This window comes from Papaver somniferum, chromosome 2 (assembly GCF_003573695.1).
Source record: "Papaver somniferum cultivar HN1 chromosome 2, ASM357369v1, whole genome shotgun sequence".
Classification (NCBI taxonomy): domain Eukaryota; kingdom Viridiplantae; phylum Streptophyta; class Magnoliopsida; order Ranunculales; family Papaveraceae; genus Papaver; species Papaver somniferum.
Window position 1 is genome coordinate 52,352,613 of NC_039359.1, and position 144,179 is coordinate 52,496,791.

The 144,179-nt window shown below is 36.4% G+C and overlaps 4 protein-coding genes, 1 long non-coding RNA gene and 3 pseudogenes across 6 annotated transcripts; 3 read left to right on the forward strand and 5 right to left on the reverse strand.

Annotated features, from left to right (window-relative positions):
* Positions 1–20,618: 20,618 nt before the first annotated feature.
* LOC113351009 lies at positions 20,619–22,753 on the reverse strand (annotated as a pseudogene).
* Positions 22,754–28,508: 5,755 nt separating this feature from the next.
* Positions 28,509–28,959, reverse strand: LOC113353277. Its single transcript, XR_003361188.1, has 3 exons — positions 28,928–28,959; positions 28,683–28,793; positions 28,509–28,542 (listed from the first exon to the last, which is right to left on the reverse strand). It is a non-coding gene; the product is annotated as an uncharacterized LOC113353277 (long non-coding RNA).
* A 486-nt stretch (positions 28,960–29,445) lies between these two features.
* Positions 29,446–30,457, reverse strand: LOC113351010. Its single transcript, XM_026595093.1, has 6 exons — positions 30,380–30,457; positions 30,196–30,295; positions 29,954–30,036; positions 29,736–29,821; positions 29,592–29,639; positions 29,446–29,497 (listed from the first exon to the last, which is right to left on the reverse strand). The coding sequence occupies exons 1-6, from the start codon at positions 30,455–30,457 to the stop codon at positions 29,446–29,448; spliced, it is 447 nt and encodes a 148-aa protein (XP_026450878.1).
* A 26,220-nt stretch (positions 30,458–56,677) lies between these two features.
* Positions 56,678–59,958, reverse strand: LOC113353278. 2 transcript variants are annotated; one of them, XM_026596929.1, is made up of 11 exons: positions 59,855–59,958; positions 59,702–59,760; positions 59,552–59,606; positions 59,205–59,250; positions 58,752–58,832; positions 58,599–58,651; positions 58,445–58,505; positions 58,056–58,147; positions 57,962–57,968; positions 57,732–57,852; positions 56,986–57,125 (listed from the first exon to the last, which is right to left on the reverse strand). In XM_026596929.1, exons 1-10 carry the CDS (start codon positions 59,885–59,887, stop codon positions 57,755–57,757), a joined length of 585 nt encoding a protein of 194 aa, XP_026452714.1. In that variant the 5' UTR covers positions 59,888–59,958; the 3' UTR covers positions 56,986–57,125; positions 57,732–57,754. The 2 variants fall into 2 exon arrangements, with proteins under 2 accessions (XP_026452713.1, XP_026452714.1); XM_026596928.1 differs by having other exon boundaries at positions 56,678–57,125; positions 57,732–57,968.
* A 158-nt stretch (positions 59,959–60,116) lies between these two features.
* Positions 60,117–62,110, forward strand: LOC113353279 (H/ACA ribonucleoprotein complex subunit 3-like protein). Its single transcript, XM_026596930.1, has 3 exons — positions 60,117–60,284; positions 61,057–61,099; positions 61,847–62,110. Exons 1-3 carry the CDS (start codon positions 60,231–60,233, stop codon positions 61,942–61,944), a joined length of 195 nt encoding a protein of 64 aa, XP_026452715.1. The 5' UTR covers positions 60,117–60,230; the 3' UTR covers positions 61,945–62,110.
* An 8,266-nt stretch (positions 62,111–70,376) lies between these two features.
* Positions 70,377–111,948, forward strand: LOC113351011 (annotated as a pseudogene).
* LOC113354757 lies at positions 78,871–78,969 on the forward strand (annotated as a pseudogene).
* A 2,393-nt stretch (positions 111,949–114,341) lies between the features above and the next one.
* LOC113353280 (probable peroxygenase 5) lies at positions 114,342–115,022 on the reverse strand. Its single transcript, XM_026596931.1, has one exon. The coding sequence runs from the start codon at positions 114,977–114,979 to the stop codon at positions 114,386–114,388; it is 594 nt and encodes a 197-aa protein (XP_026452716.1). The 5' UTR covers positions 114,980–115,022; the 3' UTR covers positions 114,342–114,385.
* Positions 115,023–144,179: the final 29,157 nt, after the last annotated feature.

The following is a 144,179-nucleotide window of genomic DNA, read 5'->3' on the forward strand; positions in this document are numbered from 1 at the left end:
CGAGGAAGCCACAAATGCAGAAAAACCCCATGACCTAATCCATAAATGAATACTCTCAGAATTAAGCCACTATACAAAATTTAAACCAACTTCGTATAGTTGAAACCAAGCAACTAACCCTAGTTCACTTAGTTTCTTCAATATCCATGCGCTTCTGACATTCAATGGGTGCACGCACTGGAACAATTCTTTTGGATCGTATTCCAAACAGTAAAGGAATAACAAATCTGTTTGGTAACAACTCTATTGATTTTTTCCAGATAAAGATATCTCAAATCATATGCCAAGGCTCTTCCATTTAATCTAATAAACTCCTTTTCCTGGTTAGATCAATCCAATCTCTATTACCTAAGTAATAAGATTCGGATTTGTAACAACCAAATAGATATCAAGAAAACTATTTGGTGTTACCGATCCCACGCGACTAATTAATCGAATAAATCTGATTCTAGTTGGATCCCATCCGATCAAGGTTTGTGCTACACAAAGATATGAGAAACCAATAAGAAATCTTCTTCGTCTTCAAATCTTCTTTAATCTACCATTAAACCTGCACAACACCACTTGAATCTCTTGTGATAAATCACGCACAGAACGAAGTCTGTTAACAATGAGTTATTACTAGATGTTTTAGATGTACAAAAAGTTCTAAAGATCCCGTTGACACTTCAATCTAGTTTGAGTGAATCTTATATTGGAAGAGAAGATTCTCAAGAGTAAACAAACTAGCTGCAATTAAAGTTCGACAACCATTAGTCAATCAAATCAATCGAAAACTAATAAACTGCAATTATCTAGTTTCCCACCAACGGTACTCGTAGAGCTTCTTGATCCCATAGAAGTCTTTAAACGAGCGGTCGTAAGAAATTTCGCCTAATTAGGGTACTTTCCTCTCCAGATAGACGGCTCCACCAGAAAAAACAAAAAGGTGAAGTTTGCCTGGTTCTTAGAATAGTTTTCTGGAAATGAAAACTTAGGTATTTATATACCAAATATATTTGGACACCAAGGAATTTCCAAAACCGAAAGTATTATCAAGATATGAAATAAATGCCCATTCGGTTTTCATAATTCCAGGTATTTCTTTGTCTTATATTTTCCGAAATCTCTCAATAGAAAATCTCCAATTAGTAAATGCACATTACTAATTTTTATTCTCTAGAGATATGCATTTAATTGCTGGTAATTAAAGCATATAAAACTAACAACCTTTATTAAAAGATTATTAATTTATTTCTGACCGGGATCTCCTTGAGTAATTAAGGAATATATTTGAACAATAAAAGATAAGAGTTATTGTTCGTGTTCAAGTATGTTGACATCTTTTCTTTTTAAATCATCTTTAATATTTACAATCTTGGAATCGATTATACCACACTTCCATACAAGTTTAGAATTGGTTCATCTGTATTCCAAGACAACTATGCGATTGATCAAATATCAAATCACATTCATCGGTTCAATCGGTTCTACCAATCACCAGGACCGTTACATCAGTTACCAGGATCAGTTACATCAATTACCAGGACCGATTACCATATACACATAGTATTGCTTGTGATCAGTCACTAGGATCGGTTACACCAATTACCAGGATCGGTTACACCAATTACTAGAACCGGTTACACCAATTAAAAGGATCAATTACGTAACACTCTGTGATCGGTCACACCAATTACTAGGATCGGTCATACCATCTCAGGTGATTACTTAGGATCGGTTACACTAATTAATCAAAACTAGTCATATCAAATCATAAGTCAAGCATTGTGATTAGTTATACCAAGATACATAACAAGTTATGATCGGTTCTACCATCTCACACATATTAGTAATCCAAAGATATGCAATGAATAACAATACCAATAAGCCTAGTGATTTCCATTTCGATTCATAAAACAAGTTCATGAATGTACTTTCTTTAAACAAATGTAAAACATTGTTTCCTAGGATGAAATCTTCACCTTTACTCATTCACATAATCACAATAACATTCATAAGATTATGTCGATGTCATATCTAAGAAGTTTAAAAGATAAGTGTTATACTTCGTAGTCTAATTCCTTAAAACTATGATCATATAATCATATCTCACTACTAGAGTAAAATATTCATTCACAGCTTCGCAGTTATGTTTTCAATATAGCACGACTTGAAAGATACGTTAGGAATTAAACAATTCAAGTCAATATTACTAACCTCAAGAGGAAGGATGATGTCGTCATTGTAGCTCGTTACTTCTTCAGGTCTTCGAATAATACTTGTATGTCTCATATTCCTAGACTTTCTAGTCTAACCTATACGAAGTTGTCTCTGGTACATAATCAAGCAACTCTTAGATGAGTTTTGATTCACTAAAGTATGAAAACCAAACTTGACATACCAACGATTGGTGGGTTCAACCGAGCTATGCTCTAACAGACCCAAAATCTGTACTTGGCCCTAAATTTACAGTTAATTGCATCCAAAGCCTGTATTGTTCCTTAAAATGCGTAAACAAAAGTCTATCACCAAACACAATATTGTCCCCCAAAAAACCTTAACCATGATAAAAATAAAAATAAAAAAACTAAAAGACAACATTGTTAAACCTTTAGGATGACTCTGGCCGCGGTACTTTGATCATTGGTCGAATACCTTAATCTCACCTTTTGGTGATTCTTTTTCCTTCTCTGTATTGATTCTAATCTTATTTCTTGTGAAGATTCTTGGTTTTTCTTTCTTTTCTCCTTTGTTTTTCCTCCTTTGTCTTCATGCTATGGCTTCAACTTCAAACAATCCTCAAGACTATGAGGAGATAATCAATAAAATGAGTAACTTACTAAATAATCATGATATATTAGAGTTTGAAGATGATGATCTGGTTTCAGAGCAATCTGCTGAATGAAATAGATGTTTGGTAGTTAAAATGATTTCAGGTAAAGGTTATGCTTTTACAATACAAAAAGATCTGTTATCTAAATCATGGAAGCCATCCGCTAGTTTTCTTATTTCAGATATAGGAGAAACATACATATGGTAAGATTTGAACATCTGTGTGATTTGGAAGTTGTTCTTCTACACACACCATGGTCTCCGAATAATGAGCTGATGCTAATAGAAAGATGTAACAGTGAGCTATTACTATATAAATATCAGCTTAAGTTTGTTACATTCTGGATCCAGCTTCATGGACTGCCATTAAGTATGATGAACTCGAAGAAAGTTACAGCTACGGGAAGAAGATTTGTTACACCTCTTCCCATATCTGAAGAATATGCTGCCAAATGGGGTAGATACACTAGAGTTCGTGCTCAAATAGACATTACAAAGTCCTTACCCAAACAGATGTTGGTAACACTGACTTCAAATAAGAAATCCCATGTCAGGTTCAGGTATGAGAAACTACCATGTATCTGTTATTTTTGTGGGTTCTTTGGTCATCAAATGAACAAATGTCTAGTATTATCTAAGGAACTTGAAACAAACTATTCTTTATTACCTGAAGAGTTTACATAGAGAATTGGAGATTTTAAATTCGCTAGATACTTAAAAGAAATCAGAGCTAATTTCGAACCGAAATTTTCTCAAATGGTAACTCGGGTGAGCACTCAGGCGTCTGTAGCGGAAACAACATCATATTTACAGAAACAATATGACGACAGAAGGAAAACCACGTGCTGCAATCAGAGTAGTGAACACCTGAAGCAGGTGCACATATGATATGAAAAATCTGTTACAAACAAAGAATAGGTGGGGATAAAGATGGTACCACACATAATGAAAGGACATACAACACCATCTCTGAACCCAAAAGCAGAAGTTTTGGTTACGCATAACATAGTTAATGGCATGCATAATCTGACATTACATCAGCAAGAGTCGGAAACAAATTCAAACGTCCCACCTGGATTTCATAAGAAGGTATCTCGTGCAAATGACACGGAGGAAAATTTTCTCAGCAAAGATTTTATTTCCACCCCTCTGAAGTGAAAATGCAGGGTACAACAACCACACCCAACAATTCGTTTGGCAATCTAAGAGGACTTACTCCAATATACATTCTAGAGAATCAACTGGACAGTCAAACTCAATATAGAGAAAGATATATATACAAGAGTTTATATCTCTAACTATTAATTCAATCTGCAATCAGCAAATAGAAATTTGTGAGCCCGATTGAATATAACAGAAGTAACTTGAACGGTACCAAAGACCAATGTTCAAGGATCAATCAATTTCAATCAACAACCAAAGTTTGGATTTCCTAATTGATCGATACAACGCACAATCTGTGATATTTCAATTATATAACAAAATATAATGCGGAAAAGAAATAACACAGACACCATAATTTTGTTAACGAGGAAAACCGCAAATACAGAAAAACCCCGGGACCTAGTCCAGCTTTGAACACCACATTGTATTAAGACGCTACAGACACTATCATACTACCAATGAACTTCGGACTGGACTATAGTTGAAACCTACTCAATCTCACATTGATTCAAGGTACAGTTAAGTTCCTTACGTCTCTGATCCCAGCAGGATACTACGCACTTGATTCCCATAGCTGATCTCACCCACAACCAAGAGTTTCTATGACCCAAAGTCGAAGACTTGATAAACAAATCTGTCTCACATAGAAAATTCTATTAGAATGAATAAAACTGTCTCCCACGGAAATAATTATGAGTTTTTGTTTCGTCTTTTGATAAATCAAGGTGAACAGGAATCAATTGATAAACCGATCTTATATTCCCGAAGAACAGCCTAGTATTATCAATCACCTCACAATTATATTAATCTATTAACGAAACAAGATATTGTGGAATCACAAACGATGAGACGAAGATGTTTATGATTACTTTTCTATCTTTCCTATTATAGATATAAATCTCGAGCCAATTCTTACAATTGTACTCAATACTAAAGAAACAGCAAGATCACATCACGTAACTACGAACGGATAAAATAGTTGGGTCTAGCTTCACAATACCAATGAAGTCTTCAAGTCGTTAACCTACAGGGTATCGTGAGAAACCTAAGGTTAAAGGAAAATCGACTCTAGATTATGCAACTAGTAACACAGAGAAGTGTGGGGATAGGTTTCCCAGTTGCTAAAGTTTTCCTTTATATAGTTTTCAAATCAGGGTTTGCAATCCAAGTTACCTTGGTAACAAAGCATTCAATATTCACCGTTAGATGAAAAACCTGATTCAACCAAGCTAATATCTTTCAACCGTTAGATCGAACTTAGCTTGTTACACACAAATGAAATATACCCTCATTTAGGTTTATGTAACTGTACCTAAATGTGTACACCATGTTGGCTAAATAATAGTTAATCGAGGTTAGCCATATGAAGACTCTCATATCAACCTTATTCATCTTAACCAAAACTAGTTCGATTGACTCAAATGAAACTAGTTAAAGAGTTGTTCAATTGCTATATTCTCATGAAGTGTACAAGAACATAATTGAAGTAAAATCGGTTTGATTCACTCGAATCAATACATGAACATTATAGCCACGGTTTGCAAAGATTGCATTTATATAAATATTTAAATTCATATACACAACCGATTTTAGAACTTTAACCTTCAAGTATGCAAACGGGTACGCATATTTGAAATACCCGGACCAAGATTGGGTTTCGCCAGTACGCAAACGGGTGCGCGTACTTCCAATCCCAGCAGAATTATTCGGACATGAACCTTACGCCAGTACGTGAATGGGTACGCATACTTTGGTTCCTGGATTTCTCAAGCCAACAGGTACGGTACGTGTACGCATACTATGGTTCGCGGACATGGATTACATATGCGCAAGAGTACACAACATGTCATATCCAATAATGGTTAAGTGTTATAAACTCTTATTTGAACCATTGAAAATTTCTTAGAGGATGAAAATAGCCGTTTTCACACACTATTAGCATCAAAGCAATTTTCAAGTTATTGAAATAATCATAACGAAACATTCCAAGTCTACACCAAATTATTGTATCACACAAACCATGTAAGATGTTGCTCGGCAATTTTCACATGATCATCTTTTGACTTGCGTCAAGAATATAAGATGAACTTGGTCGAAGCGAAATCTTGCCAACACATATTCCGAGAAATATGTAAGCGAGATAAACTCATCTTGAAATCTCAAATGTGTATAATAGAAATCTATATCGTAATACTACTTATGTCTCAATATAGGAGATAAAATAGAAATAGACTTTCCAAGTGATAGATGAGTTTCATTCTCCACATACCTTTTGTTGATGAAGTTCCACAAGCTCTCCTTAGTAGTTCTTCATCTTCAGATGATGAAAGCCTTGAAGTTTAAGGCTCAACTACACAATCTATGTCCTAGTCCGAGACATCTATAAATAGACTAGAAATCAAGACTTATAGTTTTGATCACTAACATTGACAAACATGCTTGAGATAGCAACGCACGCGAGTTCGACGGAGGAGTCCTCTACAAATCTCCACCTTTGTAAATTTTAGTGAGAAAACTATCAATACATATGGATTATAAAATAAATAAACTTTGTAGCTTCTCATCCAAATGCTTGATTTCCTTGGCATCTTCAACACAACTCAAAATCTTCGTCACTTCCAAGTACTCCATGATTCTAAACGTGTTCAACTCAGCATCATAGTTTTTGAAGATCCGTAGCGATAAAAATGAGAAAAAAGTTGCTCTCAATCATTGTTATACAGTGTCATAGTATCATTACACAACATCAAAGTTCAATTGTATCACAACTTTGACAACAATACTATGGTGATATGTATCACTCCCCCTTAGTCAGTACTTCATCTCGACATGAAAACCACTCCCCCTTACATAATGATCCATAAACCATATGTATTTGTAGTATGAAACTACACATTAATTCTCCCTCTTTTTGTCAATATAAATTGGCAAAGGTACGAAAACTAGTGGGATCCTCATGAAATTTTCATAGAAATACTTCATGACCAAAAGAGAATAACGTTCCAACTCATTTAGATGCAATCATATAGCCGAAGCTAAATGCATTCATCAAGGAGTTTATAAAGATACAAGATAACTCCTACAATATCCCACAGCCACACTTCCCACAAAGATTTGGCAATTAAGCACAAGTTCAAAAAAGAACTCTCCCCCATAAAATGTTATTCCCTAAAGAACAACAAGAGTAACCTTACCTTTACAAGAAAGAAAGGATTTCTTTGGACATAATCAAATCACATGAGAACATGAATTTGTATCCAAACATCACAATTGAATTAGCCACAAAAATGATCTATTCAATTGGCCATGCTCGACATAAGAGAACTTACCGAGCAACACAGTATATGCACAAAGATGTGGATCAGGAAAAGACCAATACTGCGGAATAAACAAAGATTCATTCTATTTTTCATCACTATTTTCACAATGGCATATAATATACTTAATCTTTGTAAACAAAGGTTTATCCTTTCTTCCATCAAAAATGACATAAAAGGCTTACCTTTTGTATTCAAAAGTTCATTTTATCTTTTATCAATACATTCATATCGACATATAATAGAGATGACTTTTGCACAAGTATGGGACAGTCAAGGTTCACGGACGTAAACAACATATCCCATAATACTTTGCAATATATGAAATCATAAAGATTAATACTGCAAAAATCATCTTCCAAATAACTTAGAATTTAAATAAATAAATCTAAAAACATTGAAGATGAAAACGTTGGACATAGCCATGTGTACTCACAATAATGGTTATTCCAAACCCTAGTTATCCTTCTTAAAAAAACACAAGAATAAAATTCCCATAAGAAGTTTCCTAGACAAAACAAAGACTTAGACATGATCAACAACCAAGGAACGAACAAAAGCTAGTTCATCATATGTTTTTTTTAGCTCCTTTTTCAGAAAAGCCAGATTCTTCGATGCAATCTCAAGTTGTTCACAAACGACCTCAAAATCTTGAAGAAGATTTCCAACCAATTGAATGGACATTTGAATTAGAAGATCTTTTTCATGATCAATTGCTTTGTAGTAGACAATGGAGACGGGTTCTTCGTTAAGTTCAAAAGCATTGGCATCATCATACTTGTCTTCCGCTTTGCATCCTTCCATTGTGCACACCATTCCAGAGAATACTTGACGTTACCAAACCAATATATATCAAAAGGAAGACTTTGATATATATTAATAACTTTTCACACAAGAGAAACCTAGGGTTACTTGTAGACGTTTGATAACGGGTCGGGTGCACAGAGTTCATGGTTATGGCGCAGGGATCAAAAGCCACGAAACTAAAGGAGAAAACATTTAGAAACAAGTTATGTATTTATCACAGGAACGTTGGTTCAAGGTTGAACATCAAATGTCAAACAGGAGAGCATCAGACGAACAATAAAGCTGCCCGGAACAAAGCTCAGGGAGGAAGATCAAAGTCAAAAGAAAACAAAGTACAACACGGACCATTTGTCAAGAAGGAGGTATCTTCTTGAGATTTATTTGTATCTTCTCATTGGTATCAAAGAGGATACTCATATGGAAATAGTCAAGTTGTATGGTGATGAACATGAAGTGCATCAGAGGAATTGACTCCCTTGACTTATATCAGAATTCTTATGCACATCTTCAAAAGAATTATCAAGGAAAAGACATGAGTTACCTGAATCAGCTGCTTTTCTCGCCTTTTTGATCTTGTGCTTGAGACCGTTGATACTGGTCTTGAGTTCCAAAACACGATTGTAGATTTGAATGTAATCAGGAACACCTATTTGAGGAGCAAGATCATTATTTAGGGAAAAAGAGAATTTTGAAGAATTTATCTTTCTTCGACACCTTTTTGTTCTTACAAGTCTTTCAGAGTTATCAGTCGTCCATATAACATTTTTATTTTTACAGTTGTAAGCAGAAGAGATGTTATGTTCATAATCAGGAAATGGCCCATTGCAGCACTTTTCTTGATTATGGAATGAGTTTCTAACTGAACACTGAGGAACAGGTTGGATTACTTCTTTAGACATCCAAGTGAAGTTTTTCATTCCGTAAACGAAGATGACATCTTCTTTCAATGTGATCTTTCTTTCCGCAATAATAGAAGTTGACAGGAATGTTTTATCCGTTCTCATATGAGTCGTCCTTGTAGGTTGGCGAGCTTTATTTCCAGATACATCTCCAGTTATAGATTGAATAAGGTCATTTCCTTAACAAAATTTATCTTACCAGTACTTGGAGCATCTATACCTTTATAGTTCAGACCACGTGTATCACGATGTTCTTTACATGCTCCAAGCATAGAAGACAGTTTTATAAAGCTATAATTGAATTTTTTTCAAATTCCCTTCCAAATATTTGACTTTTTCAAGAGAAGCACTAAGATCAGTCTCCAATTGTTTTTCTTGGGAGAGAAAACCTTTTCGTTAATATTCAAACAATTTTGTTGAGAGTCATATCTTGCTTCAGTTTCTGCAAGTATTTCTTTCAACAGAAAGAGATTACGAAGAAGATCACCACGTTCATAATTCTTTGAACATATATCCTCGTCACGATTTTTAAAAGTAGCTTGTAACAAGTTATACCCACAATCATACCCCTTCAAGAGTTTTCTCAAAAATTTTTTCAATACAGAGAGGAGTCAGAAATTCAGCCAAGCACGATGTTGACTTCTTTTTCTGTAGAAGACGATCAAAGAGAATGATGTACTGTGAGGCTTCTTCTTCAACATCTTTTCCTTCTTCTGAATAACTTTCATAAGAAAGTTCATCTAACTGTTCATCAAGACGAGCTTCCTAGTTAAGTATGGGTTTAGATGATGAAAGAGATGTGACAGAATCCTCAGGCGAATCAGGATTTTTAACAAAAAGTTCCTGAACTAGTGATGCGTGATTAGAGATAGCACTTCTGTCCATATCAGATCGCTATAAATATAGACTTATAAGGTCTTTAATGTGTTTTCCTGCTCTGATACCAATTGAAAATCATGTGGTACAACAACCACACCCAATAATTCGTTTGGAAATCTGAGAGGACTTACTCCAATATACTTTCTAGAGAATCAACTGGACAGTCAGACTCAATTTAGAGAAAAAGTATATACAAGAGTTTATATCTCTAACTCTTAATTCAATTTGCAATCAGCAAATACAAATTTGCGATCCCAATTGAATATAAGAGAAGTAACTTGAACGGTACCAAAGACCAATGTTCAAGAATCAATCAATTTCAATCCACAACCAAAGTTTGGATTTCCTAATTGATCGATATAACGAACAACCTGTGATATTTAAATTATATAACAAAATATAATGCGAAAAAGAAATAACACAGACAACAGAATTTTGTTAACAAGGAAAACAACAAATGCAGAAAAACCCCGGGACCTAGTCCAGCTTTGAACACCACATTGTATTAAGCCGCTACAGACACTAGCCTACTACCAATGAACTTCGGACTGGACTGTAGTTGAACCCTAATCAATCTCACACCGATTCAAGGTACAGTTGCGTTGCTTACGTCTCTCATCCCGGCAGGATACTACGCACTTGATACGACCCAAAGTCGAAGACTTGATAAACAAATCTATCTCACACAGAAAAGTCTATTGGAATAGATAAACCTGTCTCCCATAGAAATACCTATGAGTTTTTGTTTCGTCTTTTGATAAATCAAGGTGAACAGGAACCAGTTGTTAAACCGGTCTTATATTCTCGAAGAACAACCTAGTATTATCAATCACCTCACAATAATCTTAATCGATTAATGAAACAAGATATTGTGGAATCACAAACGATGAGACGGAGGTGATTGTGTTTACTTTTCTATCTTTCCTATCAGAGATATATATCTCGATCCAATTTTTACAGTTGGACTCAACACGATAATAATAGAAAGATCAGATCAAGCAACTACAGAGAAAATAGTTGGGTCTGGCTTCACAATCCCAATGAAGTCTTCAAGTCGTTAACCTACAAGGTATCGTGAGAAACTTCAGGTTTAAGGAGAATCGACTTTAGCTTATGCAACTAGTAACACACAGAAGTGTGGGGATTAGGTTTCCCAGTTGTTAGAGTTCTCCTCCATATAGTTTTCAAATCAGAGTTCAATCCAAGATACCTTGGTAACAAAGCATTCAATATTCACCGTTAGATGAAAAACCTGATTCAACCAAGCTAATATCTTTCAATCGTTAGATCGAACTTAGATTGTTAAACACAAATAAAATGTACCCTCATTTAGGTTTATGTAACCGTACCAAAACGTGTACACCATGTTGGCTCAACAATAGTTAACCGAGGTTAGACATATGAACACTCTCATATCAACCTTATTCATCTTAACCATAACTAGTTCAAATGACTCAAATGAAACTAGTTAAAGAGTTGTTCAATTTCTATATTCTCATAAAAGTATAAAAGAAAAAAATTGAAGAAAAATCGGTTTGATTCACTCAAATCAATTCATGAACATTATAGCCACGGTTTGCAAAGATTGCATTCCTTATTATATAAATGTTTAAGTTATGTACACAACCGATTTTAGAACTTTAACCTTCAAGTATGCAAACGGGTACGCATACTTTAAATACCCTTACCAAGATTGGGTTTCGCCAGTACGCAAACGGGTACGCGTACTTCCAATCCCAACAAAAATATTCAGACATGAACCTTAAGCCAGTATGCTAACGGGTACGGATTCTTAGGTTCCCTGATTTCTCAAGTACGTGTACGGGTACGCATACTATGGTTCTCGGACATGGATTACATATGTGCAAGAGTACACAACATGTCATATACAATAATGGTTAAGTGTTCTGAACTCTTATTTTAATCATTGAAGCTTTCTTAGAGGATGACAATAGCCATTTTCACACACTATTAGCATCAAAGCAATTTTCAAGTTATTGAAATAATCATAACGAAACATTCCAAGTCTACACCAAATGATTGTATCACACAAACCATGTAAGATGTTACTCGAAAATTTTCACATGATCATCTTTTGACTTGCGTCAAAAATATAAGATGAACTTGTTCGAGGAGAAAGCTTGCCAACGCATATTCCGAGAAATATGTAAGTGAGATAAACTCAGCTCGAAATCTCAAATGTGTATAATAGAAAACTATATCATAATACGACTTATATATCAATATAAGAGATAAAGTATAAATAGACTTTCCAAGTGATAGATGAGTTTCAGTCTCCACATACCTTTTGTTGATGAAGTTCCACAAGCTCTCCTTAGTAGTTCTTCGTCTTCAAATGATGAACACCGTGAAGTCTAAGGTTGAACTACACAATCTATGTCCTACTCCGAGATAGCTATAAGTAGACTAGAAATCAAGACTTATAGTTTTGATCACTAACATTGACAAACATGCTTGAGATAGCAGCGCATGCGAGCTCGACCGATCAGTGCTCTAATATGAAGGTTTTTGTTGAGCAAAGCAACAAATCACTCGGAGGCCCAAGTAATGTTAACAACCCAATTCTATACCTGGAGAAATTACCCAAAGCCCATGAGGTTATAAAAACCATCAATAACTCGAAAGGGGAAATTATTCTTCACAATCCCCAATTAAAAACTCTGCATAAAACCCCAATGATAGTGATACTGAAAATTTCTCTAATTCTCAAAGCTCAGGTAGTTCATATAGAAGAAAATGGAGAAGTGGACTCTGGGAAAGGTTTAATTACACAAAATGAGTGGCAATTGAAGCTAATACTATTGGAAAGAAACATGGAGCTACTCCAATGGATGTTGATGGAAGTGTTTAGAAAGTTAAAAAGAAAACAAATATTACTATTCTTTCTCTTAAGAAGGGTGTGGTGGATGCCAAAAATCATCCACAGTCTCAATGTTAGTTTTCTCATGGAACCGTCGAGGTTTGGGGAATAACTCGACAGTTCATCACCTAAAATCGTTCCCACGGCTTGTAAACCTAGTATCATTTTTCTTTCTGAAACTCTTTTAAATTATGATAGAGCTGAGAGGTTGTTGCCCTCTCTAAGATATACATATTTTGGTTATGTTAGTTGTAATGGTAAAAGTGGAGGTCTGGCATGATCACATCAAATTACACATAATTTAATTCATAGTAGAATAAATCAATTACTTCTCCAGTTTGGGACCTCTTATGTGTTTATGGTCCCCCTCAACACAATAATAGAAACAACTTTTAGGAAAACTTTTCTAATTTTAATGTCAACATCAACCCAGTATGGTGTATGATTGGAGATCTCAACGCCATCGCTGCAACTCATGAGAAGATTGGGGGTACTCAAGAATATGGATAGTCCTAACTTAGAAAACATTACGCTCGACATCACTTTTTTCCAAGCGAACAGCTTGTATTCCAGCATTAGACGTGCTCTTATAATAACTATGTTTGCTGCAAAACTAAATAAGATTGCACGTCAAAACATAATGAGGGAGGATCCCCTAACAGTTTTATTTTCACACTATCTCACATATGAGACATCATTTTTGTGAATGAAAACCAAATGGCTAGGAATTGGAAGCTAATATTTTAGGGATATGTTCTTCTTACAAATCTCTATGTCCTCACCAAAAATTAGCGTATTCCAAAATGTATAACATCACCATCTATTAGTTTGAAAATGAACCATTCAAAATCAACGGATTTTCAACCATTGAAATTAAGTTTGGTAGGTGATGGTGTGATACATTTCAGAATGCGCTCATTTTCGGTAGGTATCTAGAATTTGTAAGAGGAACACATCCCTAAAATATTAGCTTCAAATTCGTAACTGTTTGGATTTTATTCACAGAAATAACGTCCAACGTGTGAAATAGCGTGAGAAATAAAGTGTGAATGGATCATTCCTCAAACATAATTAGGCTAATCTCAAATTGCCATTAATATTTAGATGTTCATAAAAAATCCTACACTTAGAGTGAACTACATTTCTTAATATCCAAAATCCTAGCAAGATAGTGAAAACTTTATAATTAAGATGTTAAAATAAACTTGTTAAGTTACGTCAGTGCTCACTACAACATTCTAATAGATGACCGCTGCCATGGTGGGACGATCAATCGAAGAAATCGACACGAAAATATCATTTTTTCTGACACGACGTGAAAGTATCATTTTTCCTGACACGAGGTCAAAATATCGTTTTTCGTGAAACGGATAATTACCCGATGCATAACCCAAAATATGGCTGCAAAGTGTGTTATGCATCCTTTATGGTGGTTTACAGAAGGGCTATGCATTTCAATTTTGAAAAATTGTGCCTAAAGTGAAAGTATCACTTTTCAATAAAACGGAGGGAGTACATCGTTTTATTTGCTGCAACTGAAATAAGTTGATGCATAAACAAAAATATGGTTGTATCCTTTGTGGTGGTTTGCATAATGGATATACATTTAATTTTCGAAAATTGTGCCTCAAATGATAAACACTTCCGAATTTTTCGTAAAAACTCCAAATTTGATATTGTTGTTTGTACTCATTGCGTATATTTTTTTAAAATCATTGCAAAGAGATAAAATTTGTAAAATTCCAAAGCACGGATTTTTAGATATGTTATATTAAATTTTGGTTGTCAATTATACCCCTAAAAATAAGATACATAATGAGTTGTAGTAAATGAGAGACAATTTGAAAATTTCTAGGGTATGACACCAAACCACCCAAATCCAATCTTTTTGTGTCAAATTGGAAAAAAAAAGACATGTCCCACATTAACACAAAGTCACCATATATAGAGTCCTCCCTCACTTTGCTTGGTCGGCCTAATTATCCGATCCAATTGAGTGGTTTTTTGGAATTTTGCATTTTATCCGATTCAAAATCTAATCCGACCAGTTTGGATTGAATCGGTTTACACAATCCATTTAGACTCCAACTAAGCAAGTTAATATTCCACTTATTTTAACACATAAGGATACTCAGATACGTATGTAATATGTCGGAGTCTCGGACTAGAAAAATGGGTTGTATCGGACACGTTAAAACTTTTGGCGCCTCCGTGCTTCAGCAAGACACCTCCAAGAAAATTAACAGCCTCAACTCGGTAAGTACCGATTCATTAAGCAACGGAAATGATGGCAAGGAATCTAATGATGTATATGCATGTGTTAATTTGGTGATTTTGATACGAGACTAAATCATGAGAATTTCACGTGCATGTTGTACCTCCTCTACCAGGTAGAAGAAGAAGAAGATGCATATCTCAATCTGAAATAAGAAAATCAAAAACCCAGTAAAAAGCCGATTCTACAAAAACAAAACCGAAAAGAGAGAAAACAAGAAAAGAAATAAAAGTGATAGATTTTTGCTTTAACATGGCTTCAAATAGGTAAAGGTATAGCAAACACATTTCAGTCTGACTAAGGACCGGTCGACATGGGTTTGTGCTGTATGACCAAGGGCGGGTCTTCAGTTATCACGCTTGGTTGTACATTTGGAAGACAAGAACACTATAGACGTAAAGCATGAACTAACTATTACAGCTTGATACTCTCGTAGCTCATTCATGCATGTGCGTTTCTTTTTCTTAGAGAACACAATAGTTCATCTCCGAGACTGGAAAGAATGAATGTGATACCAACCTTTAACCTTATCCATACCAGGGTTGAAGACAACAGAGAGGAAAATCAAAAGAAATCAGTGTGTAGTGGGAAATAAAAAGGCATGTTTAGCAGAAAAAAATGGCTTAAAAATATGCATAGAGATAGACTCTGAAAACCAATAGACAAGTGAGGGCAACTGCTGTCTCTAATGTATTAATGCCAGCTATTCGTATGAATATACCAGCCTTAACCGGCACCGGAGCCATGATTTATTTTAAGATTGTACAGTAAGATAAAGAAAAATCATTGTGCAACGGAAAATAAAATGCCAAGTTTTGGATTTTAAAATAAAATAAAATACAATATATACCTTACAGAGTATTTTGATATATATAAGCTCGTAGAACTAAATGGGAAGTGCTCTGTAATATATTTTCCTGGTACTGGCCAATACAACTCATTTACTCCGAATCTTTGAGATAGATAACTTGTTGGGATACGATCCGAAATTTTTGAAGTACCATTTCAAAAATAACTAGTTCCATTTCAACTAGAGACACGTATTCCATACTCATCTTCTAAAGAAAACACCAAAAGTTTCCCTAAAATTTGAATCTCCCTGTGTACCATCTAATTCTTATACTTCTACTAGGCTTTCAAACCTGACCACCCACAATGTTGTACTTCTATTCAGTAGAAGAATCACTCAAAAAAAATTGAATATCCCCTGACTATCTGATTCTTAAAGATGCCTCTTCTTTCGGTATGCTTTCAAAAAAATCTGACCATTTAGTTAAATAAAAATGTTGTACTACTAACCTTCTATAGAGAGGAATATCAGTCAAAGTTGATTGACCGATCTGTTCCAACTTTCTCTTCTGCTTTTCCAGTTGACTCAATTCCAAAGTGTTTTTTGTGCTTTAAAGTGTATATATTTCCCATTATATTAATCCAAAGTCACTTAGAACCACATTTTATGCTTTTGATTCCATTTTTTCAAAATTTCTTTGTTAGCGAAGTCTATAATCACAATATTTACTTTGTTTAAAACTTTCATGATTTCATTTCTTTATTTTTGCCTTTCTCATTCTCCAACCATATGGTCACATCACATTGTAAAAAAAACATCACACAAGCCCTACAATATATATAATCGATCAAACATGCATGTTACCCAAAATGATTATTACAAACAACATAAATCGCATCAAAAGAAGACATAATGAATCATTTTTACTGTTTGAGGTTCATGGGAATGCATGTTAATCATATCTGTGTTGGTGTTTTAATAAGAGAATTTAGCACTTTATCATTATTGATATGTTTTTGGTCCTGTTTGGATATTCTTAGCTATTCTTAAAGCACAAAAAAAGTTAGATTTTAACCAACTTTCGATTTATCTTTGTAGCTCCCATAATTAGTGAAGAAAATCTGTTCTTAAAATGTGTAGTAAGACTCGATTTTTTGAGATTTCACACGCACTGAAAATGGGGAATCTTCTTTTGGTTTGGACATCAAATGATAGCAGCACACATCAGCAACGTGAATAAATCAGATTTCTAGGTGTACGTACTGTTACCAATTATGGCAAGCACTTGCAGCAATATACACTCGGGTGTACTCAAATAATCATTGTGGTGCGACTGTACTAATACCAATGCAGGAAGGAAGAAACCAAGAGAACGTATCTAATCACTTGCAAACAAACAGAATATTAGGAGGGTGTACGTTTTTTGTTTCATTGGTGCCGGTGTCTGCTCCATTTAACTGCCCCTTTTTGGGCAACCACTATGGGGTTGTTTTAACAATTACACCACCGTCATTGTACATATGTGCTACGTGATAACCGAATTCCACGAGAGATTACCAAACTCCGTATATACTATGATTTGAAAAATAGCTTTTACCAGAGATCGGTAACTCCCATGGAATATTGTTAAAATACGGGCATCCAACTCAAAACTAATTGGCAATGAGTGGAGAGGTCGTAAGGAGTATAAACCGCAGGATTTTAGATTGCCCAACAATATGGAATTAATAATCTCAACATGTCCCTCACGTGTAGCCTTGTTGGATCTAACACGTGGAACAATAAATCGGGTGATGCGGAGCAAAGACACGGTCAAATGACTCGTCGTAAATAACCTGCTCTGATACCATGTTAGAAATTAGATTCCAAAATGCATTCCAGACTTCCCATGATCAGGAGTCTGGATTTGATCCATAAGGAGGAAAAAAAAATAACTATAAATGATTGTTTTACAACTCCTAGTGGGGTGTGGGGAGTTGGTTGTAAGCATGCAATTGACTGGTAAAACTCCATCCAATTATTTTTCTTCTATTCATTACTTCTTTTCCGGTGATTCACAGTAATGAAATTTTGAATGCTCATCTCCTCGTGTGACTCATTTCGGTAATGTCTCTTTAAGGAGATTTTCTCGGCTTCCTAAATTTTAGGGATGGTAACAAATGAAACGTAATGATGCCTAGGGCCAAATGGTTTTGTTGTGAGCTTTTTCAAGGGAAATTTGGGGATATGTCCCAAAATCGACTGTCATCTCGGAAATAATGCCCCAAAATTTCAGTTTCTGGAAATATGCTCCAAGGTAAGATTTCCGTCAAGGAATCGTTAAATAGTCAATTTATCGTAAATGTGCCTGAGATTTCTCTTTAATTTTTTCGAGGTTTTTTCTATCTGAATATGTTCCTAAACCTTGTAAAGGTGTTAGTATATAATATATATGTTTTTTAATTTGCATATGTGATCCTAAGTGTGTGCAAATATTGACTAGTTAACGGTTTTGGATGGAATTTTGGATGGCTGGGACCTATTTCCGAAAACTAGAAATCCTGGAGTATATCCCCAAGATGACATTTCCCCCTTTTTCAAATATAGTTACCTAGGTAAGGTTTTGGGTAGTCAGAACCATTCAAAAATTTAGTCTCTAAATCCTTAAACCCCAAAAATCCGACTTAGGCAATTTTAGACCAAATGGTTTATGTAATACTTTGGATTAAATTGTTCTAAATCACCATCATGTTCATCTAAACCTTCTAACGGTCTTAGACATAATGGTCTGTCGTCTCCCCCATTTATTTCTTATATGTATGAAACAATATAAATCTATTAGTAAAATCAAAATTTCAAGTAGTAACAATTCAGTTTATTTTTATTTATTTTTTGCACAACATCACAGACTACCGAACTATTGGCGGGAAAAGGATTTGAAAAGGGGTGATATTCCGGGCATGTACTCTTCCGGCTCAAAATTCCAAAAACGAAATTTTGGACTTTTGGCAACAGTATTATATCTTTTTACCCTCCAAAGTAGACTTTTGACTACGATTTTGGTCTGACGAGGACTCATAGAGTCCAATTGACTGACCCATCATAATGTTGACTGCGTACTGTTGACCAGTCAAGGATAGGAGAGCACTCCCACTGGAAACTCGAAAAATGTATTGTTAGTCGTTGACTGGGTAGTGTTGACCAGTGAAAATGAGTCCAAATGATTAGTCAATATTTTGAACGCACTATTAGTGCACTCAAAAAAACATTCTTAGTGCATTTATCTCGCAGTCGTGTATGTCATCATTTCGGGGATACAAGCGATACTTTTATGATCATTTTTTACACTTTTGGTCATACTTACCTATTTTGGAATTTCTGTGTACGCTAAGGTGATACACAAAATTTCACTTTTTTTAATCCCTTTGCGACAAAAATCTCTAGAATAACATAATCCTGCATCTAAAAAGATGACCGAGTTTCGACAAATCTGGGATACTTTTAATAAGAGAACCCATCATGGACACCAAAGGATGATGACTAGGCTACTTAAGATCTCGAAAAATTTACAAGGAATGTTATCTAGATGTCTGTTGTAATATCCGGTATTTTTAGTTACGGTTTTGGTTTGTGCTATATCCAAATTAGCTAACCACGTGGTTTAGGTTGTTTCCATTACCTTAGCCTAGCTAGGTTGTTTGAACTAGAAAGGATACAAGTTATGGTGGAAATATAATCTAGAATACAAAACAAAGCTTGGCTAAGTTAGGCTAGATAAAGAGCGGCCGACATTTATCCAGGAGGGATAAATCTACGGTCGTGGTTTTTTCAACTAACCATTATAAATACTTTAATAATTAGTGTACTATCAATTGATCATGATGAATGATTAATTAACTTTTCATGATAAATGTTCACTTAATGAATCTAATAAATACATACACTACAAGAAAAACTGGATTAAGCAACCGGGCAGTTTTGGTTGCAAAAGTCCATATTAAGTCGCACTAACCCTTAGAGCGACTTAATTTGTATCTCGCTCTTGAGTTTCAAAAGGTGGGATCTCTATAGGTCTAAAGCAGCTAGGCACTCGCTCTAAGAATGTTTCAACTACCATCAGCGATTAACAAGTATGCTTGCTTTCAGTTTATTCCAATTATCCTAGAGTGAGTTGCTCTAAATTTATTTCAACCATCTTAGCGAGTAATATGTTACGTTGACAAAGGTTTAGAGCAACTTAACTGACCAATAATAAGTTGCTCAAGGGTATTGGATGTACAAGATTTTAGTCGGTGCAAACTTTCAGCTTGTCTGAAATTAGTTGCTCATTACACAGAATGTTCCGGTTCATTTAAAGGCTTCCGACCAATTTTGACCCGGCTGAATAAAAAATGAAATCATAATTAAACAAAAAGCAAATACACAACAAACTAAATGCAAAACTAATTTAATTTAATATCATTAAATTCAATTTAAAACATCAATTGTTAACTAGGAAAAATTACAATCTCATTTTACAAAAATTAAATAAAAATACAATCTCATTTCTTTAAAAAAAAAAAAATTACAAACTCTTCAACATACTTTAAGTTTGAAGGCTACATCATGCTTCTTCTTACCAAATACTTAAAGCTTTGAAGGCCACATCATGCTTCTTCTGAAACTCACTCAGATTCATACTTTTGCGACCTGATACCATATTTTCTAGATCTGGTTTTGATGTCAAAGTTTAGGCTGCAAAAGTAGAAGGATACCCAACAATCCTAGCTACTGCAGAATCAGCACCAACAATCCTCAGCTGCTCAGCACGCCATCATCTGCTCTTGTTGTGAGTCTCTAGATGCAATTTATTCACCCATTGCACCTGTGCGAAGCTCTCAGCAATTAAGTGCAATAACCTCAAACCAAAAGCCTACAACATACACAACCAGCACCCATCATGTCATCCATTTCTTCATCACCAGAAGTACCATGAACAGAACATCAACAACAAATCTTCCCCTGCAATAGAAGACCCATTGAATTCCTTCTGCTGTGCTATTTGAGAAGCAATACTGTGATCAAAAAAATATAGAGCAGCTACCATCACATCGGGTATAATGGCATAAATGACATTTTATGCAGCCTGGCATAAATGACATTTTCAACAGAATTAAACTCAAATAAAAGTTGAATGCATGTGTTAGAGAGAAAACTAGCTGGATATTATCAGTACCTTCTCGCCAATAGCCTCACCCCCAGGATATTGAACTGATCATAAGAAGAATTTAGATAAAGGATCTTATACAACATTCAAAAACATAAACCTTTAAGTAAGTGTTGTACCAATTTGTTCCATTTGTTGATCATGATAATGATGCCTATATCCATGGCTTGTTGTCGCATGAGCAATTAATCTTGTTGTATAGTGATTTATACCCAGAAAGTCTACCGAGTTCCTTAACAACTCTCTATCTTCATCTGAGAATTTTGGAAGCCGATCTCCAAGTTTCTCACGCATGGTTTTAGGATAGTCTCCAAAATATATTGGATCCAAATACCACCCAAAATGAAAATCAAGACGCCTTGAAGCAGCAATTTTATCCTCCATCTTATCCGAAAAAGGCTCTGCCCATTCACAATCAACTACTATTCCTATTTCACCACCCTGTTGAGCCTACAAGAGATACAAAATTACGAACATGAAAAATGGTGAAATTGATGGGAACTGTTAATAGGGACGACAGCAACAGTACATTGAGACTATTTAGTACTCTTATAAGCATATGTATTAAAGAATATAAATCCCGTGTCAGTTGAATGATGAGGTTGTTTTCACCATATTTTTTTGGCACTGCAGAGCATCTAACTGCTATTGTAAACAAACCGTTTTTTTTTTCTTATCATTTGCACATAAATCGTCCGTGTTTGTAGCTTACTATAAGAGAAAATGGAAGTCTATCCGTATATTAATTATCAAACTTGCCTTATATGAGAAAATGTTTTTCTTTTTTTTGTTTCAGTTTTCATAAGAGCCACACAAATAAATAAATTTAAAATTTTAGACAATTATCAGGAAATGTAAAAGCATCAAAGCACAGATCGAAGAAATCACCTGAAACTTTTTCTTCTATATGGAAACAGGTGCTGCATGAGCCAGAAGTTGATAATGTGCAGTCAGATATAGTTCAGTAGAAGAATTTTCACTTCTTCCAGGAGCAAATATCCCGATATCATGTCCATTTACCGAAGTTTGAAGAGGTTCGTTTAATGTGATCCAATGTTTTACTCGGTCCCCGAAACTCGCAAAGCAAGTCTCAGCATATATTGCAAAACATTTTCTGCATGATTCCCAAATAAAGTATGGCATCCACTCATTAGTTCATAAGCTACACAAAATGGGATATGCAAACCAGAAATAAGATTTTATTATCAAACTTACACAATTTTGTCGGATAACCATCCTCCCACTGACTCTTGAAGATGGTTCGGTAGATCCCAATGATATAATGTCAAGTATGGCTGCAAACCTGCAGAACAAATGATATTCAACTAAGCAGTTTAATCATCAATGGAAGGGACAGCGAAGTAATAAACAAGGACCTTTACCAAGCAGAGCATTAATGAGATTGTTGTAGTAGGCAACTCCTTCCTCATTGACCTTTGTTCCCAAACCATCTGCGCTAACAGAAAGAGACCTAAATTTAGTTCCATAAAGAGTTGACGGTTGAAATAAATGAAGAAACAAAAGAGAGTGATATTCTTTTACTTCACAACTCTCACAAAACAACAGTAAGAAACATTTAAATTCGACAAGGTAGCAGATAAATTACCAGGGAAAATACGAGACCATGAAACAGAAAAGCGGTAAGCCGCAAATCCCAGCTTGGACATAAGTTCCAACATCTTCCTATAGAAGGCAAACATGCGTCTTATTATTATCAAGCATATGATGAAATCAAACACCATTATGTTAAAACAATGACAAAGAAAAAAAAGTAAAAACACAAAGTGAAATCCCAAACATTATACACAAATAATACTTACAATCCAAAAATTGTCAACAACACCAAGTACAGCAGCAGCAAGCTTTGATCTAAAAGGATTCTAGACTCTGTACTCAATCACTTTACTACCACCTTTCATTCCACCACCACCACGACCTCCTTCTTTGCTGCCTCCTCTGCCTCTACCACCACCACGGCCTCAAATTTTTCAAATCAAACATTCCCATCTCTAATCTTTCCCCTAAAACCTCAATTTCAGTTTCAGTCACTTGATTCAATTACATCCAAGAACCCTAATATCTATATTGGGAAAGAACAGAAACCCTAGCTTCTCTAATCTTCATTAAAACTCACATATCAATCACTAATTCTTCCTCATCATACTGTGTTCACCAAACCCACTTTAATTTCTCAATTTCTAACTCCATTACCGATTCACCGAGGAAACCCAAGTTCTCGATTCATAACAGGACTCAATCTTATTCTTCATAATTAGCAGAAACACCAACTCCTGCTTCTTTTATACATCCTCACGATATAAATTTCTTCAAGCCATACCTCAATATGACCTCTCGATTTTCAACTGAAGAAGAGAAGAAAATAATAACGAAAAAGAAGAAAGAAGAAGAGAGAATAAGGAGAGAAAATGAGTTTCAAATAAGCAGGTGAAGAGGGGGAGAGGAGACGGCGATGACGAGTAAAAGATGGGTTGAGTGAATTAGATTTTCCCAAGTAATGGCGCCGGTCATCGATCTATGGAGGAGACGAAGAGCAGAGAAGATGAAGATAGAGCAAAACAGATAGAGTTCGAGTGGTTGGGAGGGTTTGGTGGGTGAATGAAAGTGATGGACGGAGTTCGTTGGATCCAGCCATACGGATTGAGAAAAGAATCTGACGGTTGAGATTTTATTTGTGATGCTCATACGGATTGAGACACATTTGTGTTTCTTTTGTGTTAATACGAACTCATGTTTTCGGTTTAATTATCAACCTTTAACATGACAAAAAATCCAAAAAAAATATAAATAAATTTAGAACATTGTTTTCGACATTCTGATATAAAAAAATCCAAAAAATGTATAAGAATGAATCGGGAAAATGAAAAATGAATTCGATAATTGGTGGATTTCTTTGTGCTTTCTCTTTGTGTTTTTGAGCTTTCTCCTTGTGCTTCGGGTTTGAATTTAGACTAGTCATGAAGTAATTTTTACAAGTCATATAGGTCATGAAGTAGCTTTAGTTCACACTGGTAAACTCAGGTTATAATATTACTAGAGATGGACCACGAAATTCATGATGGTTCAGACCTCAAACTTAGCTGGATACATCATCAAAATCGATAAATATGAAGCTCTGTGTTGATTCGAACTCCAAATGTGGTATAACAACATATAAACTATGATCCAAGAACCTATGGGAGGGTTTCTGACTTCAAACTTAGCATGATACATCATCGAAATCGATAAATATGAAGTTTAGTGTTGATTCGAACTCCAAATGTGGTATAACAACATACAAACTATGAGCCAAGAACATCCGGGAGGGTTTCTAAATTAAAACTTAGCATGATACATCATCGAAATCGATAAATATGAAGTTCAGTTTTGATTCAAACTTCATATGTGGTATAACAACATACAAACTATGATCCAAGAAGCTCTGGGAGGGTTCTGACTTCAAACTTATAATGATACATCATCTAAATCGATAAATATGAAGCTCAGTATTCATTCGAACTTCAAATGTGGTATAACGGAATACAAACTGTGAACCTTGAAGCTTCGGCAAGGTTCTGGCATATTGTACGCATACGATCGTAACCTGGCCGTGAGTGGACTGTTATAAGTCCATCTACTTCGTACGAACGATGAATTCATCCATTTACATGTAAGATTCCTTCGGAATATACCCTGAAACGTTAAACAAACCATGTTTTGGCATATTGTACGCATACGTTGGATCCGAGATCGTAACATATCGTAACAGTTGGTTATGCATACCGTGTATACATATCGTCAAGAAGTCTTGAAGTAATATCATGTTCTGGCATATTGTACACTGGTACGTTCTTACATAGTTTCCGACTTATAGTAGTCCACTTCCGGCCAGGTTTCGACCTTGGAGCCACTTTCTTTTTCCAAGTCGCCGGAAAAAAGTTTCATCCGTTATATATTAATGTTATCCAATCTCTCTCGGCCTCACTCAATTTCTCTTAGATTCCCATTGGTTTAATTATAAGGTTACCGATTAATTCAAATCAAATTTCCATCCACTTCATTTAATTTTATTTGTTACCGGTCAATCTTACCAAATTTGGTTGCCGCATTCATTTTCAATCAGATATATCGTTTTTCTTCTAATTATTCATCATTTTAACCGTATGCGCCGATTGACTATAGTCAATTTCACATGTTATCAATCAATTTTATTTAATATCACTCGACATCACTCGATTGCTCCTGGAGTCAATGGGTTTATATGGTTAACTATTAAATGAAATCGAATTTTCATTTAGTACACTTAATTTTTTTTTTATCTGTCAGTTTTACTTTATGTCGGTCGACCTCACCCACTTTCTCTTGTATTACATCGGCTTCTCATGTTATTGATAATTTTAGCCGAATGTCCATACTCTTTATTCAATTTCACCTGTTATATATTAACCTTATCCAACATCGCTCGCTCCACACGATTTTCCTTGGATTCCATGGGTATAATTGTATTATTGCCTATTAATTTCAAACGAATTTCACCCGTTATTAATCAAATTTATTCAATAGTTACTCGATTTTTCTTGGATTCCATGCGTTTATATGGTTGACTATTAAGTCAACTCAGATATCCATTTAGTTCACTTAATTTATCCGAGACCAAAAATTTCACCTTGGCCAAGATGATTTCTATTTTTCACCGAGATGAGAACTGATGCGTTAATCGGCATAATTGACCAAGTTCCACAGATTTTTTAACCGAAGGAATTATCGATATAATTTTAAATTTTCAAGGTTTCGGTAAAGCTCCGAGATCTATTTCATGTTGTAGGATATTTTTTTGGTTTCTTTTGTTTGTTTGTTTTTTCTCATTTGGAACCAGTTAAAACAGTAGTAGCCAGAAAATGACCGAGCAGACTGGGATCGGTTTCACACGCAACCGATCCATCAACAGTTCAGTGGTAGTTTTGAAATCGAAAACTGAGTGTATACGGTTTGGTCAATGGTTTTGCCTAAAAACCATACCGACATGCCATTGTGCACCCCTAATTGTAAACTAAGATAACAACCATGATCCGTATGACACTAATCTAACCAATAAGAAACTAAAATGAGATCATTATCGGTTTCAAATGCCTAGCTACTTCCAAAACTGACTTCTCTTTTGAACATGTGGTGGCCGCTTAAACTTGGTTGCTCAGAGAGAGGTTGTACCAACCGATTCATTTTTTAGTTTCTAGGACTCGGTGCCTCAAAGTGAATAGCTACCTGAGCACTTTTCAAGCTGCTATAGATGACTTGAAAGAATGATGTAGCGAGCAAACACATTCAGTCGTGGCTAGATATTAGATGACACAGGTTTGCAGCCGCCAAACTTTATGGCAGTTGCAACTTTGGATGCTTAAACCCTTAAAGTGACTAAAATTATGGGCTCTTGCTGGGATTTTGGTCGCTTAAGCCATGTTTTCTTGTAGTGATATTTTTATTAATAAATAAGTTGATTAAAAACTATATATATATATATATATATATTAATTGGAAAAGAATTTGGTGCTGGCGAGTTTCGAACTTAGGTAACTGGTATCATCACCCAATGACTTTACCACAATACTACAATGATTAATGGTGGTAGTGAAAGAAGCAGTGGGTGGTGGAAACAGTGGCGTGTATTTGTGAGTGGTGGAGGTGGTAACATTAAATGTTCATTTAATGAATATAATAAATACATATTTTTATTAATAAATAAGTTTATTAAAAACTATATATATATTAATCGGTAAAGAATTTGGTGCTGGAGAGTTTCGAATTCAGGTAACTGGTATCTTCACCCAATGACTTTACCACTGTACTATAGTGACCCCGGTTAAAAATTGTATTAATAATTTTTAATGGTGGTAGTGAAAGAAGCAGTGGATGGTGGAAACAGTGGCGGGTATTTGTGACTGGTGGAGGTGGTAACATTACTGGTGGTGGAAAAAATAATGGGTGTGGATGGTTTTACGTACGGTGGTGGATGTTAGTGAATGGTAGTGGACAATAATAGTTTTGTGTCTTTACAAAATGGGCAACATTTTATTGTGATATATAGATGTAGTTGGCTGTTTTTAGCACAACCGGTAAGGACAAAAAACAAATATTTTGAGGAGGATACTAAATCATATAATACAATATGATCATCACCGCTGGATCACCCAAATGGGATCCCAACTATTTATAGTACCCGACCGAATAAATCACGGTTTTTAGTATTAAAATAAAATTGATTACATTTTCAGTATATAAAACAAATTTTGGAAAAGTTAGGCTAGATAAATAACGATCAATTTATACTTGCATAACATAACTCTACCACTATAAATGATCAGTTTTAATTAAAATTCAATAATAAATGTTCATTTGATATTTCATAATAAATGTTTCTTTAATTAATCAAATGAATATATTTTTGTTGATACATAATAAATTTATTTGATATTAACCATATCAGTAAACATTAATGGTGGTTGTGATGGTGGGTTGTGCTGGGGATAATGGTGGTGGGTATTGGTGATACTGGTGGAGTGGTGACGATAATGTGGTGGTGAAACAAGTAGTGGTAGTAGGGTGAGAAAATGGGTTCTAAGATAGGTAAATTAAGCACTAATGGTGCACTACAAGAAAAGTTGGATTAAGCGACCAGGCATTTTTGGTTGGAAAAGCCCATATTGAGTCGCTCTAACCCTTAGAGCGACTTAATTTGGCTCTCGCTCTCGAGTTGCAAAAGGTGGGATTTCTACAAGTCTAGAGCAGTTAGGTAATCGCTTTAGTAATCAAGCAACTATCATGTAGCGTCCTTTTTCTTAATTGTTTCATGGCTAGACCGACCTCCCTAGAGCAAGCAAACTAGTGATCGCTTTAAAGCTAGACCAACCATAATAGAGCAAGTGAAAAACCTGAAGTTGGTTGCTTACATTTTTGAGCTACCAAATGTTTTGCTCTGAAGTTGGTTGCTTACGTTTTTGATCTACCAAAGTTGGTTGCTTACATTTTTGAGCTACAAAACTTTTTGCCCTGAAGTTGGTTGCTTACATTTTTGAGCTACCTAACTTTTTTCCCGCTACATCTGTTGTTCTGGTGCCGGAAGTATCTGGCCTATTTCGATTTAGATAATCCTAAATTGAAATTAAAATTACAATTAAAATTGATACTAAAACAAATTATGAACCAAATTAAAAACTGAATCATGTTTTATTATATCACATAGATCAATTTACATCATTTCTTTAAAAAAAGACAATCCTTAGAGGAACAAAAAGATCAAAAATACAAACTAATCATTTCTTTAAAAAATGGTGATTACAAATTCCTTAATTTTGAAACTAAAGATGAACACTCCTTCGACTTTGTAGCACCAAGCTCATAATAAGAGATTCATATTGCCATCATTTATCATTCATCATTCAAGTGTAAAGAAACCAGCAAATCCAGAATCTCCACAACTTGTAGTCTGCTTTTTGCCCAAATGGATAGATGCAGTTGGAGGATACTTGGTAATTAACACCTGTAGAATTGCCAAGAGATTCAAACAAGTTAGTTTTCACGAGAAACACAAAGAGACGAGATTGATACTATGAATTTAACAAACTGCAGGAAAAAAATGAACCAGAATAACAAAAGGCGAAATGCACAGTTAGTTCTTACATATAGGATCTTTGAGAAACTTTTCATTGTTAGGTTGAAACTGCAAAGTTTAAGGATCACTATCAATTAAGCCAACCTACAAACCAACCTACGACCGCAAGATGTCTAAATCTGAAATGAGTAACAACGTAAAATGTAAGGTTCAAATGACTACAGGTCCAATAAGGAACAACAAACACGGGAGAGGGACTCGCTATAAAAATACCCAATATACTGTCTAGTAGCATTTTAGAGGCCATGTTAACCATTCTGCAACACCTAAAAAGACATAATTGTGCCCTTTCAATCTGCACTCTCGTCTCATCTGCATCAACATGTATTCAATAAAACATCAAAAATCACCAGCAAATTCATCCACAAGCACATGGAAAAAAAAATCTCAAATGGAATCAATAGTTTTACTAATTAATTCAGACAAACTGTACGGATTTTCATCATATTTACAGGACAGTTTTTTTTTATAGCAGATGTTTTTGAGAAATCAGAAAACCATGTAGTAGGTAGTCAAGACCATGTTCTGTAAAGTGATAACTATTTCCATTCACCAAAAGCACTCCGTAACCCTATATGCAAAAGTACTAGTTTAATTGTATTACAATCTAACCACATACTTTATGTTCATTGAAACTGGAATGGAGAAGTCTCAGTTAAAATAAACTAAATGAATGTCAGTTGGTTCTCTGGATCAATATGAATATCTTTTAAAACTGATAATAGAGCTACTACAGCTTAGAAGAAGAAGAAGCCTACTTCTACAACTGTTTTATGTTCCAAATCTACGGTCTCCTGCATCTCCAAATCTAGGAATTATAAACCTGCAAAATAGAAGACGCCATCTCGAATTTTAGAAGGTTTAAGCCAATGATCATTTATTCTTCAATTATTGTATATTCCCAGTGAGAAAATTACCTCTTCTCATTTACTGTGGGGTCGATTGTCCCAGTGTACACATGAAGCCTGAAAATTTCATGAACAAAAACATTTATTCAGTCTAGAAGGAAGAGAATTACGACATGATTACAGTAACACATAAAACAAGTGACTAAACTTTACCTAGGAAAGTTCTCTCTTAGCTTCTGAAGAGCTGTAGGAGCAGCTAAGGTCGATATTTGAGAAGTACAAATAGTCAGCAATAAGAACTAAATATAAGAGATACAACTATTTGACATTTTATATATTAGCATGCATAAGATAGAAACCCTAGTGAGCGACAATCATTTTGATGGGTGTTCAAGAGATCTAAAAAACATCATGCAATCTTGACTAATCACTTTCCACACCACAAACACCAGAACAATAAAACAAGAATCAAATCTCTTTGCACATACACAATATGAAGCTAAAGAATCATATCCTGAACACATAAACTTGTAATAACAATATACCATCATCAAGCATGCGGTCCCAACCCAAACCACGGTGGATAAGATGCTTCTTAAAGCCTCAGTAATCTATATTAACCGGAAATAAACGATATAATATCATCAGTGGCAAAAAAAAAATCCACAATTACCTAAAACAAAGACTTGAAGCTCGAGCCCCTTGAGCTCTTCAATCCTGCACCAATTGATATCTTTAAAATACTTGAGAGCACCTTCGTCACGCTCTGTGATCTACATTCCAGAAAGAGTAAATTAAACCAACAATTCTGGAATCTTATTCCAACAAGGAGAAAAATGGCTAATAATATCACTTACCTCCTCCATCAAAACTTCATTTGTCTTCACAGCATTCAGCCAAAAAACTTCATTTGTCTTTAATTGAAACTTAACCATTGCCTTGGTTTCGTTAACCTTGGCCTCCAAAGATTCCTGATGTGTCACAAGAGTAGCTCTAAAGGTGTACAGGATTCAACCAAATCCCTGCATACTCCTGCTGTCCATACGAACCCTTGTTCAGGCCTTTACACAAGCACTTGGTGTGCGTTTTGCTGATAACAGAGAACTAACCCATTCTTCCGTAGTATGAGCTCTCTAATCCCCTGCAAACACGAATTTATTGGTTCAAACACAGATCCAAAAACTTCAGAAAAACAATCAAACAAACAAAATCAAAAACAAAACAAATCTGAAATCCCCACAAACTCATACCTTCTCCAATTCTAAGCTTATCAGATTCAGTCGGACCAGCAATTGAAATTGGATTTGTAACACTAAGCTTCTTCTTCACCATTGACACAGACGGTGATGAACCGCCACTCTCACCCTCCAACACCCCCATTTCACGAACCCTAAAATATTTTTAAAATTTTTTTTAATCTTCAAACACGCGCAAAATAAATTTATGAATCGATGAAATCAAACTAGAATTCGTTGTTCTTGAGAGAATTAAGGTTTGACAAGGCAGCTGAAGGTGGGTCTGATAATGAGTTTGCTGGATGGAATTGATGGGTGTTTGAGCTAGGTTGAGATTCCAATCAATTTGTGGATTTCTAAACCCAGATCTGAAATGGGTTTGTCTGAGAGATACAACAGCGAAGGCAACAGATTTATGGGGGTTTGTCTGGGGGTTTGTCGCCATGGCTTCGTTTCTTTCTTCCCTGAATTTGAGATTTGGTTTCTTTTCTTCAGATGTAGGATTTTTGATTTGCTTCATACTGAAACTGATTCCTTTGTTAAATCACTGGTTAAACAAATCTCGAGTGAGGGTTTTTTTTTCTGAGGGAGGGGAAGATGAGAGACGATAGAAAAGTGAGTGAATGAAGATAAGTGAGAGAAAAAAAATCGTTTTATCTAAAAGAATTTGAACGGCTAAGATGTGGTAGGATGGGGTCATACGGATTATGAAAACATTTGGACGGTATAGATTTATGTTAAGAGTGTCATACGGATCAAGGAAAGTGTGTTTTATTTGTGCTTTCTCTGTGTTAATAAGAACTCATGTTTTCGGTTTAATTATCAATCTTTGACATGAAAAAAAATCCAAAAAAAATATTAAATAAATTTAGGACATTGTTATCGACATTCTGATATAAAAAAATCCAAAAAAGAATGAATCGGGAAAATGAAAAATGAATTCGATAATTGGTGTGTTTTTTTGTGCTTTCTCTTTGTGTTTTCTTGCTTTCTCTTAGTGCTTCCGGTTTGAATTTCGTTTAGTCACATAGGTCATGAAGTAATTTTGACAAGTCATACAGGTCATGAAGTAGCTTTAGTTTACACTGGTAAACTCAGGTTATAAGATTCCTAGAGATGGACCACGAAATTCAGAATGGTTCTGTCTTTAAACTTAGCTAGATACATCATCAAAATTGATGAATATAAAGCTCGGTGTTGATTCTAACTTCAAATGTGGTACAACAACATATAAACTATGAGCCAGTCGGGAGGGTTCTGACTTCAAACTTAGCATGATACATCATCGAAATCGATAAATATGAAGCTCGTTGTTGATTCAAACTTCAAATGTGGTATAACGACATATAAGTTATGAACTTAGAAGCTTCAGGAGGGTTCTGACTTCAAAATTAGCTGGATACATCATCAAAATCGATATATATGAAGCTCGATGTTGGTTCGAACTTCAAATGTGGTATGACAACATACAAACTATGATCCAAGAAGCTCCGGGAGGGTTCTAACTTCAAACTTAGCATGATACATCATCGAAATCGATAAATATGAAGCTCAGTGTTGATTCAAACTTCAAATGTGGTATAAAGACATATAAGTTATGAACTTAGAAGCTTCGGGAGGGTTCTGACTTCAAAATTAGTTGGATACATCATCAAAATCGATAAATATGAAGCTCGGTGTTGATTTGAACTTCAAATGTGGTATAAAAACATACAAACTATGAGCCAAGAAGCTCTGGGAGGGTTCTTACTTCAAACTTAACATGATACATCACTGGAATCGATAAATATGAAGCTCAATGTTGATTCGAACTTCAAATTTGGTATAACGACATATAAATTATGAACTTAGAAGCTTCAGGAGGGTTATGACTTCAAACTTAACTGGATACATCATCAAGATCGATAAATATGATGCTCAATGTTGATTCGAACTTCAAATGTGGTATGACCACATACAAACTATGAGCCAAGAAGCTCCGGGAGGGTTATGACTTCAAACTTAGCATGATACATCATCAAAATCGATAAATATGAAGCTCGGTGTTGATCTGAACTTCAAATGTGGTATAACGACATACATTTTACAATTTATCGCCCCGGGAGGGATCAAACCCTAGTTATTCTGGCATATTGTATGCAAACCCTGGCTCTGAGATCGAAATTTGGCCATTAGTGAACTACTATAAGTCGGAAACTTCGTAAGAACGATGAATCCATCCATTTACATGTAAGATTCCTTTGGAATATACCCTAAAACCTTAAAAAATCTATATTCTGGCATATTAAAAATACATTTACATGTAAGCACTGGCGGTGTGTTTCGGAGGAGGGGAGAGGTGTTTTTCGGAGGAGAGGAAGAAAGAAAGAGAGAACCAGATATGAATTAGAGTTCGAGTGGTTGAGGGATACAACCAATAATGAAAATTAAAATGATCGACGGAACACATTTCATTTGATCCACTCATACGGATCAAGAAAAAGATCTTGACGGTTGATATTATATTTGGGATGCTCATACGGATTGAGAAGCAAGTGTGTTACTGTTTGTGCTAATACGAACTCATGTATCCGGTTTTGTTGTCAACATTCGACACGAAAAAAAATCCAAAAAAAATATGAATAAATTTAGGACATTGTTATCGACATTATGATATAAAAAATCCAAAAAATACATAAGAATGAAACGGGAAAATGCAGTCTGTCTCTGCTTCTATTTCTTCGGTCTCGATTTAAAAATAGATTCCTGATTATAAATTAGACCGACATTGTTATCCGAAACCTACTGTTTGGTTTATACAAGTACATCTCAATCGATCGACCTTAGTCAATTTCGCCACATAGTTATTTATCAAATAAACCGAATTTTCGTGGATTCACTTAATTTCACTTGTTATTTGTCAATCTTACCCAATGTCAATCGGCCTCACTCAGATTTTCTCAAAAATCATTAGGCTCTTTATCATCTATCATTTTAATTGAATGTTCATCGACCTTAATTAATTAAAGACATTATTTATCAATCTTGTCCAATATTACTGGATCTCACTCAATTTTTCTTAGATTCCATGAGTTTATATGGGTATCGATCAAATAAACTGAATTTCCTTCGTTTTGACTTAATTTAACTTGTTATCCATCAATATTACCCAATATCGTTGGACCTCACTCAGTTTCTCTTAGATAGATTGGGTTATCTAGTTATCCATTATTTTAACTGAATGTCCATCGACCTTTGTGTATTTCACCCTTTATCTATCAATGTTATCCAATTCGCTCGACCTTACTCAATTTCTCTTACATAAATTGGTTTATCCAGTTATCCATTATTTTAACTGAATGTCCATCAATAGTTCACCGAGGATGGGAACTACTGACAGTAAATCGGGAAAATTGACCAAGTTCCACCGATTTTTTGAAAAAAAGGAATTAATGATATAATTTTAAAATTTTCAGGGTTTTGATAAAACACCTAAATCAATTTCATGTTAAATCATAGGAATCAGATTTTTCCGATTCTTCCTTTTCTCTGTCCCAAATTTTTTTAATCACGAAATTAAGATATAAATAGTATTTAAGATCATACAAAATTGTGCTAATTACAAAAAGAACAAGGAATACGATTTTTCAAATTTATCTGTCCAATAGAAATCCAAGAGCTAGGTAATGATTGGAAACAAATTTGGTAATTACCTTCCGTTTTCAATTAGATAGAATTTCGAGTAATGGATTAGAAATGAACGAGAATGAACAAGTGAATTATTATCGTAGAAAATATGTAGAACATATAAATTTTGGATTCAATACTACGAATGTGTATAAATCAATTGAATGAAAATGATTAGCAAAATGAGAAAGAATGAGAAACCCACCTCGTAAAATTACTATAGATCTTCTATTGGAAACCCACCTCGTAAAATTTCTACAAATCAAAATTAAACATATCAATATCAAACATCAAACACTAGATTGGTGATGGCTTCCCTTTCCCATTAATAGAATCATCCACTTTCCTTTTCTGAATTGGTGGTCGCTATACCTTGGTTGCTTAGACAGGTTTTTAGCAGCCAAACATATTTTGAATTGTTGATACATGGTAGCTTGAAGTAAATAGCTACTAACCTACTATTCCACTCGCTATGTAGTACTTGGAAAAATGATGGAGCAACCCACAAATTTAATTAGTAGCTACGATTTAATGAGAGCATGTTAATAGCAGCCAAAGTTTTTGGTAATTGCAAACATAGTTGTTTAACTATTAAAGCGATCAAAATTTTGAGATCTTGCTAAGATTTTGGTCGCTTAAACCAAGTTTTCTTGTAGTGGTGGTTGTGATGGTGGGTAGTGGTGGGTATTGGTAAGACTGGTGGAGTGGTGAAGATAATGTGGTGGGGGAAGAAGTAGTAGTAGTAGGGTGAGAAAAGGTGTCCATATATAGGTAAATTATTTAGTCACCCTTGGTTAATTTTTTTTTTGTTTTAATTTGATTTTAGTTTTTAAATTATTATTTATTTATTTTTTTAAAATTAAAGCAATTTTTAAAAGCCAGATTTTTCTAAAAAAGAAGATGTTGTGATTTTAAGATTTGCAGAGTAGGGGGCAAGAAGAAAAATGAAATCTATAAAAAATTGACCAAATAAATGAATATATTTTTGTTGATACATAATAAATTTGGTGAGACTAGTGGCGTGGCGACGATAATGTGGTGGTGGAAGAAGTAGTGGTAGTAGGGCGAGAAAAGGGATCCTAATATAGGTAAATGAATCAATAATGGTGGTTGTCATGGTGGGTGGAGGTGGGTATTGGTGAGACTGGTGGAGTGGTGACGATAATGTGATGATGGGCAAAGGTGTCCATAGGTAAATTATTTAGTCACCCGTGGTTAATTTTTCTTTGTTTTTTTTTTTTAATTTGATTTTAGTTTTCAAATTACTTTTTTTTAAATTAAAACAATTTTTAAAGGCCAAATTTTTCCAAAAAAGAAGATGTTGTGATTTTAAGATTTCCCGAGTAGGGGGCAGGAAGAAAAATGAAATCTATAAAAAAAAAAATTGACCAAACACAAGGGTACACGCGAATTAATTGTAATTAGTTCATTTTCTCACATCTCTCTTATTCTCCTTTTTTGTCATGGCTTCTGTTTATGTCATTATTTCACCCCTACTTCATGGGATTATGCAAGGCTACGCGTGAATTAATTGTAATTGATTTAATTTCTCATATCTCTCTTATTCCCCTTTTTTGTCATGATTTCTGTTTTTTTCATTTCTCCCAAACTTCGTGTAATTATGCATGCTTGAGAAATAGTTCAGGATAATAGGTAAAGAGACAAGAAAAGAAATGGATCAAGAATTAATTATTATTATAAATTTTAGGAAAATGAATAAACACAAATCTATGTAAATTAATAACCCCAACAATTTATATCAAAAAGAAAAATGAATTCTAATGCTAACAGATTATGCATGATTAATCTAATTGATTTTAAAGTAAGCTTAGGTGTTTTTAGTTTTTTACAAGTTTGGTGAATGATCTTTGATAATATTTTTTGAAGTAGTGAACGAAGTAATGTTCTACTACACTACCCATTGGATTTTTCTAACGATTAACTATGTTTTTCCCAAAGGATTGTATGACTTACATACACAATATTAAAAGATTCGAGGATAAGGACATGTTTATTAACCAACTCCTCAAAACATTTAGACCTGGATCGATCGGTTCGATTCTTCTCAGACAATTACGACGTGTATGAATCGATGAATACATTTGTAACACATATCCTTTCCAGTGCCGTTACGGCACGGGTTGAGACCTAGAATATAAAACACAGTTTGGATAACTTTTCCTATGTAAGTGGCGGTTCTGATTTTTCCTCACAAGGGATAAATCTAGGGATGTAATTGTTTGTCATAAGTGATGGTTGTAATTGAGATTAGAAATGCATCCAATGGAAAAAAATTATCATGTCATTAAGGTTCCATAATTCTTCATAATAAACACTCTATTAATTTGCCATGATAATATTTTATTAAATGTCAAATTAAAAATGATAATATATAAATTATTCTTCTAATCATGATAATAAATGCTCCCTCCGTTTTAAGAAAAAAGTTACTTTTTATTTTAAATTTTGTATCTACAAAAGAGATACTTTCATTTATAACAGGTTGAACATCCAAAACTATCCTTCCTCATACTAATGATAATAGTGGCAATTATGGTAATTAAATGGTTTTTTGAGGGTTTTTGTTGAGGGTGGTTTTGGAAATAACTTTATTAGCTAATACTTAGGATTAGTTTGGTATTGCTGCGAGTTTTACAAAAGTACTTTTTCGATGCACATTACTATGCCGAGTTATGTAAAAAAAACAATTGAATGGTTGTCGATGTACGTTACTGTGCCGAGTTTTGTAAAAAAAGGCAATTGAATGGTTGCAAATTATAAGCTAAAGATAAAACTATTTAAAAAAAGCGATCAAATTGTGTCTGAGAAAATATCAGGTTCAACTATAGTTAGTGAAAAAATGACAAAAGTAGACATATCTCGATTAATATTCGTACAAAATTTTAGGTGGAAGCCTAGCAACAAGCTGAGCACGAACACCCCTTTGAATAGCGACCCCTAGTCTATGAAAAAGAAATTTACCTACTCCTCTACTAATGTCATTGCTAACAAGACATATCTCTGAAAATTGTGTATTCTTCAAAATATATATATATATATATATATATATATATATGTAAAATTAAATTTACTAATTAGTATTATTACTAAAAAGTAATATTTTTCTTAACCACTTTTTAAAAACCAATAATTTCTTAATATTTATTGTTGATAAATTAAAGTTACGCAACCCGAAAAATCAAAATATCGGGTTGCATAACTGTGAAAAACTTACATCAAAATGTAGTTTGAAAATAAAAAATAATTATCTTCAAAGAATAAAATATAATGAATAAAATTGTTGACATTTAGATTCAAGAATAATTTTTGTCAGTTATAAAAAAAAATGGGATAAAATTGGAAAATAAAATATGAAATTAGAATGAACTATAACAATTTCTTTTGAAGCTTTTAAAAGCTCCTTCTCCCCCACTTTTAAAATTGATAAATTTTACAAGTGTTTTGCATAAAAACCACTTTATGAAATCTTTACCAAACACTAGAATGAAAAAATATTGCTTAAATATGTTTTCAAAGTACTTTTTTTTTTAAAAAGAAAAAAACAATACAAAACTTAGTTAGATTGGCTAACAATTATATAAGTGGACCATAATGACGGTGGAAAGTATTGGTGCTTTGCATCACCTCACGTATTTCTTGATAAATGGTTTAACGTTATTTTTATTCAATGATGATGAATAATAGAGTTTATTGTTAGTAGAGCATATTGTTATCAGGTTAGGTGCTTAGCGATTTGGCTTACTAAGTAGTCATGGTTTTGTTATTTTTATGTTACGAATAACCTCACATTTGGAAGCGTAATGTCGTAGAATGTAATGGCATCACCCTATACCGATACCTCACTTAGCCACTGCAGTCATCTAACAATATGGGGTTTTCAATGGTTACCGTTGCGGTCATCCAGCAGCAGCTCAGGAGATCACCCATCTCAGGATTACTCAATACCAAGCATGCTTAACTATAGAGATTTTTCGCCAACTATGAAGGCAATTATGCTGAAAAGAGCACAGTGTTAGGAAATGACAAACCATTACATATATTCCATTTGAAGAATCCTACCTGCCGAGACAGAGTACTATAATACTACCAACTTAATTTAGAGCCATCTTCAGCTCCGGAATATGTTCAATCCTAGACTCTGGCATTTTTTCTCACTCAAGAGACCCTTTCCCGATAAAATCCGTCAAGCATACTCTTTCACCCTCGATAGGTAACTCATGATCCACTTTAATATCGTTTGTAAGGACCTTATCCTCCGCCAATACTGTCCCCACTTAGTCACTGCAGTTGTCCGACAGTGTGGGATTTTCAACTGACACCGATGCGGTCATTAATCAACAGTTTTCTTGGAGGTAGCCCATCCTAGATTATTCTCGCCCGAAAACGCATAAATACAGTGCTTTTTACCGACTCTAGATCCAACTATGTTGAAAAGGCCACAATGTTACGAAAGGACAAGTCATTACCTATATTCCATTCGGTGAACTCTTCCTACTGAATTGAATTATGTACATAAAATATTTTGGAATTTTGAAAAACTAGAACTACATCGTATGCGAGTAAATGGCTGCCATCAGAAATGACTTAATATTTTAATATATAATAGCTTAGGTAAATAAATTAGCTCTTCATTATGTCATTGAAATAGTAAGAACATACAATACGATATGTATTGTTGAGTCAATTCTGAGTTTTACTCTTTTTACACTATTCTTAAACGGGAAAAAAGCAACAAGGATATGAACATTATTAATGTCTACACAATTATTCTTGAGATGAATGAGTTCAGGTTTTGTAATTTTGTTACAGCTTACATAGATTAATTTTTTGGTTCCGCTCGGTTGTTGAAGTATGTGGCGCGATAAACCACATGTGTATAGCTAGAGATAGTCCCTCATGGAATAACGAGGAACACATGTGGTGGTTAATAAGCTTCAGAATCTCCATACATAGCATCGAAGACTTTTAGTTAAAAACCCCACACCTCTTATCCAAATATGGTCAAGTGGGGTTCGAGGTTATGTGGTCGGGTGCTCAAGGTGGAGTTAGTGTCTCACTCATTAACTCAGGTGGAGTAGGGTTCTAGATCGGCAAGGCAATGGTCAAAGTTGAACTGACGCTCAAGGTGGAGTTAGTGTCTCACACATTAACTCTCAAGTGGGTCAGGGTTCTAGGTGGGTAAGGAAATGCTCAAGGTGGAGTTAGTGCTTACCTTCTCATTAACTCAACGTGGAGTACGATTCCAAGGCGCATAGTGATAATAATCATTATCGATGGTAGCATATAGAAATAGTAATCGTATGGTGTGGATTCTGATTGGACTAGTGAAGTGGTTTAATCTAGCCAAAGTGGAGATTGTTTCCGTATGTGGCGCGATAACCACATATGTATAGCTAGGGATTTCCACGTGGAAGAAAGAAGAGTACATGTGGAGCTTAATAAGCTTGGTCATCTCCTTACGTAGCACCGAGGCCTTTTAGATTAAAACCGCACACCTCTTATCCCAAGGTGGTCAAGTAGGGACATCACCGGTGCTATTTGGTCGGTTCCATAGTAGGTTCCTATGGCCCATGAAGATCCTAACACCCTTCACTTAAATAAGAAAGATGCAGAAAGGTAATACCATTTCAAATGATCGTTAAGGTATCTTTGTAAACTAAAAAACATATCAAGTAATGTTTTTTTTGGGGAAAAAATATGTAAAATTAATTCGGATATTATTTTATGGATGGCTTGAGGATACAACTTGAGAAAATAAAATGATAGGATGGGAGAATGTCAAGGAAGAAAATGCTATAAATGATTTGTGAAGTGAATAATAAAAATATCTATTGGGTTTTCCTTTACTTTTGTAATGATAAGAAGGGTGGTATTAATGAATATTATATTTAATATTCATATGCCGTAAAATGCATAACTAAATAAAAATTATGCCCGTCCTGTTACGGCACGGGTTAAGCTCTAGTCTAGAATACAAAACATAGCTTGGCTAAGTTAGCCTGTGTTAGTAGTGGTCTAGATTTTTCCTCAAAAGATAAATCTGCGGCGGTAGTTCTCCTGACCACACCATCATCTCGCACGTGTAAGTGGTGGCCAAGATTTCATCTCCCAATTGATAAATCCGTGACTGTAGTTTCTCCCATAAAACTAACATTTAATGACCCATTAATGGAAATCTAATATAATAAATATAGAAAATTATTAATATAATAAATACCTAACTAATTAGTGTTTCACACTAATTGAAGATATTAAATGATTTATTAATTGCTCATAATAATGTTTGTTCACTAATTTCTCATAATAAATAACCTATTAATTTTTTTCATTATAAAACTTCTCTTAATTAAATTAATAAATTTGTATTTCTATTAATAAATAATTTTGATGAAAACATAAACAATATCAATAGATATTAGTTGCGATAGTAGGTTGTGGAAGCGGTGGCTGAGGTCGAATGAATCACTAATCAAATAATATCAGTAGATATTAGTTACGGCACGGTTAAGCCCTATAAACACATAAATAACCACTAATCTAAGGAACAAGTAAAAGAGACCTGGATCTTCCGGTAACTCATATAATGAAACAGTTTATGTTTTGTTTATGCAATCCCATTAAGCAAAATCAATACTAAAGCACAGTTTGGATAACTTTGGTTGTCGATGTACGTTACTGTGCCGAGCTTTGTAAAAGAAAAAGCAATTGAATGGTTGCAAATTATAAACTAAAGCTAAAATTATTTTAAAAAGCATACATATCTATGAAAATATCAGGAACAACTATAGTTAGTGAGAAAATGACAAAAGCAGACATATCTCTGAAAATTATTTATTTTATTTTATTGTGCCTAAAATAAGTAAATTTTCTACTATTAGAGTACATACACATGTAATATTAAATTTACTAATTAGTATTATTACTAAAAGGTATTATTTTTCTTAACCACTTTTTAAAAATCACTAATTTCTTAATATTTATTGTTGAAAATAAAGTATATTTCAGTGATACGATATAACATAAAACGTTGTTTGAAAATAATAAAAAGTTATCTTTAACGAATAAAAATTGGTGATCATATATAGATTCAAAGATAATTGTTGTCACTTATAAAAAAGATGGGATAGAATTGGAAAATAAAATATGAAACTATGGTGAACTATAGCATTTGCTTTTGAAGCTTTTAAAATCTCCTTCTCCACCACTTTTAAAATTGATAGATTTTGGAAGTGTACACTTTATGAAATCTTTACCAAACACTAAGATGAAAAATTATTGCTATAAATATGTTTTCAAAGTACTTTTTTTAATTAAAAATAGCAGCACCAAACTTAGTTAAATTGGTTAACACTTATATAAGTGGTTCATAGTGATGGTGGCAAGTATTGATGCCCAGTGAGTAATTTCGCATCGCCTCACGTATTTCTTGATAAATGGTTTAACGTTATTTTTATTCAATAATGATGGATAATAGAGTTTATTGTTAGTAGAGTGTATTTTTATTAGGTTTTACTTAATGATTTGACTTGCTCACTAATGATGGTTTTATTATTTTGCTGCAACGAATAACCTCACATTTGAAACAATAATGTCATAGAATGTAATGGCCCGACCCTCTACCGTTAATGTCCTCACTAAACCACTTTGGTCATCTGATAGTATTGGGTTTTCAATGGTAACCGATGCGGTCATCTAGCAGCAGCTTCTTAGGAGGTCACCCATCCCAAGATTACTCAATACCGAGCATGCTTAACTATAAAGATTTTTCGCCAACTACGAAGCCAATTATGATGAAAAGGTATCGGTGTTAGGAAAGGACAAACCATTACCTATATTCTAACTTAATTTGGAGCTGTCCTCGAGTACGGAATATGTTCAATCCTGGACTCTGGAATTTTTTCTCACTCATGAGACCCTTTCACGACACAATCCGTCAAGCATACTCTTTCGCCTTCGACATGTAACCCGTGGTAGACTATAATATCATTTGTAAGGACCTGATCCTCCATCAATACTGTCCCCACTAAGTCACCGTGGTTATCCGACAGTGTGGGATTTTCAACTAAAACTGATGTGGTCATCTGTCAGTAGTTTTCTGGGAGGTAGCCCATCCCTAAATTACTCTCTACCGAGAACGCATAAATTCAGTGATTTTTACCAACTTTGGATCCAACTATGTTGAAAAGGCCACAATGTTACGAAAGACAAGCCATTACCTATATTCCATTCGGTGAACTCTTCCTGCCGAATTGAAGTACGTACATAATATGTATGAGAATTTTGAAAAACTAGAACTACATCATATGTGAGTAAAATGGTTTCCATCGGAAATCACTTAAGATTTTAAAATATAATATCTTCAGAGAATGAATTAGCTTTTAATTATGTCATTGAAATAGTAACAACATACAATAAGCTTGGGCGTCTCCATGCATAGCACCCAGGATTTTTAGATAAAAACCCCACACCTCTTATCCCAATGTGGTCAAGTGGGGTTTGGTGTTATGTGGTCGGGACCGGAGTAGTGTCTAATGGTCCATGAAGATCCTAACAACTGGTATCAGATCCCGTGGTTGGGTCTACTGTCCGAGCGTAAAAGTAGTTGTGGATGTCACCCGGTTTAGGGCGCAAGTGGAATCACACTCAAGGTGAATAAGGCAAGGACCAAAGTTGAATTTGCGCTCAAGGTGGAGTTAGTGTCTCACCCATTAACTCAGGTGGAGCGGGGTTCTATATCGGCAAGGCAATGCTCAAGGTTGAACTGGCGCTCAGGTGGAGTTAATGTCTCACACATTAACTCTCAAGTAGCAGGGTTCTATGTGGGCAAGGAAATGCTTAAGCTGGAGTTGGTGCTTGCCTTATCATTAACTCAAGGTGGAGTAGGATTGTAGGGGCGCATAGTAACAATAATCATGATCGATGGGTAGCATATACATATGGTAATCATATGGTGAAGTCTGATTGGACTGGTGAAGTGGTTTAATATCGCCAAGGTGGAGATTGTTGGAGTATGTGGCGCGATAAACTACTTAAGTATAGCTAGGGATAGTCTCACATGGAAGAAAGAGGAGTACATGTGGAGCTTAATAAGTTTGGGCATCTCCTTACGTAGCACTGAGGCCTTTTAGATTAAAACTGCACACTTCTTATCCCAAGGTGTCCAAGTAGGGACATCATCGGTGCTATGTTGGCGGGACCATAGTAGGTTCCTATTGTCCATGAAGATCCTAACATCGTTCACTAAAATAAGGAAGATGCAGAAAGGTAATACCGTTTCAAAAGATCGATAAGATATTTTTTTAAACTAAAAAACATATCAAATAATTTCGATATAATTTCATTGCTGGCTTGAGGATACAACTCGAAAAATGATAGACATAGTATGGAAGGATGTCAAGGCGGAAAATGTTAGAAAGGATTTGTGAAGTTAAGAATAAAAATATCTATCGGGTTTCCCTTTACTTTTGCAACGATAAGAAAGGTAAACTTGATACTAATACATATTATAGTTAATATTCATATGTTGGAAAATGCATAACTAAATAAAAATTATGCCCATGCCATTACGACATGGGTTAATCCCTAGTAGCTAATAAATAATAAGATAAACATTTTGATTAATAGAAAATGAAAAGAAAAATAAAAATAAATAAATAAAATAATAAATATGATGTATAATTATTAATAGGAGTAGTATTAATATGGAAGTTAGTGTATGGTTTATAAAGAAAAGAGGGTGAAAAGAAATATGGGTTACAAACATATATTAGAATGAAAGCTAAGAGAGGAAGATGAAGTTAGATATTTTTGGAGAAGAGGGATTAATAAAATCTGTAGAGGCTTAGTGAAATTAAGGTAAAATGCGAAACCTTTTCTCTTTAGGTGTTTTTCTTTGGTGTGTATTTTATATGATTTTGTATTGTTATGATTCAGTAATTTATTTGAATAAATATGTACCTCTTGTTGATGATCAGGCTTCTCTTATTGGTATAAAACATGATTAGGTGTCTCTTGTTAAATTTTGAGAATTTTCCAATGTAAATTCTGTTACGACACCAACACCGCATTATAAGTGTTTCCCTATTTAGAACTACCATATTTAACTTTGCTTAGTTTCTCAGTTTAGGTAGTTACTGAACTCTAGTTCTTTTCTTATTTCCCAAGGCTTTGAAGCTATAAATAGTCTGGCCGTAAGTTGTTTTGAAATCAATCAATATAACAAAACAATTTATTTAACCTTCCTTCTCAGAGCTGGTGGCTAACTTCCAATTCAAAGGGTTTATCCAATTCTTTCTCTTCTTTTTCGTTAGAACACAGTCCTGTGAAGACTCTCTTCACAGGTTTTCTTCTGTGAAGACTATCTTCACAGCTTTTCCAGTGTTTAAAGGTTTAGAATCCTAACACCTGGATCAGAGCAGGTTTAGATCATACCTAAATTTCACCCAATTTTTTTTATTTCTCTACAATGATGCGCCTTGAGGATAGAATTAATATGCAGTTGAATCTAGATAAGCATACAGAAGATCTGGCAAACACTATAAGCACAGAAATCACAAATTCTTTATGTAATGTGTTTCGTGAATTTCTTCCTCAACTTATTGCCCACGGTACTAGTTTTCAGTCATTCGATCAACGTATTTCTTACCCTAATAATGGTGATGGAATTCTTGAAACCAATATTCATGATGGAGCTATCAGTTTGCAGTTTCCTGTTTTTGATGGAGGTGACCCTGAGGGTTGGATACTTCAGGTTGACCAATATTTCGCTTTGCATGCTACCGCTAATTCTATGAAGATTGCAATATCTACTGCACATCTTAAAGGCGATGCCTCTGTTTGGTATCGTTGGAGGAAGTCCACGGCCACGACTTCAGTAACTACGTTGGAAGAATTGTGTTATTTACTTCGTCTCGATTCGGTTCTCACAAGCATATTGACTCATGCAACGTTGCTTCTACAATAACGCAAACAGACTCTTCATCAACTCAAAAAGACTCATCTTCAACTAAAAAAAACACTATGATTTCCGCAACAAAAGTTAGTGAAGAAGTGATGGAAGTTGCTCTTCCTGACAAAGAGAAGAAAACTAATTCTCAACAGATTGAAGAGAACGTTGTTTCTAAAAAAGTGGATGAAAATCAGGTTAAACAAATTTCGTCTTCAACTCAAGAGGATTTGTTGTCATCCATGGTTACTGGAGATGTTTCGGCTACATCAGTTGACGATGAAGAGATGGAAATTACTTCTGACAAGGTTATTGGGGAATCACGTACGAGCTCTTACATAAACCCTAACAAGGTTTCAGATGATTCGTTAGAGCTTGACGTTGGTGATAAGGATACCAAAGCAATTTCTCTAAAGCGCGAAGAAAATTCTTTTCCTGAAGAGACTTCGCATACTTACACAAAATTTATTGGTAAGTCATCAAACCTTAATAAACTTCTAGATGTGCTCATTCCTGATAGTGATATATGTCCGTTGTCTACCGGTGGGTATAATCAAGTTGTTGAACATTATTGGAATACACCAGTCGTGTCCCATATATTCCCTAAGAAAGTAGAACTTGTTGAATCAGCGTATGCGGATTTTTTCGTGTCTTCGTGTATATCTGCATATCTATGTGGACATCAATCTCAGGAAGACATCACTATAGAAATAACTGTGGTACAATGCGAGGTCGAATTTTCTCAAACGCCAAAAGAGTATCATTGGCACAAGACTTTGTAGTTAAGCTAAGAGATATAAAGACATGTCCAGAGATTGAAACTTATGAGAAGTGCACTTTTATGATATGTCCAAGTATACGAAGGAAAGATACACATCTTACACCTACTATTGCATATGACTTCCTAGCATCTGTGACGGAGACAGAAGCATCTCGACTTGACGTTGTAACTCCTATTATCAACACCGTTGGAAGATATTCTACAAAAGGACCTGCTGTTGCTAATAAACAAAATATTTTCCAGTTTATTGATGATATCACTCCTACAGATATTTTTCAGTCAAATAAGACGGTATTTCTCTCACCGGGAATTTCTTTTTCGAATTTCTTCTTTGGTACTGCACTTGAAAAGCAGAAGACGTTTTCTAAAAGACCACCTTTCGTTGAATCAGAAGATTATGCAACAATTTGGACATGAAGTGCAATCATGAATATTCAATTTGGTGGATTTCTCAAGAAGAGAGCTAGCAAGAACTCATCATTTTTGAACGCTATGGAAGTAAATTACCAATTATATTCTGCTGCTACTGCACTTTGGTTATCTAGTTTGGCAGGTGATGGTTTTGATATTTTATCATCTTATGATTTTATTAAGTTGTTATTCGGGAAGATTTCCAAGTTGTCACAAATATGGAGCTCCGATAATGATTGCCAGCATGAATGCAGTGCAAAACTCAAGGAAGGTGCCAACCTGCTACAATATAAGTTAGTGATTTGTATTCCTTTTCACTCTTATGATCATTTGGACAGTCTCTCAGTTATTCAATACTGCGATCTGGTTACTATTCTTCTAGCATATGAAGACATCAAGCTTCGTTTTGGAAATTATCGTTGTTCTTTTGACTATAAGATATTATCCGGTGTTGAAGTGAATTGCGTAAGAGTTGAACGGTCAAATGTTTTTCTCGCTCCGGTACATAAAGATGGTCTTATGACTTTACTCCAAGTTGCAGCCAGCTCATTGTTTGTGCAGGATCACCGTGTTGGTCAAAGAAGTGTGTTCGTAGGAGGTAATTACTATGAGAGAGGAAAAGAAATCTCAAAAACAACAAAAGTTGCAATACACATGGAACAGGCGTTTCGCATTATTATTCTTGCAGAGGAGCTTTGCGTTGGTCCATTTTGTTTGTTACCAGAACTGAAGACCAACTGCATTCGACAACAGCTGAGATTAGGAGCTAAAGATGAATCACTTACAAGTGACAGAAAAGGACGTAGCGACAAAGTGGAAATTAGCCTTGAGGTACCCATTGCATTGGTACTAGGGAAGCATAGATTTGATCCCTTGAATGCAACAATAAGACTCCAGAACTACCGGAGCTTTTGGCACATTAATGGGTACTGGTATTATCAGTTCAGTTACTTTACAAAATGGAACAATTCTGGATCCATTCACCGCTGCCAATATCTGCTTCTCAATTGTCGGGGTTGGTGATAAGTTAGTCTGGACCTCTACTACTCATTCTTCTTCTTTCCATTCATTTCGAAAAATGGTTTCCAAGTGTACAATGGAGTCGTCTTCTCTTAATTATAATTCATTTATATGGCGTAAATTCTGGCTATTCTCGACTAAATGGACACGTCAGTTTGGAAAAAAAGAGGAAGAGACAGTTTTGTATGATAAAAGTTCTTTACAGTGGATTTTGAACTCTGCCATACAAAACCAGCTTTTGACGAGGTACAAGATGGGTTTCGATACATCTTTTGGCAATGACCCAGTCACATTAGCCTTCACAAGAATGGGTAATACAAGAGCATGGGTGGATGATCGGAGTATTAGTTTTTTTCGAATTACCTTGGCTAAACAACGTAGTGGCAATAATTTTTATCACTGTAAGCGAAGCTATCGTTCACACAAATGTCGCAAGATTTGTGGCAAAACATTTCAGCAGCCGTACCATGTCCCAGACTCATTGATCAAATCAAGAGGTAACATTTATGTAGGGGTGTAAATTCGGGCAGGCCGGGCCGCCCGACCCAAAAATTAAGACAGGCCGGGCAGGCCAGGCTTAATATTTGTGAGCCCCTTAACAAATTCAGGCCGGACAGGCCGGGTACAAGTAGATAATTTGCTACCCAAAGACCTCCCAAAGCCCGCTTTTTATAAGGGCAGGCCAGATCGGGCCGGACAGGCCACTATTTTGATTTTTTTTTTTAAGTTTAAATTTTCAAATGATCGGTATTAAATACAATATCCTTTCCTTTCCAACATCACATATCGTAAGTAAAGTGATAGTATTATTTTATATTTAAATTACACTGACAAATTTTTAATTTTAGGCTATAATAAATAATTAATTAGAGTACAATAAACTTTCTAATAAGAAAATATATTACCATTAATGTTTTGAAAAGGTTAATTATAAGTAAAAACAATTATATATTTTATTTTTCTTGACACAAAATTGACAATTATAAAATTGTAATTTTTAAGTCTTTTTAAGAGGATATTAAATGATTAATAGCACATAGAAGCCTTTCAGGCCGGGCACCAGGCCGGGTATCAGACCGGGCATCATAATTAATCGCAAAGCCCGAGACCGCCCAATAAATTAATCCAGGCCGGGTAGCCCGCAACGGGCCATAACAGGCTTTGGGAAATTTCAAGTACAGGCGGGCTTGGGCGGGTACGGGCAGGCTGAGTTTTTTCGGGTAATATTTACACCCCTAAATTTATGTGTTGTTTGAGGAGTTCAGTATAATTTAATTCAATTAATTCTTGCTACCAAACACGCAAGAAGCATATGTGCACAAATAAACTTTATGTACATATTGGGTCTTTCGTTTTTTATGGATAAACAAGCCAGTAATACACCCTACATTATTTTCTTCATCTACTTCTTCATCACCGCTTGCGACAGTTTTATACAACACTGTGGATGCCAGACGTTACATTGAAGATAGAAGATTTGGTTGGAGAATTTTATTTCAAAACAAAAATGTAGACACTGAAGTCAAGGGCCTACTCTATTCCGTGGACCAGCAGAGGAACGAATCATTTGAATGCACATTCAAAGGTGTAGCTCAAATTTTTAGAGAAAAGTTATCTATGATTGTGGTTGCTGCTCGCTGGGTGGATTCAAATGCACTCACTAATGATCTGAGTTTTGTGTTTGATCGCGGGAAATATAAACACACGTCTTGGGAACTAGCAGATGAGTTACTTGTAGACTATAATAATCCGTCTAGTGGAGAAGCAAAATGTCAGGATGCGGATGACATTGTTGCTCTTTTTTTTTTCCAAGACTTGGAGACTTAAGGACAAGTAAATTTTGAAGGAGGGTGGGATGTTACGACACCAACACCACATTATAAATATTTTCCTATTTAGAACTATCATATTTAGCTTTGCTTAGTTTAGGTAGTTATTAAATTCTAGTTCTTTTCTTGTTTACCAAGGCTTTGAAGCTATAAATATCTTGGCCGTAAGTTGTTTTGAAATCAATCAATATAACAAAACAGTTTATTTAATTTTCCTTCTCAGAGCTGGTGGTTAACCACCAATTCAAAGGGTTTATCCAATTTTTTCTCTTCTTTTCGTTAGAACACAGTCCTGTGAAGACTCTCTTCACAGCTTTTCTTCTTTGAAGACTATCTTCACAGCTTTTCCAGTGTTTAAAGGTTTAGAACCCTAAAAAATTCACCGTTGAATGTTTCTTTTAATTTGGATAATAGTTTCTGAAATTCTGGACAGTTTCATTTTGTTGTGTTTTTGATGTTCTTAGGCAGTCTTAATGACGTGAAAATGATTTGAGGTCTTAACAAAAGTTGTATATAAATATTTTATGTTTCATTGTGCTTTGGATTTTCTTAATTTGATACCAATATAAATTTATGGTGAATATTTTGGTAAAATGATGTTATCTGCCTAGATATTGTGATGTGTTTGTAAAATCAATAACTTTTGATTGAGCCGTTAGTTTGATGTGAAATTTGGATATGTGATAGATAAATATGTCAGGAATATTCGTATAAAATCTGAAGACGATCGGATCAAGTTATAATTTTGAAACCTATAAAATAAAATTATGCAGTTAGTGTTTTTCTTAAATGGTTGAAAGAGTTACATAGTTAGTTGGGTTGTGAACTTATGACATGTTGATGAGGTGGTTTTGGAATATCAAGATGTATATTGTATGACAAAATTATTTTATAAATAATTGGATATGCTTGTTTGGATGGTGGTGCCCATATCGAGGATGTATGGATAGGTGGGGCACGACCCAAGGATACTCATGTAACGGTAGTGTGAATTTATAAATGAATGGATATACTTATTTGGATGGCGGTGCCCGTACCGAGGATACACGGATAGGTAGGGCATTATCCAAGGATACTCATGCAAGTAAGGTTGGCGGTCCCGCGCCGAGGATACACGGATAGGCTGGGCACGAACCGAGGATACTCGTGTATTTAATTAAGAGAATTTGATAGATTGTGAGTTTAGTTGATGAATATAAATATATTTAAATACTTGAAGTTGCGGCGTATACTCTTGTTGTACATATTCTCTTTGATTGATTGACATGTTTTCATATATTTTGAGAAAGGGAATGCATTCTATTGAGCTATCATCTCACCCAGTTGATAATCCTTGCAGATTTATGGAAGTTGGAAATGGAAGTTAGAAATGTTTAGTTGAAAATGTTTTGAACGATATTTAACGTATTCATATGCCTCAATTTATGTATAAAAGTTTCAATTATGTTCGATATAAAAGTAAATTAGCAAAAATAAGCATACGTACAAGTCTCGCTCCGACCCGTATCTCCTTGAATTTGTATCTCCATATGGGTTTGATCCTGATACGGAACTCGGGGTGTTACACCTGCTTCAATCAAAAATTATTTTTTTCCAAATAATTGTGGACAAAATGAAGCAGTGAATTTAAGGATGAAAGCATAAATACCCACCCAAGCAAGTAAGCTTGTTTTAAGCAAGTAGGGATATTCTCATACTATCTCAAAATATTGTAACTAATTTTCTTACAAAACTTTACTACTGAAAATTATTGCTTTCGGAGATACCAAACCTCACCACCTACCAATTTTAATTTCGATCGTTAATTTTTCAATAGTTGATTTTTAAAGAAGTAGATGGTTGGGTTTACGTTTCATAATATGCTCAATTTTTTGTAGGATATAGAGTTTTGTAATAGGATCATACCAGTAAATTAGCTGCAAATTCATTGTTGTTTGAGTTTTTAAGAGAATCAATGCTGAAACTGTAAGATAGTGTAAGAGCAACCATACAAAGATATTTCTTGTTCTGGTAAGGAAATAATCCTTTATTTTATTAATTATAATTAAAGTCTCTATGAAAACTCATTTTTATGGGGATTTAAGGACCAAAGAGAGAAATATCAATTAGGCGATGATTGATTTTTAGATTTATTTTTTATATAAGAAAATGTAAAGATGAATCCTTACCGAGAGATTATTGGACTGAGTCTTACAAAATCAAAATAAAATTATATAAATTAAAAAATATAGACAAAAATCAAAGCTAAACAACAACTATCACCATCGTTTAAGAAACTGACAATCAAATGTTCCAGTTTTCCTAAGTGATATTATACTCCCTCCGTTCTTTTTTAATATGTTGGTTTTGTTTTTAGAGAAATTTAAGGAAATTAAGAGAAAATAATCATTGAAAGTGGTCCTCATGACACTTGTCAATAAAAGAAGTAAAGTGAAAATGGTCCACATGACACTTGTCATCAAAAGAAGTTAAGAGAAAAGTGGTCTCAGAAAATTAAAGTAACATTTGACTTTCCCAATTAGGAAACCAGCCTATTTTTTTGAAACATTTATTTATAGAAACCAACCTATTAAAAAGGAACATAGGGAGTAGTAATAAAGTAACATGTTCATAAATGGTATTGTTTGTCTTGTAAAGAACAAAGCCAAACCAAATCATAATTACATTGATTCAACCATTTCTCAAGGGTTTTCGAGTAATAAACTTATAATGGCTACGTCGTCGACTAAAGACGCTGGTCAGTGATGCGTGAGGAAAGGCGAATGGTTTGTAAACTTCATCTGAATCATGATGTATGAGACTGTTATTGTTGTTGACAGTGATGTTAGTATGGCCGCTACTGAAAGTGATTTTGTGGCAACTGGTTTGTGAACCAAAATAGGAGTTGTTAGATCATTGCTCGGTCGAACTCACAAGTGTTGATCTCTCAAGATTGTTGTCAAATTTAGTTGTCAAAACTATATCTTGATTTCTAATCTACAGTTAGTTAAGTCTCGGACTAGGATACAAATGTAGTTGAGAAACAGTGGATCACGGCAGTCATCATTGCTTTCTACCGTTTGAAGGCGAAGATCAACCGAATCTTTTGGAGAACTTCACCAACAAAAGGTAAGTGAAAACTGAACCACCTATTTCTCAAGTTATATTCACTTTTCTATCATTGAGACTATTTCGCATAACTAATTAGACTATTATGCATATACAAGAAATTTCGAGTCAAGTTTATCTTGATAATTAGTCCTCGAAATATATTGAATAAGCTTAATGAACATTTGTTCATACTTGATGTTATTTCGGTTAAGGACAATTTATTGTTCGGAATCAAAATCATGATTCAAGTTTTATCGTTCGAAAATAGCATGGAACAGTGATATTTCATTGATATTATTTGGGAATGTTTCGAATCGATATAGAGAGAAATATAGAACTACTATAGATTTGGATACAAGACAGTGTTATCGGTCCTACAAAATGGGAAAACTTTTATGAGTTTAAAGCCGTATTACATGTACTTGTAAACGTCGCGGAGTAGCTATATATATCGAACTACAGATTTATGTACGCATATTCTTATGCACACCATGTAAAAATATGTTCAACTCGTGAACCATATCGGTACGCATACTCGTACGCAAACCATTTAGGAATAATTGTCACGGAACCGGGTCAGTGTCAAAAAGGGTACACGTACCAAAATAGTTTTGTGAACTCCGGAGCCGGTCATAGTCTTAAGGTATTCATACTGGTAAGCATACCTAAATAGTTCTGTTAACTCCGGAACTTGGATTGTCTTGTTAGCTTACAAACCGGTACACGTATTGTGACTTTGTACACCTATTAACCATGTCGATTATTTTCAAGTACGATTAAATTATTTTTACAATATAATTAACATTTGATCAATTCTCTAAAAACACTAGATTATGACTCAAGGTTAATGTCTTAAGTGCTCATGAAAATGAATATTAAGCTTTTAAGTTCTAATCAGCTAGTTTCGGCTAACCACCTTGAACATAGACTTTGTACACGGTTCGATTACGATTTCACCTAACCATAGTGTATATCTTGTTTATGTTAATTAGATTCAAAGATTCATCTAACGTTAGATATTGATTGCTTGGTTCCAAAGCTATCTTAGCTTAAATCTAAAGTAACATATGCTTTGAATATTTATAAAAGGAGAGATCATGGGATATTTGGATCGCGACACTACTTTTTGGTGTGTCTTAAATGTAACTAGAGTCGTTCTCTTCCTAACCCCTTTAGGGTTTAGCGTCTACAAAGAATTCATAGGGATTCGTGAAGCCAAGTTCAGTTATCTTTTCTTCATAACTCGAGTATCCTGATCTTGATCGATTGTTGAGTTGCTCACTCAATCAAGATAGATAGAAATCATCAAAGTTCTCTTCGTCTCAAACTTTGTTGATTCCAGAAGTTTTATACTTGTGAGGTGAATAATAATCTAGACTGCACTTCGGGTTGCATAAGTTCGGATTTTGAGGTTAGCTAGACTTTCGCTATTGCTATCGATTTCCAAACCACCTTGATGGAAATATTTTCGATCGTAAAGTAAATCATATATACGATTAATATGCGGGAGGAAGATTTGGTTTAAAGTCTTCAATCGAGTTGAAGTAACTCTTAGTTAGTGTGACATCAGCTAAAGAAATCAATTGCACGGAGTCTTGCTGGGATTCAAGAGGCGTAAGGAGCGCGATTGTACCTTAATCAGTGGGAGACTCGATTAAGGATCAACTACATTCTAGGGAGAAGTTAATTGGTAGCTAGTATCTGTAGCGGCTTAATACAGTTTGGTGTTCAATCTGGACTAGGTCCTGGGATTTTTCTGCATTTGCGGTTTCCTCGTTAACAAAACTTTTGGTGTCTGTGTTATTTCTTTTCCACATTATATTGTTTATCTTTGTGATTGAAATATCACAAGTTGTGCGTTAATCAATCAAAGTAGATACATCCGACCTAGTTTGTTTGATACAACTTGATTGATTCTTGGAGATTGGTCTTTGGTATCTCTTTGTGATTAGGTTCACGAATTTGTTTCTGTAAACGTTATAATCGCAAGAGAGAGGGAGATATAAATCTAAATATTATTCCTTGATTGAGTTGAACTCTCGGAGTTGTATTGACTTTGTCAATACGGATTGCCTAAGAAAAAGTTGGTGGTGTATTTTGGTATCCCCGCGTTTTTAGGAGTCATGAAACCTGATGTGATGTTGAAGAGGGAAACTTTGAGGATGTTACTAGTCAATTAACAATTGTAGAAAATGTTGATATTTCCTTTTTGTTGGCTCAGTGTTACCGGATTGAGGGAAGCAATAAACATTGAAACAAGTCTTAAAAATAATACCCAGCCTTAGTCAGAAACACCACTATAATCAACAATCACTAACTAGATTTGAAAAACAGCCGAGAAAATAAAGATCCCAACGAGCAAAACCAAAGAAAACTGCACACAAAAAAAACTTAACATAAAATCAATAACGATTAAAGATAAAATAGGGAAACCGGTAAAATCAGAGGTCCAAGTAGGATATCTAAAAGAAAACCTAAGAAAAATAAAGGACCAAAAAGGATTGAATCCGGAAGATAGATCCAAAGAAAAAAAAAAAAAGAAAAAAAAGAGTTGATTATGAAAAAAACACAAAGGGAGAAGAGGGATTGAGGTTCTACTCGGATTCGCTCCAAAAGAAGAAGACCTTACTAGGAGAAACCTAAAAGCGATATGGGTTTTGTTGAGCTTTCTTGGGAGGGAGTTTTCTGGTTATTGGAGGGAGTTTTCCAGTGATGATGATAAAAAATCAAAAGATCTTCATAGAAGGTGGAGACTTTATGGGCCTCTTTGCTAAAAGAAAAATACTTCCCTTCTAACTGTTATAAAAATCTAGTGCGTGTTGTATTTGATAACATATTTTTCAAATTAAGTATGGGTGAACATTGGATTTTGAATTCTCAAATTCGAATCGGCCCATCCATTTTTCATTTGTTTTCTTTCCAGGTAAATGTCCGGACCTTTGACTAATGGATCGAATGCGGGTGTAGAATTAAAAATCCGTCGGACCACATCCACTAAGTTAAAATTTATCCTTTTTCGTTATGATATTAGCTTAGCCTAAATACTAGTATTTAAATTTCCTGACACTATTATATTAGATTATATAAAATTAGGATTATAACTATTACAATATAACTCCTTCAAAATAATACTCGATAATAAAATTTCCTGGTCCGTCTCGGGCCTTTAGTGCTAAAATTATAAGTTCGATAAAATCATAAAATATTACATTTCAAAAGTTCTCGTTAAGCATTAACAGGTCCCAAATAATATATAAAATAGTAATGTTAATAGAAAAACAAAAATGAATTTTATACATACTAAATTTTCTCAAAATATAATTCAACATTAGGTTATTTTATGGCATAAAAAGGATTCATATTGGTTTGCTTTTCTAGCATAAACAGGATTAACATCCAATATCGGTTTATTAATTTTGTCTTATATATTTTAAATATTAATTATAAAAGTAATTCATTAAAATCATCCATATCAATCGGATATTGGATCAGATGTGGATGCCAAAATCGAAATCTGCCGTACATCGGATTGGATGCGGATAAGGCGAATAACTAGAAGAATGCAGACCATGCTCACCCCCTAGTTTTTAAGCAAGGATTGGCAATTGCCATCCCAGCCCAGCGGGCTCCTAATTTTTTTTATTTTTTCTTTTTTTTTTTGAAATTGGGCTCCAAAGCCTATTTATCCTCAATCGTCCACACGATAGTTTGCTTGTCACTCGTAAGATTTCCAACTCCGCCACAGGTAAAAACGATAACATCTAGAATGGCGGAAATGGAAAGTCTATTAATATCTGGATAGCAGGATAGACAATTTGGTTCCTGCTCGGCTTCCTGACAACTTGATGGCAAGTTTGCTCTTCTTGCATCAGAAGAAAGAAAACTTCTGGGGAGGACAATACATATCCAATCATTACTTCCATATGTACTGATAATTAAGGGCAAAGCCTCCATTGAGGGCAAATCCTCTAGGAAATGCCAGAATAAGAGGGTCCTCAAACCAAGTGTTGGCTAGACTTGATCCGGAACAAACCCACACAGTCAACCCTAACCCAGCCTGCTGCTAGCTCTAGACCAACCTATTTTGTCTCTTTTGGTTCCACAAAGGAGAAGAGCTGATTTTGTGGCAACAACTAAAAATAATAGATGCTCTTCAATTAGCTAATGATAGTCCCCAAATAAAGCTTTGAGCTGATTTTGCAGAAAAAGTAAATATGGATCCCCTTCCATGAAGTACATGGGATCTTCGCCAAATGGCCTCTAAGCCTTTTACAGCGCATTTGAAAAGTTTCTATGCCCCTGTAAAATTGGAGCTTCTCACTGTTCTATAAATTCTCCGAAGGTAAAAATGGAGAATCACAAAACTGCTGTACAAATTCTTCAACATAAAAGTAAAAAACTCTTGGTTCTTTCTATATGGAACGGATCAAAAATTTTTTGTAGAAGCAAAAACTACTACATGTTATCAATGGCAGATAAGAGCGAATCAACATCTGGGGTCACAATTGCACGCGCAGTTAGCTCCCCGACAGACCAACACTGTTTCTTATCAGTATTGACTGCTACAACTTCGTTAACAAATGAAAAATGTGATCCTGGGGAAACCTGCATTGAACAGTAAAAATTTGATCTCAAACAATGAAATAAATAGATAATCCAGAAAAACAATATGATGATGATGAAAAAACTGGAATCATAGGCATGACCGAAGCAAGGTCCACAGTCCAACCACTGAGGCAAGTTACTCGCTTTGCCATACTACAATTCATTAATGAGGCTTTTCTATATCTGCTTACACTACAAGAACATCAAGCTCCTAATCATATTATGCCGGCCTTGATAAAATGGAACACTCATCCACATGATGAAAACAATATAAATAAAACTAGGCTCCAATAATATGACGTGGATCGGGGGTAAGATCCTACTTACAAGATTGTCATTTACATCAAAGGAGCCAAGGTAATGGTTGCCTATAAGCCGGATCTCAGATAATATTACAAATCCTAGAGTTTGGGTGTAGTACAGATTTTATTCCTATTTTGCAAGAATGCAAATGAAATCACTACCAATCAAGAGTACGAAATACCAACCAAATCTCGGCTAAAGAAAACTTGACGCCTAACAACTAAGTCATACTAAGACTCTTTCAAAGATGACCCAAGTGAAAATAACCAGAAATATAAGAAGTGAAATCTGAACTGCACTCACATCATAAAGGGTGTCTCCGATCTTCAATTTAACTTTGCCACTCTTGTACACCAAGATTTTACCCACGAATCCAGGAGGCAATTCTTCCAAACTGCAGCCTCTACCTGGACGTCCCACTGGCCTGGATGATTTTGAATTGTTAGCTGTTTCATTGCTCTCTGCAGCAGCTGATCTCTTCGTTAAAGGAAGAGACGCTGGTAACTGAAGAAAGATCAGGCTAGGGTACTCACCCTCCTTCTGCGAACAACCAAAAACAAAATATATATAAGTACTGCATCTTATGTCATTGATATTACTGATATGCTATTGCAGCCATTAAATTACCGCCAGTCCAAGATCTTCTGCTGGGTTTAGAGTATCTTCGTTATAAGTCATGTCTGAGGCAGCCTCCCCGAATTCCGCCTCATCAAGATGTACTGAAAGAAAATGTGAGAGTTATGAATTTTTATAGCAAGATCGACATCCCTTTAAATGCAATTAAGTGTGTGCCACCTCTTTTCTAATTGTCACTTCACGCTTCATTCTAGCATATAGCATGTATTGCTCATTGGGGCTGACATAGAGATGACCAGCGGGCAAATAGGTGAACATACTCACCAGTAAGCGAACCCTTAGATCATTTCCATGTGGACCCTAAGGAGTTGGTTAAGAAATGATGAAGGAGAACTTATCTAAAGTAAATCATTCCTCTAATGGCGCAACTCAGTGCATACCTGGATTTCCAGAATCTGGTGGCCTCAGGGGAACGGTGACGGGATAGTAACTGTAGTAATTCTGCAGAAGAATCAGATAATAATTAATTAATTATCAATTCAGGAGAGAAAGAGAGGAGGGACAGAATTATTGGAGTTTCAATGTTGAGCGTACCCATGGCTCTTTGTATTCTTTCTCCATTTTTGGAGCTGATCCACCAATACCATCTACAAAGATACCGTTGACGGAGTTACTGACAGTTCAACGATCTATATGACCAGTCAAATTTAGAGAGAGTAAACAGTTTTTTTAGTAAAATATCTATACCTGATTCTCTCTTTGGTTTGGCATAATTCCTCATGGGATTCGATGTAGCTCCCTGACCAAAAGCAACTTGAACCTGTGATTCTGCAGAACAAAACCAGAGATTAGTACCAACTCAACGAAATATTCCTATCAAGCTATACTGATTCCGAATAACATATGGAACATGACTTAGTGGCTGGTGTGACAAACAAAACATTGATATGTTGTACTATAATTTGTATTACGCTTAACTAACTCATTACTGGTATTGGCAGGATATTCTCCCTAATGATGCAGGATCATGTACCAGCAAATTACTCAGGTTTTATTAGACGGATAACCGGACGTTCATGGATGCTCTAACATCAAATTTCACAGGTTTTAGATGTGAATATCATAATCTATTCATGCAAGAAAATAAAATCTGAGCGAAAAGTCGAAAGATCAGCAGATAATTAGAAAAACAAAACTTACCTTTCTTTTCAATTTTGGCTCTTCCCCTTCCCCGTCCAGTATTTTCCTATCAATTCAAAAAGCAAAAACAAAAAATAAAAACAAATGGGAAATATTAGCAATGTACACTACATCACATAATGCCTAATCTTTTCTAAACCAAAAAACAAAGCCGCATTCACAATTTATACCAATTGATCATGTAGGTCAGCCTAACGAGAACTGGCAGAGTTGAATCACATACATCTAACACTAACAATAAACGCCATTAACGGTAGTTCCCCCCATCTTAATTAAAAATACAATTACACCACAAAAATCAACCTACAAAATCGAAACAAATGTCAAGTAAATGTAACCCCACGTACATTGAGACGGAGAATCCTTTGAGTTTCCGCTAGTATTTCATCATCAATATCCTCTCTGCGAACAACACAATACGAAAAAAATTAAGGTTAAATAATCAAAAGGAAATTAAAACCAAATTCAATGTAAGAAACTAAATCAATAAAATTTACTCTTTGGGTTCAACTTTTACTACTGGTTTCCGAACTGGGACTTTTGGGGCAAATCTAACCTGTATAAAATTTTGAGATTACCATTAACATTGAGTTCATCAATAATCATACTAAAAATAAAAAATTGAAAAAAATAAAAATAAAAGATCCCACCTTTCTAACAGGTCTAGTTGAATCTGGTTCCATTACGTTTACCCTAATCAAGGGTTTAAGCTCCTCTGGGTTTACTCACAGGAGGAGTCTACAAGAGGAGAAGATCCAAAAAAATAGCCTAAAAAAATTGTTTATATTTATTTCTGACAGAAGTCCCTTGAATAGTTACCTAATTGAGAAATAGTCCTTTTAATTGTAAGGATATTATTGTAATTGCACAAGAAAGGCTTATCTAGGGTTTTAGGATTTCCAAATTCAACTTCTTCTTAAATCCTCTCTCTTTTTCTCTCTGGGGTTTTTGGGCACCTGCTGGGAAAAGAAAGTCTTGAAATTTTTTAGGGTTCTAAGGAGGAAGAATTAATCAATCAATCACAAGATGTATCTTCAGTACTACATCAATGACAACGGTGACAAGGTTTACACTGTTAAGGTATAAACTCAATCAACTCAAAAAACTCAAAATTTCTCTGTTATAAAATTCATGTTTTTTGTGATTTTGGTTTAGTTTTTATCAAGAATATCTAGTTGGGTTATTGTTTTGGAAGATGAGTTTTGTCAAAAATTGAATTTGGTTATGTTTTAGAGGTGTTTTGATTTAAGGGTCTGTTTGGTTTCTTGTTATTAAGGGGTTTATGTAGAAAGTTCATTAAGGATTCTAATAGTTTTGATTATTGAAAGTGAGCTTAGAATCATGATAAGTAGACGGTGGATACACTAATTTGAAATTGGATCTTTTGATTTTCACAAAGTATTTTTGCTTTTGAGGATATATGATCATGTGTACTGGAGACATTACAGGGGATACTAGTTGCTTTTGGGACTTTTCTATTCTTTGAGTTTAAAAGAAACCAACGGGTTTTCTGTACTTCGATGTTGGTGGTGTGTTGGTTCAATAGTATGCTCTCACCCTTAAGGGCCTTACGGCTGTTGTACGATCTCGATAACATATAACCTTGGAGAAGGGAATATCTGAAGAAATGACTTTTGCAACTAGGAGTTATTTTCAAGTACATTATATGAATGTTCATAACATCAACTGTTGAGTACATGCCATATTATCCAGCCAAATAACAATCAGTGCATTGTTTATTAGGTGTCCTGCGTCTCCTTGAGGATTATTTGCTTTTTGGATAGTATTCTTTCTAACTGTAACATTATGTTTTGTAAGTTAGTTTTCTTACTTATGTTTGTCCTCTTCACAGAAAGAATCACCGCTTGGAAAGGCAACAGAATCTGCTCATCCAGGTAATGTTCCTTGATTTGTTGTTGTTGTGGGATTTAAGAATTTCTTGAACATTATATTTGTTGCGACACTGGTGATTTTGGGTTGATTTATCGCTATTGTTAATGTTTCAATAGTTGATCTGAAACCGCTGAATCTGCTTACAAATTTTAGTCATTGCCTATTAGGAATATTGGTAACTGCAAATCTAGGACGCCTTCTCATTGAGATTAACTATTGCAAATTCGGAAGGCTTTGCATTAGGTTTGATTGCAATTTCTGTAATTCTGCTGTATACCTTTTGTGCAATGATCGTAAACTGCCCTTATATATGAAAGTCAAATAGGTTCTCTGGTGAAGGGCTATGTATCTGAATAAACCTTCAATAAGTGTTCAGGTTTTGGTGCAGTTACTCTAGAGGTCATGATATCAACTATGGCAAGCCTGGAACAATTACAACAGTTTAAATGCTTACTTTGTAGGACAAGTTTCATTTTCTATCTGACGACAGGCATGAATGAAAATGATTGAAAGAGTGACCCTATTTTTGCCATTTAAGAAAGGTTATGGTTACATGGTATTGTTAGCAAAGGAATCATAAAGCATGCAAATGTACATTTACTGTAATTTCTGAATTATTTTTCATGAACTAATACATGGTGTAAACGTTCAGACATTATAGTGCACGTCTTTCATTTTCTTCTTACTGTTTAACCTAGTAATTTTTATTATTTTTTAGCAATAATCTCATACGTTCTTGTATACTGCAGCTCGGTTCTCCCCAGATGACAAATACTCCAGGCAGAGAGTTCTTTTGAAAAAGCGATTCGGATTGTTGCCAACTCAGAAGCCAGCACCCAAGTATTAGGAAACCTACCTTCTTTTCATACTGCGAGTAATGTTCCATAAGATGTATTATGCTTTCCAACTTCATTGTATCAGGAGTTAAACATGAATGATACTGAACTTAGCAGTAACTATAGAAGCAACGCTATTGTGAATGAGTAATATTTCTTTCCAGTTGTATGTTTGAATTGCTCTGCGTTCTTTTATCTTGCACAAGTAGACTTTGATGCTAGGTCATATATTGATGGTGAAATCCTTGTTTCCTTATAGATATGAGTACCTTTATAGAATCGCACCTTCACAGTAGGGATATCTGAGTTTTTTTTTTTCTTCAGGAATTTTGCATTTTCAAATATCAGTAGTGTTTTGTTGGATGAAATATTGCTGCGCATGAGCGACTTATAGTGGTGGAATTTAAACTTTCCCTAGCAGAATGCCTCTCTCTTGTTCAAAATCTCCAGTCTTATGCTTAGATCTGGGTTATGATTTGGAAGATTGTGATACTGTTCGTGACCGAGTTCTTTTTTGGTTGTTGAGGTTGTGTATTGGCTCCTGCATTTATGCAATACAATGGGAATACTGAGATACAGCCCAGTAAATAGACTTGGTAGCAGTAAATAGACTTGGTAGCAGTAAATAGACTTGGTAATAATGTAGCCCATGAACTAGCTCATAAAGCTAGACATCAGGCACTAAGTTTTCAGTTTTTAGATAATTTTCCAGAAGACTTGATTTCTCTGGTGAACAATGATTATTGTAAGGCTTAAAATTCATCAATGAATTTCTCTTAGTATCAAAGAAAAAAAAAAAAACCAGCAACTTCTTTCAGTATTCAAGCTTTCAATCTGTATTTTTTCCCATCTTCATCTACCATTACTGTCCTCAGAGCAACCACAGCTACGACCAAATTTGGGGACTAAACCCAAATTTGGTCTCAAAATGTGCCGCAACGGAAGGGAACAAACCCAAATTTGGTCGCCAAATTAGGGTTTGAGACCAAATGTGGTCATCAACCCAGACTAAACGAAGATATAGTGGGACGGAAGTATTAATAGCGTATGAAAGCAGGCGAGATTTTAGTGACCGTATGAAATCAGACGAGAGTATAATTACCGTTTGAAGATGGGGCGGTGATACAATTAGCGTATGAATCAGGCGCATCTATAAACTCCGCTTAACCGAACGCATGTAATACATACGCCCCAACACAGGCATAGTTATATTGTACGCCTCAATGGGACGTTGGTTACTAGCGCCAGATATATGCTACTTATATGTCCGCTCCATCATGGAGCGTGCTTTGTATCTCCGCCCCTTTCCAGACGGACATATTACTAGCGCCTCACATCGAGCGTTCATATAAACTGCGCTCACACTCAGACGCTCGTATGAAATGCGTCTCACTTCAGACGTTAATATTAACTGCGCCCAGATTCAAACGCACGTAATACTTACGTCGGACTATATTTTAATCGATCATGACTGTGATTGCTCTCTCTAAAAACTAAATTAATTTTGCTTTTGGTATGAGATTTGGTATTTAGTCCCGTCCATGACTGTGGTTGCTCTCAGTGACTTAGCAACTGACTCTCTGGTAAACGAGACCCAACTTCTTCATTTCTATCTCTAACCCCATCTCTTTCCCCACCATAGTTCTTGCACTTATGAGCTGATCATTCACCATTGGCAACAAGATTAATGGACACCCAAACCCAAGTGCTTCTTCAATCACTGAGCTCCAACCACAGTGATTCAAGAAACCCCCTATTGATGGGTGTTGCAATATTCTCATTTGAGGTGCCCAACTCATCCACATAATCCCTTTCCTCTAGTTCTTTCCACGAATCCTTTGAAACCTGTTTTGAGGCATACATTTTTCTAAGTTCGGCTGAGAAGTTATCAGCTGAACCTCTGAGTTATCAGCCGAACTAGGCGAAATTTCAGAAAACATAGGTTTAGCTCTTAATTTGAGTATGCCTCAAAACAGGTCTCAATCCTTTTGAATCATTTTCACCACTCTCCCAGAAAGCCGATGGAGGCCCAAAGAAACAGTTGACGGATGCATTGAATATGGTAAAGAAACAGCAAGGAGTGTCAAGCCTTGACGCAATAGCTGGCAACCAGTAAGGAGCAAAATCTTGAATGATCCAATCATGTTTAGATGTCTAAAATAATGGAGTGGTCCAGATATCCCAAATCAGTGACAAATTAATAAGAGATATCAAACACACCTAAATCAAGCTGCACAACAAAGATAAATGACAAGTCAAAAGTTTTAACTGAAACTTTGATATAGTTTGCAATTAGATAGCAAAAATTCACACAATACGAAATGGCAAAAGTTTTACCGCTAAAGATGAATCACAAAACAGATATTAGATGGCCATGACTGAAAGAGTGATCATACGTTTAGGAGTTGTAGACAGACAACAAGATCAAGCATCTCAGACAACATCTTTAATTCAATTACGACATTCTGGTAATGACAAAGTTATAATATGCAGATCCTAATAACTAGAATGTGTTGTTCCAGTATCTACATTAATTTTCCAACTTTTTTATGCCATACATACTCCATTCAATTGAAACATTTTGCTTTATGATTCTTTGTATTCCACAAAAATACAAGTACACATGCTATTCACTTAAACACACTTAACAGATTCCTCGTGTCTCACACCTCACATACTTAACAGATTCCTCATGTCTCACACCTCTCTTTGTATCTCCATTTTCTAAATAATGTTGCAGAACTCAAAGAAAACAAACCTTAAATTCCTATCCAAGCCTATAAAGCCCAAAGTTTAATCGCAAGCATACCAGTTATGTCGCCAAAAAATATAATCATCAAGTCACTAATACACAAGTTTAAAAATCAATCCAACTGTTAACAAGAACTGTATTTGTCACAAACCCCTAACTCTTTTAGATAAACAACCGACTCATTCAAAAAAACTTCAACTTCAACTAAAAAGAAACAAACCCAATTCTTCAAAAGTACATATTACAAAATAAAGAACAACAAAATCAAAACCCCCAACTCATTCACAGAGTTGGGTCAAAATCAAAAAAAAAAAAACTTGAAAAGATTTCGATAAAAAAAAATTAAGAATCAGTAGCAGTAGTTGAACGATTATACCTGATGATAATCCACAAACTGCTGTTGATAATCCTACTGAATGATTTAATTTTCGATTTCAGAGAAAAATTGATTTTCTAGAATTAGGGTTTCGGAAGATTTCAACTGATAAATCGATTAAAATATTTCTAGAACATGGGTTATTATTTGTTGAAACGAAGACTAGAATCTCAGGGAAAACCTAGAATCTAAGGAGATTTGATGAAGAAAAGAGAGAAGTTTTTTCTCTTCTCTCGCATTGAAGTTATCGACTGAAAAATAAAATAGAAAGAGAGAGAGACGGGTTTTAAAGTTGTCTGAAAAATATGAGAGATTTTTATTTCCGAAAATAATTAACGAAAATAGGTATTAAAATCCTCTGAATTTTTTTAGATCTGCATTTAAGGTTCTTAGATGATGAAATTAGAGGGGAAAAATGGGGGGAAGGGTTTGTTAATTTTAAGTTTGGGAGGGAGAATGAATTGGGCGAAAAATTGAGAGGGAAAAATTTTCTTTTTTTTTAAAAAAATTAAGAAAAAAAAAGAAATCAGAATATTAATAAAAAAAAAAACTACTAAAAGCCCATAAAGTTACTATATATTACAAAAAAAACAAAGGTTGTGCAACGGTTTTAGGCGTTGACTATGTGTTGCACCACTAGTTTATTTTAGTAAATGATATAAGAGTAATTTGTGCAACCGATAATCTGGTGCGCAACAGATATGAAAGTTGGTAACTGTGCAACGTCTATATACGTTGCACACCTCCGAAAATAAGCGTTGCTAAAGCTAGGATTTGGTGTAGTGTGATGATCGGTACATGTAGCAGGGCGCTAATTACCGCATGCAAGAGGGTCACAGAGGCAATAGACGTGAACAACAAGGCGAACGTTATCGCACACACCATGACCAGGATGATGAAGATGATGAAGAACAAGGAAGAATTATATTGCAAGGAAGAGAAATGTTAAGAAATCAACATGGCCACGCGGAGGAAGATGAAAGGAATAATGCGGCACAGGTGCATGCAAGGGATGAAAGATAAAGACGCAGACGAAGAAGAGAGGATGCTAAAGTGAGAGAGATACAAGAGGCTATGCGTCAAAATAAACATGACAACAGAGTAAGGCAAGCAAGGTTGAAAAGACCCATGTAGCAAGATGCAGACCAAATCATGAGTGAAGAAATACTTAGAGAATTGATGGAGGTGAGAGAAATGATGACGGCACGAATAGATGGTGGTAGGCGACAATTGGATGAAGCAATAGAGGAAGCGGGAAAAACACCATTCGCAAGACAGATACAACTCGCAGTAGACCGCCTAAATGCATCCTGCCTGTATTTACTAACATCTTTGATGGAAGCACATGTGCAGTGAAGCATATAAGGGCATATAGTCGATCCCTATTACAGTGGGTGGAAACTGACGCGGTTTTATGAAAAAATTTCCCGGCGAGCCTGACAGGGCAAGCCTTTCAATGGTTTGAAGGATTGTCAGTAGGAACCATTCGATCATTTCATCACTTAAAAAATATCTTCTTAGGATAATACATCAGCAATAACATGCTAAGACCAGGTATCGAAAAAGTATTCAGCTTACATAGAAGAATCAATGAGAGCTTGCGCAATTTAACCACGCGTTGGCGGAGCATGTGTAGTGAAATGGACGAACTAGTAGATGAGAGAAACCTAATACTAGCCCTCATTAATGCACTTTTTCCTACAGATTTATTATATACGCGGATCTTCAGGACAAAAGATACAATAACCATGGCGGAGTTACGCGAGTTCCAGGAAGAATACATTTCTCTTGAAGAAAAAAAAAAAGAGAAATGGAGTCTTACCCAGTTGCGGTGACAAACGCAAAAGAAGGGCCTTGGCAGTCAGTTAGGTCATGTTTAGAGGTTTCATAGGTGGCCATGTTTTGTATTCATAAGCTTTTTTACAACTCCAAAAACTCTGAAATTTTGTGTAGGTAACTATCAAGATGTCTACTACATTAGGTCAAAAGGGTTCACCGAATTCCTTTTAGGTTAAGAGAAAAATTCGACACTCTATAGCTGACCAAAAATTAACATCATGATTTTTACAAATTATAATATATTAAGATCGTTGGGTGCAATAATCAAAAACTAAGAAAAATAAAATAAAGAAAAGTTATTGATACTTAGCTCCTTTATGATGGAAGTGATCAATTTGACGATTATAAAGAGAAAGGAAGGAGAGAGAAAAGGGGGAACCTTATCTTTTGTATTCATCTTCTTCCTCCATCACCTAAAACTAAATCTAGAGCTCTACCAAAAAACTCATTAATGGAGATTCTAAATATAAACTCATGCAAAACCAAATAATTATAGTGAATAACCATGGATGTAGATCACATTGATCAAACCATGTAAAAAATCCTGGTGTCCATTTTACATTTTTAGCATTTCATCTTCATTTTCATGTCTAATATGTTTAGATCTATAGAAGTTGGGTATTAGTTGTGGGATTTCTCGTAACTACACTGAAATTAAGGTAACCCCCGGTATCGTAGAGAAGGGAGTCCTCTCTGTAAAAGATGAAACAGATTTAAGTCATCGTAGAGAAGGGCCTCCTCTCAGTCATCCTAGCTACCATACACATACTTTTCAATAAGATAAAGTTTGCAATAATATTTTTTCAAACCAATTAGGTCTGTGTGGCTCATTTTTGTTTTGTTTTTTTCTTTTTTTAGAAAAGAAAGGGGGTTAAGGATACCCCAACCTTACAAAGGGAAAAAAAACAACAAAAATAATAAAAAAAAGGAAAGCCTACTAGCTACCAAAACTGCAGGTCAGAAGGACCCAAAACCATCCTAATTTCTTATGTAAAGCTTTCCAGAGGCATCTTCTTCAATGATTCTTTTCAGCTGCTCATAAAAATTGTTGGGATCAACGGTGATATAAGCGCCAAGAGGTTTAAAATTGGCCAAGGAATCAGCCGCTCTATTAGTTTCACTGTAGGAATGTAGGATTGTCATTTCAGCTAGTAAGGATCTGTATCGCTGAATAGACTCCCATACATGATGGAAGTACCAAGGGGGCTTGGGTTTAGGGATCAGTAAATAGGAAGCCACAGTCATGGAATCAGTTCTAAGAGAGACTTTAGTGTGGTGTTTAGAAACAGCAAGTTGTAAGCCTGCTTTCACTCCTTGAAGCTCATGAAAGGTGATAGTTTGAGGAGGAGAGCTACCTGCAACAACATCCATAGGTACTCCATTGTGATCTCTAATGATAGCCCCATACCCTGCATCTGTATTTTTCAAGGAGCCATCAGTGTTAACTGCAACTTCACCTTCAGCAGGCTTTAGCCATGGGACTTCAACTTGAGCAGCAATAATGAATCTGGTGTCACAGCTCCATGAAGCAGTCAAAGCTCTGCTTTCAGCATTGGCAGGCATGCATATGGCAGAGCCAAACATTTTCAATTTAACTTCTTCAATGATTTTTTCATAGACCCGCTCAAGGGGAAGAGTTTTTTGAGTGAATATTCTCCTATTTCTTTCACTCCAGATGTGGTAGATGAAGGCATTAAATGTGAGCTTCCTAATAGTTCCAACATTCTTATCCCCTTTGAAGTTCTGCAGACACCAGCTAATTTGATGATCCTAGTCTGTGTGTCTTATACCTCTCAACCCAAACCTCCTTAGTAATTTGTTCCAAATGGTAGTGGAAAATCTGCACTTGAAAAAGAGTGATATTCATCCTCCATCATCAAATTATATAAAGGAAAAATAGGGTCCACATCCATTACCCGGGCCACTAACTTGTATCTGGTCTTCAAAGCTCTGTACATAACCATCCAAGCAATGAAGCAATGTCTGGGGATGAATTTGGGAAACCAAACAAGAGAACTCCATGCTACAGTAACTTGTTGATCTCTAAGACCATTGTAAGTGTCCTTGAGGGTGTACTATCCACTTTTGTTGGCAGTCCAAACCACTCAATCTTCCAAAATGGTATCAGTCTTCACCCTATGTATTTCTTTAATGAAACTGGTGAGAGCATTTGAGAGATTTGGACTTAAATCCCAGTGACCATCTACTAAGCAACTGCTCACTGTGACATCTATGTGATGAATTGTATCATAAGCAAAATGAGGTGGAAAGCGGTTGTAAATCTTACCATTAGGGAGCCATTTGTCCTCCAGAGTTTGGTTTCGTCCCCATTGCCAATTAGGTGAAGAATGAACTGGCAGTTATTTCTCTATCATCTAGTATCCTTATCCAGCACCAAGAAAAGTCTGAAGGAGTCTTAAGAAGCAAAAAATCCCTGTTTTTGATGAGGCTTTTGCAGACCCACATATGGTATCCTTGTTGTTAACAATGTCCCAAATATGTCTAAGATTTGCAGCAGTGTTAGTGGTAGCTATACATCTGATGCCTAGCCCACCCTCCTTGAAAGGGAGGAAGATAAGAGTCCACTTGACTGCAGGTTGCTTGTATATGAGATCAATGCCTGCCCATAGGAAATTTCTGAAGATGGTGTTAAGAGATTTGACAGTCTTCTTAGGCAGGACAAATCAAGCATCTAAAAAACTAGCATACTACTCAGCACAATTTTGATTAGAAGGATTCTTCCAGCATAGGATAAGGCTCTTTCTTTCCATGATTTAATCCTTGCTATGACATGGTCCAATAGGGGAGCAAAATCATCATGAGAAAGTCTAGTTGAAAGAAGGGGTAAACCAAGGTACCTGACTGGGAGAGAGCCATCTTCAAAACCAAGAGTAGCCTTGATGCTAAATTATGTGACACTGTCCACAAAGGATAAGAAAATGCTTCTCTTTCTGTTATTAACAACCAAGCCAGTTCTGGCAGATAAAGTAGTTAGAGAAGTGGCCAAAGATCTACCAGACTGTAAAGCACCCTTCATAAAAACCAAGAAATCATCTGCAAAGCAGAGATGAGTGATAGTAGGGTCTTTGTACTCAGGGTGGAGAGAGAATAATCCTAGATGCACTTATGGCTCATTTTTTTTAGGTATAGCGTAAGCCTTAACCACACAAAATTGATCAGCATATGGGAAAAATGAGGTTGAAACTACAACTGAGGTTGAACTGAAGATGAGACATAGAGCCCTTACAGGACACTGGTTCCTTTTCTTCTTGTTTTCGGTAAACGTAAATTAAAACATGAATTTCGTTGTCGAAAACATTTGTTATCACGTTTATGTAACAAAACATATATAAAGTTGGAAAGAAAAAGAACAAGAAAAATATCTACTCTATCAAGATATGTGTATGTATATATATGTCTTCTGGGTTATTCTAGTATTCACTGAAACTATTATTGTCCCAAGAAATTATGCATCCATGGCCAACAAAACCTCTTTCTTAACCTTCTATAATACTACCCTTTTTCTTTGGCTGGATTCTGCAACCAACCTCGTAACAGTTGATTTAAATACTAGTTGTTTCATATGTATTCTTGCATTAATATTTTTAGTACTTCTTGTCATCAAGTTCAGGGTAAATTCCCGCAAGAAACAACCATCTTTATCCGCATCATTTCCATTACCTCCAGGGCCATCACCTTGGCCAATTTTGGGAAGTATACCAGATCTATATCGGCATAAACCAAGATATAAATGGATATTATGTCTAATGGAAGAAATGAATACTGAAATTGCATGTATCCGTCTTGGGAACGTTTATGTAATTCCGGTGTAGTTGCAGAAATCCAACAACTACACCCTAATGATAATCTATCAAATAATCTAAGAAACCATTGATGAAATACTCAAGATCTAATTATTAAAAACTTAGAACAAATACAAATGATATATGATGCAATCCTAACTTGGGAAACAAATAATACTCTCTCTCCTAAAATTCTAAGTTCTGCTCACCAAAAAGATCTCTCCCTTTTACAATGGTGGTTGGTCCTTTTTGTAGGAGTTTACATAGTGGAAGACAACCAATAAAGCCCCTATGTTCGGATCTGACGTGCGTCATGGTTGCTTGGACATTTATATTTCCGCACGGATTCTTTGCCGTCGCATAGATCTTCACACTTTTATCGTGACTTAGTGACATCATCAAATTCGTCATCTTGCACTCGTCTTCTCATAGTGCTAAATGTATTAATTCGCGTAATGATGTGATTTGTAGATAGTGGTAAAAAGTGATTCGATTCTCGAACTTGTGAAGGATAACTTTAGACTTAAATTCAAAATTAAATAGAAAAGTCGCTAATAATTATAACAAACACCGACAAAGTTGGTATCAATATTAAAGGAACACTAAGGCTAAGATTCCACTATTTTCCAAGTTCAAAGTGATTTGGTCCAAATATTTATATTCATGCAATTTTCTCGTTTAATTTGATTCTAAAATATTACAACTAATAGATTTTCAAAAGTAATAATTGTAAATACCAAGTATGAAGCATCAAGAGTCTATAAACTAAGCATACTCCATCAAAATAGATCACAATCACTCAAATAAAAATCATATTCAATAATAGTTCAAGGCAAATAATCATAATAATAATTGCAATAAATTAAATAAAATAGATTGTACCGATTTTTGTTGGAAAAATAGCTTCCTCTATCGCCTCAGCAATGAGGTTTAGCTCCTCATATTAATCATGATCTCAAAATAATTGTTTATGGCTCAAAAGATGATTAAAAAGATGAAAAGTGATAATACAGACGATTCGCAACAGTTTGTTGGTGTTGCAGAATCACTGTTACAGGGAGAAATAGTAACTAAAGACCTAATGCAACCGCTGTGATGAACGAAACATAGGTACTGTTGTGAAACAACGATAGTTTGCTGCGACAGTTGCTTGTGCGTCAATGTTCTTCGTGTTATTCCTCTTCAGCAACAGCAGCAGAATATTGTATTTTTCTTGCAACTCGATCTCTGGAGCTCTCTATTCTCCTCTACACTTCTCCTAATATTTCGTACCCCTTATATGACTTATCCCCTCTCCTTTTATAGACGGCAGCTTAATAAATCTCCCGAAATACTCGAGATTTCTTCTCTTTTTCTTTTACTCCAAGTCACGGAAATATCTCCCTTTCTTTTCTCATACGCGTTTCCAGATTCATTCAAACTTTCCTATTATGCCTCCAAAACAAAATCATCGGTTTATAATGCATATAACTTCCATATTAAGTCGAACAGGACCAAGATAACTCCCATGTTTCAGTAAAGAAGATATTCTTCCCTGTTTGAATCCAACTGATGAAAACTCCTCTTTTTCCTCCTACGCGGCTACTTTGCTTTTCCTGGACTCTTCCCAAAGATAGAATCAAAAATCAACAGCACATATTCTTCACACGCAACTTAATCAGACCGAGATATTCTTCCTTCAAACAAATCCCGTAACTCTCCCTGTATAGAAACTACGTGACTTTTCTTTCGACTTTAAACCCGAGTGCCAAGCCTGTTTCATCATGACATACTATTAATAACTAAAGCCCATGGATGTCTGCTAAAATCTACCCAAAACTCGATCGAGAAATTGTTGCAGAAGAGAATCAACTTTCCCGCCATAATCTAAGTATTTTAAACGATGAAGAAAGGTTCCCCTTAACCAACTGCCTGGTGCCTTTAACACTGAGTATCCTGGGGTGTAAATAACAAGTGGGTGTCCCTTAGTAATTGATTGCCCCTTATCCAAATAAGAGGTGTCTTTAGTGATTTTCTCCCACGAGCGCAAATACCACTTTTCGAGCCAATTTTCCCGCAAAAGCTTATTTCTCCAAAAACACCTACAAAGACATAAAATAACCAAATAAGTATAAAATCGAGCACTAAAAATATATACAATTGAGATATATTAGACACATAAATGTGTCTATCAAATACCCCCAAACTTATTATTTGCTAGACCTCGAGCAAATCAAGTAAAATAAAATCCTTCACTGTCGCAGGCATCGTCGATTGCATTTAGCGTATGCAATAAGCCTTTAAACCCCTAGGTTGCCCTAGTGGCGGAGTGTTGTCTCCGGAGGGCTTACCAGAGGTATACCCACAAAACCTTTATACTCCAGACCCTAGCTATCTACACAGAACCTTGGAAGGCACTAAAGAATCTCCTTGTTTGGCATACTTATTGACTACAGGAGGAAGTACCCTGATGCGAAATTCCAATTACTGTACACGAGTTCGCACTCAAGCATACTAAAATTCATATGAAGTGACAGAGCTCTACTCAGATAGTTGCACTATGGACATCAATATCCGGTGTCGAAACTAATCACATGGATAGATCAAGAAGATGGATATAGAAAAACATAGATGGTTTTGATGTTGACTAAGGTGAACGGTGTTTCTCATATCTGTCTGAAGGCCACTGCCATAATGAACCTATCCTAATGGACTGAGATACCGGTCTGACTAATATCAACTCACTGGCATATACAAGGGTACCAATGGTCGATAATCCTAACTCTAGGTCAACACAACTGGCATATACAAGGGTTTCAGTGGTCGACTTTATTGAATTTATTCCAGTTGGTCTGATGGTCTGGTCTCAATTTCTCTTCTTTTTTTTTTCTTTTTTTTTTTTTTTTTTTTTTTTTTTTGTTGTATCTCAATCACTCTATTTCACCCTAGCAATGGTAACAACTTGAATCGTGAGCCCCACCTAATCACTTAGAGAAACATATTTTAAAAAAAAAAAATAAAAATAGAAGTGAAAAGGACTCAATGAGATATGGCGAAACTACCATGTTATTTCTAACACCTGAGCTCTGTGCTTTTATGAATAGACTCTTTAGATGTTTCCATCTAATCAGATTGGTCCCTCAACTCCTACAACCAAAATGCTTCCATCCACTTAGATTGGGTAGTGCCATCCTTAATAAGGATAAATTTCTAGGCTCTGGAGTTTATTTATTGCAACGAAAAGGTAACAAAAAGTTCTACCCCACCCCCAAACTTAAATCTAACATTGTCCTCAATGTTTCTAATTAAAGAACAGTACCAAAAATATAAGTAACATGAGGAAATAGTAAAGAGAGAAGTCGGAAAGATAGTACCTGGGTGAAGTGTAACCAAAAACCTACAAAAAATATACAACATACAAAATCGCCTCGATGGTCAATCAAGGTAAACAGGGTCCTCCAGAGGGACCTCCTCAACATCACCTGTAGGAAAAGGCTCTAAAAGGGCTTCAATCGCTGACCGTTAACCTTCGAAGAACTACTACCATCTGGTGTCTCAATCTCAACAGCGCCATGAGAAAAAACAGTACGGACCACAAAAGGACCGGTCCATCGAGAGCGCAACTTCCCGGGGAATAGATGCAACCGAGTGTCATATAGAAGAACTTTTTGACCTGGAGAAAATGACTTTCGTAAAATATTCCTATCATGCACAAGTTTCATTTTGTTCTTATACTCCTTAGCACTATCGTATGCATCTCTACGAATCTCGTCCAACTCATTGAGCTGGAGCTTTCTTTGAGCTCCTGCCTTGTCAAGTGAAAAGTTTAAGTTCTTAATAGCCCAATAGGCTCGATGCTCTAACTCAACAAGGTGACATGCCTTCCAAACACTAAACGATAAGGTGACATTCCAATGGGTGTCTTAAACGCAGTACGGTAAGCCCATAAGGCATCAGTAAGCCTCGACGACCAGTCTTTCCTATTTGGATTAACTGTTTTCTCTAGAATACGTTTAATTTCCCTATTGGAAACCTCTACCTGACCACTAGTCTGAGGGTGATATGGGGTTGCTACTTTATGGGTAATACCGTATTGTTTCATTAAAAGAGCAAACGGTCTATTACAAAAGTGTGAACCTCCATCACTAATTATAGCTCGCGGCGTACCAAAACGTGTAAGTATATTCTCTTTCAAAAACTGGACTACGACCCTGTGGTCATTCGTTTTACACGGAACCGCCTCAACCCACTTAGACACATAGTCTACAGCGACAAGTATGTAAAGATAACCAAACGAAATAGGAAATGGACCCATAAAATCAATGCCCCACACATCAAAGACCTCAATCACTAAAATAGGGTTCAAAGGCATCATATTTCTACGGGAAATGGTTCCTAACTTCTGGCAACGCTCACAAGAAACACAATGACTATGGGAATCTTTAAACAACGAAGGCCAGTAAAATCCACACTGCAAAATCTTAGCAGCAGTCTTCTTAGCACTAAAATGACCCCCACATGCATGTTCATGACAAAAGGAGATAATACTAGACTGGTCACTCTCAGATACACATCTCCTAATAATCTGGTCCGGACAATACTTAAACAGATAAGGATCGTCCCAAAAGAAATGCTTAACCTCGGCTAAAAACCTAGAACGATCTTGCTTACCCCAATGTTGAGGCATTCGACCAGTAACAAGATAATTCACTATATTTGCATACCAAGGTGATTGGGAAACAGAGAACAATTGTTCATCAGGAAAACTATCCCTTATAGGAAGGGAATTATTAGGGGAACTAACAACTAGCCTAGACAAGTGGTCTGCTACCACATTCTCTGCACCCTTTTTGTCTCTAATGTCTGGAAAAATTCTTGTAACAAAAGGATCCATCTAATCAATCTAGGTTTGGTATCCTTCTTAGACAAAAGGTATTTCAAAGCAGCATGATCAGTATAGATTACGATCTTAGAACCTAATAAATAGGATCTAAACTTATCCAAGGCAAACACGATGGCTAGCAATTCCTTCTCGGTAGTTGTATAGTTCATTTGGGCATCATTCAGAGTTTTGCTAGCATAGTAAATCACATGGAGTAATTTGTTTTCTCGCTGACCTAGCACAACGCCTATAGCATAATCTGAAGCATCACACATAATTCAAAGGGTAGGTTCCAGTTAGGTGCCTGGACTATCGGGGCAGTAGTGAGTAAAGTTTTAAGCTTATCAAAAGCCTTTAAGCAAGCATCATCAAAGACAAACTTAACATCTTTTGCAAGCAAATTGCAAAGAGGTCTAGAAATCAAGCTAAAATCCTTAATGAATCGACGGTAAAAACCTGCATGCCCTAAGAATGACCTAATATCTTTTACGGTTTTTGGGACCTGTAGAGTCTTAATAAGGTCAATTTTGGCTTTGTCTACCTCTATACCCTTTGAAGAAACGATGTGCCCTAAGACAATTCCTGATTCAACCATGAAATGGCATTTTTCCCAATTAAGCACTAAATTCTTTTCCTTACACCTAGTCAACACTAATGTCAAATGATGCAAGCACTCATCAAAAGATGAACCAAATACTGAAAAATCATCCATAAAGACCTCTAAAAACCGTTCTACCATATCAGAAAATATGCTCATCATACAACGCTGAAAAGTCGCAGGGGCATTACATAACCCGAAAGGCATGCGTCTATACGCAAAGGTACCAAAGGGACAGGTAAAAGTGGTTTTCTCTTGGTCTTCTGGGGCAATAACGATCTGATTATACCGGAGTAGCCATCTAAGAAGCTAGTGACTATGTAATCTAAGCTCTAGCATTTGGTCGATAAAAGGAAGGGAAAGTGATCCTTCCTTGTGACCTTGTTCAATTTCCTATAAATACACACACGCCATCCCGTGGTCACTCGGGTTGGGATTAATTCATTATTATCATTCTGGACTACAGTGATACCTGATTTCTTGGGGACAACCTGAACAGGGCTGACCCACTTACTGTCTGAAATTGGGTAAATAATACCCGCATCTAACAACTTAAGCACCTCTTTTCGAACTACCTCTTTCATGTTAGGGTTCAGTCGACGTTGCATCTCCCTAGAAGGTTTGGAGTCTTCCTCTAAATGAATCTGATGCATACACACAGTAGGACTTATACCCTTAATGTCTGCTATAGTCCACCCTAAAGCTTCCTTATTGTCTTGAAGTACTTTTACTAGCCTACTTTCCTGATCACTATCCAAATCGGAAGCTACAATCACAGGTAAAGTCTCAGATGGGCCTAAAAACACATACTTTAGAGTATCGGGTAGTGGTTTAAGGTCCAACTTTGGGGGCTCTTCTAAAGAAGGAATTAGGGTAGTCTCAGAAACTGGTAACGGTTCGAACCTAGCTTTCCATCTATCAGTGTCTAACACAGGGGTAGAATCTAATAGAGCATTCACTTGTTCAATAGTGCTATCGTCATCAAAATCTAAACCAAAATGGGATAGACAACTTTCTAATGGGTCTTCAAATAAAATGTTTGGTAATGACTTCTGAACTAAGGCTTCTATCATGTTCACCTCTTCAACACATGTGTCATCTAGCTCATAAGGTAGCTTACTGACATTAAAAATGTTCATCTCATAGTCATATTACCAAAAGATAAATTCATCACACCATTTCGACAGTTAATGATCGCATTCGACGTAGCTAAAAACGGGCGACCTAAAATCACAGGTATCTGGTTCTCTGGGTCAGGGACAGGTTGAGTATCTAGGACCACGAAATCCACTGGATAGATAAACTTGTCGACCTCAATAAGGACATCCTCAATAACACCTCGAGGAATTTTAACAGACCTATCAGCTAACTGCAGTGTTATCTGAGTAGGTTTCATTTCACCAAGTCCTAGCTGTAAGTACACATGGTACGGAAGTAGGTTCACACTGGCTCCTAAGTCAAGTAAAGCTTTTTCTACCCGGTTTACCTATTGTACAAGCAATGGTAGGGGAACCTGGGTCTTTGTACTTTGGAGTTGTAGTGTTTTGAATAATTGAACTTACGTGACTAGCTAAAAAGGCTTTCTTATGGACGCTAAGTTTTCGCTTTCGCGTACACATATCCTTAAGGAACTTGGCATAAGCAGGAATTTCCTAATTGCATCTAATAAAGGAAGGTTTATGGTAACTTGCTTAAAAACCTCCAATATGTCATTAAAGTTCGATTCCTTCTTTGTTGGTACTAATAGCTGAGGAAATGGGGCTCTAGGCACAGAATCAGACCTCTCAGGAACTGAGTTGGCATCATCAGAAATTTTATCAGTTTCCTTAGCTAGTGGTCCTGAGGGGTGAACTACAGTATGTTCACTATCGGGCATGGTTACCTGATTGTCTACTATTCTACCACTCCTAAGGGTTCTAATAGCATTCAATTGATTCGATGGTTTTGTACCTACTTCATGAACTCCTCTAGGATTGGGATTAGTCTGACTAGGGAACCTACCATTATCTCTCTCACTTAAGGTCTTAGCTATTTGGCCGACTTGAAGTTCTAACTTAGCAAGGCTCTGAGCATTAGTTTGAAAATTCTGCTTGGTTTCCTGTTGAAAACTAACATGGCTCTGTGCTAACATTTCCTGAGTTTTTGCTAACATCTTAATAGATTCCTCTAAGCTAGTCGTTTTATTTTCTGGGCCTGATGTATTCCTAGTGTAGCCAAAACCTGGGGGAGCATTAGAATTATTAGACTGACCCTGACTCTGGCCCTTAGACCATGAAAAGTTCGGATGGTTCTCCAACCAGGATTATAGGTTTCTGAATATGGGTCAAACTTCTGACGATTATCAAACCTAGTGTATTATATAGAGCATTGGCTTGCTCTTCATTATTCTGGCCTTCCAAAAAGGCTCCAATCTACCACTAGTGTTACCCACTTCTAAAGCTTCTAACCTTTTCGCTATAGCAGCAATTTTGGCATCTGATTCATAGCCTCCTTATACCCTATTAACATTTCCTCTGCCGAGAAGAATTGTTTTCTGGGGTCCCCTACTACTTTCCCATTGTTGGGTCTTTTCGGCGACTTCATGCAAATATGTCATCGCGTCATCAACTGTTTGATTCTCAAATCCACCAGTACACATTGATTGTACTGTGGTTGTGGTGCGATAATTTAAACCCTCATAAAGGATATGAACTAACCTAACCTTCTCTAAACCATGATGAGGACATTGGGCTAATAAATCATTGAACCTTTCCAAATACCTTACGAATTTTCTCCCTCCTGTTGAGAAAACATGCAGATTTGCGTCCTAATAGATGATGTTTTGTGCCTAGGGAAAAACTTGTTCAAAAAGGCAGATTTAAGTTGTTCATACGTTTCTATTGACCCGGAAGCCAAACTATATAGCCACGATTTAGCTTTATCTTTCAGGAAAAAAGGGAATAACCTAAGTTTCAAAGCATCATCATCTAGGTTTCTAATCCTGAGGGTACTACAAATTTCCTCAAAGTCCCTAACATGGAAATAGGGGTTTTCGTTTTCTTTCCCTAAAAAGATTGGGAGCAGCTGTAAGGTCCCAGGTTTAAGTTCATAAGTTGCTTCCGTCTCAGCTAACCTGATACATGAGGGACGAGTAGTCCTAGTTGGATTCAACAAATCTTTCAAAGTTGTCATTTCTGGCGCTATCGGAGCAACAAGGATTCTCTCCTCAGTCAAAGGACGTTCAAAAACAGACTCTTCAAAAGTCGTACTCTCTAGATTAAGGTAATCGAGACGCTTAGAACTACTAGGTTTCTCTGTAACAAATATACCTAGTGCGTCTCTTTTACGTTCATGCATACAATAGAATTTTCTAAATTGGAAGGGTAAGCAAACACAGATCAAGGCCGACTCAACCAAATCAAACCTATTGATTTCTAGCAAACAAAAAGCATAATGGCTCCACTTAGATTGTTTCTAGACCAGCTTCTAATCCTTCGAACGGGAATTAGTTACAATATAAGCAAACCCCTATGGAATCAATCCGAGTTAAAGTAAGTTAAATAGAGGCGAGGGAAGCTCGGTGGAGATTTGATACCAAAGGCCTCACCGGTATTACAAGGCGGCGCAGTCATGCATTCAACTTACAGAAACCGTCAAGAACTTCGAAGTATGCTTAAAAGAGTAACCAATATTTTTCGAATGACTTTCCTGTTAAGCTCGTTACCTTATCGGTCTCGTTCTAGTCAAAATTTTAGGCTTAGGTTCGCGTAGGTTACGTGTTCCTAAAGCGGGCAAGAAGAGAACGGTGATGAAATCCGAACCCTTATCTTGTATGGCCAGGCCTTGCTCTTTACTAGAAAAATAAATGTCTGTATTCAGTCCTCAACATATATGCATACGAAGGAGTCCAGTAACTCGCTAAAAGGGGATTCACGAGTGTTTCGACAAACTTACCTCCCGTAACAGACGGGGGATGAATCGGTTGTAGTCGACTTGGGCCACTGACTCCAATGTCAAGTGTACGAATCCAAGGTGCAGTGACAATATCGTAATTGTCCTCCTTCTCTGCAAACAATTTATATTTAAAGTACCCTTCCGTAGGGTAATAAAAAAATAATGATGTCCCAAAGTCCAAAAGTCCAAAAAGAAAAGAAAAATTACAAAAATAATAAACCCTAATACAGTTTTTTTTTCTAAAAGAAGATAAACAAACCCTAAAATAAAATTATCTAAAATAAAATTGTCTTCTCTTTCTGTTCTTTTTGCTTTAATCTTTGGCTCCAAGTCTTTATGAAATCACCAAACTCTTTGGTTCAATTTTCTTTATGATCCAAAACCTGTAAACACAAGATAAATACCCAAAAACATAAAAAAGAACAAAAATAATAATGAGAAAAATAAAAATAAAATAAATCTAAAACCCTAAAAACAAGTCCGCATCGGCGGCGCCAAAAATTGATGTGATTTATAGATAGTGGTAAAAAGTGATTCGATTCTCGAACTTGTGAAGGATAACTTTAGACTTAAATTCAAAACTAAATAGAAAACTCGCTAATAATTATAACAAACACCGACAAAGTTGGTATCAATATTAAAGGAACACTAAGGCTAAGATTCCACTATTTTCCAAGTTCAAAGTGATTTGGTCCAAATATTTATATTCATGCAATTTTCTCGTTTAACTTGATTCTAAAATATTGCAACTAATAGATTTTCAAAAGTAATTATTGTAAATACCAAGAATGAAGCATCAAGAGTCTATAAACTAAGCATACTCCATCAAAATAGATCACAATCACTCAAATAAAAATCATATTCAATAATAGTTCAAGGAAAATAATCATAATAATAATTGCAATAAATTAAATAAAATAGATTGTACCGTTTTTTGTTGGAAAAATAGCTTCCTCTATCACCTCAGCAATGGGGTTTAGCTCCTCATATTAATCATGATCTCAAAATAATTGTTTATGGATCAAAAGATGATTAAAAAGATGAAAAGTGATAATACAGACGATTCACAACAGTTTGTTGGTGTTGCAGAATCACTGTTACAGGGAGAAATAGTAACTAAAGACCTAATGCAACCGCTGTGATGAACGACACATACGTACTGCTGTGAAACAACGATATTTTGCTGCGACAGTTGCTTGTGCGTCAATGTTATTCGTGTTCTTCCTCTTCAGCAGCAGCAGCAGAATATTGTATTTTTCCTGCAACTCGATCTCTGGAGCTCTCTATTCTCCTCTAAACTTCTCCTAAGGTTTCGTACCCCTTATATGACTTATCCCCTCTCCTTTTATAGACGACAGCTTAATAAATCTCCCGAAATACTCGAGATTTCTTCTCTTTTTCTTTTACTCCAAGTCACGACAATATCTCCCTTTCTTTTCTCATACGCGTTTCCAGATTCATTCAAACTCTCCTATTATGCCTCCACAAGAAAAATCCTCGGTTGATAATGCATATAACTTCCATATTAAGTCGAACAGGACCAAGATTACTCCCATTTTTCCATAAATAAGATATTCTTCCCTGTTTGAATCCAACTGATGAAAACTCCTCTTTTTCCTCCTATGCGGCTACTTTGCTTTTCCTGGACTCTTCCAAAAGATAGAATCAAATCAACAGCACATATTCTTCACACACAACTTAATCAGACCGATATATTCTTCCTTCAAACAAATCCCGTAACTCTCCCTGTATAGAAACTACGTGACTTTTCTTTCGACTTTAAACCCGAGTGCCAAGCCTGTTTCATCATGACATACTATTACTAACCAAAGACCATGGATCTCTGCTAAGATCTACCCAAAAATCGATCGGGAAATTGTTGCAGACGAGAATCAACTTTCCCGCCATAATCTATGTATTTTAAACGATGAAGAAAGGTTCCCCTTAACCAACTTCCGGGTGCCTTTAACATTGGGTATTCTGGGGTGTAAATAACAAGTGGCTGTCCCTTAGTAATTGAGATCCCCTTATCCAAATAAGAGGTGTCTTCAGTGATTTTCTCCCACGAGCGCAAATACCACTTTTTCCGCAAAAGCTTATTTATCCAAAAACACCTACAAAGACATAAAATAACCAAATAAGTATAAAATTGAGCACTAACAATATATACAATTGAGATATATTAGACACATAAATGCGTCTATCACGTAACTAATGAGTGTGCGGTATTTTGCACCCATATTTTGCCTCTTTTTTTATCGTACATCCAAAGAAGGAGCGATGAGAGAAACTTTAATTTTATATTTGTCGCACCTATTCATCCTTTCGTATTCCTTTCAACCGACATTATTCCGGGTTTTCGGCATGACTGTTCCCACGTGTTGACTTCACCCCTTATCATTCGACACGTCTCTATAGGATCTGACAACCGTCGCTTCGTATCTATCTCATCATTAATGCGTCTGTAAAAGAGATATCTCCGGAAGAGGAGATATGATCCTTTATATACTCCAGTACGTTCTCTTCTTCATATTTTTACTTTTTCTCCCCTTTGTTTCTTTTCTTTTCTCTACAACTTTTATTGTTCGACTGTTCTTCAATTTTTGATTAATCGTCATACTCTATTTCGCGCTTTCTTTCTATCTTTAACTGTTTCTTCTATCTTCTTCTTACTTTTTCTCGGTTTTGAACTCTATTTTTCATTATCATCACCTTCTTGATCATCTTGATTAAATTTCTTTTATCTCCCATTCTCATTCTGAAAATGCCACTTAAACCGGGTTGGAAGAATGTTAAAGAGTTCCAGAGATTAAAGGCTGAATTCAAGCAAAGAGGCTTCAGTTTGTCAATCCCCCCTGGATCAGAGTCTACTTCTTCTCTTGAACCTAAATGGTTTTCGCTTGATGAATGGAACGAGCGGAAGATTATTTTTTCGCTCGGGCAACTGCTTGCTGGTCTTCCCATACCCTTTGCAATCCTCAAATTCCATTATTTTACGAGCTTCTATCTCATGCAAAGTTATCGCGCGATATTTCATCTGAGTGGTTATTGCATTAGAATAATGGTAGAATACGCTCTTCGCGCGGCCGGGTTGGAATCTCTTTACCCAAAAGATGTAAGGAATCCAAAACACGCGCATAAAGAAATCATCCCAGCAGAGTACATTGTTGAGAATTTCTTTCGTCACTACGATGTTGTTATCGTGAAGAATGAATCATTCCGCTGGGGTATCTGTTTATCGAGAGATGATGGTTTCACAGAAGACCAGAGGATCATGAGGGATGTTGCGCGAAATTCAAAGGATGTTCGTTGGGTGGAGTACCCTATCATTTTGGAGGGCCCTTACATCTCTGGTAGGGGTGCTGATGGTTCAACTCTTCCACTCCCTGCGAATCTTGACGCCTACAAACCTTGGGAGTTCAAATGCCCTGAGGAAAATGATGTGGTGCGTTTATCTTTAACTTTATATTTCCGCTTATCTTTAACGCTTTCTCTTATATTTTCTTCATGTTCATATTGGTAAATGGAATAAGAAGGCTAACAAGAAGGCGTCACAGGTGTCAACTTAGTACGACAATGAAGTAAGAAATACTCATTTAAAATTTTAGCAATATAGTTGCCTCTGTTTCTTATCTTTCATTGTGTACGTAGGTGGAGACTGAAGATGCTGAGGGCCTTAATGATGATATTCCTATCCCTAAAGGTGGTGGCACTTCTTCAAATATAAAGGAAAGGAGAAAAAAGCCTACTTCTAAAAAGAGAAAGTTATCTTATCCATTTTTCCCAAATACCAGCTCCCATAATGACGTGCTTCCTCTTCCTGATAATTCCTCATCAACATCTTCTATGGAGCAATTTTCAAGTATGTTTTCCAACACATTGGCTTCTGTTGGTGATGCTGGACTAACTCGCACGTGTCATGCGGTTGCTAAGATTTGTGATGCTCCCTTTTTGTGTCATGAGTCTTTGCAAGGAGTTGCCTCTGCTTTAACTCCATATTTCCAGTTCGCGCTTGGGTCTTTGGTGAGTTTTCTTGTTGTGCGTCAACCTTCACTAAAGTTTCATATTTCACTCATTTTTTCTCCTTCTCCTCGTTGATATAGAGTGCTCGTGCGTCTTATGCGGTCACCAATGATTTTCATAAGAGATTCGCCATCTTGAAACAGAGAACCAGAAAGTCAGTGATGAGCTTTCCACTTATAAAGATAGGGTGGTTGATCTTCGTGAGAGAAACAATCAGCTTTTGGGTACGTATTTTTCTCTTTTCCTCATTTTTATATCTTCACATTGCCTTTGTCTTCTTTTAATTGCTTGTGTTCGCAGAAATATACAATTTATCTGATGAAGCATCTAACCTCCCTGATTATAATGAGACTCTTCTTGAGCATCTTAACTCTTTCTTGAACAATTTCCCCAATGATGGATTAGAGAACATTACCTTGGATGAACTTCGTTCGAAATATAAAACCCTTAATAGAGAACATAGGTCAATGCTATCTGTGAATAATGGTTTTAAATGCCGCCTCCATGAAAATAAGGAGGAAATCAATAAGCTTGAGGATAGAAAGAACGCACTCATTACAGAAAAGGATCAGACAATTCTTAAGGGTGCTAAAGCTTTAAAGGAATTTCATGAAGTTCAGCTCCAGATTCAGATGGAGAGGGATCAAGTTATAAGTGAAAAGAATGCTCTTCTCGCCCGTGAAAATGAGATTCACTCTCGTCTTATTATAGAGAATGATGATGAGTTTGAATATGCTGCAACGGTTATTGATAATGCTAGGACCGGTTTAGCTACAAATGTTAGTTCAAAAGCTGACCATACGGCATTGGTTAGGACTATCCTTTCTGAGAAACAAGGTTGCTTATAATCCTTACATAGTGTCTTCATTTTGTGTTGCTTTGTGAATTTTGTTTGCATGCGGTTTAATGTTTTTATTCCCTTTTGTTGATACTGAAAAGCGGCATCTTAAGGAGATTGAGGATTTAAAGGAAAATCTTTCCGCCAGAAATGATAAATGCCGCAGACTTAAGAGAAAGTTAGTGGTCATTGTTTCCAACTTGAATAAGGACGCGCTCCGTGTCCGTGATGCGGCTGTCAAGGAGAGAGTGGAGATCTATACTAATCATAATATTCCCATACCAGATTATGATTTTGCTGAGGTTTCCTCTAATGAAGAGGATTCTGAAATCTCTGATAGTGAAGATGATAATAAAGAATATGAAGTAACTGATGAAGAGAACAACGACTCATAGGTTGAGAAAGATGGTGAATCCTTTATTAGTCCCTTGTATTATATTCTTCTTTTACCTCTCTTGTATACTGGATTCTCCTAGTATTTGGGATATTTTCTTTAATGTGTACTACTTAGAGTTTGAGGCTTTTTTCTTCAATGTAAATTCTCCTTGTGTATATCTGTACGTAATCAAGAATCGAAAGCAAAATACTATTCTTTCTAACAGTTAGAATTAATTTAATGATGATAACATATTGCATAAGTGCATGAGTGTATCATATGAAGGCGAATAACATTTCATATTGACATTTACATTCCCATTCTTGCCTTTCTGTTATTCGCGTTTATGTGATCAATATTTGATGTGTGCGTAACCGTTCGCAAGCATATATGTGTATGCGATACGATATAATTATGTGTGCGCCATTATCCGCATTAACTATATTACGAGTTCTATATTGTACCTGAATGTTTGTATCTTACCCTTTTATGCCTTTTCCTGCGTCTTTATTGATTTCTTCCTCAGTCCTTACCTCTTTTATTGATTGGATTATGCCCTCAATGTTGCCTCAGTTTCTCTGCCTCATTATCATTTTTGCACTTTCACATTTTTCTTTTCTCCTAGCTCTTGCTTGCTATAATTGTGCGTTAATTTCGCTTATATTTATGTTGCGTCTTTATAAGTGCTTGTTCCCCTGCAAAACAATATTAGATGCATATATTGGTCAATTTGTGTTTGTTATGAGGTCTTATTGATCCTCTCTAAGCAGAGGTCTTATTATGCCTCCCCTTGTTGATATGTCTTATTTTTGCCCCAAGGTATTGTTTTTGGTCAGGCGACAAAATTGCAGGAAGTCTTTACAATTTCATGCAATGACCCATTGATTTTGCCTTATCATCTTTCGTATTATTTCCTCTGTGGGATATATTGTCGCGCCAATACGACAGTCTTGTCCTATCCCTTGAGCCACAGACCCATGATTTTGACGTCTTTTGACACAATTCAGCTCCCTAATGTAAGGTTCCACACTTTCGTACGAGATCACACCCTAGTGGGGTTTCTTTGGGGCCGAGTGCATCATAGTCAAGACTTTTCAAGGATGGCCAGGTACGCTCCAGAGGCCCCAGGCACCCTTGACTCAACCGTATACCGCGGCACTCTGATCGAGTTTCTGCACTCCTTAGGAGAGAGCTTAGTACCTTAGTCTTTCGACTAAGGAGTCTTTGTTGGAGAGGTTTTCGTTTCGCCCCAATTCTTCATGACTCAAGTCCCAGGGATGGTATGGCTTTCGCCCAAGTCATGCATTCTAGGTTTTCCCCAACCATGACGTGCTTTAGGTCTTATTGTTGCCTTTTGCAATTATGCGAACTAGGATGCACGCCACGATTGGATGGCTAGCCTCCCTAGTTAGAGGTTTTAATTTTGTTTCCTCCTATTGAGATATTATTATGAGCTCTTATTGTTGCCTCGTTCTTCTACTTGTATATATATTTTTATGAAGTATTCAATTTTGAAGAAATAAAAAATTTCATTATCATTCACAATTCATACATTGTTGATTTCTTCCTTCTTCACTTGTTCTCCTGCATAATGACTACTACTTAACACATCTTATCCACTACTACTTCTTCAGGTATTTTTGATTCCAAAGCTGATCGAGCATTTCCCCTTTGCTTTTTCCATCTTTATCCATCAATTCATACATTTCCACTTCCAGCATCCTTCTTTATAATTTATGGTCCATCCCAAACACTTTTTCTTTTCCTTCTCCACCTTGCTTGTAGCGCGGCAGTGTTCGCAGTACTAGTTCTCCTGGATTGAATTTACCTTGTTTTGATGCAGATGTTGTCGCCTCAGCGTAGGTTGATGGGTCGGAAAACCGACTTTGTTTTACCGCAAGTGCACGGTGTCCAAATTGTAGACAACAACAAATATGGTTCGTTCCCATGAGGAGTGTAAACTACTTCTAACTAATACAACTAATTTTCTAATCAAAAACAATTCAAGATGGAGTTTTATGAATTATATACTAAGAAAGCACCAAATAAATTGGATGCAAATTAAATTATCAAAGTGACAAGCAAGATGAGAAAAAGGTTAAGGATCCAGGAATCAGTCATAGGCTAGGTTTTACTTATGTTCTTTCGCAAGAGTCTCTATTTAACTCATGTAAAGTTGCAACACCTGGCTACTTAAACATGGAAGATATATCGCTAAGAATTCTTGATAATCGACTAAGGATTGTCTGATCTCGACCTAAAAGTAGAACCCCTATAATCAGTATGCATACATCGCATACAAAGTAGAAGAATGTTCATAAATCAAAGATCAATCAGGTCTCAATGGAATTGTTCTATAACTTACCTATGTAGTATACTTAGCATAAAACATGAAAACATATATAAGAACAACAACCAATATGAGATATTCGATCATAAAATTAAGCATTTGATTCGAAGAGATTCTTGTTCAAAAACACAAATAATCTTGCCTATGATTTAATCCTTTCACCCTAACAATAGCTTAGCAAATCATGGAGAAAAGAAATAGTAAAACACCAAACCCTAGTTTCTCCAGTTGACGGCCTCCCCTTCTTCCTGTCTCCGCCTCCCCTTTATAAGTCGCTCCCAAGAAATCCACCAAACCCCCGGCAAAAATGCCAAGGCCCGGTCAAATACCAACACTAATTTCCAAAATCAGCTCTCCCCGAAAGCTCCTAAACTCAAGCATAGCACGCCACCAACCACACTCTGTCCACCGGCTAGCTAAAGCATCACCCAGCACCGGTTTGTATCTTCTGGCGTATATTCAGACCTTCTAACCATCTATCACAACAACAACTCCATCTGCGGAATCGAACTGGCCATCAACCACACACCCATGACTTCATGGTTGTAACTGCTCTTCTTTGCATTGCACCAATTTCTTCCAGGCCTTCTTGCAAACAAGATGCAGGCAATTTTCTACCGTAACGAGATGTATCCTCGCTGAATTTTGATTCCTTCTATAGATAACAAGAACACAAGTTCCACAGCAAACCCAAGAGACTAAACACACTCCAATACCAACCATCTCAGCCTTATTCAGTCTGGTCTTCTAAATTTCTTCACCGGAAGCAACAGCTTCTTAGTTTCTTTGATCAATTTTTAGCTCTCGATTCTTCCCTGACCTTCTCAATCTGGTAGCAACAGCTCGATCAACCAATTCCAATTCATACCAATTCAAATCAGCACGGCCTCGAGATTTCAGATTATAATAACAAAACCCCCAAATTCCTGTTGCTACTGGTGTTGTCTTGCACTTTGAGAAATTCAATTTACAACCCTCATACTAACCCCAGAAGTCTACAGAACTCCCAAATTCTGTTGTTGTTTTCTCTCCAGGCAACCACCATCTTCTCATTAATCGTTCAATTAATCACCAGCCAAAATTCACCGTTTCTGTTGCATGCAACGGACCTGCAATTCGGGCAGCAACCACCCATTTCTTCTCGCAGATTCCTGGTTGAATCCATCTTCATTTACATCTCATTACTGTGTCTAGGTTGATAGAAAACCCTAATACCATCCACGGATTTCCCCAAAAATCGATCTCAATGCATCACCAAATTCAGCCACTTTCCTTCCCCTTCTGTTCATTCTTCTTCCTCGAGAACATTCAATGAGACCCAAAATTCATTTCAACTGAATTTCACAGCAAACTCAGATCCATTTTCTTTCTACCAACAATCACCAACAGCACACATCATCAGTATCTTCACTTCACTGATTTCTTAAACTCAATTCAACAACGAACCTGTAGTTGCAGGAAATCCTACAACCACACAAATATGAAGATCCTTTGATAATCAATCGATCTCAAAGTAAATCATTTCTTTATTTATCGAAATCATAAGAATGAATTACAAGATAATAGACATTCTAAGTTTTCTCGCCCTCTCTACAATCTTTCTCTCTCTTAATTTCTTAACCAATGATCCTAAATAGAACTCTCTCTAACGATGCCAATCTACCCTTTATATAGGGTATTACATAATGGATGACAGCTAAGATATCCCCTTATTCCTACAGAACCCTCTTTAGCCGATACCAAACCCTGTAGATCTGTCGTCATTGCTGCTGCAAATAATCTTCAACACCACCAGCTTGTCATAAGAAGTGAAATTTCTTACATAATTCACTTATAACGCTGACTTAATACATCAAACTTTATCAGAAGAAAATCTCTTTCTTTCCGAAGAAAAGCGCTCCTTTTTGTCTAAGGAAACAATGTTTTCGCACCAGTATTCAATTCTTCTGAAAATTTGTGATGACCGTGAACGAGCTTTCCATTCATCAAAAACTCAGTATGAAGCATCTTTTAAGGACTTAAGCATCCAGAACCAAAAGATTATTCAAAGAAAGATAAACCTAACTGTAAAGATGAATCAACTTCAGGAACAATATAACCAATTAAAAGAGTCTCAAAGTCTCCTTAAGAAAAAGTATCATTTGCTTTCTGTTGATGCGAAGAAGATTCGATCCCGTCTTGCCGGTTCAATTGGTGATGATTTTGATACGGTTATGAATAATATGAAGAACAATACTTTTGCTTTTTCTCAATCTCTCCTTTCCCAGAAAGAAGGTAGTCATTTAAAGTTGACTGCCCTAATTTCACTGTATTACTACTTCTTTTTCCTTTCGAAATTTAATTGTATATGTTTTGATGTTATTTTCGCAGAATCTGAGAAGTCGCGTATGACCACTATCTATCAATTGAAGTCTGATATGGCTAAGATGCGGAAGGATCGCGCGAAACTTAAATTTTTTCTTACTTCTTCACGAGATCGTGCGTGAAGAAGGCTTTCACATTTACAAAATTTCCTGGAAATCAATGCTAAGAACCTCGAGAAGGGAGCTTTTCGCAAGGCTCATCTTGGTGCTCAAGTTCTAGTTAATGGGATTCTTCAAAGTAATTCTCTTCCCACAGTAACTGTCCCTCCCCTTAATATAGGTAAAGATGAAGAATATCCAAAACCAGATAGTGATTATGAATTCTTCAGCGAATAAGAAAAAGATTCTGAAGAGGAAACTGAAACGCCCCATTCAAGAAATCCTCTTGAGAAGGAAAAACATGGTGGAGTATATCCTGAGAGTACAACCAATAATGAAATTTCTATCCCTGATTCTACTCAGAGAGCGGATGCTGAAGCTCCTACAGTTAATCAAGAAGCTCCTTCGGGCAATTCTTAATTTCTTTTTTTGTTAATTATTCGTACCATAACTTGTTATATTTTGAATTTACTTTAACTTGTTTCTTAACAAAAGAGATAATATCTTAATTCCCATACTTTCCTCTTATTATATGTCTTGTAAGAAACAACTGTGTTAAGCGATTTTCCTTTCTTTATTATAGATATATTTTCTTTATCCCTTAAGGTCTTATTCTTCCTTCCTAAGTAAAGGTCTTATTTTTCCTTTTTTCATTTTTCTGTGCGACAAAATCGCAGTAGTATTATGTTGTAATATTACGATTGCGGTAAATACGGATTCGATGCTCGGACTTGAATAGATTTAAAAACAAAAGTATATACAAAATTGTCACAGGATCAAGAGATACTGGGACTCAGGATTTCACCAATTCTTATACTCATGCGATTCAATTATTAATTCTAGACAATTAAAGCTTATATTGATAACAAATATCGACTCTTACTTTTCCAAAAATAGATTTTGTAAGTATTATATGTAAATCATAAGCATGATGCATCAAGAATCTCATGGATTAAGCATACATCATCAGACAAAATCACAAATAATCAATAAAAATCATAATTCCATTCATAATAGTGCAAATAGTCATAAAAGAATTAAATAAAATTACTCATGCATAAAGAATGGTTTCCTCCATCATCCCAGTATTGGGGTTTAGCTATTCATATCAATCACACACTCAACATATTAATTCAAAGCTCAAAGTGTGATTAAAAGAGTCAAAAGTTATAAAATAGTAGTTCTGAGACTCACAAAACACGTCCAGAAAAGAACGACAACAGAAAACTGCAGCGAACTGCGACACCTCTCTTCTGCTGTTGAGCTGCTGAAAATAAGACTGTTCTGAAGCTGCTGAAAATAAGACTGTCCTGGAGTGTCTGTTCTTCGTGTTCTTGAAGCTTTTTAGTGGCAGCAGCAGCAGCAGGTGAACATTGCTGCTACTCCTTCTTCTTCGCTCCTCCTGGATCTGTATCGACCCCCAAACTCTTCATACCCCTTCTCTGACATAAAACCAACTATTTATAGGTTTTAAATCCCCTTGAAACTCGATCAAACCCCTTGGAAATCTCCATTATTCTTTACGGGTTGTTTGAAGAATAATCTTCTTCTTGTTGCGTTACAGGCTGTTTCTAGCTATTATCTCGTCTCAAATATCTTCTAGGACTTTTACCCAACTGTTTTGATGTATATCCCACGCAATATATCCCATAAATCTCTCAAACTAATCTCAAATCCTAAACAGAAACCGTGTGCACTGTCTTGACTTTGTGTGGATTTTCCGACTTATCCAGCCCAATTAGATGGGTCTAATCGCTTCTAACAGGTCCCTTATGTCTTGTAGAGTCCGTGGGTACCAAAGTTGCCCATTGAATCGCCTCCTAGGTCGCTCAAATCCTTGATCCAAAACTGTTGACGCTGCTGCCTTTTTTTCCGCCAAAATCCAGTTTTGAAACTTTGAAGATGACCTCCCCCTATCCAGTTCCGGTGTCCCTTTAGTACATGCCCTTAAATGGGGTGCCCCTTAGTAATTAGGTTACCCCTTATCCAAAGTGAGAGTCCGTATAGTAATTTTCTCCCACGAGCGCAAAAACCACTTTTTATCCAATTTCGCCGCAAAAGCTTATTTCTCCAAAAACACCTACAAAGACATAAAATAACCAAATAAGTACAAAATCGAGCACTAACAATATAAACAATTGGGACAAATTAGACACATAAATGCGTCTATCAAATACCCCCAAACTTATTATTTGCTAGTCCTCGAGCAAATCTAATCTAAAATAAAATGACTACACTTAGCACGTGCAATAAGTCGTTAAACCACTAGGTGGACCTAGTGGCGGAGTGTTGTCTCCGGGGGGTTTAACAGAGGTGTACCCACAAAACCTTAATACTCTAGAGCTTAGCTATCTACGCAGAACCTTGGAAGGCACTAAAGAATCTCCTTGGTTGGCATACTTATTGACTACAGGAAGAAGTACCCTGATGCGAAATTCCAATTGCTGTACACGAGTTTGCACTCAAGCATACTAAAATTCATATAAAGTGACAGAGCTCTACTCAGATAGTTGCACTATGGACATCATATTCGGAGTCTAAACTAATCACATGGATAGATCAAGAAGATGGATATAGAAAACATAGATGGTTTTGATGTTTACTAAGTGAACGACGTTTCCCATATCTGTCTGAAGGCCTCCGCCAAAATGAACCTATCCTAATGGATTGAGATACTAGTCTGACTAATATCAACACACTGGCATATACAAGGGTACCAGTGGTCGATAACCTAACTCTAGGTCAACACAACTGGCATATACAAGGGTACCAGTGGTCGACTTTATTGAATTTATTTTGGTCAAATGGTCTGGTCTCTTTCTTTTTTTTTTTTTTTTTTTTTTTTTTTTTGGTAACTACCATTTTTTTTCATCTTTTTTTTCATTTTTTTTTTTTTCATCTCTTTTTTTCAACTTTTTTTTTTTTTTCATGGTATCTCAATCACTCTAATTCACCCTAGCATTGGTAACAACTTGAATCGTGGGCCCCACCTATCACTTAGAGAAACATAGTTTAAAAACAAAATAAAAAAAATAGAAGTGAAAAGGACTCAACGAGATATGGTGAAACTATCATGTTATTTCTAACACCTGAGCTCTGTGCTTTTATGAATAGACTCTTTAGATGTTTCCATCTAATCAGATTGGTTCCTCAAACTCCTACAATCAAAATGCTTCCATCCACTTAGATTAGTTAGTGCAATCCTCAATAGGCATAATTTCTAAGCTCTGGAGTTTATTTATTGCAACTAAAAAGTTTCTCCCATACCCCCAAACTTAAACCTAACATTGTCCTCAATGTTCTAAAGATGAAATTAAAAGCATGAACAAGGAGAAACTGTTACCATTTGAAGAAAAAGAGTTAGGAAGATATTACCTGGTTGCATGAGATTGGGTTACCTCCCAAGAAGTGCTAAGTTTAAAGTCTTCAGCCAGACTAGAAAAGGTTAGTCAACTCGAACCGTATAACAGTAGCCGGAATAACTGTGGGTCTTTAAACCAAAAAGAGCTGACAAAAGGAAACTGCAGTGAACCAAGAAAATGTACAAGACTAGCATGCCCTTACCTAGTTTCCTTAACTATCTAATTGCGGTTCAGGTTCAGGTTCTATGAAGGGTCTAAATAGATATTTCTCGGTGCACTCCTCATGAGATCCGAATTATTAGGTCCTAGAGTCTGAAAACTAAATAAGAACTAGAAGCACAAAATAACCTAAATAATTAGGATCCTCTAAGTCAATTAGGTGACTTACATAATTGACCACAGTGAGAGTAGTGGTCATTCTTAAGAAATGTGTCGATTCTAATTCCTAAAGTAATTAGGTTTAGTCTCAGAACTTAATAATTGACACATTTGAAATTATACGTTCCCACAATTGGAAAAATATTTGGTGGGAAAACAAAGTCGATCTTAGTATCATAGCCTGGTCTAACCTCATCAACCAGAGGATGGGTTTCTAACAACTGAACTTCCTTATGGACATCACTAGGTTCAGGAAAACGAGTATGAAAGTAATCTTGTAAAATGGTTGAGGCATTGATGTCAAGTCCTAAGTGTGGGGACTTTCTGAGAGTTAAAGGTAAGGCACTAGGGAAGTGATAATCACCCCCAAACTTAGAGTTTTCAGTTTCTCTAGATAGACCTCTAATTTTTCTTGAATTTCCGTATCTTCAGAGTCCTTAAAATATTCAAGAGATTCTTCTAAGTTATTATCAGGTAGTGCATCTTTACTCATCTCTACGGGTCTATCTTCTTCTTCCAAGACTATTGTTTCTAAGTCGCTAGACTCTAAAACAGTATTTTCGAAATGAACCCGTTCCTCTAAACCACTATCGGCTTCGTAATCAAAAGGAAAAACTACATCGTCTAAAACGGTGGTATCCCTAATCAAATCCTCGTCCTTTTGAATAGGTGAATAATCATAAAAATTATTTGGATTTGAAGTAGAAATAATATAATCACTATAAAGCTCAATTGGATTACTAGATTCCTGATTACTATGCCTACATATTTCAGATTCTTCATCACTACTATCCTCATCATCATAATAGTACGAAGATGATTGAACCTTATCTAAATAAGTAGTGTTACCAATTATAACCTCGTTATCTTGATTATGTGAAAAAGTATTTTCATTCTCAAGGGTATTATTGGATACACTATATTGGCAATTCAAGTTATTTCGAGCAATACTTTCGTTCGTCTCTAACTCAAGTCTACGTGTCGACTCAGCTATCCTCTCAAGGGTCTCTTCCAAAGAAAGTTCCCTTAGTGTAGGATCTAAGTTTTGAGTTAATCTATTGAGGATATCTTCTACAGATTCAGTTGTTGTTGCAGTTCTTTCGTCCATAACTACATTATTCACCTCATCTAATTTATACGTCGATTCAGCTAACTGACGTGATGACTTAGCTAAATTCCTGAGAGTCTCTTCTAGAGAAGGAATAGGAACTGAAGGATCATAATAAGGACTACTTTTCAAAAGTTTGATTGTATCCTCTAAAGACGAAGAACTAGTATTATAATCTTCTTGCTCGTATGACTGATGCGCGTGCGGATAGTAATTGGGCTCACCATGGTATGAACCATAACCTTGAAAAGGTTGGCGTCCCCAGTCACTATTCTCACTATGGTCATAATACTGATGATGTCCATATTCAAATTCAGGTCGATATTCATTGTATTGGCTTCTATCATACCAGTTCGACATTCTTAATTGCAGGGGAATTCTACGCAATCACAAACAAGTCCGACTCGACCAAATCAAACCTATAGAATCTAGCAAACAAAAAGCATGATGGCTCCACTTAGATTGTTTTCTAGACCAGCTTCTATTCCTTCGAAAAGGAATTCGTTACAATTTGAGCACACCCCTCTGGAATCAATCCGAGCTAATGTAAGTTGAATCGAGGCGAGGGAAGCTCAGTGGAGCTTTGATACCCAAGGCCTCACCGCTATCACAAGGCGGCGCAGTCACGCATTCAACTCACAGAAACCATCATGAACTTTGAAATGTGCTTAAAGAGCAACCAATATTTTTCGAACGAGTTTCCTATTAAGCTCGTTACCCTATTGGTCTCGTTCTATTCAAAATTTTAGGCTTAGGTTCGCGTTTGGTTTCGTTTTCCTAAGGCGGGCAAGAAGGAAACGGTGATGAAATCCGAGTCCTTATCTTGATTTGGCCAGGCCTTGCCCTTTACTAGGAAATAAAAACAGTCCAAATTCGTCCTCAATCAATGAATCACCTTAAGGAATACAGTAACTCGCTTACAGGAGATTCGCGAGTGTTTCGATGGACTTACCTCCCGTACCAGACGGGGATGAACCGTTGAAGTCGACTCGGGCCACGACTCCTATGTCATGTACGAACCCGAGGGGCCGAGACGATATCGTAATCGTCGTCCTTCCCTGCAAAAACAGTTTGTATTTAAGGATACCCTTCCGTAGGGTTTTAAAAATAATGTCCAAAGTCCAGAATAAAGTCCAAATAAAAAGTCCAAAATTACAAAAATTATGAAAAATAAAGCCTATTTACAAATTCTAAAAAATATATAAAAGCTATATACAAAAAAAATAAAAAATAATAAAAAAATTAAATCCTAAAAAAAAATTATGTTTTTTTCTTCTCTTTTAGCTTTTAGCTTTTAGCTTTAAGCTTTTTGTTCCCAAGTCCTTAGTATTCCACTTCGAACCTGTAAATCAAAGACACAAAAAGAAACGTAAAAAGGAACAAATAATAGTAAAAAAAATAAAATAAAATAATAAACCTAAAAACAAATCTATATACAAGTCCGCGTCGGCGGCGCCATTTTGTTGTAGTATTCGATTGCGGTAAATACGGATTCGATGCTCGGACTTGAATAGATTTAAAAACAAAAATATATACAAAATTGTCACAGGATCAAGAGATACGGGACTCAGGATTTCACCAATTCTTATACTCATGCGATTCAATTATTAATTCTAGACAATTAAAGCTTATATTGATAACAAATATCGACTCTTACTTTGCCAAAATAGATTTTGTAAGTATTATATGTAAATCATAAGCATGATGCATCAAGAATCTCATGGATTAAGCATACATCATCAGACAAAATCACAAATAATCAATAAAAATCATAATTCCATTCATAATAGTGCAAATAGTCATAAAAGAATTAAATAAAATTACTCATGCATAAAGAATGGTTTCCTCCATCATCCCAGTATTGGGGTTTAGCTATTCATATCAATCACACACTCAACATATTAATTCAAAGCTCAAAGTGTGATTAAAAGAGTCAAAAGTTATAAAATAGTAGTTCTGAGACTCACAAAACACGTCCAGAAAAGAACGACAACAGAAAACTGCAGCGAACTGCGACACCTCTCTTCTGCTGTTGAGCTGCTGAAAATAAGACTGTTCTGAAGCTGCTTAAAATAAGACTGTTCTGGAGAGTCTGTTCTTCGTGTTCTTGAAGCTTTTTAATGGCAGCAGCAGCAGCAGGTGAACATTGCTGCTACTCCTTCTTCTTCGCTCCTCCTGGATCTGTATCGACCCCCAAACTCTTCATCCCCCTTCTCTGACATAAAACCAACTATTTATAGGTTTTAAATCCCCTTGAAACTCGATCAAACCCCTTGGAAATCTCCATTATTCTTTACGGGTTGTTTGAAGAATAATCTTCTTCTTGTTGCGTTACAGGCTGTTTCTAGCTATTATCTCGTCTCAAATATCTTCTAGGACTTTTACCCAACTGTTTTGATGTATATCCCACGCAAGATATCCCATAAATCTCTCAAACTAATCTCAAATCCTAAACAGAAACCGTGTGCACTGTCTTGACTTTGTGTGGATTTTCTGACTTATCCAGCCCAATTAGATGGGTCTAATCGCTTCTAACAGGTCCCTTATGTCTTGTAGAGTCCGTGGGTACAAAAGTTGCCAATTGAATCGCCTCCTAGGTCGCTCAAATCCTTGATCCAAAACTGTTGACGCTGCTGCCTTTTTTTCCGCCAAAATCCAGTTTTGAAACTTTGAAGATGACCTCCCCCTATCCAGTTCCGGTGTCCCTTTAGTACATGCCCTTAAATGGGGTGCCCCTTAGTAATTAGGTTACCCCTTATCCAAAGTGAGAGTCCGTATAGTAATTTTCTCCCACGAGCGCAAAAACCACTTTTTAGCCAATTTCGCCGCAAAAGCTTATTTCTCCAAAAACACCTACAAAGACATAAAATAACCAAATAAGTACAAAATCGAGCACTAACAATATAAACAATTGGGACAAATTAGACACATAAATGCGTCTATCAAATACCCCCAAACTTATTATTTGCTAGTCCTCGAGCAAATCTACTCTAAAATAAAATGACTACACTTAGCACGTGCAGTAAGCCGTTAAACCACTAGGTGGCCCTAGTGGCGGAGTGTTGTCTCCGGGGGGTTTACCAGAGGTGTACCCACAAAACCTTAATACTCCAGAGCTTAGCTATCTACGCAGAACCTTGGAAGGCACTAAAGAATCTCCTTGGTTGGCATACTTATTGACTACAGGAAGAAGTACCCTGATGCGAAATTCCAATTGCTGTACACGAGTTTGCACTCAAGCATACTAAAATTCATATAAAGTGACAGAGCTCTACTCAGATAGTTGCACTATGGACATCATATTCGGAGTCTAAACTAATCACATGGATAGATTTCGCATCCGGTAATACAACAACCATTTGATTTCGCAATCTCTTTTCCCTCCACCAATGAGGTTTACGGTTACGAGATTGCACCCTAAGTGGGGTATCTTCGGACCGAATGCATCATAGTCAGGACTTGTCAAGAGTGGTAAAGTAGGATCCAACGCGCCTCGCACTCTTGACTCAACCGTGTACCTCGGCGCCCTGATCGAGTTTCTGCACTCCTTGGGAGTTATCCCCAATCTTTCGATTTAGGTGTCCCTCCCGGATGGGCTTTCTCGTTTTTCTCACCCCAAAATCTCCATGACTCAAGTTCCAGGGTTGGTATAGATTTCCCTTGATTCATACTTAACTAGCTTGCGAATTATGACGTGCTTTAGGTCTTACTTTTTTCCTCTTGCATATATGCGAACTAGGGTGCACGCCACAATCGTATAGCTAGGCTCCCCAATTGGAGTCTTCATCTCTGATGGCTTTTATTTATTTACGTCTCTTAGTTATAAGAGAATCTCTTAAGAAGAAAGTAAATCTTCAATTTTATTCATTCAGATTCGAGTGAATAATATTTCATGCTTACATCTTTCATATATCAATCTTTCTGCGAATAACATCGCAAACTTTTATGGGTAATACTTTTTTAAGCACAACCTATTCCATGGACGATCTAGCTTGTGACCTGTGTCTTTCCCTTCTGGATCATCCAATTTATAAGCTCTATTTCCAACTATCTTTTTAATTATATATGGGCCATCCCATTTCTTTTCTAACTTCCCATCTGGTCCTTTTTGATAAGTTGGTATTTCTCGCAGTACTAATTCTCCTGGTTGAAATTCCCTAACTTTAACACGCTTGTTGTATTTCCCTGTCTAATCTTTTTTGGTAATTTTCCATATGTTGTAGAGCAAGTTCTCTCGTTTCCTCTAGATCATCAAGTTTTGTGAGAATTAAATCTGCACTTAAATTCTTCTCCCATGCTTCTTTCTTTGTTGTAGGGATAATTATCTTCGTTGGTAACACTGCTTCTACCCCATATGTTAAACAGAAAGATGATACTCCCGTGGATTCTCTCCTTGTTGTTCTGTATGCCCATACTACATTATGTACTTCTTCGCACCATCCTTTATTATGCCCTTCTAACTTGTTTTTCAAATTGTCTGCGATCGTCTTGTTTGTCGCCTCTACTTGCCCATTACTCTGCGGGTATAAAGGTGTAGATTTTCCACATTGGATTTTAAATGCATTAGTAACATTTTTATGTTTTCTCCTTCAAACTGTTTTCCATTATCAGACACTAACTGAGCTGGGATGCCAAATCTGCAGATTATGTTCTCAAATATGAATGTGAATATATCCTTATCACGAATATGTTGTACTGCTTTTACTTCTCCCCATTTTGTGAAATAATCTGTTGCGACGATAAGATACCTTCGTTGTCCGGTTCCTGGTATAAATGGACCAACTATATCAATTCCCCATCTTCCGAATGGCCATGCATTTACCGAATTATTTAGCATTTCCCCTGGCGCGTGTATTCTTTTCCCATGACGTTGGCATTCTTCACATCGCCTTGACACTTGTTTTGCATCTTCGTGAATATATGGCCAATAATACCCTTGTATTCTTGCTTTGTATGCTAATGATCTTCCTCCACTATGATTGCCAGCATCTCCATAGTGTAGCGCCTTTAAGATTTATATACCTTCTTTTCTTTCAAGCATCTAAGGGAAGGTCCAAGGAATGATATTCTATATAGGATACCATCTCTTAACTCAGAATTTGTCGCACGACTTTTTAATTTATGAGCCTCTAATCTGTTTCTCGGTAATTCTCCCTTTTCTAAGTATAAATGAAGCTCAGTTCTCCAATCTTCTTCTTCAGTTTGTTGTTCATATGGAATATTTTCTACGATCATCGCATCCACAACTTCTTCTTCTTCTTCTTTCTTTACGGAAGGCCAGTAGAGTGTTTGGATTTTCAAATCTCGTGCAACTGGATCTACTAACATGGAAGGAATAAAGGCTAACGCGTCTCCGAACCTGTTATATAAAAGTCGACACTAGTGACATTTCAGAACTGTCACGATAGTAGTTTTATGACGGTTCAGGTGGAATTTAAAAGTGTCACCAAAGGCAGTGTCATCGTAGGGGTCATCTTATAGTGACAGTTCTAAACTGTCAGACAACCGTCAGTTTATATACCCTTCACTGACGCTTTTGTTTATCAACTGTTGCGTTAAGACAGTTATAGTGACTGTTCTGTCGGAAACATAAAAAAATATCGTAGCAGAACCGTCAGAATTAGTGGGTTTGATTAAGAAAAAAGCTTAGGTGGACAATTTTTCATGGTTCCATTAGTGTCTGACATTCAGTATTTTTTGGAACTTAATTAGAATAGAATTAAACTGATTTAAATTGAAATTGATGATAATAATTCAAACCTTACATAAAACATGAAAAAAAAATTAAAATTAAATGAGTACCAAAAGATTCCTTCAAAAAGAAGAAAAAAAGAGTACAAAAAAAAAATGTTAACTACGCATAATCTATTCTACTGATCTTCCAATTGTCTTTTCTTCCCTTTACAACCAGTCAATCAACTATATATATCTCTTATGGTGATCCAGAGTTGGATTTGTATAATCCCCTAACATTAATCAATCAACCCAATGACATCACAATCAATTTCACGGCACTGGAATGATAAAAAGCTGGATGACGCTACAACCTTTGGATAACATTCATCACTTCTGCAAAATAAACCAATATACACTTTCGTTCTACCAAAAAACAAATCTATGAAAACCAAGTAGAATCTGCAAACATCAACACTTGCAATATTAAAATCCCTTCGAATCTAAAAAAACAAAAATTTGAAAGAAATAAATGAGGGTGCAATAACAACTGTGATTTAAGGTTCCTCGTGCTGGCCGCACCTTCTTCTTCATCTCTTCTCCTAACCAAACGAAAAATCCCTCAGCACAATCACCATGGACTCTGTGCTGATAAACACACAAAAAAAAAAAAAAAAAAAAAAAAAAAAAATCAAATCAAATCATGAAAACCTAATTCGAATCCGAAATCAACAGTCAAAACTATGAAAAAGAACCAACTTTTCTCAATGCAAATTATGCTCTTTGGTTTTGTGATTGGATTTGTGATTAGTGGTGGAAAAATATCAATCAGAGAAAGGGAGGAAGAAGGAGATATAAGAGAAGAGCGGCGGAATAAGAAAACTTAATTAGGCTTTTTACTGGTGGGTATATAAAGGTAATCGGATCTTTTGTTAGGTGCAGGTGTGAGCATAAAAACCGGAACCGCGGATTTGACCCGTATCCGTCCGTAAAATTGCGGATTTCATCCAAACCGCAAGACGTACGGGCCGGACACGGATGGGATTCTCAAATCCGCACGTTTTAGCGGTTTGGGTGCGGTTGAATATTGAAAACCGCGGATTCAACCGCACCGCATTTGGGTCACTAAGCCCAGCATTGTTTGAATGTAGCTATTTGGACTTTGGAGGGCTCAAATAGTCACAGTGGACCTATAACGTGTATAGCCTTAACATGGGCTATTCCTTCTGGACCTCGAATAGATCTGTAGGCCAAGAAGCTGTTGTTGCATCGGTGATAGCCATGATTATTGATTAGTGACTCAAGCAGTGGACAGTGAGGTGTTGGCACTTGGCATTTTGGCAGTGGTTTTTTTTTTACCCATAATCCGCGGTTAATCCGCAACCGGTCCGTACAATCCGCTGATCCGCAAAGGTCAAATCCGCGGATAATTGGGCCGGTCACGGTTCAATTTTCCAAATCCGCAACTTTGACGGTTTGGTTGCGGGTGACCCCTAATCCGCAACCGTCCGTCCGTTGCACGCCCCTAGTTAGGTGCTTTCGGCACATGCTTTTCCCCCTCCTACAAAATTTTCAGATTTGGGCCGCAATCCGCACATATACACAATTTTTATTTGTTACACAGTACTGTACACATATATAGTCTTATGAAAGAAAAAAATATTGTATATGACAGAAGAGGATAGAACCCTTAGATGCCCAACAGATCCACTTTCCGGTGACTATTATAGTATATTTATATCAACAATGTTTCAAATATACATTGTCGCGTATTAAAAATTACACACGATTGCACAATTTGCAGTAATGTCGACACGGAAATGTCATTATCAGCTATTGTGTGGGTTAGTCACCTACACAGTCACTATGAATTATAAGCTAAGCTATTGTGACATTTACCACCCAGACCGTCACTGCATGAGATACGATGACAGTGCACACAGGAACTGTCATTGTATATCAAGTATACGTGACTGTTCAGTGTCACCGTATAACTGGTCTATCGTAACAGTTTACAACAATCACCGTCACGGTAAGCTATTTCTGTGAAAGTTTAGTTTAACCGCCACAACTTGCGGGAACAATTGATGACGGTAGGCTCTAGGAACCGTCACCTATACTTGACCAGCAATGTATTGTGACGCTTTTGGATAAAACTGTCATGATAAAAAAATCCAAACCGTCACTGAATCCTATATTTGGCCTAGTATCTTTTCTACTGATGTGTCTCCAGCTTACTTTTTGGATTTGTGCTGCTAATTCTGACACTAATTTCTTATATTTTTGTAGAGATGCTCATTGATACTATACGAACCTTCAATTTGTCGAATTACCAATTGTGAATCACTAGTTATTCTGGCTTCTTTTATCTGCATTTCGATTGCTAATTTTAACGCATGGACCACTGCTTCATATTCAGTTTCATTATTTGTGGATGCGAATTCCAACCTGAAAGAGTAATCTATTCGCACCCCTTTTGGTGAAATGAACACAATTCCATTTCCTTCTCCATTAGACGATCTGTCGACTAATATTTCCCATCTATTTGGATTATGATCTGTCAACGGATATTTTGGATTTCCTTATTCTTCATCAACATCTGTCATGTCTTTAACGTATTCGTCTTCTTCTAAGGGAAACTCTGCAAGGAACTCTGCGACAACTTCTGATTTAGGTGATGACAATACTTCATAACTAATATTGTAGTTCCCCAACTGTGCATCCCACCTTTCAATCCTTCCTGATTTTTTCGAATTCTTCATTATAGGTTCTATTGGTACTTTTGTTAGTACTTTAATTTTGTGAGCCTGGAAATAAATGCGAAGTTTGAATGATGCATAAACTAGTGCGAGAATTAGTTTTTCTATTTTTGGGTAATTTCTCTCTGCTGAGTTGTACGCCTTGCTTATGTAATATTGTTTTCTCAACTCCTTGATCCACGCGTATCAAAACAACACTTAAAGCATATGGTGTTGATGCCAAATACAAGAGCAATTCTTCTCCTGGTATTGCCTTCTGCATGATTGATAGATTCATTAAGTAATTTTTTATGCTCTGCAATGCTTTATCGCACTCTTCTGTCCACTCAAACTTTGTTTCCTTCTTTAGTATATTAAAAAAGTGTTTGCACTTATTTGAAGAGCGCGAAACAAATCTCCCCAGCGATGTTATCAAACCATTTAATTTCTGAACATCTTTTATAGTGGCAGGTGGTGGCATGTCTCGGACTGCTTGTACTTTTTCTGGATCAACTTCGATTCCTTCTTTTGATATTATGTAACCCAAAAAATTTCCTGAAGATACTCCTAAGACGCATTTTTTTGAATTTACCTTAATATTAAACTTTCGCATTTATTCAAAGATTTCTCTCAAATTATCCACATGATCTTCTGCATTTTTTCAAAGATTTCTCTCAAATTACCTTAATGTCGTCAACGTAGACTTCCAACGTTTTATGTACCCAATCCGCAAACACCTTTTCAACCATTCTCTGATATGTCGCACCTGCATTTTTTAACCCAAACGGCATTTTCGTGTAACAATATAATCATTTGGGTGTGAATAAAGTTGTATGTTCTTGATCTTCTTCAGCTAAAGGAATCTGATGTAACCTTTATATCCATCCAATAATGAAACCTTATCATTTCCTGATGCTGATTCTACCATTTGTGGGATATCCGGTAACGGGAAGCTTTCTTTCGGGCATGCTTTATTTAGATCAGTGAAATCTATACAGATCTGTATTCCTTTGTTCTTTTTTGGCACGACCACCATATTTGCTATCCACTCCGGGTATTTTGTTGGCCTTATGATCCCTTCTTGTAACATTTTTGCAATTCTGTTTCTATTTGTTGATGATATGTTGTTTGTATCTTTCTTATTCTTTATTTGAATGGTTTTGCGTTCTTCTTAATATCCAATCTATGACATGCGACACACGGATCTATTCATGGAATTTCTTCCATTTTCCACGCAAAGACATCATTATATTCTCGTAAAATGTTTATTGTTATTTGTTTTTCTTCTTTTCCCATCTTAGTTCCAATTTTTAATATTTTTAGTTCTTCTTTTGTACCAACATTTATTTTTTTGTTGGTTCTGCCGCGGTGAAATTTGGCTTTGGATCTCCCATTGGTGTTGGCTCTTTTATCTCTCGAATTGGTTCATCTTCCTCATCTGGTATTTCGCTTGGAATTCCTTTTCCCTCTTTCGCTCTGATCATGTATATGCGAAATTCTTATTCTTTCTTTAATTCTTTTACCCTTTTCCAACGATCTTTTCTTTTCTTCGCACGGCCTTCATAACTCTTTACATCCATTTCATTACAATGCTTCACATCTGCACCATCTCCTTTAATCTCACCTATTCCACTTGGAATTGGAAACCTTATGCATTGATGTAATGTTGACGCTACAGATTTTATCGCGTGCACCCACGGTCTTCCTAGAAACATATTATATGGTGAATCTATGTCAACTACACATAATGTCACCTATGTGTCTATTTATCATAGTAATATTCTCAGTACAATCTCTCTCTCTTTGGTTTTGTAACTTCTTTATTGAATCCGTGTATATTGTAAGTTGGATGCGTCATTTCTTCATCTTTATATCCCATTGCTTTGAATGTGCGATAAAATAAAATATCAACTGCAGTACATGTATCTACTAATGTTCTATTAATCGCCATTCCTCAGATTTTTTATTTTCCATACAATGTTCTTTTCGTTCAGCCGTTAATGTAATCACCAATGGATCTATACGCTGCAGATTTTCTTCTGAAATTTCGTCTGTTGCAAACATTATCTCCGTTTTTTCCCATTCTTTTAGCGGAGATTCTTTCTCCACCATCTCCACTTTTTTTCCTTCGTGATCTCGTTTATGAATTCTTCCTGTTATTCTCCTTTGAAAGTCCATATCGGAGATTAGTTCTTTGGTTATGGAATTACATTGTATATATCTTCCTCTACCTTGTATTTTCATAATCCGTGAATTCCCCATAGATCTTATTATTTTTCTTCCTTTCTAAATCTAACAGTTTGGATATCAATTTCAAAATAAAATCACCACCAGGATTTATCACTCCGAGCTGTTTCTAGCGCCGAATGTAGTTGCAGGAAATCCTACAACCACACAAATATGAATATCCTTTGATAATCAATCGATCTCAAAGTAAACCATTTCTTTATTTATCGAAATCATAAGAATAAATTACAAGATAATAGAGATTCTAAGTTTTCTCTCCCTCTCTACAATCTTTCTCTCTCTTAATTTCTTGACCAAGGATCCTAAAAAGAACTCTCTCTCTCACAAGGCCAATCTAACCTTTATATAGGGTATTACATAGTGGATGACAGCTAAGATATCCCCTAATTTCGGAATGACCGTGCGCTATTATCGCACACTTATACTTGCCTACATCGCAGATCTTCCATTCTTCGCACAGATCCTCACATTTTACTTGTGATTATGTTTACTTCATATGATACATCATCTTGACTTATCTTTGTGCGATCATATTCGCTCTCGTTATATCTTCTTTTCTTCGCATAACTTGTATGTGCGATACTTTATTCCTATAGAACCCTCTTTAGCCGATAAAAAACCTTGTAGATCTGCCGTCATTGCTGCTGCAAATAATCTTCAACACCATCATCTTTCCATAAGAAGTGAATTTGTTTTTGTTTTCATGAAGAGAAATGAGAAGTAGTAGTGAGAGATACCACAGACAAGGTGGGGTTGTAGAACGACCCACGTCTCTCATCTAACTTCAGCCCATAGTTGAATTGAGGTGCTTAAATCTTTATCTGCAACCTTGTTATCTTAGGTGGTGCGGCCAATTCCAAGCAAATAACAAGGCAGCTTATGGATCATTAGGCCTGACTCATTGGCATCGTAAACTGCAAACACCAATTTAGCTTCTTAGCTATTTATCCTCCCGGCAACAGATTTCACTTGTAATTCTTATTCCTGTAAAATCACTAAAATATATTTATTAACGATATATCGAGACCTATCTAGTATAAATGTGGGTATAAAAATGTCTCACCTACGTGCTTATCATACCATCGATGTTTTAGTATAACTATTATTTACCTCTTACCATCGCTGTTTTAGTATAACTATTATTTATTTCTTCACCCCTGGTCACTACATCAACCATCAATCTGTCTCTGCGTTTCTCCTCCTTTATTACATCTTTCCATTTTTTTCTTTTACTTGCGCGTTCTTCACTCTTCTGAACATCAATTCTATTACAAACTTTCGCTTCCGCGGTATCTCCTATGATTACTCCTACTCCTTGGGGTAGTGGAAATTTGATACACTGATGATATGTAGATGCTACCCCAGAATATTGTGTAACCATGGCCTGCCTATCAAGGCATTATATGGAGATTCAACGTCGACGACACAGAAAGTTATTTCAGTAGACATAATCTTGAGTGGAATCCGCATGGTGACTTCTCCTTTTGGCTTATTAGTTGATCCATTGAACCCGTAGATTTTGTAAGTTGAAGGTATTATCTCTTCATCTTTTCCACCCATGATCTTGTACGAATGATAAAATAGTATATCTATCGAGCTGCCAGAATCGATCAGTATCCTATTTATTGTCCATGCGTTTGCGTCATTGTCTTCTTCTCCTTCCATTTTTGATTTGGGTATGATTTCCATCTTAACCACCAAAGGGCTTTCATATAATTCTCCTCCTCCTGGTACTTCTTCCGCATTGAATGTGATTGATTGCTTTTGCCAATCTTTTAATTTTGACACCTTTGCCATGTTGAATATCTCCTTTCTTTCATCATCTCTAGCATATACACAGCTTAATACATTATCATAAAAATCCTCAATACTTTTATATGAATGAATGATTGAATTGCAGTATAAGTTCTTTGCGTTCACTCCCACTTCTATCACATATTTTTTTTCCCTGCCTCCATTCTTGATGCCTGGCCTTCTGGAGGTGGTGGTAGGTTTTGTGGTTGTGCGGATAAGAAATAATTTAATTTTCCTTGATCAATCATTTTTAGTATGATTCATTGAACATTTCGACGGTTATTAGTGTTGTGACCCTGGAAGCGATGGTACGCACAAAATTCTCTACTTTTTCTTCCTGACGGTGGCTCTTGTCCTGGATTTGGTGGTGCAGGTATTTCTTCCATCAAAATTACTACCTCCCAGATCTTATCTATTGTTGTATTCAGATGCGGCATTTTGATTTCTTCATAAACTCTATTTTTTCCACCCGGTCCTTGGTTATAATATCTTTTTTGTCCTTCATATCCATCTGCTTGGTTTTCATACATGGGAATACTGTTGTTACCTGCATGATTGTTACCTGCTTTTGCTTGATATCTACTGCTCATTGATACCTTCTTTTGCTTATCCTCCATCACTGTCTTTTCTTGACTCCCTTGGGATGTGCTTGCGACCGCAGTTGTTTTTCTTGGTAGTAGGCTTGCATTCCTTTCATTGACATTTGTAACCGCAAATGGATAAGATTCTATATCTCTTTGATTTTCTTCAAGAGCAATGTATTCTTCTTGAAACTCGCGCAACTCTGTACTGATGGTATCTTTTATCCTGAATATCTGCTTATATAAAAAATCTGTTAGAAAAAGTGTGTTAATGAAAGCCAAGATGAAGTTTCTCTCATCAACTCTTCCAGCCATCTCACTACACATGGTCCTCCAACGTGTCGTTAGGTTACGCAAGCTTTCTTTGGTTCTGCTCCTTAAGCTGAATATCTTTTCAATTCCTGGTCGTAACATGTTTTTACTGATGTATGCTCCTAAGAATATAATTTGGAGATGATTGAATGATCCTATTGTTCCCATTGGTAACCCTTCGAACCATTGTAACGCCTGTCCTGTTGAACTGGAAGGAAAGTACTTACATAGGACCGCTTCGTTATCTTCCCAATGCAATAAAGATATGATGTACGCCTTTATATGTTGCACTGCACATGTGGTTCCATCAAAAATATTAGTAAAGACAGGTAAAGTGCATTTAGCTGGTATTGTTTCCATTTATATCTGCCTTACGAATGGTATTTTCCTGCTTCTTTTATGGCTTCATCCAGTTGCCGCCTTCCTCCGTCTCTTCGTGTTGTCCTCATCGCTCTTACTTTGTTAATTCTCTTAAGATTGTTTTGTTCATGATCTGATCTTGTTGCATGGTTCTCTTCAATATTGCTTGTCCTACTATGTTGTCATGCCTACTTTGACGCAGCGCCTCTTGTAGTTCTTGTTCTTACGCCTCCTCTCTTCTTCGCATGCGTCTATCTTTTTCGTTCCTTTTATTTCTTGCATTTCGACGCGCTTCCCTGCGTCTTTCATCTTCTTCTGCCTGATCGCGTTGATTTTGCAACATTTCTCTGCCTTGTAATATCATCCTTTCATCTTCCTGATCATAGTATGTGCGGTCATTTTCGCTCTGTTGTGCATGTTGATTTCCCCTATGATCTCCTTGTATACGATGATCTTCACCTTCTTGTATGTATCAATCCTCCACCGGTTGGTGTTCCATGCGATTATGATCACGCCCTTCCTGTATATTATCTCTTACCTGAAAATTCCCAACAGAGTTATATAGTGGTTGTTCTTGTCTACCATCCCTGCGGTTAGATCTGCTACATCCTGACGTGCTCCTCCTTGTCCTTGATCTTGATCTTGCACGTGTTGTCCTTGATGTGGTTTGTGACCTCCGCTCTAGCAACCTGTTATTTTCTTCCCTTAGTACATCATTCTGACGCGTCAAGTTCGCACTCACTTCTTCTTCTCTTCTCCTTTCCTCAACTAATCTTTTCCGAAGCTCTTCTACCGTCATATTCTCCTCATTTTCTCCCACTATCCCTTCTTCTCCATTTATTTGCTCGTTTTCTTCCGTTGTATCTGTATCTGTAGTATGAACACTTACCTCATCATAATTCCTGCGGTTGTTTTATTCTTTTATCTGCTAGATCTGAGATTGAACCTGTCTATTTTGGTTGTTTCTTTCGCCCATTCTTGACGATTCTGCGTGTTCGCCTCTTCTTCTTCCTGCAATTCTCTTGCTCCTTCTAACTGGCGTTGCGTTTTCTCCTGCGAATGCTTGTCTCACCATCTGCTGTTCTTGTAATAATATCTTCTCTTGACGAAGGAAAAAGTACTCTATAAAGAACCGGAAAGATACTAAGGAAAATTGTTTTTCTGAGATGAAAACTTTTGGTTACATTTTTCAAATCTAAACTTCTAAAACACTCAAAGATTGATGATGAAAAGATTAAAAACTAGGAATATTTTTAAACGTTTTTTCAATAAAAATCACCAACAGGGTATATCATCCAAGTTGTATTATAGCGTCAAAATGTAGTTGCAGGAAATCCCACAACTACACCCTAATGATAATCTATCAAATAATCTAAGAAACCATTGATGAAATACTCAAGATCTATTATTAAAAACTCAGAACAAATACAAATGAGATATGGTGAAACCCTAACTTGGGAAACAAATAATACTCTCTCCTAAAATTCTAAGTTCTGCTCACCAAAAAGATCTCTCCATTTTACAATGGTGGTTGGTCCTTTTTATAGGAGTTTACATAGTGGAGGACAGCTAATAAAGCCCCTATTTTCGGATCTGACGTTCGTCAAGGTCGCTTGGACATTTATATTTCCGCACGGATTCCTTGCCGTCGCATAGATCTCCACACTTTAATCGTGACTTAGTGACATCATCAAATTCGTCATCTTTGATATAAATGCGCGTTCGTCTTCGCATAGTGCTAAATATATTAATTTGCGTAATTAATGAGTGTGCGGTATTTTGCACCCACATCCGGTGACTTCTTCGGAGCTTGCGCGAGAATTCTTGAATAAAAAAGATGCAATATTTGCATCCCGGCCTAAAATAATGTCTTCTGAGTATTTGAGTCGTGGGTACTTAACTGCTATCGTTACACTGTGGGGAGACCGATGGAAGAAAATGAGAAGAGTTGTGACTTCTGAAATGGTCAGCCATGTAAGACTGAAATGGCTTCTCGAGAAGAGAAATGGGGAAGCTAACAACCTTGTGTTCTATTTACACAATCAGTGCACCAAAAATGCATCGAATGAAGGTAAAGTGATTGATATAAGATTGCTAACGAAGCAATTCAGTGGGAATGTAATTAGAAAAATGATTTTCAACAAAAGGTATTTCGGCGAAGGAACAAAAGATGGAGGGCCTGGTATTGAAGAGATAGCGCATGTTAATTCAGATTTTGAAGCCTTGTATTACATTTATGTTTTTAGTATACAAGATTATATACCTTATTTGAGATGGTTAGATTTAGATAGTCATAAAAAAATTGTCAAGAGAGCAATGGGGGTCGTGAATAAGTATCATGATCCAATTATTGAAGAAAGGATTCGACAATGGAGAAGTGGAACTATGAACAACAAAGTTCCTGAAGATTTGCTGGATGTGCTTATTTCGCTAAAGGACAAACATGGGAAGCCATTGTTATCAACATAAGAGATCAAAGCTCAAATAGCAGTAAGATTGTTGATTTACTATAATTTCCTTTCATTTCTCCAATTAATAATATCAGCATGCGTATATAGGTTTATTTTTCTACTTGTGATGTTATATATCCTGGCTCTGCCCCCATGATAGGAAGTAATAATTACGGCGGTGGATAATCCATCCAATGCAGTTGAATGGGCCATGGCGGAGATGATAAATCAACCGGATATCCTCAGAAAAGTTGCAGAAGAAATCGATATGGTAGTCGATAAGAGCCGTTGGGTACAAGAATCTGATATTCCAAAACTCAATTATGTAAAAGCTTGTGCTAGGGAAGCACTTAGACTCCATCCAATATCTCCCTTTAGTGTTCTGCATGTATCGGATTCAGATACCATTGTATCGGGCTATTTATCCCAAAAGGAAGTCATGTAATATTAAATCGAATAGGCTTAGGCAGGAATGCTAGAATTTGGCAGGAACCACTAAAGTTTAACCCGGAGCGTCACTTAATGTCAAAATATGTTGAGATGACTGATGTGGATCTCACAGAACAGAAGCTACGATACATGTTGTTCTCTATTGGACGACGAGGGTGCGTTGGTGGTCGACTTGGGACTGCAATTACTATCATGTTATTATCAAGACTTATTCAAGGGTTCGACTGGAGTGCTCCTCCAAGCGAGTCAATGATAGATCTATCTGAATCGGATATGGATCTGTTTTTGGCTAAACCATTATTTGCTCATGCCAAACCAAGGCTGCCTTCACATATTTATCCGGTAGAGTAATCAAATTATGAGCGGGGAATGTGATTCACTCATGAAATTTAAATTTTTATCTTTGTCCGACGGATCCAGGAGTCTTCCTTGAGTAGGGCTGGATTGTAACAGTCGATAATGCGGCCGAAGTCCGCGGTAATTTTTTTTGGAATACATCACATAATTAGTAGCCAAATAGTGATCCATCCGTACAATACTAAATAGTTAGGGAAATAAAAGTTAAAACGAACACAAATAACAGAAAAACAAAGTGATTACCATAAGAGAAGAAAGTAGGAGTAAAAAGGTAGTGAGTGGAAAAATATTATTTATTTTAAACATGACTTAAATTTTGATCACCTCATAGTATGGGCTAAAAGTCACAGCTAAATACAACTAGTGAAAACTACAGGGAGACCCATTCTTCGGATCTTTCCCACTGTGAAACCCACGCCCAGAAATCTGAAGGCGCGGACCCATTTTCTAGGAAAAAATTATTCTCAAACCCATATTTTATAAAATTATGTTTCTTTCTTTTTTATTCTTCTTCTTCATCTTCAATTCCTTTTCTTCAACAGCGCCACCAACCCATCATCCATCTACTAATTTGGATCAATTCGATTCAACACTCAGCAACCCATTCATCTTGTTAACCTCCACCTATTCACAGATTCAACCATTTGATCTTCAGAGAAGATCTATCTTCTTCTTTTGAGTTCAACAGGAAACCCATAATCATCTTCATATTCAAACCACCGACCCCTTATCAACAATGTCATCTCTATATCTCAAGAACACCGAAACCCTAACTTCAATTCCTTAATCCCATCTGTCGAGCAGCGATACAAAAATTCTCTTTTCAATTATGCTCAAACCCACACAAATTCGCACCAATCTTCACCCAATTTCAGATCTGAAATCACACCCACTGATTGCTCCATCGTTTCTCTAAGTCATGGTAACAAACTAAACATCACTGATGTTTAAACAATCAAAGTATATTAGGCTTCACACGAAAAAAAAATAGACGATTAGGACTGTAGAAAAAGATAGTTGAATCTTGTATGTGAAGAAAGTGTTCTCCTATGCCATTGCTTATCAATTCGTGTCCTCATCTTCTTCTTTAGATGTTGTGCTGCTGTGAATAAGAGTTATGATTCAGAAGAGAATTCAGGGTTTGGAGACAGACACAGCATAATATCTATGTTATGGTTGCCACGCACTTTTAAGGATGAATGCTTGCAAACTATTAAAAGAGTAGAGATGAGTGGTTTGGTGAAGGAAATAATATCTACGTTATGCAGATATTTTTTTCTTAGTATTGAAACCAACAAAAAACAAGGTTGCATACCTTGTTATGCACCTACAATAATATCTACATAACAAGTTATGCAGTCATGAAAGTGGATGCATAACCTGTTATGCATCCGAAAATATGACTGCATAATGCATTATGCATCGAGAAAATTGTTGCATAATCATTTATGCATCGAGAAAATGGATGCATAACTTGATATGCATCATTTAAATATGGCTGCATAACGCATTATGCACCAATTTTTTCTGTACGAACTAAAATCAACCAAAACAATGGCTACGTAACTTATTATAGAAGCATAACTTTGTTATGCAGATACATAACTTGTTCTGTAGTCGAAAAATTGGTTGCATAATTCGTTATGCATCTGCATAATGTGTTATGCATCTTTTTTGGAGGCTGCATAATGAATATGCAGTCAGTTTTCGAAAATTTTCCCTAAAACGATAATCACCTCCGATTTTTTCGTGAAAAACAAAATTTTGATATTGTTGTTTGTACTCGTTGTGTAGCTCTCTTTAAAAGATTTCCAACGATATAAAATTTGTAAAATTCCAAGGCGCGGATTTTTAGATATGTTATATCCAAGTTGCATTGCCAAATATACCCCTGAAAAATTAAGATGCATAACGAGTTATCCCTGAAAAAACAGTATGCATAACATGTCATGCGGATGCATAAACTGTCATGCAGACAAGTTTTAATAATTTCGGATAATTATGGGTGTCACAGAAATATTTACGGGTGTCACGGTATCCAAAATTAATTGTGGGCCTGACAATGAGAAATTTTTTTTTTTTGGGTCTCCCCTAATTTTCCCTCGCAACTAATATGTAGGCTAAACATAAAATTTAACTTAAGTTTCTATACTAAATGTTTTTTACCCAAAAATTAGGGACGGGCTATACCCTCCTTCAGCCCCTTGCTAGGCCCGCCCGTCCCTCCAATACATAAAAGAAAAAAACGAATATCGAATTAACAGAAACAAATATCGAATTAATAAAATACATAAACAACGATCAATAATGAAACGAATGAAACAAATATTACAGATTGAATGCCTCTGAAGGTCTGACAACATGACATTTTGAACCATCTTGTTTGCTGTAAGAAAATATATTCTGCTATTTTCTTAAACAATATTTACGCTTATTTGCGAGTTCTCTCCTGCTCCATCTGCTCAAAGAGGTCACCAGCGTAAAATGCTCGAAGAGTCTCCTTCTGCAATAACCCATTCTTGTCCTTGCAAAAGGAAAAGAAAGTTTTCCATTCTACCCAGCTTGCAACCAAACCTTTATAGTCTTTAGGAACTCGGTTGGATTTCAGCATACCCGATAACTCATCGGCTGTTAAAGCATTTGCATTAGCCTTTGAATGCTTCTGAAAAATCTCTTCAAACTTTGCACTGTCGAAGTTTCCTTCAGCATCGTAAACACCGGTGTTGCTAGTATGCTTGCTTTTGACAATATTTTGTACCTCAATCGGGAACAAGAGATTGGGAAATTTACCTGGACGAGTTGATCCACTTAGAGCCAGATTCACAAAAACAGCAAGAGCAGTTGATACTCCTAAACCCAGTCCAATAGCACGACACCCTTGAAATGTTTCCCATGGATATATTACACCATCTTTGTTTCTATCGAAGAACGCGGCATGCTTCTGAAGAATATTCTGATTATTGTTCATAAAGGGTTCTTCTTTGTTGTCAATCTGATTACTGGAAGTAGCAGATAAACTTGACATGTAATAAGAATAAAGAAGTAGAGGCACGACGAACAAAGAAAATAAAAATGGATTTCTAGGAAGGATTGATATCATTTTAAGCTTCGATACATGTATTAAGATTAACTATAACAAAAACTTGAGAAAAATGCTATACAGCTATAGTCAACTTGGGAACCACCTGTTCTTAACTGGCAGGCAGATAATGGCGGTTAACTCTCATGCACGATTGATTGTATAAACATTGTGTGCATTATTGTGAAAAGGTATCTTATTGCATAGAACTGTCAAGGATGGTTTTAAATAAACCGCCTATCTAGACAATTCCTTGTCATAGATCACCTAATGAACGGTCATGAACGTACGATAATGAATCCTTTCGGAAATGACAGGTCACACATGAAAACTATATGACTCACCGTAAAAGCATATTATGTGTTTAGACGATTTTGGACGAGGTTTTTTCAGCTGGACGCTAAAAATTTTTGTTAATGCCTTAATAGTCAATTTATGCATTAGAGATTATCTAAAAGAAATTAAAGAATCTAATATTAGGAAAGACCAAAACCAATTTACACAAAATTCCCATGTGGCTAATTTTGGGCATAACCCCATTCTTTGCGAGCTCCCACCGTTGCACCGCATAGAATGTGAATTACAGATGAGTTTTCATTTGGTTGTCATCACGTCGCACATCAAATATCAAAAGCTCAACACAGGGGAAAAAAAGTTGAATACAAAAATGTATTATAATACATCCACTAGGAATAATAGACTGGCTCAGCCGTATACGGTTGTAGTATCCTTGTAGGCCTCAGTCTAGACAGTGGGCTAATGAAATTTTTTGTTACTACTTTTGTCACTCTTTTAGCAGTACATTTCGCGATTTTTGAGATAATGCTCCGTAAATGACCAGATCGACAAACTGGACAACTGACCTTCTAGTTCGTCTTGTGTTTATTGGATAAGCTGTGCAGTACGGGACTCTTTAGATTGTGAATTACAAGCTGCAACAAAATCTGAACTAGATACTTTCGGGACAACTTTGGAAAGACTAGATTGTGGTTAACTCTCGTGCACGATTGACAACTTGATGCAAGAATTTTCATATTATATAATACACCCAATATGTTATTTATAACCCAATCGTGCATGACAGTACTCTTTAACCATTTGTTGGTCGTACCAAAGTCTCTACTTCCAATTCCAAATCTAAATCCAAAGTATTTTCCAGTAGCAAGTACCGGGTCGACTAGATAATATCACCTAAGAATAGAACATAGGTTTTACGCCGGTCTGTCCGAACCTCGCACAACTTATACTACGACAAGCAAGAATACTTGACGCTACCCGTGTCGCGATTGTGTTAGTTTTTGGGCCAGATAGAAAGTAGTCACCGTGTTAAAGGGATTATGAATTCTCGACCATTAATGCGGATATACTTGCACCATGTCCCGGTTGCAGAAGCTACGGGGTGTTTTCCCCTTCACAATCCTGCCAACTGCAGCGATACAGGGGATTCCCCCCTTTCACAAATTGCAGGGTTTCCTTTACGTGTTCGCTAATTTGAGTTGTAAGGAAATTTATAGGAAATAAAAGGGAGGGGTTGTTAGTCTACATACCTGAAACCCAACTCTTCCACGCGTATTGCCGCCCTCCATTTCTGTCTGTCCAACGCCTGCTCTGGTGAAAGATTTCGGTTGCTCAGGTCGTTCTTTACACACTCGTCCCAAGTTCTGCGTTGCATTCTTCCTTCCGCGCGCCTGATACGACCTACTCACACTGGGGAATCAGGCGGTCTTCGCTGGTGATGCCCAAACCAGCGTAGCCGATGCTGTGCTAGCATCTCCTTGATTGGCGCTACCATAAGTTTCTTACGTACGTACTCATTCCTGATACGGTCATGCCTCATATGTCCGTAAGCCCACCCCAGGATCCACATCTCGGTACTCTTCAGTCTCAAAGTGTCCCGGCTGTTTATCGCCAAACATTCCGCAACGTATAGCATTGCAGGTCTGATCGCGGATTTGTAAAACTTACCTTTAAGCTTTAGCGGCACTTTGCGGTCACAAAGGACGCCAGAATCCAGACGACATTTCCCCCAGCCAGATTGAGTTCTATGTCGAATATCCTCCTCGATTCCCCATTACTTTGGATTATCGATCCCAGATAGCGAAAGGAATCTTTCCTTTGTACAGGTTGTCCATCTAGCAGAATGTCCCCTTCAACTCTCCCAGAATCGCTAAGATCGCACTTCAGATACTCGGTTTTTGTTCTACTAAGTTTGAAGCCCTTTGATTCTAGAGTCTGGCGCCACAATTCCAGTTTTTCCTCTACATCTTCTTTTGAGTTTCCGATAAGCACCACATCATCTGCAAATAGCATGCACCAGGGGATCTCACCCTGAATTTCTCTCATAACTTGATCTACCATTAAATTGAAAACATATGGGCTCAAGTATGACCCCTGGTGAAGCCCTATCTTAATCGAGATATCGGCTGATACTTCGCCGCTCGTCCAGAAACCAGTAACCGCGTCTTCGTACATATCCTTGATTAAGTTTATGTACCTCGGTGATACCTTTTTCTGTTCTAGAGCCCACCACATTACTTCACGCGGCATTTTATCGTATGCCTTCTCTAGATCAATAAAGACCATGTGCAGGTCCCGCTTTTGCTCCCTGTATCTTTCCATAAGTTGTCTAACCAGGAAAATTGCCTCCGTGGTCGATCTTCCCGGCATAAAACCAAATTGGTTTGGTGAGACGTTTGTTTGTCTGCGTAATCGCCGTTCGATGACGCATTCCTACAACTTGAGTGTATGGCTCATCAGTTTGATTCCCCTATAATTAGAGCAATTTTGAACGTCTCCTTTGTTTTTAAAGATTGGGACGATCACGCTTCGACGTCACTAGTACGGCATTCGATTTGACTGGAAGATGTTATTGAATAACTTGGTCAGCCAAGTTATCCCATCATCTCCCAGGAATTTCCACACCTCAGTCGATATGGCATCCGGACCCAAGGCCTTTCCTATTTTGGTTCCTTTCAAGGCCTCCTTTACTTCACTCTCGTGAATGCTACAGACCGTGATGTCCTCAAACGACTCCACACGCTCGGCAGCGCACTCAAGGGTGTTGGATGGAATATCGCTTTCTCCATTGAAAAGGTAGTTGAAGTAATCCTTCCAACGAGCTTTAATTTCTACATCTCTACTTCCGTCCCACTAAAATGTTCATTTTTTTGGGCCTAACCCCACATCGTTTGCGGAGAGCTCCCCACATTTTTATTGGCCTATACACATTTTTCTGCATTCTTAAGACAATGACTGGTAAATGATCTCCACCTTTGAGCTCGACGCCAGTTATTTGATGTCTCATGCCTAGCATGAGATTTCTCTCAAACCTACAAAGATCCAGACTCGATAAACGTTAATAATTGTGATGTACTTGGTCACCTTCAGGTTTTATACCCAACATGACAATGTGGTAGAGACCACATTTCCTTGGATAGAGTTTTTCCCAGAATCAATCCCATTCTTCTGGTTGGAAGGAGCAGTAGCGGAGCAAGAATATCGTACTATACATGGCTAAATTTTTTTATTTATTGAAATATGAAAACTTGGGTGGACTAAATGTTGAAATTTGGTGGGCTAAATATAAACAGAAAGACAAAACGGCCTATCAGATAGTTAGGGTTTTCCCTATGGTTGTATATAAAGCCTCACTATGCTATATACTTCCTACGTTTCTAAAAAATCGGCTTGTTTGGTTTTCACAAGAAGGATCATGTTAACTTGTATATCCGTATATAAGTTAACAGGGATATTTTTGGGTTTTATTTGCATCAAAGTTACAAATTCTTACCGATACGATAATCAATGTCGGCCGTAATTAATCTTGATACTAGTAATAATTATGTTTCCTAACTTTACCCTTTCAATGGGTCCAAGAGCATAGCTCAGTGGTATCGCATCAATTTCAGTAAGGAGGAAGTCAGGGGTTCGATCCCCACCGTGGTAAAGGTTAGTATTTAATTAGTTGTATAGAGGGGTTTGGCGGGGTTGGGTATAGCAGTGGGGCTAGTCCAACTGGTTTGATTTGGGTAGGGGTCTGAGTCCAGCTTTAGCCTATCAGTAAAAAAAAAAAAAAAAAAAAAGTTTACCCTTTCAATCTCAAATTTTATGTGGGGTCGTTCTTGTTTCCACATCTGCTACATTTTTGCCGATAATATATCTATGCACCATTTGTTTTGCTTTTTTTGTTTTTTCGATCTGCTTGCTACATCTCTGCCGAGAATATATCTCTTGCATACCGGTTGTAGTCTAATTCTTTACTGTTTTGTTTGGTACCAAATATTTCTTCACCAGTATCTTTTAATACAGAATGATAACAATTAATTGAATCTGTTCTGTTTATTTATAGTGTGCATATCACAATTTTAACAATTGAATCAAACATACTTGAGTGAGATGATCATGACCTTTTCTTCCTTTCTTGATGGGTTGGAAGTTGGGACAGACCACACGAGTAACACGATTTCTTAGTTGAAAAATATATTTATGTATAACAAGCAAATATAGCTATGTATAAGAAGTTACATTAAAATACGTTAGGCAACAGAATACGTGGGGTATACTTCCTAAAATAAAGATATTAGTATTCTAATATGAGGGTATTTCCCCTTAAACACGTTATCAGCACGACTCTATCGATTGTGACACGTATTTTTAATCGTTCGAGAACTGTGATGGATTACATTTTGAAGATTAGTGTGGTTCTGATCTTATTGTTATAATATTATGGATGTGTTACCAGGTATTTCTTTTTGACAAAAGAATTTTGTTTTCATAGTATTTTCTAGGGTTCCACGAATATATGATTATCAAACATAGAGATTTCGCCGTTAGATTTTCACGAAATTTGAATATGTTCAACCCAATTAGTTATTACATACTTTGTACAAATTTCAATCAAATCGGAGTATGATGCAATCTCCAAAACCTAATTTTAAAGAAACTGTCTATGTTCACAAAAATCCTAGTTTATAACAACGTAATAAAACTTAATTATTAAGAATTCCAACCGTTGGATTATGTTGTATTTTTGTTACATGTTATATATGTTTCTTGTTGATATGAATGTATAAATTTCACAAACATCCAACCATGGGAAATGCTCAAAAATACGTGATATTTTTAGCTGTGTCCACAGAAACGTGAATTGGAACAGTCATACATCGCCATGTATATATTTTTATCTAGCCGTTGGATTACCTTGAAATTTTGTTATGGTTAGCGAAACATTTTGATGAATCCTCTGTAAAAGTTTCATCATCATCGGATATGTTTGCAATTAGTGTTTGATCACCATGGTTGGGTCATGAAATTTTCAATTTTAGGGTTAACAATATATGTGAGCCAGAGTACTTCATATGTAATGGACCATATATTTGCACTTTTTGTTTTTGATGCTCTACACTAGTGGTCCCTAGACTACATCCAAACTCCTTAAATTGGAGTAGATTTCAGCAATTACAGGGTTCGAATCCCTACTTCGGCAGTGGAAGGAAGCATGCCAACCACCAGACCACTTGGTGATTGGTCTGGTGGGAGGGAGCACTTTTGTTAACCATGACCTAATAAACCCTATGGACCGGGCTTGACCAAACCATTTACCGGGTTTTGACGAAACCAACTCTATTAAAATTTGACCTTTTGGACTTATAAGTACTTGAGCGCCATTTAGGAGCCTTTGATACAGAAGTTATATGTGTCCACAACGGCTTTACAAAAGGTGATATGAGTCAGAATTTTTTTTCCATTATTATCTTTTCAGCTTCATCCATTATACTAAATTAACAGTAGTTGCTAAAGTATGTTAACAAGAGATTCACGGTTTTTAGTAAGCTATTCAACCCGATGTAAATGGTTGGGAGACATGTGAGATTTTCTTAAACAACAATGTTTACATTGGGATAAAGAAAATTTCTCAACTTGAGGTTATTGTGCGAAAGATAAATATGGAAAGAACCTTGAAGAACAGATGGTTAGACGTGTTAAATCATACCAATATCGGTATACTAGAACATGTGAAAGAGTTGGAGGAAGGTCATATTGTAGAAATCAACTTTAATGGAAAGAACAACTTTTCCTTACCAATAGACTTACCCAAATTTGATTATCTCATTCAATTGCTAGATCCACTGTCTTTACTTATGGAATGAAAAGTATATCATTACCACGAGACAAAAATACCCTAAAACACTTTAAGTATAAGGATCATCATGTACATTTCATCCACATGAATCGTAACACTCTAAAGTAATTGAGATAAATATCCTTTTGTTACTTAATATTGTAACACTCTAAAGTAATGGAGATAAACACCCTTTTGTTACGTAATATCGTAACACTCTAAAGAAATTGAGATAAATACCCTTTTGTTACGTAATAAGGCCACACCACTTGTTCAATCTCTCCGGAAAAGATTCGGTGGCTAACCGATAGTGGTTTTTCCTTCCACTAAATTAAGGAATATACACTAGTTATTTAACTAATTCCTTATAATTTAGTGTGACTACGATGATTGGATCATCGAGCGAAGCACTGATTAAAAGTCACAAAAGCTCTATATATACCGAGAGCTAATCACACCTTGTTAAATTCCAAATAAAACCATTCAAGTGGATATCATATGGAAACTTACAGTGATTAGATTGTAATTGATTGCATCTTTTTTTGTCTTTAATGAATATGGAAGGAAGCATATTCCTAGAGAAATTTATGAGTCAATTTGGTGAAATTTAAATCACTTATATTTAAATTATTGAATCCATATTCACCTCGACAATGAAATATTGGGTATTGACTAATACAGGCTTTGGCATAACCATAAATCCATTTTGGTTGTGACATGATGATCGTTTTGAAATGACTCATATGTACATCACTTTATTGGAGTGAATGAGACAACGGTAAAAAGATTGACAGAATGCGAAGTGACGGCATATCTCTTAATAAGTGTTTTCTAAAGTACTAGATGCACAACCCCTTTCCCATTATGATTTTAAGTAAGAAAGAATATCAGTCATTAGGGGAGATAAGAAAAAGTATTTTCTAAGGGAAAAACATGAACTCTCGTTATGTGTTCCCACCGTGTCTCATATTGATTCTTGTACTCCACAAATGTAAATGTAAAAATCTATTTCAGAAAGGGAACTGATATCGACAACGTGACAAGATCATACATACAAGCTGCAAATGTTCCTGTAAGGTTAGAAATCTTCAGTCTGGGGTACACCATAGACTAAGGTGTTGCAACTACACTTGGTGGAAGTGTAGTTAAGGTCGTGGCTCCACAAAGGAAGATGGAGAGACCACCAGGTTCAATCAATGCTCAACTATAAAGGAAGTAGATGAGTAAGGCACAACCTAATTTGTATCATTAATGAAATCATCTCATTTTATTGACTCTGACTATGTTCATGAATCAATATTGGAGGACGCTCTGAAGTTAAATGATCCCAGAGAACAATGAAATCCTAAAGGATTATGAGAACGCACACGAGTCGATGGAAAGATCATGCGAGCATATTAATGATTATTTTTATATATAGTTGCTCAAGAAAATAGAGCACGATGATATCGAACCACGGTTATTATTGTTTAATGTCAACAAGAGCATACTTGGCCTACACAATCCAGGTAGAACTTGGTTCTTTGACAAATATACATGTATTTGGTGTGGTAGTGCTAACCAACCAAGTGTAAATCCTATGGGGCATACATGATTATTTGTCATAAAACACAGTGGGAAGAATGAAGTCTCAAAGTATCAAGACTCGCTTTGTGGCGTGAGGTTCCTCACAAAGCCCTGGAATTGTCCTCTTGTAATGAATGTTATCACGTTACGCTACTTAGTTAGCTTAGTAATTTCAAATGGACTTGAAATGCAGCATATGTATGTGGTTGTTACGTATCTTTGAAATAATAAATAGATAAAATATATTTACAAAAGGGCTTGATAACCTTTTGTTACCCAAATCAAGTGACTTTAGACCACAAAGTGCGTTTACAATTAGACTGAACCTTCACTTAAGGATTGAAACAATCATGTGAATGTGGTATAACCGTTTAAGTCTCTATTTGATTTGGAGGGGATAGACAAGTAAGGTATTTTTCCTTGCGTATTCATAAGAAAGTTCCTGATTTGGAGTTATAGATATCTATGTCGATGGTACATACATAATGGGAGATCATAATGTAATAAGAGATATTAGAAGCTACTCTAAATCCAAATTTGACATGAGAAATCTGAGGAAAACTCGATGGAAAATTGAGCTTGTGATATATTATTCCACCAGTTTGCATAGGTCTAAAGTTGTCAGGAAATTTAACAAGCACATGCATCCTGCTAGTGTTAGAGCATTGCTCGGTCAACCTCGCATGCGTTTCGATCTAAAGCATGTTTTTCAATGCAAGTGATCAAAACTATAAGTCTTTATTTCTAGTCTACTATAGCTAAGGTCTCGGACTAGGATATAAAGTGTAGTTGAGCTCAAGAACTCCATGACGATCATCATACAAAACGAAGGACTACTCAAGGAACTGGTAGATCTTCATCGGTATGCGAACCCAGTCCGTGAACTGGCGAAAGTTCTCGGCCCGAGAAAATATGCTGGAGTTTGAGAACTCCTTCCGGGAACTTAAGTCTGCGAACTTGAGTTAGGTTATATCTAAAGAAGATTGTTTGTGAACTCATGTTTATATAAACTAAGGAATGCAAGTTTGCAAACCGTTGCTATAAAGTTCATAAACCGATTCGAGTGAATCAAATCGTTTTTGCTTCAATTGTGTCTTGTGTAGTTACATAATATTTCCTTGCAATTGAACAACTCTCTAACTAGTTCATTTGAGTCATTTGAACTAGTTATGGTGAAGAAGAGATTGGTTGATATGAAAGTGCTCAAATGCATAACTATTTGGTTAACTACTATTGAACCAACAAATGTGCATGTTTGGGTACGGTTACACAAACCTAAAATCGTACATTTCATTTGTGTGTAACAAGATAGGTTTTTAGATCTAAGGGTTCAAATATATTATCTTGAATCTAAATCAGGTTTTCATCTAACGGTGAATATTGAATGCTTTGTTACCAAGCTAACATTGATTGCAAACCCTGATTTGGAAGGTTATATAAAGGAGAACTCTAGGAACTGGGAAACCTAATCCCCACACCTTTTGTGTGATACTAGTTGCATAGCTAGATTTTATTCTCCTTTAACCTTTGGTTTCTTCTTTTAACCAGGTTAACGACTTAAAGACTTCATTGGGATTGTGAAGCCAGACCGATACTACTTTCTCGTAGTTGTGTGATCTGATCTTGCATATTCTATCGTACGGGTACAACCGCAATTATTGGCTTGAGATTAATATCTCCAATAGGCAAGATATAAAAATTAATCACAAACATCTTCGTCTCATCGTTTGTGACTCCACGACATCTTCTTTAGTCGCGTCGATTAAGATTGTTTTGAGGTGATTGATAATACTAGGCTGTTTTTCGAGAATAAAAATCAGGATTACCAATTGGTTCCTGTTCACCTTGATTTATCAAAAGACGAAACAAAAACTTGTAGGTATTTATGTGGGAGACATATTTATCTATTACTATATACTTTTCTATGTGATACAGATTTGTTTATTAAAGTCTTCGACTTTGGGTCATAACAACTCTTAGTTGTGGGTGAGATAAGCTAAGGGAATCAAGTGCGTAGCATCCTGCTGGGATCAGAGACGTAGGAGCATAAGTGTACCTTGGATCAGTGTGAGATTGATTGGGGTTCAACTACAGTCCATAGCGAAGTTAGTTTGAAGTAGGATAGTGTCTGTAGCGGCTTAATATAGTGTGTGTTCAATCTGGACTAGGTCCCAGGGTTTTTCTGCATTTGTGTTTTCCTCGTTAACAAAATTTTGGTGTCTGTGTTATTTTTATTTCCGCATTATACTGTTTATCTTTATAATTGAAATATCACAGGTTGTGAGTTAGGATCAATCAAGTAGAATATCCAACATTTGGTTGTTGATTTAAATTGATTGACACTTGGATATTGGTCAATGGTACCATCCAAGTTATCTCTCTTTGATAAAGACTCGCAGATTTCTATTTTCTTGAGTATAAATCAAATCGAGAGATTGAGATATTAACTCTTTGACGTACTTTTATCTAGATTGAGTCTGACTGTCTAGTTGATTCTCTAGAAAGTATATTGGAGTTTGTCCATACAGATTTCTAAGCGAAATATGGGTGTGGTTGTTAGACCCCCGCTTTTTCAATTGGTATCAGAGCAGGCAAACACTTTAAACCTAATAAGTTTGTGTTTGCTCGATCCTTAAAAATTGTCCCATGGGAAATTTCTTTGGAAAACTTTCTCTTGGCATCTGTAACGCACGCCAGAAATCCTTAAAGATTGCTCAAGGATTATTATGGATAAAACCTCTGGTTTCACATAATAATCTCATTTCATCTAAAAGGGAAATTTTAGATGATGAGAATCAATCCAAAGGAAAAAATAAAAAGAAGGAAAGATTGAGGAAACGTTCGTCACGCTCAAGGATATGGAACCTCACTAGACTAACTCTTAATCTCTTTAAGGAATAATATCATAATGGATCAATTGACAAAGATCTATTTAGAGCGTTCGAAAGCGTTTTTAAATTCTTAGAAAAACTTAAGTCTGTTAAGCCTAAGAATCAATTCGAAAAAGGTTTTGTACATGTTAAACCATGGAAGAATATTGTACAGCTTAGGAATCCGAAAAATCTTCCTTCTAGTCAGATCAAACGAAGGATAGGAAGCTCTGACTGCCCTGATTATCATTACGTTGATTATATCTCGGGGCCAGTACACACATATCAACCAGAAATGTTGTATGAGAATCCCTCTGCACATTATTCCTCTTGGTAACAAGCCTGGCACTACCACTGTAGTTGCATCTTTTCAAATGCTGAAAAAGCGAGGGTCTAACAACACCACCCAATATTTCGCTTAGCAATCTGTAAGGACAAACTCAAATATAATTTTAAGAGAATCAACAAGACTCAATCAATTAAAAGTACATCAACGAGTTTATATGTCTCTCTCTCTTGATTTGATTTCCTCAAACAGAAACTGCGAGTACTAGTCAAATACAAGGAATAACTTGGATGGTACCAAATACCAATATCCAAGAATCATACAATGACAATCAACAACCAAAGGTTGGATTACTCAAATTGATGATCTAACGCACAACCTGTATTATTTCAATTATAAAGATAAAAATAAAACAATATAATGCGGAAACTGAAATAACACAGACACCAGAAATTTTGTTAACGAGGAAAACGCAAATGCAGAAAAACCCCGGGACCTAGTCCATATTGAACACACACTGTATTAAGCCGATACAGACACTGATCCCAGCAGGAAACTGCGCACTTGATTCCCTTAGATACTAATCTCACCCACAACTAAGAGTTTCTACGACCCAAAATTGCAGGCATTGACAATAAACAAATCTGTCTCACACAGACAAGTCTATCAAATGATCAATCTGTCTCCCACAGAAAAACCCTAAAGTTTTTGTTCTGTCTTCTGATAATAATCAAGGTGAATAGGAACCAATTGATAATCCGGTCTTATATTCCCGAAGAACATCCTAGATAAATCAATCACCTCACAGCAATCTTAATCGTATGGTAGCGAAACAAGATGTTGCGGAATCAAAAACAATGAGACGGAGATGTTTGTGACTACTTTTTATATCTTGCCTATCGGAGATATTAATCTCAAGCCAATCAATCTGATTGTACTCGTACGATAGAAGATCCAAAAACATATCACACAACTACGATAAAAGTAGTATCGGTATGGCTTCACAATCCCAATGAAGTCTTTAAATCGTTAATCTGGTATTAGAATAAGAGAACCAAAGGTTAAAGGAAAAACGACTCTAGCACGCAAACTAGTATCACACGTGAAGTGTGGGTATTAGTTTTGCACAATACTAGATGTCTCCTTTATATAGTCTTTCAAATTAAGGTTTCGCCTTGGTCACAAAGAAAACAATATCCACCGTTAGATGAAAACCTGGTTTAGATTCAAGCTAATATTTCTCAACCGTTAGATCGAAAACTTAGCTTGTTATACACAAATGAAATGCATGCTTGTAGGTTTGTTAACCGTACCCAAACGTGTACATTTGTTGGTTCAACAATAGTTAACCAAAAGGTTAGCCATATGAGCATTTCATACCAACCATATTCTTCTTCACCATAACTAGTTCAAATGACTCAAATGAACTAGTTAGGGAGTTTTTCAATTGCAAAGAAATCTTATGTACTACACAAGACATAATTGAAGCAAAGATGATTTGATTGACTCGATCGGTTCATGAACTTTATAGCCACGTTTTGCAAATTGCATTCCTTAGTCTTTATAAGTTTAAGTTCAGAAATCATCTTCAGATATATAACATTCTTAAGTTCACACACTAGGTTCGCGGACTTAAGCAACCGGGCAGAGTTTACAAACTCCAGCAGAAAATCTCGGCAAAGACTTTCCGCCGGTTCGCGGACTGGGTTCGCGGACTGGTACTCACGTAACAAGTTTTTCAACTCTAGCAGAATTTCTCGGGATGAGAAGTTCAGCAGTTCACGGACTTTGCAACAAGCCATTCTTCCGGTTTCTCTTGATCAACAAATTTCGCGAACTTGGTTCAAGGGATAGGACTTATGCACGTATGTGTTTCCACAAGAATACTTATGTCCATCATTGGTTATGTAATCTAAACTCTCATTCCAACCATTGAAACATTCTTAGAGGACTTTATACCGTTGTTGCACCATTTCTCGTCAAAGAAATTTTCAAAGTGATTGAAACATATCATGACTTTCGTCACTAGGTAAAGATAAACATGGTCGAAGCGAAACTCTTATCAACATATATTTTGAGATATAGATAGGCGAGGTATACTCGGATCGAAATACGAAATGTGTATAATCTAAGTATATATACAGCATACGAATTTTTTGTCTCAAGAAGTAGGAGATAGAGTAGATAGACTTTTGAGTGACAGATAAGTTCAAGTCTTCACATACCTTTTTCTCGAGAAGTTCCGCCGGTTCCTTGAGTAGTTCTTATTCTTGTATGATGAATCTCCATGAAGTCTTTGAGCTCAACTACACTTTTTATCCTAGTCCAAGACTTAGCTATAATAGACTAGAAATCAAGACTTATAGTTTTGATCACTAATATTGACAAACATGCTTGATATAGCAACGCATGCGAGTTCGACCGAGCAACGCTTTAACAGATGCCTACACCCAAGATGATCTTAACCATCAAAACACATTAAACATACATAAAAGAACATGAAAGTAAAGGAGGCACAAATCTTTTACGTGGTTCGGTCAATGGTGACCTACATCCACGGGGGTTTCACTGTGATATGTGAGGTTACATAATCTCCATTGGAGAGGCTCTCATGGATCTCTAAGGAAGAATAAGGAGGCTATCCTTAGCTAGAGTCCATCCAAAAGATATCTCCTAACATGTTTCTCTTTCTCTTTTATAGGGTAGGTGGTTACATCAATTAAAAATATGTCCCTAGGACTGACTAGATAGGATAAGACTAAGTGGTTGGGTATACATTGTGTATATGGTTGTATTTTAGTAGGATACTTCGACTCCTAATCTTGCGCCACGTAGGGAGATGATCTTTTGCCCTCATATTTTGCTCCTTTGGTTGAGGGTTGTTGGAACAATAATCCTTAATAAAATCAACATCGGTATGGCATTGGAGGCGAGAGAAGTGGATGAGCGAGATTTTTGAACATGTATGGCTGCGAATCGGCTTGTAGTTTGGCTTCACTTTTGTAGAGCGTTTGGTTGGAGTAGTCCGAGTTGGTTGCTGCGATGCTTGTGTTTCACGATCTGTGATCTGTGCTACACGATGTAGATGTGCGAGTTGCAATTCCGAGTAACACTGCGAGGTCTCTCTCAATTCTTGGTCTTTGATTCTTTGCTGGAGTTGGTTCATGACTTCAGTTGGTGTAGTAACGAGCTTCGCGGATCTTTGTTGCCGAAGGAACTTCGCAGAAGAATATAACCATCTTTTATAGTATTAATACTTTCCCCTGTTCTTGTGTGAAGTTCTGAGGCAGTCCTTGTACTCGTGATCGTTGTGCTTGCTCCTAGGAGATTTGTGCTCCATCTCTGTCCGGCTTGGTTAGCATCAGTTCCTGACGACTTGTCGTGGTTGTGCCTCTCGGGAACATCATGGGTACCTGCTGCTCAAGAGAGAGTAGTAATTTCTATATTGCAGCAATATAATTTTAATATTGACTTTGCTTCATAAGCATAAACATTATAGTCATCAAGTACTACAGTTGTAAGAGAAAAGAACAGTTCAAAGTCTTGCATTTGCAAAGATATAATATGATATTTGATATCATTAAGCATGCTTATTGTATGAATAATTTGTATTCAGGCATATGTAATATATTTAAGCTATACATTAAGATATTAAGCATATTGCTAGGGGAATTAGTGGAATGCACGGTAAGATAGATCCTTAATAAAGGTGATACTTAGCTTTCTTCAAAATTGGGTGATTGCCTTTGCGTCTGTAGATTGCTCCTTGCTCCAAGCAATGAGGATTTTTCCTTATGGGAATGATAGTTCGACATGTATTCTCATGTAGCATTTGATAGGATGAGTTTTTCAACAAATCCAAGATTGATGAAATCAAATGAAATAGATTGAGATAAGTTGGATATAGATAAGCTTTGAATCATGTAGATTTTTACTAGTGTAAAAAGCGTTGTGTGTAATTCATCGTTGTGGGGTCTGCCAAATGACTTCGGATTGTCGTCCGACGTCTTGCCCCGAGGACTTACTAATGCCTCAAATCGTGTTGCTGCACGATTGATTAGATGCCTTCGGAGGGTTGTCCGAGGTCTTATTTTGTGTTCCGAGATATATCTGATGCACATATCTGTGGGGACTCAAAATGTCTTCGGATGGTAGTCCGAAGCCTTGCCCCGAGGACTTACTGTTTTCCTCAAATCGTGTGGACGTAAAATTTTGTTGAATGCCTTCGGAAAGGAGTCTGAGGTCTTACTTTGTGCTCCAATTGGAGGCTTATGTCTGTGGGGACTCGAAATGCCTTCGGATCGTAATCCGAAGTCCTGTCCCGAGGGCTTACTGATTGCCTCTATATGAAAGTATCGAGGGTATATACTGCCCCCTTTGGTTTTTGGAAGCGTAAGAGCTTATAGCTTTTTAAAGCCAAAGTCAGGGTTTGCCCCTAACTCCATTTTCTGAATATATCATTTGTGATTCTACTGCATGTAGCTTGTACCTTGATACAGTTTTACTGTTGCACTTTGTGCGATTTTATATGAGGGTCACACCATAGTGGTATCCCTTTCGTCCTTGGAAAAGTTTTGGGATATAAGTCCGAGAAGTGATCATCTTCCCATTTGGCCAGATAGCCTCTTATAATACAAGTCGAGAGGATTTCAAGGATCCTTCTGATGCCGAATATGTGTCCTTATTGAAATTTATTCGTAGATTATATATAGTGTTACTCTTCAGGAAGGCTTCTTCCCCATAGTCGGCTCGTGGCGCTAACTATAGTGAGGGAGATACCTCTGATAGTTGATTCACACTTCATCCTAAAGTGAGTCAACTACAGTGTACCTCCTGAAGTACAGGACATCATCTGACTCGTGGTCGAGATGGCATTACCTTAGGTCAATGTGTCCGTCTCGGGTAGCTTGAGCATTGCTCGCATCATCCTGTTTGAGGATGGAATGGTGTGGCTAGCACCTTACAATTAGTAATGGTTTGGAGGAGATGTTTCCTCGCATAAAGGTCATGCCCCTGTTACCATTCGTGATGGTCCTGAGGAGATGTTTCCTCGCATAGGACTACTATCCTGATTACCATTCGTGATGGAACAATGCTAAGTGAGTGATCCTGCAAACAAATATATAGCATACATACATTCAACAGATTAAATTAATAAATAAAAAATTCACATGAAAATAAATGATACGGCATCGAGAAGAGGTTTTCTTGGATGGGGATCATGGCCCGATCACCATCGTGGTGGTTTTGAGAAGATATTTTCTCTTATGGGGCTCATAGCCCAATTACCATCGTGGTGGTATTGAGAAGATATTTTCTCGCACGAGGGTTTGGTTTAACCCGATGCCATTCGTAATGGCTTTGAGAAGATGTTTTCTCGTGTGGGGATCGTTCCCCTATTACCATCTTTGATGGAAAAAGTTCATATTAAGAACATTAAATTACCCTGCAAAAAACACACATTTAACAAGAGGGAGATATTTATATCACATTCATTCCATGCCCCTGCAAGCAAGCATATAAATATAGAACAATAGGAGGATGTATGTATGATACACCAAGTAACCCTGCAGGAAAACACATATATATAACAAGCAGATGTATCATACATACATCAAGTGTACCTGCAAGAAAACAGAAACACAACAATAGCTTTATTGCGGACTACGACTAATCCGACTCTAACCTTAGTGCATGATAAGCATGCCTTTATGTAGATTTCAACTAATCTAACTCTATCCTTATCTAGCATAATGCTAGTTCCTAATACATGATAGGCATGCCTTTATGCGGATTATGTCTAATCCGACTTTACTTTATGCGGATAAATAATCCGACTTAACTGGATTCAATCTCCAAATGGAGATTTGCTGCAAAACATCAAATGTTAAACCATAATACTTAATGTTAAGAGAATTCAATAATTTTAAAGCATTTACTTTATGCAACATTTTATGTTCATGCGATGTGGTTTCGCATTGTCATTTGTTGTGATGCTCGTTGTGGAGCAGATGCGCTATATTGCGGCACTCGATTCTAGATGTACCAGTGCGATACATATATCGGCTTAAATCTCTGGAAACACTAGTGTGATACGTATATCGTCTTAAGTCTTTGAGACTAGCTATTTTCAGCTTGCTTTTTAAGTGGAATGGTGCCTTGTTTAAGCACATATATATTCATCCATTATTGAATTTTAAAACAGGTGAGTTAGAAACTGCCCCATTCATCCTTAGATTGGTGGGAAGGAAAGGAGATCGTGTCGTCCTTGAGCATTGTAGCCTTTATCATGAGGTTTTATTTTGCCTCTCAAGTCCCTGGAAATTCCATTGGCTGGTTAGTAGTATTAAATAAAGTATATTTACAAATAAAAATGATAAGTGTCAAAAGATGAAGATGTCCCCTGTTTTGAATGTTATTTGCAAGCCAAGTCGTGAGCTTGGCAAGCTCGGACGCACTGTCGTGACCGATCCGAGATGAATGCGATGAGCATGTAAAGCATTTTAAGGATATTATATCATGATAATTTATTATGAATGGCATGTTAGGTGACATGAGCATGGTTCTTATTTTTGAAGATCATTTAACACATCAAGATAATTCTTTTAACTACTACATAATTATGCGAGGTAATGAATGTGAATGTTTATCATTCATGGATTGGCTATTTGGAGCTTTATATATATTATGTTCATATTGAAATGAAATACATCAGTGGCATATTACTCTCCATTAAGTAGCTGGTGTTTCTCATTCGAAGGCAAGCAAGCGGTTTTGATGTGTTATAATGACACTAAAGCTGATTTCTACAACGTACTTAGTTTTAAGGAAGCATTCAATTCATTTAAGTGATTCTATCTAACCTCTGTAATAAAATGTCACCTAGAATAATATATCATACGATTCTAGATCATTAAGTACTGTACAAGTGCGATATATATCGAGTTATTCTCAAGATTAGTGATACTTAGCCTGCTGTCAAGCTAGATAACGGCTTATTGGTTCGTGCCAATTTTTCTTTGTAACGGTGATTTTCTCCTGCCCCTGCATACTTCATTTGAAGGTTAGTAGTCAATCAAAAAAGTTAAAGACAAGTCATTATGCCATAATGAAGATTACCTGTAGTTGCTTGTGCACTTTAACTAAGCATATATTATTTAGAAGTCAAGCAACTTAACAAATTTCAAAGATAAAGAAATAAGAATTTCTCCTATTTGGCTTTGGATCTATAGTGGTGAGCTTTGGCGAGCACGGATGCACCGTCGTGGATGATCCGAGATGATTGCTTTTGATAGCATACAATTATTGGTCTTGAAATAACCATGTAAGATAGACGCCATAGTATAGTCTCTCTGTGGAGCATATTTGTATGCACCTGTTGATCATTAAATACATCAGATTTCTCTTATTGATTCAAAGCATTATCCCTATATAAGTATTTGGGAATCAATTATTTATATGTTTATTAAACAAAAGACTATTTAGTATGTATGCACTAATCCAAAAGAAATCAAGAGATGAGGTAAGGAAGGTATGTTATCCGAGTTGCTTCTCGGAGAGGAACTGATGAGTCCGAGTAGACTATGTTGCAGTCCGATGTCAAGGTACTATTCGAGTTCTTGCTCCTAGACCGATGACTTGGTTAGTCCGAGCTCTAGTTGGCTCATATCGTGCTGATTGTTTTCTCATCCAAGATCGCTTCTGGTCCGATGACTTGGTGAGACCGAGCTCTGGTTGGCTCAAATTGTGTTGGCTGACTTCTGTTCCGATATCGCCTCTATCCGATATAGGTTGAGCTATGGTTGTATGTTCGAGATTGATTCCATATCATAACCCCTCTGTAGAGCATTTCATCATGCACCTTTTGGTCATGAAATGTATCAAAATTCTTTTGATTCAAAGTACTACTCAATTATCTATGCATCTAAGTATCAAGCATTGAGTTATTATAAATCTTAGCATATCATGTATGCAATCAGAAAGGTAAATTGAAAGAAGAAGGTGTGTTATCCGAGTTGTTGCTTGGAGATGAACTGTTGAGTCCGAGGGACTCAGGAGTCAGGTCCGATATCTCTGTCCGATATTACTGTACGATCCGAGTTCGTGCTCTTTGATCGATCAGTTGGTGAGTTCGATCTCTGGTTGTCTCAAGTTGATTGCTCCGACATCGCTCTGGTACAATATCGAGTGTTGATTGTCCGTCCGATGAAATTTCCAACTGAAGGGTACTGCCAGTACGAGGATGCCTAGGTGGGCATGTGGGCACACAAGGCGCGATAAAATCAGAAACGACTGTGTCCGTGGGAAACTCAGGTAGCATCACTGAAGGATATACTGACACAACATCGGCTACGTTGGTTCGGGCATCTCCAACGAAGACCACCTGATGCCCAGTTCGTTTAGGACGCATCACATAGCCGGAAGGAAGAATGAAGCGTCCGGGACGACCGAAACTCACTTGGGATGAATTGATAAAGCGAGACCTAACTGACCGAGGATTGGACAGAGAGTTGGCATTGGACAGAAGGGCGTGGAAAGCAGCGATCCATGTGAAAGAGGCATGTACACGAGGTACGTGAGTTGTCCCTATTACCTTTGAATTTATGTCTCTTATATTAGTAGGATTGTTTAAACCGCGAACACGTAAACAACCATAGCAGAATTGTGAATGGGGGAGACCCCCCCCCCCCCCCCCCCCCAGTCAGGATAAAATCACCATTTTTTTTTTGTTTTTGTAGAAAAAATCCCTAAATGGATTTGTAGAACAAGGTTTGTTTACTGTAGATCTATAATCAAAACTTGTTTTCAATGAAGATTTTGACAGAAATTTTCAGATTTGTATGAAATCAGATTGAAATTTCTCATAGAGATTTTTCTCAAACTTTAGATCTAAAAGAATAGAAACAATATAAAGAGACAGGGAGAAGAATTTTTTATTCCCATCTGATTGTTGATGATGAGTATGCTGATTCATAGCTTGGTGAAGCTTTTCTTCATATTCTCCTCCACTGCAAAACTTCTGGGTTTTCTCGCTTCTTTTTTTTTTTGTTTCTTCAGCTCTGTCTTTTGTTGTCTGAAGCTCTTGAATTTTTTGACAAAAATACCCTTGAAGCACTTGTTTCAACTGGATCTTCACTGGATCTGTTTTAGAACTTTCTGGTGGTGAAGTAATGTTCTTTCACGAGTTTCTAGCGCCAAAATATAGTTGCATCTTTTCTGATGCCCACACCCAAGATGATCTTAACCATCAAAACACATCAAACATACATAAAAGAAGATAAAAGAACATGAAAGTAAAGGAGACACGGATCTTTTACGTGGTTCGGTCAATGGTGACCTACATCCACGGGGGTTTCACTATGATATGTGATGTTACATAATCTCCATTGGAGAGGCTCTCATGGAGCTCTAAGGAATAAGAAGGAGACTAGCCTTAGCTAGATTCCATCCAAAAGATCCCTCCTAACATGTTTCTCTTTCTCTTTTATAAGGTAGGTGTTTACATAAATTACAAATATGCCCCTAGGGATGACTAGATAGGATAAGACTAAGTGGTTATGTATACATTGTGTATATGGTTGTATTTTAGTAGGATACTTTGACTCCTAATCTTGCGCCATATAGCGAGTTGATATTTTTCCCTCACAACCCCGTGTGTATATATTTTGGAATGGGGCAATAAATGGTTTGAGATGTGTACAGTTTTGTTATTCTTTTTTTAGAGTATCAAATAAATCTTTCTACTGCATCCATCTTGTCACGGGATGCATAACCTTTGATGTGAAAACGTCTAAGAAAACCCCACCTTCTTTTGTGGGTCGCGGTTCACAAACGGGCCCAAGCCCATGATTGGGTCTTATAAAGAAGAAGTTCGCGCACCCTCTTCTTCATCCCATCAGTCTGTGTACGAGAACCTCTAGGGTTTTTGTGTTTTCTCCATTGGAACCTCTTTGGAAAAATTAAAAGAAAGGGTGTTCAAGGTTCTTTCTAAGTAAGTAAATTCCTCTTGGTTCCTTCAATTTTCTAGATCTCATGATGTCTTCTAAAGGCTCAAAAAGCTTAAGTTCCTCTAGCATGGATTTACCTTGTGACCAAATTCTCTTAGAATTAGGTTTGTGAATGATTCTTGTGCTAGAGTTTTTGAAAAGATTTCATCTAAAGGTTTTATTCTAGAAAAGAAATTGGATCTATCTAGTGGACATGAAGAGGATTTAGTTTGCTTTAAAAAATTCAATCTTGGAAACATCTTTGATGGTCTTGGTCAAGGATTTGATTCTCTCACAAGAATTTTCTATGCCAACATTCATGATGTTGATCTCAATAAGATGGAATTTAAGCCATGATAAATAGAGACAAATTTCTTGTTGATACAGAATTAATTTCAAAGATTACCAAAATTCCATAGGGAAACGTGCGTCTTCCTAGACCATAAGAAGAGTGTCCATCATGTGATGACATCTCTCTTGGGCTTTGTGGAAAGAAGGTCGCTTGGAATCAAGGAAAGTTTCCTACCAATAATCTTAGTATTGCATTGATGGCATTCGGAAAACTTGATATCTCCAAACTTTGTCCCTCCACGATTAAGAATTCTTGGTGGAGTCACGAGTTTTCGGAATTGGTCTATTACCTTGAAACGGGTATTCCAAGTCTCAGTATTTGTGGTTTTGTCATGACTCAAATGGTTTCGTTGACTTCACCCGTCAAGATGTTAGGTTGCCCTTGCTTGATTGGTCAAATTTGTCGGGATCGTGGTTTTGATTTAATTGGCAACTCTCTCGGGGTTCCCAAACCGGTTCGTCCATGTACCTTCAGACGCATAAGGGATAATGTGTGCAAAAGACAAAGAGACGCTTCTCTTGACAGTTGTGACCCTACCACCTTGAGTCTTATTCAAGAAATTCACAAGGGAGTGCGTAAAGTCAATTCAAGGGTGAAGTGTGTGAAAGAACAATTGTCTTTGATTGCAACTAAGTTTCCCGAGCTCAAGGAAGAATTGAACACGATTCAAGCATCTTGGAGTATTTCCGATGATGAGGAAGATAATAAATGAATTATGTCTTGATTTATTGCCTAGTAAATATGCTAATTTTCTTGGTTTATTTTGAAGAATAACTAGAGTTTGGAATAGCCATTAGTGTGATTACACATAGCTATGTCCAACATTTTCATCTTCATGTTTTTAGGTTTATTTGTTTAAATTCTAAAAAATTGCTTGGAAGATGATTTTGCAGTATTAATCTTTATGATTTTATATATTGAAATGTGTTATGGGATATGGGATATGTGTGTTTGCGTCCGTGAACTATGATTGTCCCATACTTTGTCAAAAGTAAAGTCTTTCCTAAGTCGATATTCACGTATTGATAAAAGAATGAATGGACTTTTGACAAATACAAAAGTTAAGCATATTATGTCAATTATTGATGGAAGATAGGTTAAAATCTTTTGTTTACAAGGATTATGTCTATTGTATGTCATTGGGAAATGGTGATGGAAAATAGAATGTGTCCTTGCTTATTCCACGGTATTAGGTCGATCTCCGATCCACAATTTTTATGTATATACTCTGTTGTTCCATAAGGTGTCTTGTGTTGAGCATTATCGACTGAGTTGATTATTTTCTTATGATTAGCTTAGTTGTTGCTCCGTGAGGTACTTTATGTCGAGCATTTTCAACTAAATTAACATCTTGTTTGGTTATTTAGTTGTTGATCCGTAAGTTTTCTTATGTCGAGCATGACCAATTAAATTGATTAATTTTGTGATTAGTTTGGTTGTGTATTCCGATTAGATTAATTAATTATGTGATCTCTTGTGATTAATCTAATTGAGTATTTTTTGAGTCTCCATAAGATTCACTTATGTTGAGCACTTCCGATTAAATTAATCATAGGTTCTCTTTTGGTTAATTTAATTGAGTATTTTTGGATTCAAATTCATACTTGTATATGATTTGTTATGTCCAAAGAAATCCTTCTTTTCTTTCGAAATAAGGTCGTTCTTGTTGTTCTTTCGGGAATGACATCAAATGGGGGAGAGTTCTTTTGAACTTGTGCTTAATTGCCAAATCTTTGTGGGGAGTGTGGATGTGGAATATTATAGGGGTTATCTTGTATCTTTATAAACTCCTTGATGAATGCATTTAGCTTCGGCTTTATGATTGCATCTAAACAAGTTGATATGTGCTTCCTTTGGTCATGAAATGTCTCTTTCGGAAATTTCATTAGGATCCCGTTCTTGTACCTTTGCCAATTTTATTGACAAAAAGGGGGAGAATTAATATGTAGTTCACACTACAAATACATATGGTTTTCGGATCATTATGTAAGGAGGAGTGGTTTCCATGTGAGATGGAGTATTGACTAAGAGGGAGTGATAATATCACCATAGTATTGTTGTCAAAGTTGTGATACAATTGAACTTTGATACTGTGTAATGATACTATGACATTGTATTACAATGATCGAGAACTTTGTTTTCTCATTGTTATAGCTATGGATTTTCAACAACGATGATGTTGAACTTCCAACCTTTGGAATCATTGGAGTACTTGGAAGTGACGAAGATTTCGAGTAATGTTGAAGATTAGGCATGTGGAATAGGAGATACAAAATTTTATGTATTTATTTTTGTATTCCATATGTATTAATAGTTTTGTTACTAAAATTGACAAAGGGGGAGATTGTTAGAGAATTTCTCGATCGACCTAGCATGCGTTGCTATCTCAAGCATGTTTGTCAATGTTAGTGATCAAAACTATAAGTCTTGATTTCTAGTCTACTATAGCTAAGGTCTCGGACTAGGATACAAAGTGTAGTTGAGCTCAAGAACTCCATGGCGATCATCATACAAAATGAAGGACTACTCAAGGAACTGGTGGATCTTCATCGAGTAAAAGGTATGTGGAGACTTGAAATTATCTATCACTCAAAAGTCTATCTACTCTATCTCCTATCTTGAGACAAAAGTCGTTGTGCTATGTAGACTTTGATTATACACATTTTCTATTTCGAGCCGATTTTATCTCGCCTATCTATTTATCAAAATATGTGTTGGTAAGCTTTCGCTTTGGCCAAACTTATCTTTACCTAGTGACGAAAGTCATGTTAAGTTTCAATCACTTTGAAAATGGCTTTGATGACGATAGTCGATTCTTTATGTCTAACGACTATTATAACATTATAAAAGAATGTTTCAATGATTGAAATGAGAGTTTAGATTATATAACCAATGGTGGATATAAGCATTTTTGTGGAAACACATATATGTATAAGTCCTTATTCCTTGAACCGAAGTTTGCGAACTTTGTTGATCAAGAGAACCGGAACTAGAGCCGTGAACTCAGTCCGCGAACCCAGTCCGCGAACTGGCGGAAGTTCTCGACCCGAGAATATCTGCTAGAGTTTGAGAACTCCTTCCGGGAACTTAAGTCCGCGAACTTGAGTTAGGTTATATCTAAAGACGATTTTTTGTGAACTCATGTTTATATAAACTAAGGAATGCAAGTTTGCAAACCGTGGCTATAAAGTTCATAAACTGATTCGAGTGAATCAAATCGTTTTTGCTTCAATTGTGTCCTGTGTAGTTACATAAGATTTCCTTGCAATTGAACAACTCTCTAACTAGTTCATTTGAGTCATTTGAACTAGTTATGGTGAAGAAGAGATTGGTTGATATGAAATTTCTCATATGGTTAACCATTTGGTTAACTACTATTGAACCAACAGATGTACATGTTTGGGTACGGTTACACAAACCTAAAATCGTACATTTCATTTGTGTGTAACAAGCTAGGGTTTTTGATCTAATGGTTGAAAGATATTAGCTTGAATCTAAATCAGTTTTTCATCTAACGGTAAATATTGAATGCTTTGTTACCAAGCTAACATTGACTGCAAACCCTGATTTGAAAGGCTATATAAAGGAGAACTCTAGCAACTGGGAAACCTAATCCCCAAACCTTCTGTGTGATACTAGTTTCATAGCTAGAGTCGATTCTCCTTTAACCTTTGTTTTCTTCTTCTAAACCAGATTAACGACTTAAAGACTTCATTAGGATTGTGAAGCCAAACCGATACTACTTTCTCGTAGTTGTGTGATCTGATCTTTCATATTCTATCATACGAGTACAATCGCATGATTGGATTGAGATTAATATCTCTGATAGGAAAGATATAAAAAGTAATCACAAACATCTTCGTCTCATCGTTTGTGATTCCACGACATCTTCTTTCGTCGCGTCGATTAAGATTGTTGTGAGGTGATTGATAATACTATGTTGTTCTTCGGGAATATAAGCCCGTATTATCAGTTGGTTCCTTTTCACCTTGATTTATCAAAAGACAGAACAAAAACTTGTAGGTATTTCTGTGGGAGACAGATTTATCTATTACTATAGACTTTTCTGTGTGATACAGATTTGTTTATTAAAGTCTTCGACTTTGGGTCATAGAAACTCTTAGTTGTGGGTGAGATCAGCTAAGGTAATCAAGTGTGTAGCATCCTGCTGGGATCAGAGACGGAGCATAACTGTACCTTGGATCAGTGTGAGATTATTTTGGGTTCAACTACAGTCCAGACCGAAGTTAGTTTTAAGTAGGATAGTGTCTGTAACGTCTTAATATAGTGTGTGTTCAATCTGTACTAGGTCCCAGGGTTTTTCTGTATTTGCGGATTCCTCGTTAACAAAATTCTGGTGTCTGTGTTATTTCTATTTCCGCATTATATTGTATATCTTTATAATTGAAATATCACAGGTTGTGCGTTAGGATCAATCAATTAGAATATCCAGCCTTTGGTTGTTGATTTAAATTGATTGACACTTGGATGTTGATCTTTGGTACCATCCAAGTTTTCTCTCTTTGATAAAGACTCACAGATTTCTATTTGCTTGATTATAGATCAAATCGAGAGATTGAGATATTAAATCTTTGATGTACTTTTATCTAGATTGAGTCTGACTGCCTAGTTGATTCTCTAGAAAGTATATTGTAGTTTGTCCATACAGATTGCTAAGAGAAATATTGGCTGTGGTTGTTAGACCCCCCGCTTTTTCAGCTAGCACTCCCATGGTTAGTCGAGGTTCATATGTAAGTAAATGACCAATTCATATAAAGAAGATGATGAAGATGTGTCGGGAGATTAATTTCCCTTATCTAAGTACAATAGACGCATTATTGTACTTAGCATAATGTACTCGACCAAATGTTACATCGTCAGTGAATTTGTTAGCTAGATATAGCTCAGCGCCAACGCAATGTCATTGGAATGGTATAATGAACGTAATCATATACTTAAAAGTAACCATTTGACATTAGTTTGCTTTATACTTGTAAAGACATAAAGAAAAAAATGGAATGCTAAAGGAACTGCAATCTAAAAGTTGTTGAAGGAACAATAATCTATTCTTCAACGAAAGTAATCAATGGGAGATATGGTAGACTATTTTCTAAGTCATTACTGATATTCAGTTTCGAAAAGTACATGACTAAAGGAACTGTCTGGAAAAACTCTAAAAGTAATCATGGGGAGATGCCGACATAGGGGGGGGGGGATCCAAGGATATGATGTCGACATATTTTACTTCGAAATTGAAGTTGTGTTGTACTCTTTTCCTTCATCGAGGTTACTTTTTCCCACAGGATTTTGTTACTCGGCAAGGTTTTTAATGAGACGACAACAAACACCGGGAAATAATTTCCCAACTAAGGTTATTGTTTCCCACGAGGATTTTTTGTCTTAGGAGTTGCGAAGCAACTAGTCAACTTCAACGGAGCAAAGTGATCATCTGCAACGGATCTCATTTACTTGCATCTGTCACATTGTACCCATTTCCCTTTGTTGATACATGAAAAATAACTCCCTTTAACCGGGATAGGGTGCCCCAATGAAGGGAAAGGCTATACATGGAACATGGGGACTTGGGGACTATGGCCCAAGTCCACCAATGAAGTATCCATGAGATGGAAGGGACAATGAGGGAATTAACAAGGAAGAAGGAGGTCATATTAGAAAAAAAGGATGGCATTAATAGTAATTAAGGAGGTTTAGGACACATGGCAAGATGTCACAAAAATAAGGAGCTTTTGGAAAGTCTATATAAGGGGGACAAGGTACAACGGAAAGGGGGTCTCTCTCATACTATTCTAAGAAAAGTGAGGTCATCTTGGTGCACTAGGACGGGTAGAACCCAACGAGAATTCCGGTATTAACATTTGGCGACCACACCCGGAGGATTGTACCTAGTCCACCATGATGCAACCGAATAATATTAATCCTAACGCGGCATGAAATCAATCAGCTAACCGCCCTGTCGACCTCGACGAAGTCATCAAAGAGGAAGAGGATAGCGAGGAGGAAACACCACATCAGAGCGCAGACAATCGATATGAAGACCCTCACCAACACACCACGCGCAAGGAAGATGCACAAATGATTCAACAGTCAAAACCTGTGACCCCGGGCATGCAAAGTATTCAAAAGGAATTAGAAGAGCGACTGCAAAAGAGGCATGCATTGGAATAATGGATATCATAAGATGTGATTGCAGGACAAAGCTCCCCTAGGGAAGCAACCGAAGCGGAAAAACACCAGAATACCAAGGTTGCAGTAATCACACAAGAGGAAATGGCGGAGTACCTGGAGCATAAGTATCATATCACTAAAAAATATAACCACCAGCAAACAAACAACCCATATCCTTTAAGAATTCGGGAATATCAGTACCCCGAGGGCTATGTTTCTTCCAAGTTTAAGACTTACGATGGACAAGGAAATGCGCGAGAACATATCAGCCGTTTTTCTCTCGGCCATGAATGATAGAATCTCCGACGAGAAACTGTATTTGAGGGAATTTCCCAAATCACTGGCAGGAACAGCCTTTAATTGGTACGATAACTTGAAGGAAGTAAGCATAGATTCTTGGCCCATTATGTACTCGATGTTTATGGGAAAATTATATTCAGCCAAGCGGAAAGTTACGTCCATAGACCTGAGCAGAAACGGACAAAGGGTAGGCGAAGAAATAGGGATATATATAGCAAGGTTCTGACAGATGGCACTAGACTGTCATGAAGACATTAATGAAGAAGCAATCGTAGAAATATGTGTACGAGGAATGATTCAGTCCTTCAAAGGGAGTCTGATCAACTTTAGATTTCAAACCTTCGTCGAACTGGAGGAAGCTGCTGAAATAATCATTGACTGCGTAGGAGAGTCACCCGCAGATGTTACCTGGTCTCATACTGTAAGTACCACATACGTAATCTCCTACAAATCTAATAATAGAGAGGGACGCGGAAGCCGACAACAAGGAGGGGACCTCATACAAAGGAAAAAAAGATGGATTAGAAGAGATTCAAGATCATCCCCTCCTCTATTACCATATGGAAGAGAACAAATGGTTCGGCTCCTTAACCAATGAGTAGTCGAGGGTGAGGTTCAGTTGCCGCCGACGATGGTGGATGTCAATAAAATGAACAAGGACGTTGCAGGATATTGCCACTATCATAGGAGAATGGGACATCCGACAGTGGAGTGTCTCGCGATAAGAAGCATATTTGAAGGAAAGCGCGAGTCTGGAGGGATCGATGCCGCAAGACAAACGATCGAGCGAGACCCTTTCCCACGTCACTAAGAAGGGAGGAAACTGATGAGCTAAATGTAAAAGCGCGATAACAAACAATGCGTAAACAAAAATATAATAATAATAATTTTTAATGTCTTTCCCTTATAAACATTTGAAGAAAAAAAAGAGAAGGGTCGCGGAACGTTAACGACGTCCGATCGGCTTACAAAAGGTTGTGGAACGTTAATGACTTCCGATCGACTGACAAAAGGTTGTGGAACGTTAATGACGTCCGATCGACTGACAAAAGGTTGCGGAACGTTAATGACGTCCGATCGAATGACAAAAGGTCGCGGAACGTTAATGACGTCTGATCGACTGACAAAAGGTCACGGAACGTTAATGACGTCCGAACGACTGACAAAGATTTACAAAAGATTGCGGAATGTCAATGACGTTTGATCGATTTATTAAAGTTGTGGGAATGCCAATGGCACCCGATCGACTGAAAAATTTACTAAAACACGAGGCAGATAGCGCCCAATTGACTGAAAACTTGCAGGAACGCCAACCGCGTTCGATTGACTGATGAAAGATAGTAGGGATTCCAATCACGCCTTCTCAACTGACAAATAACGACGCGACCAGTGGACAAAGGGGGAGAAAAAAGAGTAAGCACTCACATCGTTCCCCACCCAGCCGTACCACAAGTTGATCCATAAAATCAGGGGGAGTAG

Excerpts from the sequence above, each read along its gene's own strand:
- LOC113353280 (XM_026596931.1), bottom strand. The coding sequence starts at position 114,979 with ATGTCAAGTTTATCTGCTACTTCCAGTAATCAGATTGACAACAAAGAA.
- LOC113353278 (XM_026596928.1), bottom strand. The coding sequence starts at position 59,887 with ATGGAACCAGATTCAACTAGACCTGTTAGAAAG. Across the intron at positions 59,607-59,701 it reads GTAAAAGTTGAACCCAAAGA|AGAGGATATTGATGATGAAA; the intron begins GTAAATTTTATT and ends TGTTGTTCGCAG. Across the intron at positions 58,833-59,204 it reads AGCCAAAATTGAAAAGAAAG|AATCACAGGTTCAAGTTGCT; the intron begins GTAAGTTTTGTT and ends TTTGTTCTGCAG.
- LOC113353279 (XM_026596930.1), top strand. The coding sequence starts at position 60,231 with ATGTATCTTCAGTACTACATCAATGACAACGGTGACAAGGTTTACACT. Across the intron at positions 60,285-61,056 it reads ACAAGGTTTACACTGTTAAG|AAAGAATCACCGCTTGGAAA; the intron begins GTATAAACTCAA and ends TCCTCTTCACAG. Across the intron at positions 61,100-61,846 it reads AACAGAATCTGCTCATCCAG|CTCGGTTCTCCCCAGATGAC; the intron begins GTAATGTTCCTT and ends TGTATACTGCAG.
- LOC113351010 (XM_026595093.1), bottom strand. The coding sequence starts at position 30,457 with ATGGTTAAGTTTCAATTAAAGACAAATGAAGTTTTTTGGCTGAATGCT. Across the intron at positions 30,037-30,195 it reads GCTTCAAGTCTTTGTTTTAG|GATATGATTCTTTAGCTTCA; the intron begins GTAATTGTGGAT and ends TTATGTGTTCAG. Across the intron at positions 29,640-29,735 it reads CTAAGAGAGAACTTTCCTAG|GCTTCATGTGTACACTGGGA; the intron begins GTAAAGTTTAGT and ends TGAAATTTTCAG.